The following is a 108188-nucleotide window of genomic DNA, read 5'->3' on the forward strand; positions in this document are numbered from 1 at the left end:
AATATAGACAAACAACGATCATTAAATGATGTCATGTGATGGTTCACAGCCAATAGGGAAATTGCGGCGTTGAAGACATGAACGTTTTGGTAGGCAGCGTTGTATTCCTCATTTGCGTCAGTTGAAGGGAGAAAGTTGAAACAGCAGGACCTGACGAACTGAAATACATGAAATGCTTTTACACAACAATTGTCAACGTTGAGTAGTGGCGCGGGAAAAAAATGAACAATGCATGTTGATCAAATAGTTAACTTTCTGAATTTTATTTTGCTTTTTGCAACTGAATCCGCTTCAGCCATGAACACATCTTATACGATGATGGATTATTCTTGAGGATACAACGTGTTGCGAATCCAAACCTCATTTTGGGAACAATCGATTCAGTTTTCGGGATCTTAAGCCCTGTCACCTGCGCATCATACTGCATGGATGATGGATGTTTATCCTTTGCGTATACTGAGGTGGAGAGAAGATGTGTCACATATGCATTTTCCAGAGCTTTCGAGGAGAAAAACGACGGTGAAGTATCAAATTCAACATTGTACTTCACAAAGACGGCAGGTATGTGCCTTCATATGTGTATGTTTAGTTAGCAGACGTGTCTGATAATCTGTGGATATCAGGGCCAGTTGTTCACAAGGTGATTAGCTTAATTATTTTATTAGGAATATCTCATGGAAAATAGACAAAAATTCAAAGAATGAAATACTTTAAATTTTGTTAAGTTTGTTTTGGTAAAAAGTCGATTCAATTTCAATTTTATTTTATTCCAATTCCAAACAACATAGGATAATTAAAGATGCTACACCGTTGATGAGTCGATCTTGTCGTCTTTCAAAAACAAGAACAGACGAATTAGTATAGCAAAAAGACATATTAATAACATACCATACGGTATGACAATAGTTAATCCTACTATGATAGTTACGTTAAAGGCACACTATCTTTCCGAGACTAAAATTTAAATCGATGCTATATTTTGAGATTTCAATACCAAACAAATGTAAAATTCCCTGTGTAATCGATATTAACAGGAAGATGCATTTTGCCGTCTGGCGCAGTGATAGTCAACTAACGCGCGGTAATTAGGACGACGGCGGGAAACTAATTCGACCCGCGTTATGAAAATTAACATTAATTTTATTTTATTTAAATTGTATAGAACGTGATTGTACATGTAGTATTAACGTTAAGTTAATATTTTGGCGACGCTACAAAATAATCAATCCCAATTTCCGTTTCCATTTTAAAATTAAAAGTCATTTCGGAAAGGTAGGTGGCCTTTAAAGTCTCCTTTTCTGGGTTAACACGACGGTAGAGAAATGGCCACTACAAAACATGCATTAAAGTCACCGTGTTAGCGCTGTTAACTTTTCTCAATGACTTTTATTTCTTTATTTGTAGTCAACCACGAAATTCGTGAAAACACAGCTTTATCATCAATTGTATCAAAGCTTCGTGTAAATATTGTAAAAGATATTTCGGGTGTTTCACTTCGTTTTATTTCTCTCCGTTTAATTAGAAAAATAATGTGTTGAATTCCATAGTGTTAAAAGGAGTTAAAGCCTACTCAAGAGTTTATGTGGGAGAGAGTTTATGATTCTTCGATATTACTGCAATGCCTTTGTGTGTAATATGTTACAGAGGAGGCTACTACTGTTGGTCCGACAGTGTCGGGCATTACAGTTCAACAAACCTCTGAGGAGTTGACAAGCACCGAGCAGACGACTCAAGAGACAACCATCAAAAAATGATGACGAGTAAAAACATAAAAAAACTAAAATTACAATTTTATCTACTTTTAGGAAATGATTATTTGAATAGATTGTTTATTCAAAGGAGTTGTAACACAAAGATAGAAATACTGATCCCATTAAATTCGAACGTTCACGAGGGACTTTTTTTAAAGTGAAATCACTACGCCGTTGTATCAGCCAATAAGTGACGATGTTACAAATGATGACGTCATTTTAAGTTTTAAGATTATGACATGTATGAAAGTAGCGCAAATGCTCGTTACAATAGAGATTATTGCTTATGGATTTTTTGTTCAAATTGAAACACGATGTCTGCAGTTTTGAATGGGTTATTCCACCTTATCCCGCCCATTCACTATTGTTTCTTAACCAGTATTGATACAATTATTTGCTTTATATATATTTTTTTATTTTTGAAATCATTTTCATTTTTACAGACAATACAGACAAAGACAATTAATTTAACATCATAAATACAAAAACAAAAGTATTTCATTTGTATCAATTTTACATGACATTCACATTAATACTTTTACACACACAAACACAACACCCTCACACATATACCAAAGAGTTTACTTAAATTATTATATACATTCAAAGGTTTCCATACACCCGCTTTCGTTCAGACATACATGACATTTATAAGAGGTTAAGAAGATAGGTTAGAGAGGAAATAGTTGTATAGGAGGATAGAGTCGAGATGTGGAATATATGTATTTTTTATCTATTATAATATTCTTTTATATTTTTTGCCAATGTGTTTATATTTAAGGTTTTATGAAAACATCTTGTTCTGTAAATAAATTGCTTAATGATTAAAAGTATAACATTATCAAATGGGACCTGGGACCCTAGTTGTGCATATTGCATGTTTAGACAGATCGGTCAACGAGATGACCGACAGACAGCCAAATTGGATTTTGATATCTAAAGCTTGTCTAACATAGATCATTCTTTGATGGACGCTAAGATCCCTTTGGAATTCCTTGTTATGCTATATATTTTAATTACTGGGTGCAGAATTGTTCTGCTGATAAAGCGGTGACAGCCCTTACTCTCACAGACACAGGAGTCCTACATCTGGATCAAGATCCTTCGGAATTTCATTTTCTAAAATTACTGTAAACTTACTACTTTTAGCGCAGTCAAATTTTAGCGCAAATGCGAAAAAATGTAAATTATAATTAATTAGTGTGGATATAAATTAGAGTAATTCAGTTGTTCAATACTAGAAATACCCTTATACAAAATTTAGCGCTTTAAAGACAGTGCGGAAAGCACAAAAATAAAAATAAAATACTGAAATAAGTACGTTTACACTTTTTAGAAGGCATTATCATGATTGGACGATTATTACGATTAATTTCATGAACAATTAAATAAAATAAAAGAGAAACGAATCACACAATAACTGATAATGGTTCATTGTCTCTAATTAACATAGAAATGTAATAATGATTAAAATACAGCTTTTATTTTCGTGTCACACATTTTAGCTGCATATAGAATGTACATAAAAATGTCCATCCAGATATTCATATCAGTACATAAAAATGTCCATCCAGATATTCATATCAAAATTAATCATAAGATAATTCCAAACTCACGTATTTTTAATCTGATATAGGTATCCATTAAGTAACAGAATGTTTTATGCTCCTGTCAAAATATCAGTTTATTTCCAATATGTTTTATACATAGCAAATTATTTTTTTTTTATAATTTTTTATTTTTTCAAGGCATTTTATAGTACATAACATAATACAATCATACACATTCACTCCGACATACCATATACACTATACATGTATATTAACTGCAATCATATAAAGTACATAGATACATTCATACATCTATTACATAGATTTATACATACACACATATATTGTAAATCATATGTATAGTAGTTACATATTTCCTTACAAAGATACATACTTACATGCATACATAGATACATATATAAGCATACTTACAAAGCGTACATGCACAGGTACATATATAGTGTTGAAGATATATACATATATGACATACATACATACATACATACATATACATACATACATACATACACACCCTAACATAAGCACACACACTTACACACCCTTGTATACCTTCACACATTCTTAGCTCATACACAAAAGAAAGAAAATCCTCATTTTTATAATTAACTATACATCAAACACTTAAATTTGGAGAGGGGGTGAGAAAAAGAGGGAAGAAAGAGAAAAAGAGAGAGAGAGATCCCACAACTGCTATAAGATGAAGAAGAAGAAAAAAACAAGCAAAAAAACATTTTTTTTAAAAAGGCAAAGTCAGGAATTAAAATTAAAGTTTTGGTTTCACACATGCATGTTAAATTTTTATAGCTACATTTCAATAAAATGTTTCCATTTTCTCCAATTATTGTCAAATTTCCTTTTTATGTTTTCATTTTTATAATATGTGGTGAATTTCACAGTATTGAAATGATCTTTAATAGTATTGATGAGGGCGTCAAGACTTAAGGGTTTATGTAGACATCTACTTTTATATATATAGTGTTTGATTAAGATTATAATTTCGTTATCAACAATGTTAGCAACCGGAGACAATAATCCAAAAAGAAATGATTCTTTATTTAAAACAACAGGAATAAATAAAATGTCACACAGATTTTCAAATTGCTGTAATAGCTTTTGTACTTCACAACATTCCCATATACAGTGAATAATAGTTTCTCTTTCCTTATTACAGAGTGAACATAATGGGCTAGGATACAACTTTGTTTTGTAAAGAAAAGTATTCGTTATTAAAATATGGTGTATAATTCTAACCTGAAACCATTGCAGTTTGGAACTTTTTGTGACAGAAAATGGTATTTTAAGTATTTTTTGCCATTTTTCATTATCAAATTCAAAATCAAAATATTCATTCCATTTCTTGATACCATTTGGAGTGGGAGGTGGTGAAATTAAGCATTTGTAGAAATCTTTAGACCCCTTTTTATTCATAAAAAATATTTCTAATAGATGTGGCAAGAAAGGTTGGGCTAGCCTTTTCATTTGAAAATTATACTTTTGAAGAAAGCGTTTCACTGCAGTAACTACACCATGATACTGAAGGAAATTTGTATTAATCCTGAAATTTTGAAGAAATTCATCAAAAGAATAAAAGGTCATATCATCAGTGTTTTTAACAAGGTCGTTGACTGTAAAAATTGCTGCCTTAAACCAATTTGGATAAAAGACATAATTATTTCCAACTTGAATATCATTGTTATACCATAGCGGTGTTTTTAAGATAGAATCCTGTGTAACATTTCTCAGAAACATAGAGTTATTCATTCTGACCCAGGCTTTAAAAACATCTTTCCAAAACTTATTTTTGCATGAGGAGGCACAGACACAAATGAATTCTTTGCCACAATTTTGTAATTTATTGAAGTCTATAGTAGTATTCAGAAGCAGGTTCCATTTACTAGAAGACTGAAATATTCTTCTTACCCAGCCTAATTTTAGTGAATCAATAAAAGAACGTACATCAATCATTTTTAACCCGCCTTCTGTGTAATTTTGAATAATAACACTTTTTTTTATTTTATGTGGTTTGTTATTCCACAGGAAATCATATAATAGAGAGTTCAATTTGTTAATAAATTTCTCAGGAGGATTAGGCAAAGTAATGAACAGGTAGTTAAGCTGTGAAATTAATAAAGATTTTATTATGTTAATTCTACCAAGTGGTGTCAAATTTCTCCTGCTCCATACATTTAAAAGTGATTTTAGTTTCACAATCTTTTTATCAAAATTCATCTTGGGGATTTCATTTAAATCTACACAAAATTCTATTCCTAGAAAGCTAAATTTATCCTTTCCCCAAATCAGATTCAGTTCTGGCAAGAAGGTTTCTTGACTATATTTGCAACTACCTATCCAAATAACTTGTGTCTTACTCGTATTAATAGAAAGCCCTGAAATTCTGGCAAAGTGGTTCAATTCAACAATAGATTCCCTTAAAGATCTTTCTGAACCGTCTAATATTAAACCGGTATCATCAGCATATTGTACATTTAAAATATTTACATTTTGAAGTTCAATCCCTTTGATATTTTTATTATTTCTTATTCTAACAGCTAAAATTTCAACACACAGAATGAAGAGGTATGGGGCGATTGGATCCCCTTGACGACAACCACGATGAATGCTGAGTGGGGAAGAAATATTACCACCCTGATTTATGACTGAAAACACATTTTTATGCAAAGTTTTGACCCAGTTTCTAATATCTATTCCAAAATTAAAATATTCTAAAACTTTATCAATAAAACCCCATGACACAGAATCAAATGCTTTCTCGAAATCAATCATAAGTAACATACCTGGAATGTTTAGATCTTCTGCATACTGCATGACATCATATACTGTACGAATATTTTCACCAATGTAGCGCCCTGACAAAAAACCTGTCTGATCTTCATTAATAAGTTTTCCTAGAACCGATTTTATTCTTTGTGAAATTATACCAGAAGCAATTTTATATGTAATGTTTAAAAGAGAAATGGGTCTCCAATTTTTGAGGAAGTGACGTGGTTTATCTCCCTTGGGGATACATGTAATTACACCTTGTCTCTGAGTAATAGATAGCTGACCAATTGAAAAACTGTGGTTAATTGAGCGAACAACAAAATCCCCTATATAACTCCAAAATACCTTAAAAAATTCTGCTGTAAAACCATCTGCACCTGGACTCTTATTGTTTTTCATATTTTTCAAAACGAAACCTGCTTCTTTAAAAGATATTTTACCTTCAAGATTGTTTGATTCATTCTCACTCAACTTAGGGACATCATAATCTTCAAGAAATAAATCTAAATTAATATTATCAACATCTCTGTTTCTGTACAATTCCTCATAAAATAAACGAACTTCATTCAGTATCTCTTCCTGATTAGTAATGACCTTGTCTTCTTTCTGTATTTTAGGAATGATTTTTGAAGTATAATTCCTATTTTCTAAATTTAAAAAATATGCTGTTGGTTTTTCCCCCTCCTCAATCCACTTTGCTCTTGATCGTATCATGCTACCCTTTATCTTTTTCATACGAATGGATTCTAACTGCTTTTTCTTTTCATTTATCTCGTCTAGGTCAGGATCAGTACAGTCTTCTAATGATTCTATTGATTTTTTAAGATTTTCTTCATTGAGATTCTGTTGTCTTTTCCTAAATGATGCATATGAAATAGACTTTCCTCTTAACTCCATCAATAAGGTTTCTAAAAATAACTGATCATTTATTAAAAATTGGATTTCACTATTGGGGATGTTAGATATGGAATTAAAACAATATACAGGGAGACAATATTGCAACTTGATCGCCTTAATAGTTTGTTTAATGGTATCGAGATACTCAGATTCATTCAGTAGAGAATTATTAAATTTCCAAAAGCCTCTTCCCCTTTTAAATTCATTTAATTTCAAGGATATGATTACGGCAGAGTGATCCGATCTATAACTAGGTTCAATACTCGACTTGTGTATACTAGATAGAAGTGATTCTGAAATCAAGAAAAAATCTAATCTGGCCTGTTTTATTGGATTAACTCTACGCCATGTATATCTTTTATTATCGGGGTGATGTTCTCTGTAAATATCAACCAGGCTATGATTTTCAATTAATTCTAAAACTTTTTCCCTTGAAGCAGCATTATTAATATTTCGATAGTTATTATCGTAGTCCATTTCAGGATTAAGAACTAAGTTAAAATCGCCACAAATTATTACATTTTCATTACTAAAATTTTCTATTGCTTCTGAGACTAGGGCATAAAAAATTGGATTATCTCGGTTAGGACCGTAAAGTGAAATAAGGGTAAACTTGGAGCCCTCAATAACTAAATCAAGTGCGAGAAAATTACCGTTTAAATCTTTTTTTTCTTTGTGCACTTTGCATTCAAAATTATTATTTAAAAGAATTGCTATGCCACGTGAGTTTGAAGTATACGAACTAAAGTAGCATTCGTAACCCCACTCATTTCTAATAGTATTTTCCTCATCTGTTGTGAAATGAGTATCCTGTAAACAAAATATACTATATTTTTTGTCCCGTAGATAAGAGAAAACATCTTTCCTTTTTGCCCTATCCCTGAGACCCTGACAATTTGCCGAAAGTATAAAAATATTGTTCATGTGAAATCTAAAGTTCGACTAAGCTTACATATTGTAGTAGTTGTGGGACCTAGAGGAACGAATGGAAAGAGAATGGGAAAAGGAGGAAAGAAAGCTAGAAAACATAAAAACATCAACAAGTAGGTCAGACAATTTTTGACCACTACTCAACATTCACCTGTCTATCAAGTCGCTACACCTGGTTTGGCTTGTGGGTCAGGAAGATCGTACAATGTAGGAAATAAACAGATCTGCAATGACACCGGAAATACGAATATGTAATTAGCGTTTTATATAAAGCGAAGACAGTTTTTTGTTGAATGTAATTTATACGTTAAAACAATTATCGCTGGCCAAATCAAGACCATATCACGATTTTTGGCAACATTGCAAAAATCATGTTCTGTACTTGTAAAATTAACACATATACATTGTAAGTATTGTAATTCATAACATGTTGGTAACGTTTGGTGTAAATAACATATTAAAAACTCTTCTTGATTCGTCAGTATGAAAATGTCGGTACATATAACTTTAATCAAAATACTGGTTTTGAGAACTATGTTCCGAGTTTCTTTTCTGAAATGTTCCTTTCTTCACATATTCTTTAAAGAACAAGCTACATAACAAATGACGAGTGAAGAGTAATACCTAAAAGTAGGTCATGATGTAAACACACGTTTGATTAAATAAGTTTTGTTTATCTGCACCGAAGACGTGAATTATAGGCGAGCTACATGTCACTGTTTAAATAGGAGGTTATAGCGCATTATGAAGATTGTCTGCAAAGCTCTGGCATCTATATAGACCATAGATGCCATAGGAAGATAGTTTAATGCTTATATTTACATTATCAACTCATTTTAGGATCTCTGCATTAACGGAACAGCCATTTTGACGGTGATCAGTTGACGTCACCACGTCAACATTAGTGACGTCATAATGGTCACGTTTTGGGTGTCAGTTATGCCGTTATATACTTCACTTTGCCATGTTAGTTTATATAGTAGAAGTGACAAGCAAATGTAAATATATCTTAACACATGTATGTACATAGTCAAAGCAAAACACAACATTTGTTTTTATCGTTGTTCTCTTGATACATATCGTTGTCCTCTTGATACATATCGTTGTCCTCTTGATACATATCGTTGTACTGTAGAAGTTTGACATAGTCAAGGGCAAACGCCGACCACAGTACTCCCTGTCTGTCGATACCAACATCTTGTGACCAGTGATCATCAGTGTGTATAATCCTGATAAACTGACCACGCCCACTGACGAGGAGGAGACGATTATTATAACGGTCCCCTATAACAAGGTTACCCATACTGTCATAGACAACGAATGCGGGTTGAAATGAGCATTTCGTTGGTCTTGTTGCATAGACATCTGGTATTTCACCCGTATATACAAATAGTTTTTCGAGATCACTGTCTAAAATGACAGCATTACACCCGTACATTTTGTTAGCAACAGCGATGTTATGGGAAACAGGACACTCAGATATCCTCCATGGCCTAGTCACAAATCGTCCCTCAGTGGTTTGTACCAACTCACCGCTTGTGGTAAATTTGGAGATTTTATTTTCCATCCCTATGATGACGTGTTCACTCGCTGTAATACAGATGGACAGTGGAAAAGCATTGGTACTAAATCTGGTCTGTAGTTGTCCTGACTTGAGCTTTAGGATATTTTTATGTTCATCACAGGCCCACAGAGTGTTAGTTGTAGGAGAAAGGCTTATGTCCTCTATCTTGGTGTTGTATTTAACCTTGTTTACTATCGTACCCTTCCTGTCGTGGAGAGTTAATTCATTACGGACTAAATAGCAGATCCACGCCAAACCGTGAGTAGTAGGACGTATAGAACTAATAGCACAAGGAGACTTCCACTCCTCCAGTATCTTGGTCCGAGGCAGTAGGGTATAGCCCGGACGGACTACTTTCTCTTCAATTGACTGCTGCTGACTTGGAGATGTCTTTACTTCAGAATCCGATGTCTGTTGCCTTGGCGATGGTCCTATTTCTACTTCGAGTGATTCAATATCAATATCATGTCCTGACGATGTTCGATATTCATTTAAACAGCCATGGGGATCACGGTTTAGGGAGACACTATCGGCATTGAGTGTTGGTGCTTCAGGAAGAATGACAGACAAGTCATCACAGTCTGTATCACAGATTTCTATGTCAGAACCTCGCTGAAGCAATATCTTACATTCATTTACTTTCTGTCTAAGATATTCGCTGTACATTTTCATACCATAATTGTAGCTTTCTAGAAGATGTTCGTAAAGTTCGTCAAAATTGCTGTCATTTTCCTGAAAAGATTTATCGGCCGATTTGATGTACTCGTCGATTTCAGCAAGGTCATCATTTTCAGTTTTGTCTATAAATATTTGCAGTTCTCGTTTCCTGTGTGAAATGTGTTCACTGAGCTCACATATAGGATGACAGTAATGTAAGGAGGTCACACACTTACCACATACGGGCCCTTCACACTGTCTACAGTAAAATTCAAGTTGTCTCCCCCTATGATGAACACATGTTGTTTGACCCCGAGGACGTTCAGGACTCTGACCTTCAGGAAGAAAGGTCGTCATTTTTATCTGCACGTTTCAAGTTTGTTCTTGATACAGGAAGATATAACAAATATACGTCCCCGGCCTACTATGCTTTTCGGTAAAAGACCATTACCTGTCTAGAAGTGTTTTGAGCTAAAATATTGCAGTCCGGTTAAACAGCCATGTCATCACTGAACTTTTGCTTAGTATGACGCTCACTCCGGCATAATAGCCATCATTTATTGGACACATTTCACACTCACATTAAATATTAGACAATATTGGAGATTTCCACTTGAGAGTATATACTCAATGAATTGAAAATTTTGTCCAATGGCTTCCGATTGATGCAACTAGGTTTACAATTCCGATATGCACTGTTTTTACCTACACGTATCAACATCACGAACGTTAGGTTACAACATCCATTTCTTCAGTAGGTGTCAGCACTGGTAAACTGCTGTACCAAACATGGCAACAAAGAAGCACTTGTTGGCTATATATGTCGGTATGACTTCTTCCTACGAGACTTCAAAGAAAATGCATGTTGAATTCACAGGGACCTGACACGAATATTTGATCAAAGGTATTTATATGTGTGTGTGTTATAGTACTATAATACATATATAATACCGTTGGTGGGAAATTTGTGCCAGGTCCCTGTGATCGAAGTCAAACTTAACTGTTGGTATAGATAGCTAGGTCGGTGTTTTAGTAGATAGTCTATATGTGTAAATTGACATAATTGACATCTCTTTGTAATTATCTAATAGGTAGACTACATCTAATCAAAACAGCTGTGACGTCATCCATTGTTATATCTGTACTTAAGTCCCAAATTACGCGGCCATAATTACATGTCACTGATCTGTCATTCTTTATTATTCTTAATCCTGTCATGTTAATCCTGAGTGTTATTTTGGACTGACGAAGGTCCTATAGTGGCTGAATATATATTCCATAGAAATGATTTTTTTTATTTTACCTTGAATGTGCTTTGGCCTTTTATTTCCGATTGTTAATATCTTAGTTTTATACCATGTATATATATACGTACTTAGATTCCCTTCCACCAAGGATTTTCTGGCCAAATTTGGTGACAATCCTTGCTAAATTGAATGTGACGGTGAATGTGACGTCATTTTTAGCGGGATCGAATGAAGTTTCATGCACCGGAAGGTTTGAGTTCGGGGTTAAGTAAGAAAAAGTTCCGTCAGATGCGGAACAAATTCACATTATCGTATTGACAGATAACAATCGGAACTCCTCAGATATACTGCTACATCCGAAGCGTTCCGAGTGGACAGAGAAAGCATTTCGTATTGACAGATAAGCACAGTCAAGTTTATTCAGTAATAGTTATATGTTAGTGTGAGAGGCATTTCTGCCGTCATTTGCAGCATAAATTCGATTATATAGGCTGATGTCAAAACATCAGGTTTGTTAGTTTCTGTTTGTTTTTTTTGTTTTTTGTTTTTTGTTTGGTTTTTTCAAAATAATTGTAATTGTGAATCAAGAGGCCCAGAGGGCCTGTATCCCTCACCTGTTTTTTTTTTTTTAGTAATTCTGTAATTTAATAATTAGTGATTCAAAAATCACAAAGACTCTTGCAATTAGAAAAAAATAGCAAAATTGACTCCATGATTTGTTTAATTTTGAATCCCAACCATATAATGATGCTATAGATACCATACGTATATATGCTATCCAATACATAGTTTCAGAGAGGAAGTAATTTACATGAAAATATTAGCCTTATTAACCCCGCGCCTAAGCCCCAAGGGTCAGCCCCATCATTTGTACAATTTGAATCCTCACCCTATAAGGATGCTACCATTGCATTATGAGTGCTATCCCATGCTTAGTTTCAGAGAAGAAGTCATTTATATGGAAACAGCCAAAATGACCCCTTTTGACCCCGCCCCTCAGGACCCCGGGGGCCAGCCCCATCATTTGTACAATTTGGAATCTCCACCCTATAAGGATGCTACCATTGCATTATGAGTGCTACCCATGCTTAGTTTCAGAGAAGAAGTCGTTTATATGGAAATAGCCAAATTGACCCCTTTTGGCCCCGCCCCTCAGGACCCCGGGGGTCAGCCCCATCATTTGTACAATTTTGAATCCTCACCCTATAAGGATGCTACCATTGCATTTATGAGTGCTATCCCATGCTCAGTTTCAGAGAAGAAGTCGTTTATATGGAAATAGCCAAATTGACCCCTTTTGGCCCCGCCCCTCCAGCCCCTGGGGGTCAGCCCCATCGTTTGTACAATTTTGAATCCCCACCCTATAAGGATGCTACCATTGCAGTATGGATGATATCCCATGCTTAGTTTCAGAGAAGAAGTCTTTTATATGGAAATAGCCAAAGTAGCCCCTTTTGGCCCCATTATTTGTACAATTTTCAGTCAGTAACCCATAAGGATGCTACCAATCAAATTTTGTTGAATTCCGACCAGCGGTTATGGAGAAGAAGTCGATTGTTGACGGACGGACAACGGACGACGGACTCCTGACGCCACGGTATGGCATAGCTCACCTTGGTCCTTCGGAAAAAAGCGAACAAATCGAAATTCATATACAAACTGATATTATACATTGCATTTATAATATCTTTTAGTCAGGTTGGAATATTGCCAGCGTCTGAATATTGTTCTGCGCGCTGATTGGTCGAAATTCTTCAGAATTTGTTTTAATTTTAGCGGGGTTTAGGGGATTCCCGAAATCGGGAAATTTACTTGGTTTTTGTCAATACGATCGGGTCACGGGGAGGGGAAGCTGAAATCAGGAAATTCTCGAAAGAATCAGGAAAGTTGGCAAGTATGCCAGCCATGGACAGGATTGTAAAAGCTAATGGAGACAGCAGACATTTATATAATGGATTTTGAAATACATAACCACTAACTACATGTATTTCTAAATATATTAGTTTTAACTCCTAACTTTTGAAAGATTTTAAAGTTTAATCATTATACAATATATTAGGGTTTTCTTATGATTTTTGCCAGCATGGAAAATAGTAATTTTACTCAGTTTCACCAAAAATCATACATTCAAAACTGGAAAAGTATTAATCTTTCTCTTATAACTGTAAACGGGGAACTTACCCAGTATTTCATTACATATATAAGGTTTTCTCTTATACATGTATTCCAAACTGCATTTATGCACAACTTGTGTCCTAAGTGCACCTACACATGAAATTTGATAAAGATCCCTTCATTACTTTGAGAAATAGGGTTAACAAGAATTTTTAACGGAAAGAAGGACAGACGGATGATGGATCACGTTCGAAAGGCGATTTGAATTGACTTCCATCTGCCATCTGGTGATGGTGGACTAAAAATGCCAAACATAAACAAAAAAAAGAATGATTTAGAACATATCAATGAATACTTTAATGAAAATAAAAACTTAATACACATGTCTTACTAGAACTCTATACTCTCATATGTCAAGTACAAGTTTACCAACTGTACTATTAAGTTGGTCTATAGCATGGATCAACATCAGCAATTTATACTTAAAAGGAGAAAATTAAATGTTAATAATTCAAAATTTATAAATGTTTCAGCATTTGTTATTTAAATAGTTTCAATTGACCAATCAACAGCATATTGCTATTTTACATAATTTCAATTGATCAATCAACAGCATATTGCTTTTTTACATAATTTCAATTGATCAATCAACAGCATATTGCTATCTTACATAATTTCAATTGATCAATCAACAGCATATTGCCATCTTACATAATTTCAATTGATCAATCAACAGCATTTTGCTATTTTACATATTTTCAATTGACAAATGAAAAGTATTTGCTATTTCACATAGTTTCAATTGACCAATCAATAGCATTTTGCTATCTAACATAGTTTCAATTGACCAATTAAAGGGACTCGCTATTTTACAAAATTTTAGTTGACTATTTAGAAGAGTTTACACAGTTTATATTGACCAATAATAATGTTTACTATTTGACGTGGTTTAAATTGACCAATAAGGATCCTTGTAATATATCACATGACTTCAACTGACCAATCGGAATGCTTTCCACTAGGTGCTGTCTTCCTCCTCTTCCTCCTCTCTCTCCTTCCTCTCATTCTCTAACTCGACAAATTGAAAAGCGTCACTCACAGCTTTCATGGTAATTGACAGTGGCATTATTTTCAGTTGTTGCTTCCATTTCAGGACCTGTTCTTCCTTAAAATTTTCTGGTATTTCCATATCATCGTCTGATAAAACAAAGAAACACCGTTTGATCAGATTTAAAACCATAAAGAGATCCCTTCCGTTCTTTTAAATGTCCAATAAAACACATACAAGATTACATAACTTATAACCGTATAAATATCATCCATGGCGATAATTCCCATACAACGTGATACCCGTTAAAGTTTGTGCGGGACTATTGTATCTATTGGTGATAGAATGAGGTTATATGATGACATGTAGGGCTGGGTATTGGAAGGTTTAAAACGATACATTACGTATTGACAATACACTGAAACAATGCATGACACGTATTGATAATACAGTGGATCTCTTTTTCAAATTCAGTTGACCATTGTGTTTTGAATATTGTGACAATAAAAGACAATTTTGATAAAACATTCTATAACCAGGAAAAAAATCTACCAAACAATTTATTCGGTTAATCATCTATGTTAATTAATTTCTGTCAATTCGTATTCTTAGTTATGAAAAGGCATTTCTAATCCATCTAGGTGACATAGATGCTTTAAACACTTCCTTTTGATTGAAATCCTGGTACTTTAATGATGTTTTAGAATAAATTTTGTTTGCAATTTCCTATGTCTATAAGGAAAACAGTAGGGTGAGTTGTTAAAACAATACAGCGATATAAAGCATGTTTGTGTATCGATATTCGATACACTGCTGAAAACCGATACATATCAGTATATCGATATATTGATCCAGCCCTAATGACATGCCGCGCTAACGTCGTTTCTGCAGGAAGGTAACAAAGAGTGACTTTCCATTGGAGATACTGGTACCGCACAAACATCATCACCATTGGAGTTACTGGTACCGCACAAACGTAATAACCATTGGAGATACTAGTACCGCACGAACGTCATCATCATTGGAGATACTAGTACCGCACGAACGTCATCACCATTGGAGATACTGGTACCGCACAAACGTCATCACCATTGGAGATACTAGTACCGCACAAACGTCATCACCATTGGAGATACTGGTACCGCACAAACGTCATCACCATTGGAGATACTAGTACCGCACAAACGTCATCACCATTGGAGATACTAGTACCGCGCAAACGTCATCACCATTGGAGATACTAGTACCACACAAACGTCATCACCAATGGAGATACTAGTACCACACAAACGTCATCACCATTGGAGATACTAGTACCACACAAACGTCATCACCATTGGAGATACTAGTACCACACAAACGTCATCATCATTGGAGATACTAGTACCACACAAACGTCCTCACCATTGGAGATACTAGTACCGCACAAACGTCATCATCATTGGAGATACTGGTACCACACAAACGTCATCACCATTGGAGATACTAGTACCGCACAAACGTCATCACCATTGGAGATACTAGTACCACACAAACGTCATCACCATTGGAAATACTAGTACCACACAAACGTCATCACCATTAGATATACTAGTACCACACAAACGTCATCACCATTGGAGATACTAGCATCACACAAACGTCATCACCATTGGAGATACTAGTCCCACACAAACGTCATCACCATTGGAGATACTAGTACCACACAAACGTCCTCACCATTGGAGATACTAGTACCGCACAAACGTCATCACCATTGGAGATACTAGTACCACACAAACGTCATCACCATTGGAGATACTAGTACCGCACAAACGTCATCACCATTGGAGATACTAGTACCACACAAACGTCATCACCATTGGAGATACTAGTACCGCACAAACGTCATCACCATTGGAGATACTAGTACCACACAAACGTCATCACCATTGGAGATACTACATATATTTGTAGTACCGCACAAACAAGATCACCATTGGAGATACTAGTACCGCACAAACGTTATGGGGTATCACATGGTACGTGAATTATTTTCATTCCCACGTTCCTTGTATCATGTAAGCCCGCTACCCCCATGATCCTCCAACCCTTTTTCTTTTCAGACCCCTGACGTTTTTTGTGTCTCGAGTTTGGTACCTTGCCATGGCCAAGGTACTGACTATTCTTCTCCACCTCCTTAACCTAACACATCATTAGTTTGGCTAATCTTAAACAAACCATACCAAACCAGACCAGATTACTAAATAATTTCAATTCTTACCTATGAAAGTATGGAAGGTCACTCGTGTTGGCAGGACCTGTAGTAAATCCTGGTAGGTCAAGGTCACTTTAACAGTTAAAGGTGAGGACAGCTTCCCTAGGGATATTTGTACAAAGTCTGCCGCATCTGTCATTGAAACCTGAAGTCTGTCTTCTGGCAGGAAACCCTGAGAGACAAAGATATCAAACCATATTTTTCTCCTAGAAATATCAGTAAAACAAGTGCCACAGCTCCATATATCACAGTAGGACCGACTCTATGGGTTACACTATTGTAAAGTAACTTATCTTCCTAGGAAAGTAATTTAACATTCTTTAGGTATGAAAACACGAAATGATGTCCCCAAGAAAATAAATAATTTGTTTTATAGTGTATGGAGGCTCCCATGTTTATGGCGAGGGGCATAAAAACAGCATTAGAACATCTTTATAGTGGAATAAATTTTGGAACATCAATAAAACAAGGGAAAATATCATACCCGTAAATAGAAAAAAAAATATATGCTAGTATCTTAAAGATGCTACACCGGTGACAAATAATATTTCTTCTCTATCAAAAAGGAGGAGATGAATAAGTATTTATCTCCTTTACACCATTACTACCGTTTTAAAGTTTTAACTTCTAATTTTAATTCAAAATAAAAATATTAAAAATAATTAATTATGCCCCAAAAAAAATCCGTGGCACTATATTCTATATGGAATGAAGTACTGATTTCACTTGCAACAAAAGTAAAATAAACTATTTTATATATTAGACATTCATACACAATTAAACACCGATTATTGTTCAAATGAAGAGTTTATGTTCTGTTGGCGATGGAGCATCTTTAATTTATAATGGTGACTTGTAAACAATAAATCTACCAATCAGCTGTTTACCTGTACTTGTACCACTTCCTCTCGTCTCGTGGTGTAGGTGTACAGATAATCGCTGACCTTCGACGCAAATTCAGGCACATCATCTTTGAGATATTGCTTTAACTTTGCAACTGGCATAAATTTTGGTAGATTGTGGCGCTTTAATTCATGAGTATCATCATGACATTTTGACAGCTCCACGTAGTACGAGTCGTAGAACTTGGATTTGTAGTTGGTATCAAAACGCAAAATAAAAGTGTCCTTGTCCTGTGAGTGCAGAGATAAACCTGGAACAAAAATGAAAACAAGAGATGTTTGAGAACACAGATCTTCTTTAGACTTCATGTAGTACATTTTTGCCCATTTGGCCTCTTGAAATTTTCAAAATCCTGTGTTTCCCCCATAAAATGATGAGCCATATCCATAAAAACATACCTGGGTATGGAAACTTTCTATCAAGGCAGAAAGCCATGTCAGAGGTAAGGAAAAAGTAAAGTACAAATTGGCCCCTTGGGCATCCTATTTTTTTAAAAACGTTTATTTTTCATCCTTAAAATGTTTGTCCATATCAAAGCAAGTGAACATCAATGGTACTTTGGCTGAACTTCACATCAAAGAAGCTAGTAGCAGCTTGCGGTGATGATAGTGCACACAGATATTTGCGTTTCACAACATGCACAAAAACCTTAAACCTGATAATTTCGCCCCCTTGGGCCTCTTGAAATTCTCAAAATATCAAAATATTTTATTTTCGCTCTTATAATGGTTTCCACACGGCAATTTGTTATTTATTATAATTCTATATCAATGTAAAAATCCATGATATTTGTTTGGGATAACAGCATTTCACAACTTGCATCAAATCTTTAGCCTGAAACTTTCGGTCCATTGGGCATCTTGTAATTCAATATCCATCATTTTCTTCCTTATAATAATTTTCAATACCTGTAATAACATTTATCAATGTAATTGGAGAGGCGAGCTAAACGTAATATTAATTAGACCCTTTTATCTTGTGAAGCAGTTAATGATTGTCACCAAGACTAGGTGAACCTCAACTGATTTGATCAAATATACAAATATGTTATAATTGATATATACATGTAATAATAAGATCAATGTAGTTGGTGTTACCTGTAAGTCTGTAGCAGTCTAACAACTGTTGTAGTGTGTGATGTTTATCAAGGGCCTCCTTGTATTTCTTAGACGTATTCTTTTTCTCACATTGATGTTTTCTTAATTCTGCTTCTTTAATCTGTCAACACAAATTCCATAGATCTTATCAAAGAGATTAAATGGAGTCATGAAAGCTTTTGCTTTGAAATTAAAGTTTTGACAAGACCAAGCAGTTAACATGCCAGCTGATATTTTACAACAAGCTCTAGGTCTCCATCTCTTGGCCTCAGTGACCGAGTGAACATTTTACCACTAGTAAATATCTTGCACCTTTTACCCCCCCCCCCCCCCTTCCACACACTGAAATATAGCAATGCAATACTAAATATATATATGATGATAGTTATTCTTAGTTTTAGAGTAGGTGCAAATTAATTACTATGTACATCAATTTGTCCCCACCTTCCAGAGACTGTGATGTCATATTCTCCAGTGATTTTTGTGACAACCCACAGAGACTGTGATGTCATATTCTCAAGTGATTTTTGTGACAACCCACAGAGACTGTGATGTCATATTCTCCAGTGATTTTTGTGACAACCCACAGAGACTGTGATGTCATATTCTCCAGTGATTTTTGTGACAGTGATTTTTGTGACAACCCACAGAGACTGTGATGTCATATTCTCAAGTGATTTTTGTGACAACCCACAGAGACTGTGATGTCATATTCTCCAGTGATTTTTGTGACAACCCACAGAGACTGTGATGTCATATTCTCAGGTGATTTTTGTGACAACCCACAGAGACTGTGATGTCATATTCTCAGGTGATTTTTGTGACAACCCACAGAGACTGTGATGTCATATTCTCCAGTGATTTTTGTGACAACCCACAGAGACTGTGATGTCATATTCTCCAGTGATTTTTGTGACAACCCACAGAGACTGTGATGTCATATTCTCCAGTGATTTTTGTGACAACCCACAGAGACTGTGATGTCATATTCTCAAGTGACAGTGATTTTTGTGACAACCCACAGAGACTGTGATGTCATATTCTCCAGTGATTTTTGTGACAACCCACAGAGACTGTGATGTCATATTCTCAAGTGATTTTTGTGACAACCCACAGAGACTGTGATGTCATATTCTCCAGTGATTTTTGTGACAACCCACCCACAGAGACTGTGATGTCATATTCTCCAGTGATTTTTGTGACAACCCACAGAGACTGTGACGTCATATTCTCCAGTGATTTTTGTGACAGTGATTTTTGTGACAACCCACAGAGACTGTGATGTCATATTCTCCAGTGATTTTTGTGACAACCCACAGAGACTGTGATGTCATATTCTCCAGTGATTTTTGTGACAACCCACAGAGACTGTGATGTCATATTCTCCAGTGATTTTTGTGACAGTGATTTTGTGACAACCCACAGAGACTGTGATGACTGTGATGTCAGTATTGACAACCCACAGAGACTGTGATGATTTTTGTGACAACCCACAGAGACTGTGATGTCATATTCTCCAGTGATATTTGTGACAACCCACTGTGAGAGACTGTGATTTTGTCAGAGACTGTATTCCAGTGATTTTTGTGACAACCCACAGAGACTGTGATGTCATATTTTCTGACAGTGATTTTTGTGACAACCCACAGAGACTGTCAAGTGATTTTTGTGATTTTTGTTGACTAACACCACAGATGACTGATGATGTCATATTCCTCCAGTGTGATTTTTGTGACAACCCACAGAGACTGTGATGTCATATTCTCCAGTGATTTTTGTGACAACCACAGAGACTGTGATGTCATATTCTCAGGTGATTTTTGTGACAACCCACAGAGACTGTGATGTCATATTCTCCAGTGATTTTTGTGAACAAACCGGACAGAGAGACTGTGATGTCATAATGTGACAACTCTATTTTTTTTGTGACTGTTTTTTGACAACCGACAGAGACTGTGATGGTCATATTCTCAAGTGATTTTGTGTGACAACCACAGAGACTGTGATGTCATATTCTCCAGTGATTTTTTTGTGTGCAAACCCACAGAGACTGTGATGTCATATTCTCCATAGTGATTTTTGTGACATTTCAAACCCACAGAGACTGTGATGTCATATTCTCCAGTGATTTTTGTGACAACCCACAGAGGACTGTGATGTCATATTCTCAGGTGATTTTTGTGACAACCCACAGAGACTGTGATGTCATATTCTCCAGTGATTTTTGTGACAACCCCACAGAGACTGTGATGTCACTATTCTCAACCACCAGTGATTTTGTGACAACCACAGAGACTGTGATCTCATTTTCATATCCATTCTCCAGTGATTTTTGTGACAACCCTCAGACTGTGACGTCAAAACTGTGATGTCATATTCTCTCCAGTGATTTTTGTGACAACCCACAGAGACTGTGATGTCCATATTCTCTCAGTGATTTTGTGTGGGACAACCCACAGAGACTGTGATGTCATATTCTCCAGTGATTTTAGTGACAGCCCCACAGACGACAGTGACGTCATATTCCTCCAGAAGTGATTTTTTGTGGACAGTGAATTTTTGTGCAGTAAGACCCACAGAGACAGTGATGTCATATTCTCCAGTGATGTTTGTGTGACAACCCACAGAGAACTGTGACGTCATATTCCCAGTGATATTTGTGACAAACCCACAGAGGATTTTGATGACATATTCTCCACAGAGCTGTGATGTCAAATTCTCACAGTGACTGTGATGTCGCATATGGACAGTGATTTTTGTGACAACCCACAAGAAGACTCAGTGAAGTCATATGAATCCTCCAGTGATATTTGTCAACAGTGATTTTTGTGACAACCCACAGAGGACTGTGATGCTATCATAAATTCTCTCAGTCCTTGCATTTTTGTGACAACCAACAGAAGACTAAGAATAAACGTCTGAAATATTCATTCAAAAGAATATGATTTTTGTGACAATGGCCCCACAGAGACTGTGATGTCATATTACAATAGACTAAGTGCTTTTTGTGATAACAGCAGCCACTTTTGTCACATGCCCAGTTGATATGCACTGTGACAATATTCTCCAGTCATTTCCTAATGTGATTTTTGGACAACCCACAGAGACTGTGATGTCATATTCGCAGGTGATTTTTGTGACAACCCACCAGAGACAAGTGACAATGTCCATTTTCATATTCTATGTGATTTATGTGACAACCCACAGAGACTGTGATGATCCATATTCTCAGGTGATTTTGTGACAACCCACAGAGACTGTGATGTCATATTCTCAGTAAATTTTGTGACAACCCACAGAGACTGTGATGTCATATTTCCAGTTGATTTTTTTGACACTGCCACAGAGACTGTGATGTGATCTCATATTCTCAGTGATTTTCATATTGCAATCGGGCTTGAGGGGTAATTTTATGCCAGTGATTTTTGTGACAAACCCACAGAGACTGTGATGTCATATTCTCAGGCGATTTTTGTGACAACCCAGGAGACTGTGATGTCATATTGACCAGTGATATTTGTGACAACCCACAGAGACTGTGATGTCGCAAATTGACTTTGTGATTTTTGAATGACAACCCATAGAGATGTACCTGTTAAGGTATATTCTCAGGTATTTTTTTGACAATTCCACAGGGACTGTGATGTCATATGTCTTTTTTTTTTTTGTGACAAACCCACAGAGATCCTGTGAATGTCATATTCTCAGGTGTAAATTTTGTGAAACACCCACATTAAAAAACTGTGATGTCAAATCTTTTATTCTCAGGTGATTTTTGTGATAACCCACAGAGACTTGTGATGTCATATTCTTCCAGTGATTTTTGTGATACCGCGACAGAGACTGTGATGTTCATCGAATGTTCAGGTGTATTTTTATGATGACATATCCCACAGAGACTGAGTGATGTCATATTCTAGCCAGTGATTTTGGTTCTGTGATCAACCCACAGAGAGGAGTCTGTGATGTCATATTTCTCAAGTGATTTTTGTGACGACCCAAAGAGGACTTGTGATGTCATATTCTCCAGTGAATTTGTGACAACCACAGAGACCTGTGATGTCATATTCTCCACTGTGATTCTTTGCTGACTATTACCTTCAGCCAGAGTGACGTGTGATTCTCAAGAATATTTGTGACAGTGATTTTTGTGACAACCCACAGAGACTGTGATGTCATATTCTCCAGTGATTTTTGTGTTCCAACCACACAGAGACTGTGACGTTAATATTCTCCAGGTGCTTTTTGTCTCCAGTGATTTTTGTGACAACCCACAGAGACTGTGATGTCATATGATCTCCAGTGATTTCTTGTTGACAGTGATTTTTGTGACAACCCATGCAGTTAGTGTGATGTCATATTCTCAGTGATGTTTTGTGACACAACCCACAGAGACTGTGTGACGTCATATTCTCCAGGTGATTTTTGTGACAAACCCACAGAGACTGTGAGATGTCATATTCTCCAGTGATTTTTGTGACACGGTCTGCTGATTTGTGACCACAGAGACTGTGATGTCATATTCTCAGGTGATTTTTGTGACGCCAACCCACAGAGATGTGATGTCATATTCACCAGAGTGACAAACTCCAGAGACTGGGTTTTGTTCATATTCTCCAGTGATTTTTTGGTGACAACCACAGGAGACTGTGAGGTCATATTCTCCAGTGATTTTTGTGACAACCACAGAATGACTGTGATGTTCATATTCTCCAGTGATTTATTGAGACAACCCACAGAGACTGTGATGTCACATAGGACTGTGATGTCATATTCTCACAGTGATTTTTGTGACAACCCACAGAGACTGTGATGTCATATTCTCAAGTGATTTTTGTGACAACCCACAGAGACTGTGATGTCATATTCTCCAGTGATTTTTGTGACAACCCACAGAGACTGTGATTAATAATTTATCACATTGATTTATTTTCTCACATTTTGTACAGGTCCAGTTATTCTAAATACACATAATGCATTTCAGTGCAGAACCTTCAATCAAAGAGGAAGTATTTATGTTGTCAAGTTATATAATAAAGAAAAGTTTCAGCATTATGGTGACTTGTAATCTCAAATTAAATTGATTTTTTTTTGTTAAAAAACTAAACAGGCATTCTTCAGATATCAAGAAAAAAACTTACTGGTTATATTATATAAAATCTCATATAATGTTTAAGCGATACCGTACACGTATTTGACCTTTAATGACTAATATGAATGACAATCAATCAAGGATTTCCTTTTTAACAAAAATGTATCTAGCAAGTTTAAGAACACCATACTATCTATAAGTACAAAATTTAATGGTTGTCAGACCGTGTAACATATATAACTAACGTATATTGTCATAAAGGATGACTTTCATGCTTCATAACTTCACGAATACTACTTTGGCAACATATCAGGGAGAAAGAGGGGAAAGAGAGGGAAAGAGAGAAAAAAAAATCTCTGTCAGCTATCAGCTGTTTACCGGTATATGCTTTATCAAGTTTCAAGTACATGAATGTATATATATTAACTAAAGAACTAAATAACCTGAGTTAATTAACTAAACGACATGTAAATGGCACGAAGGATGTTTTTTGTCAAAACATGTTAATATTTTTTCTCTATGTCTATCAAGTTTGTAGTACATTACAACATATATTCTAACAAACGGTAACGGCACGAGTTACCTAAATGACAGATATTGTCATCAGTGTCCTTTTCTAACTACAATTTGTAAATATCTTCTTATTAAACATTATGGAAAGTTGTTCAGCAAAATTTGGAGCAAGGATAGGTCCAAAATTCGGATCGCAAATTCACTCAGAAATTTTACTTTGACATGATAATTTACTTTGAAATTTGACTATTGGTTCCAAAAACTGTTTTCATAAGGCTTGAACATGATAATTTACTTTGAAATATGAATATTGGTAGAAAAAAAATGTTCTTATAAGGCTTGGTTCAAGAAAAACATAATTGTAGTATTTGATAGTGACACGCTTACTTTTTACTGTTTTGATGAATTGATACAAATCTATCAGATTAGTACTAATTTTGTGGAATATCACGGTTTTAGTATCTGCTATCAGAGAATACCTGAATTAGGCTGACTCTGAAATATGTCAAATTTGTTTCCTACTTACATTAAATATTTCATATTGATCTGTACAATGTAATGAAAAAATAACATACTCCTACCGGGAGGAGAAGATGGGTAAGACTTAATTAGTTCATCGAATCATTTGAAATGGGTTGATTTCTAAAATTTCCTTTACAGTAACGAAAATTATCAAGCTTCAGTGGTTTCAATATATATTATAAAGCATATTCAACTCAGCAATTTTACTTTGACATGATAATTCTACTCTGAAAAAAACATTGTGTTACAAATTATATAAGTACATTTGCCTAGTACAGAATAGTAATACATGTATTACAATTTCATTTATATTTTAAACACCTCCGAATGTTTTTCATTTAATTTGCATATAAACAACCAAACGATATGATTTCGTTATAAAAATGACACTTAATCCTCTAAACAAATAAAACAAGGCAAACTCTAGATCACTGCTTATGTGTTTTGATATTTTCCAAAAGAATTTATGATTTGCGTCTTTCCTTATATGTACATATTTTCTACTTGTCAAATTTTTGAAATTGATATTTATATATTATGTTTTCTCTATACATATGAATTTCGTCAATAGAGAACTATTAGAAGAAACTTGAGTGTGGTCTGTTTTTTGTATCAACAGCTTCACGCTTGGCTGCATCAATGCTACAGATACGAAGAGAAGTATTTAAGGGGTGGTCATACTGATCCTTCTTATCTTTGAATGATTTTTTCTCGGAAAACCCTGCTCCCTACACGCTCCGAACGCGACTGTAAATGAAAATGGTGTAAGAGCACAGGACGACAGAGAATCATTATATAATCATTGTGTTGGAAATATTTATATTACAGTACTTACAATTTAAACCTTTTCTATTTAAAACCACCCACGTGGTCCGAGTAGTACAAGTGGTCCTTAATAGCGGAGTGTGTGGTCCTAATTCTGAGGTGGACCCCAGGTTTCCTCAATGATGCATTGACGGACCAACACAATCAAGAACAGAAACTCTGTATCCTAGCTGACCGGTACATAATATATGTACTGTATTTTTGTTTCAAAAATTGAAATTTTATGAAAAATGCAATATACATGTATATATAAATGTATATTATATATATATTTATTTTATTTTTTTTTGTTCAATTTTTTGCATTTAACACATTTACAAATACATGGGACATCAACATAAACTTGACATGACATATACATTACATTTATATAAAAAAAACATAAGAAACATAACATAGCATGCTGAGTATGTACATGTATGTGTGGGGAAAAAAAACCAGTTTGATATATTTTGGTTAAGATCAATTTGCAAATTACTATATTTGATCAATTAGTTTTGTCGGTCCATTAGAATCTTAATCATATCATATTTTAATGCATGCGTATCTAATCAAAACCAATAATTTACAAATATTTTTTTAAAGATTGATAAATTAGGGACATATAATGACTATACCATTTATTTCTAGAGCATAGACATATTTTTTTCATTAAATTAAGTTAATGGTGTGTGCTTACTTAAATCTTAAACTGAATTTCACTGAAGTAATTGTTGACAATCTAAATGAAAAATACTTTTTCTAGACATTACTTTTTATTATGTTTTAATTATAATTCAAATACAATATCGTTAGTTTTTAATCAGAGATTTAGATAGTTATTAAATTATCTATCTCTGGTTTAATTATCACATAGTATCACCTGAGGTAAATGAGAATCTATGTGTTTTAAAATTGGTATTGATCTGTGTAAATTATTATTAATATTTACGTAAATCGATTTTAATTACCCCGCCATGTGCAATGATTGGTCAAATAATAACTTACGATCACAAATCGTAAGTGTGTTTGAAAGACTACTGTGGCATATAGTCTAAGGTACTTTTAACTAATTCAAAACACCGATTGTATATTACAACTCGCTACAAAAAGATGACCACATCTAGTCTGAAATGAGATGATTGACGTACGTGAGGTACTTCATAAATATCTTAAAATAAGATCAACTTATAATCATCAATACATTACAAGAATTTCTATTCCATTGTCGTTTACACGTATGTAGAAAGAACTGCCTACAATCGTTTCGATACTCACCCCACAGAGCTAATCTAAAGAACGTTGCTTTAATTGTTGTTTCGATCACGTCAACTGCAGATCACAAGTATGCAAATAATGGCGATTAACACGTCGTCCTAGTTACAGGTAGATAATGCTGATAATTAGGGTCGACGGAAGACAAAATACTGTACTGAAAGTACCTGCGGGTTTAGTTGCGTTCACGGGTTTGCTGCGTGCGGGAAGGTGAGGCACAGCGAGGTGTGAAGTCACATGTGCCTGTGGTCATAATCAAATGGTCAATTAGTGTTTAATTTAGTGGTCGTTGGGACTATTAAAATTGGTCTTAAAACGGAAATAGCGGTGTGATTGTATTTCTGAAGAGAAAAAAAAATCGGAACTGAAAAATAAGTGGCCGTAATAGTGGGATGTTCGTAATTTAGTGTATCTGCTTATTCTACATGTCTATGTTTGGAATAAAACTTTTTTGGAAAATAAAAATAAAAAAAAAAATAAATATAAAGACAAAATAAAGAATATTTTTCAAGCATGGTGAATTAACAACAAATAAAAATATGAAATAAAAAAAAAATTAACCTGTCGACGATAAGGGTTGAACTCGGGCCGTCAGCTTAGAAAGCTCAGGACTTAACCCACGACACCACTTGTACCTATTGTGTTCCACGGGAATATTATTAAGCGATACTAATGAAATGTAGTTCACTATATTTTCTTATTTTCTTCGCAATCCACTTAAAATGATATTGATGCTGCTGAAATAAGTTTACAGAATGATTCTAAACTAGTTTATATTGTATCTGGGTGCAAATTACAACTACATATACCACAAATGTGGTGTTATTTTTATTCAGTTTATTCCTTCACGACAACACCAGCCGGGGGGGTAAAAAGCTAGTTCCGGAATTGCGATACCAATACTGGTAAACCAAGTTTTACCGTATAAAAAAACTATTTAAAGTTTGTAAAGGTGGAACAGATTTACATAAAGATTGGAAACTCCTTCTTTGTCTGTTTTACTGGCCTACCTGTTTGATGCAACTGTAACTATTAATAATTTTTTTTTTAAAGTTTGTAAAGGTGGAACAGTTTTTTTGTTTGTCGAGAATTAACTACACATTTCTTCACCTCCACAGGTACAAAATAAATTATATTTGTTTCGTGAATAGATAATGGATTAGAACGAATAATACCAGAAACATATATATGCATGTACATAAAGATTGGAAACTCCTTCTTTGTCTGTTTACTGGCCTACCTGTTTGATGCAACTGCATGGTGACTGTCGTATCACGGAGGCTATCCGTAATACTATTCACCAAGACGATCCGTCAACAATTATAGGATAGCTGAAAGTTTAAACTCTTTGACTTTTATAGCGATAGAACTGATGAGTTACTTCCCCAATCTTGATGATGAGCAATCTTATTAAATTGCAGATCTTCACTTTACTCTGTGTTAGTGTGTGAATATATCATACTGTGAATATCTGTATTTTGATAAGATTAGATGATGGGGTACATTGACTTATGTGGCTTCAAATGTATTAGTTAGTACTCACCGAGTCTGCATGGACATGCGTATCTGTGGCGATGCTAAGATCATCAATTGGTAGTGAAATGATATCTTCACTAAACTCAGCAAGTAAGTAAAGAATAGACTTTTTTAAGATTGTTATAAGATGTTGTAAAGTTGAATTACCAGAAGTTATTCTATCTTCATTTGAAACTGTGATTAGCCTAATCATCTTTCGGACAACTCGGCGCAGATTTTAGAAGCTGATCTCCACTTCTCCTGTCTTATCAGCTGAGAATGTTCGTCCCCATAACAAAATGTTGACTGATAGTGATTAAGTACAGCCTGTTGTGAAACATCCCTCTAGCAGCAGCCACGACGTATTGAAGTCACCTACACAGAAATGAAGTTGACTCCCGCTTAGATAGCTAATGTAAAAAAAGGGTACTAATTAATGGTAAATTTTAATGGTTAAAATTTTATTATGTTAGTTTAATCAGCCTTTTGATTGGTGATGTCTAAATTGGTGATGTCTACATACATATATAATAACAGTTGGCATGTCTAAAGGTCTTAACCGAGGTTATCTAAAATGGGGCCAGGTGATGATTGTCGTGGGGCAGGTAATCACAGTTCAGTGTATTGGTGGATTAGAAGTAACATTTTGCTGATCAGCGGAAGTAAAACCTGCGTTAAATATATAATGTTAAAACCTCGGAGAGTGTGCTCATTAAATAATTGAAAATATAAGTAATATCTTATTTTACAGAATTCTATTATTCTTGGAACGGATTACTTTATACATAACGACTGTTTACTTAAGATGCGGTGATCCAGTGGATACATAACGCGCCTCAGAAAACACGGACTTTGAATAATAATATGAACTGTGGAAAGATCATGAACTGTGCGAATATTTTGGGGTTTTTTATCAGTAATAAGATGTCTATATTGTATAGATTCATTAGTCAAGTATCTTTTGGCTAGGGGAGGAATGTAACAAAACAAGGTACAAATTAATGGGGTTAATTTTAATGGTTATAGTTTAATTTAATTAGTTTAATTAACCTCATTTATATAAGTAAAGGGATGATATACAGTGTGGAGAAAGTTAAAACAGAAACGCCGAGGTGACATCACTCACCGACCAGGGACTTCTATAGGATGTTCGCCCACCTTTATGGCACTGCTAGCTCTCGATTCGGACTTTGACAACTAAAACGTATTGGTAAATTTCAACTCAAGACCTGGTGAAGATGTCCTATTGATCAACGCAATGAGAGTAAGGGACTAATTGGCAGGCTAAATGATTCTTGTCTTAAATGAAGTGTAATTGACGAAATGGTTTTGGCATCGATTAAACATTTGAAATTGGAATCTGGTTTGTGAACATTATGACAATGGGACGTAATCTAGTCCCAATGTCATGCTATCTGTTTGTGTATAACTGTTCCATACGCAAATTACATTGATGAGCTCAGACCAGATGACATTTAGATCCGCTGTATTCATCATTTCTTCAACAATTAGTTGACCTACGATGTTGTAATGTTCGAACAACCATGAAAAGCCTTGGATTTCTCCTTTCTGGACTGATGTCAACCGACTGGTATGACGTCAAATACATTTTAGACACCTAATACAGAAGTACATTTTGTAATTCTTCCCTTTTATGTTTAGCAGATATCGTTTTTAAGTCACATATGGACTTTTAGTCCTTCACTTTCGTCCGCAGTCCGGCACGTTCTTCCTCCAAATGACTTAAGCAACAATCACAGTCATCTCAGTAGTTTGAGACATTTCTTGTATACCTTTATGGTATTCCATTTGGTCCAGGAGCAAATGTTTAAAGCTTTTGACTTCCTGACGACTTGGACCTCATTGCATGATGATTGCTTCTAATCTAAAAATAGGTTTCTTAAAGGCCCACTACCTTTCCGGAGCAAAATATATAGATTTCTTAAAAACATTAATAACCTCAGAAAATATATACCGATGGCCAAAGATGAGGTTACAACACCAAACATATGCAAGATTTCCTGCGTAATATATGAAAACAATGGAGAGTCATTTCGCTGTTTTACCGTCTGCCGCAGTGATAGCCAACTACCGCGCGGTATTTAGGACGACGGGGGGAAACATAAGACGACCCGCGTTATGAAAATTAACATTTCATTCATTTTAATTAAATTGTTTAGGAGGTGATAATAAGTGTAGTATTAACGTTAGGTTGATAACTTTTGCAACTCTACAAAATTATTAATTTCGTTTTACATTCCCATTTTAAAAATCAAAAACCGTTTCGGAAAGGTAGTGGGCCTTTAAGTGGCATCCTCGATACTCCAGGGTTTCCGATCACTTACGATCTCTTCATCCCTGGACTATCTAATAGTAAAACTGAAGGCAGCTAAGATGAAAAAATCTGAACGAATCACAGGCCGGCAAAATTTGCTATGAAGACTACAAAGGGAGCAACACCTAACTTCAAAGCCACACATGTAGTCAACCACAGTGTACCGTTATATGGCTCTTTTGATGTACAACAAAGGACTAAATTACCAGGTCTGTCTGTTGCCTTCATTTTTCCTATGAGATAGTCCAGGGGTGTACAGTATCGATGATGCTTGTGTAGTGACTCTTCCTCTGCGCCCTCTCATATAGTCGTATTGGTCGATTCGCTGTTCTCGGCGCATTCAGTCATTCCCTCAATCTATGACTGCCTTTCTGAATTGCCGCGATAGTTCAGGAAGCTGCATCCTGATCAAATAAATTACTTGAATTTCACAATTGCAGCACATCAAGAACCTGATACTGACAGTGCGACGGTTTGTGGATATGGGCATTTCAGTTGCATAGTCAAACATCTAGCTTTTGTGGCTGAGTGGATGTGTGCCGGTATCTATTGCAACGTATAGCCCGAGATACTCTGGCCCTAACACCAGACTTGGACATTATGATAGATAGATGTCTGGTTTAGGGCCAGAGCACAGTAGTACTTGATTTATAGCAGATATTGCATTATTATGAAAAGTTTTCACCCAATTTCTAATATCTTGACCAAAATTTTAAAAAATTCAGTACATTATCAATAAAAGTCCAACACACTGAATCGAATGCCTTTTCAAAATCTCACAATTAAAAGCATGCCTGGTATTTATTGTTCCTCAGCATAAAAATAAAAATAATAACAGTAAAATCCTGTCCACTAACTTCTACAGTATATAAATGTGAACTAATATATCAATGTAATGTAAGATAGACAATAAATTCTGGCTAAATGTCAGCTGCAGAGAGGAACAGTTATACATGTAGAATAATTCCAGCCTTTCTTAAGTTTATTTCAGAAATAATATTGAGCAATTTTCACTTCATTATACTGTCAAATAATTATGAGAGAAATGTGTTCATAGCAATCTGTCATAGACTGTATAACAAAATATTTTTGTTAGCATAAAGCACATCCTTGATACTCCATGGGTTCCGATCTCAACAGAAGGCAATAATGCACATCAAAAGAGCCATATAACGGTACACTGTGGTTGTCTGTGTGGCTTTGAAGTTGCGGTCGCTCTCTCTGTAGTCTTCAAAGGATTTTTTCTGGCCTGTGATTGGTTCAGAATTTTTTCTCTGAGCTGCCTTCAGTTTTACTATGATATAGCCCAGGGGTGTAGAGATTGTAAGTGATTGGTACCCCTGGAGTATCAAGGATGCATAAAACATAGAAAATAAAAATATTTTGATAGTGATACATATGTTTTATTGAAATATCACACAAATTAAGTTAATCACAGAATTCCTACCTTATCACAGTTCTTGACTTAACAAATACTATTGAGCTGGTATAAGCAAAAGGATCAACAAGGAAAACTAAGTCAATTCCAGATAAAGATGCCGTTAATTGGTCTGGTCATCCATGGCATTGGTGCAATCTATGTTTTTGCAAATTCTGTTGTAACCCTGGCAAATTTGGTCACAATCCATGTAGAACTCTAGGACAAGTAGCGATTTATAGGATTTACCTCTATTTCCCCTATTGGGCCCCACCCCTCCTGTCCCTGGGGGGTCAAAGCCAAAATTTATACAAGTTCTGTTCCCCTTCCCCCAAGGATGTTTGTGACCAAATTTGGTCAAATCCATGCAGAACTCTAAGACAAGTAGCGATTTATAGGATTTACCTCTATTTCCCCTATTGGGCCCCACCCCTCCTGTCCCTGGGGGGTCAAAGCCAAAATTTATACAAGTTCTGTTCCCCTTCCCCCAAGGATGTTTGTGGCCAAATTTGGTCACAATCCATGCAGAACTCTAGGACAAGTAGCGATTTATAGGAAATGTTGACTGGGGGGTCAGGACAAGACGGGCTGGTCACAATCCATGGACTCGGCCATGACATAAGCTCACCGGCCGGCTGGCCCGGACGGCCATGACATAAGCTCACCAGCCCTTTGGGCCAGGTGAGCTAAAAATGTATAACAACATCTATTTCAATTGAGTTAGCCCTAACTGTAACACATGTATACTTAGTAAAGTCTATTGAGATCTATCAGAGTTACTCCCCCTTCATGGATGATATACCTATTTCCCCGAGTGATAGAAGAAGACTTAGCAGACATTATCGGTCAAGAAAAAAAAAAGCATAATGTGATTTTGTCAGCTATTGAAATGTGTGAAAGTAAGGAAATAAAGGGAAGTAACTCTGATAGGCCAGAATTACAGTAATGCATACTTATAACCAACACACTTGCAACAAATTCATGGTTATAACATAGTGCTTTTCATTCCCCACCAATGTTCCTATAAGATGTATATAACTAACTGTGCCTATACAGAAGTGATTTTGGTTGTTTATTTTTTTTCTCTCAAAGATTTATAAGTGAGAAGGATTCGTCACTGTCTCTTTACACTACTAAACACCACGCAAGACGCCTATGAACCAGGAATAAAAAAAAATTTCCCAACAAATACTTGTCTCATCGAGTCAAAAGAAACACCATTGTAAAGCTTAATACATTTCACATTGTCTAGTCATTAGTTTAAGGACAGAAGATTTAAAAGAAATGTCTTAAATTTTCATTAAAAAAAACAGCTCATGAAAAGTGTAAGTCTGGCACCGGCAAGCTACATCAAAGGTTGCGCCTGCAGATATCAAAGGGAAATCAGTCATTGCCTAACGTCACGGTCAGTGCACAAACACAAAAGCGTTTGCGGGTAGTTGTCTAAAACCCTGAGTGACTCTCACTTATAAATCCTTGCTTTTCTATTTCAAGAGGAACACATAATTGTGTATACAAAAATTTTCAGCCATCCATCCATCCATGCATGCATGCATCAACCTCAGTACTCAATGCTTACATACATGTTACCAGAACAAAGCTTCGCACTAATGAATTTAATTTATTTTTGTACCCTTTTGCAAATTTATCTGGGTTTACTTTTTACAAAAAAATTATGAAAGGTCTAAATTTTCAGACCCACTAAACCCTTTATTTTCTCAATTTTTCATAAGTATGTGTCCTTGAAATTTATTAAGTGAAATATGGTATATGATACATCCCTTAAAACTAAAATTAGGGAATGATTTTTTAATTTTTGAATTATTTGTTATATGTATAAACTTTTGTTGTGCTCTAGAACCATGAATAAATATAAACAAAAGCTGTTTTATTATATAACTGAGTCGCTGTTTCATCAGCTTAGCACAAATATTTTACACACAAAATACTTACAAAAACCTCTTAACCATGAATGTAAATACATATACCCATGAACATTTCATTTCATAAAACATATGTTTATTCTACAGAGGAGTCTGAAAATAAAATTATTTATTCCGAGAATCAGATGATGTCTGTTTTCCATTTGGTTTTAAGTCGTCCTCCCCGTGAGCGAACAGGCACGCCTCTTGTGTCCGAGCACATCCGTCGGGATGGTGAGTGTGAAACCAACACAGTAGAGTCTTAATCTTCTTGGTCTGAAGGAGTTGCGAGGCCTTACTGAAGGGTTGTGTTTGGGTCAGGTCTCTCAGCTGTACCTTACCGCCTGACACTGTCAACAAAGCATCAATTATGATTATATATTAATGTATATTAGGTTATATTTTTAGGGTAAAAAATTTTGGGAAGTAGACTTACACATGTAAAGGCCTACTACCTTCCCAGAACAAAAAATAATAGGAGAAGAAAATTTAAGTCAATGACATACAATAAGACAACAAAAAACAAATGTAAGTTCCCCTCTGTAATTAACCTATGCTAAAAGTGAAGATTAATTTCCCTGTTTTGCCCTCTAGCACATTTAAAATTAACTTATATGCGGTAATTAGCACGGCAACAGGAAACATAAGACAACCCATGTTATGAATTTAATATTTAATTAATGTTGATCAAGCTGTTTAGAAAAGAAAGAATACCATAATGGTATTAACTCAAAGTCCATAATTTATACAACAAAAGAAAATGAAACCAACTTTCTTTCGTGGTTAAAAAATTTTGCGATTATTGATTCAAGACATTTTCGCAAGATTAAATTTCGAGAATTTAAAGTTGAATGGAAATATCTTTGAATTTAATTGTGCAACAATTGTGGAAGATATTAATTTGCGGTGATATACTTTAGCCAGTTTACCTAGATTGCAAAATTCGCGAAAATAAATCGCACATGATAGAAAATTGGTCCACAGTATACATAATCCCGTTACAGAGTCATTGTTGTGTCTTACCATTAAAGACATTGTTATTATTTCGGAGCAGAGTTTGTAGACCTCCACATTCTGACTTCAACTCCTTCAGAACCTCTCTGTCAAACATCTGGGCGACCTCCGACAGCGGCACTGAACCTGTGTTAAACAATTTTAGTTAGACTTTTTCCATTAAAGGTCTTACATACAAATGCAAGAAAGTAAATTAAACTGAAATATCTAATCTAGTTCATCGCATGACGACATACAAATGTACAAATATGATTAGTAAGGTCATTTTTTAAATCTTTCTAAAGAAAACAATATGTGAATTAATTCAAAATGAAAACATGCCTTGCTTTTCTTCCTTTCCTCAAAACTTGTTTTCCCATTCTCTCATTTCCTTATCATTTCCTCCCATCATCACCATTCTTTCATTTCCTTCTCCTAATTTCCTCCCAACCTGTTCTTCCATTGCCCCATCCTTATTCTTCCTTCCTTCCTTTAACCAATTTCTCTTGTCAAATCATGATTCCTCCCTTCCTCCAACCCCATCCCTTTCATTCATTATCTTTACCTCTGTCCTTTCACCCCATTTTCACATTTTGATATACTTTATAATCCCGCCTTCCTTCCACCACATTCCCATTTTGATATACATTGCACTTTATTAGTTTATAATCCTGCCTTCCTTCCACCACATTCCCATTTTGATATCCCTGTTCCCCAATCCATTCCTCTACCCCCTTTCCCAATTCATCCTACCCGCCCGTGATATTTTGAAAATTCCTAACCTATGTACCTCCTTTATGCCATGTTTTTCCGTCCGCTGTCTGCCGAACCTCTGAATCCTCACACTCCATAATCCTAGCAATGGACTATAGATTAATCCTAGCTATTCTTATTTACTTCCCTGTTCCTCCCTTCCCATTTTCTGTTTACTTATTCCCCACTTCCTCCAACACATTCCAAACCACTCTTCCTTTCACCTTTTTCTCTATCTTCCAACACACACACCCCAACCTCTTTACATTTCTATCCTGATTACCTCCTTTATGCCATGTTCTTCCGTCTGCTGTCTGACGAACCTCAGAATCCTCAGCTTCCATAATCCTATCAAAAACTTTGTTCACAATCAAATCCTTTATTTCTTTTTTCACATGTTGACAGTTACGAGTCCGTTCCTTGCTATCACGAGGCTTAAACGTTGTTGTCCATTGTTGATCATCATGATTTTCTCCATCGAGTTTTCGCCTCTTGCTATCACTAGCTGAATCAGATTTGATGTCTGAATTATTCGTGTCACATTTTTCACACCTGTTTTTGATATATGTGGTTCTTTTGGCATCTATAATTGATTCTTCTTCCTTGCTATAAGTCCTCGTCTTTCCAATAAAACAAACCTAAGATAGAACAAAACTGATACTGTATAGTGCTTTAAATTTGTGGGTTCAATATAAAAGAGCATATTCATGGAGGTTAAATTTGTCAGTTCACTTATTCCTATTAATCTTTCAACTACAGTAAACAAGCTCTTTCGCTCTATTAACTTCGTGATTTGCATTTCAAAACGAGTTTACACTACTAAATTTCACGATTTGCATTTCAAAACGAGTTTACACTACTAAATTTTGCGATTTGCATTTCAAAACGAGTTTACACTACTAAATTTTGAAATTTGCATTTCAAAACGAGTTTACACTACTAAATTTCGTGATTTGCATTTCAAATTGAGTTTACACTACTAAATTTTGCGATTTGCATTTCAAAACGAGTTTACACTACTAAATTTCGCAATTTGCATTTCAAAACCAGTTCGTAAATATTAACATTCGCAAATTTGGTAAAATTAGAATAGAAATTCATATCAATATAAATTATGAAGATGCTAATATTCGCAGTTTGCAGAGATAAAATTTCACGAATTCGCATCCATCGCGAAATTCACGAAAGTAAATGGCACGCAAAAGAGAGTTGGTTTATAGTACTGTTCTTAATATTAATAAGCATACAAATACATTTCTAAATATTTTGTTTATGAATTTGTGGATTTCAATGAAAATGTCAATACAGTGAAAACAAACCATCTGCGAATTTACCTGCTGTACAATATAAAAGTGTGAATGCTGTTTAATTAGTTAACAATCTGATTAAAATACAGATCCTTATAACCACTCCGTTCAATATAGGATCTGATAATACCCGATATGGGGTCACGTTCGGATGACCTTTTACCACGTGTATTCCAGATCAAATACATTTACTACACATTTCTACGTGAATTGTTAACGCCATTTCATCCCAGTAAGCATATACATTTAGAATTGTTGTGCACGTTGGGCGAGATGACTACGTACACGAAAATTATTCGGACAGTTTTTTCAAACTTGTTCGTCCCCAGTCAAGATTCTGGCAGTGCCAATTTGATTGGCCATTTCCAAAGGTCATCCTGACGTGACCCCTAATGGGATGTTCTCAGATCCTCATATCAAACGTAATGATAATAAGGATCTGTATTTTAATCAGATTGATTAGTTAATAGATGTGTGAAACAGAATGCATTACAAACTAAATCTATATCAATATCACTGGGAGGATCTATGACCACCAGCTTCCTACTGCTTAATAGTAGTTCAAATCGCCATCAATCTCAATAGCCAAACTGGATATCGTGGCTAGTATTTACCAGGCTGCGATGTATATTCACCTTCCAGGACAGAAAATGTCTGAGTTTTCCATGCTTGCAACAATTTTGCAAGTATCAATGGGTATGATCATATCGGAATTACTATACTAGAGCTAATGTAACAGAGTGCATAATAGAATGATTTATTTCAATTCGTCAGCTAGAGATTTAACCCAGGAACTCAGACTTACAAGTCTAATACTCATCTGATGGAGCTAAAAACAAACTCTCTAGACAGGGATTTTCCTACAATTTTTTTACAGGGTCCAGGGTCCATTGAATTGGGAAATTTTACGCGGCATGACATGAAATTGGGAAAAATGGACTGGCAAGTTTACAGCTGTGAGTGTTGATAATTTTGTTAGAAACTTGTTGTCAAAACTTCAATAAACCTTTAATATACTTCATTTAAAGTTGATAGATTATTTTCGTGCATTTTTCAACGGCAAATAATGTACAAACATCCCACAACAAACACACTACTCGGAACGATAGAAAGTGAAAGTAGCGGTGAACGGGTCGTGAACCGGCACGGACAAAGCGGAAATAACAGTGTTTTTCAGAGCAAATATATTGACTGAGCCATGATTCAGATATATATTAGTTTGTTTACGATATTTCAAGTAATTTGTGCAATTTTTTTCTCTAAAAGTTATGAAAATTGGCAATATTTTGAGTATTTCCTACAGAAAAAATCAACCATTTTCTGACCTGTAGATGTTTTTAATAATTTTTGAAGTCCTCATATCGAATAATATTTGAAAACGATATCATCACTGTGTAGTTTGATTCATTTTGAAGCAACTTCATTACCAAAACATTTCTCAAAAATAAAAATGAAAGTAAATAAATCCAACTTTAAAAACGTATTATCAATCCAGACTGAAAACTTCAAAAAGTGCCATTGAGATGTTGCATACACTTGACAGATGTGTTCGTGTTGAACATTGTATACTTTCCTCATGGAAGCCTGGTGATGCAGTCTACTAGTTTGCATGTGGTAAAGCCGTAATTAATAACTGTTTATTCGACATATCATGACAATTTCATACCAAGAATGACATTACTCAGACTTTCAATTTTAGATTCCGATTGGGAATTTTTAGCTACAAATTGGGAATTTTAGCTAAATTTTCGGAGGGGAATGGGTCCGTTATTCGGCCCCAGATTCTACTGTAGGAAAATCCCTGCCTAGATGAGCGGTATATTGCAAGTAGCATTTTTCGGGTTAGTACATTTATTCCCGAGTATCTATATAGGTACATTGAGAGTGCAAAATAAATTCAATTAACAACGGATTACATCCTTAAAGTGAATAGTCGGTCAAAGGAAGACTAAAGTCGGTAAAAATGGTGTTGATATATATCCAGTATAATTTATTATGAAACAAGAACTTCCTTTCAAAATCGCTCTGCATGCGAAAAAATTAATTTATATTACAGGAATCCTAAAACGTCCTCCCAGCTGGCATGTCTGTGTTGACATTCACATGCAGCTTCACTTTCTGAATTTATTCTTCGGACTGTGCTTAATTTACACAGGGCTTTTCCATAATTTCAATGGTCAAAACTGGACAACGTAAACAGAACTGGACAGCCTTTTTGCACTTTTGGAAGGCCAATGAACGCATTTAGACTGGTGTCATTGTCCGACTATTCACTTTAACATCTAGCTCAGTAATCTTATGATATAACTACTTTAGCGCAGACCAGTTTGTTTCTCACCCGTTTAACTGAGGGGATCCTGAGGGTGTCCTCCTCCACCTGGAATCCACAAACCTGTCCGACTTCTATCACCCAGTCAAGGAAACATCGGTAGCTGCTCTGGCCGCTCACCTTCTTATTGAACTTACGATCAAAGTCGAACGGGCAGCATGGCAGGACAAAATACCGGCATGTGTAGGACGACCTGGGAATGAAATAAAGCAACAATGTCTATTACATGGATAGATCATGCTGATATATCATACTAGTTGAACACTAGTCCGCTAAACCTGCCTAAAAATAAAACCGGAAGCGACGTTGATTGGCTGCCGTTTGCTCTACTAAATGTGTATACGGCGGCCATTACAAATGTGTGAAATAGAAGGGTCTCGTAAGTATTTCATTGTGCAGAGTTGTTTAATTTCATAAATGGAATGTAACATGGGGGCAGTAGAGTACATAAGATCCCAATATATAGGTATGTGTACGTTTTCCCGGCATTGCATGGATGATATATTAGAAATATGCCGCTGACGTAACGATTTCACATTTTCAAGAGGTACCGCGAGCTGATTATATATTAGGCAAAAAATCTTTTTTTAAAAAGCCTAATAATATACCAGTAGGCAGGTTTAGCTGACTAGTTGAACACATACAATAAAATAAGCCTAAGCGAACACCTGTATAAGACCACCTGCTTACATGTACTAAGTACTTTTGTGGTACCAAATTGTCTATTTTAGCACAATTTAATTGACATGTGTTAAGCACCACTAGGCTTAAAGTGTGATTAAGTGTAACAAAGGGTAGAAAAAAGTCAGATAACAGAGAGGCTAGTAAATAAATTAGACTTGTAATTCTGCTCCACTACAATGCTCTACGAAATACTCAATTTTAGGGAAGGAAACTATGTTCCAGAGAAAAGTCATGACCCTCAACAATTTCTCTTTAGAATGGATTATGGAAGTTTAGTACCAAGTGTCATCAAATCATCCAACACAGCGGTTGTCATAGTTACCGTGCTGCCATGACAGGTATCCAGGGAGTCAGTTCATCGCTATGGTTACCAATCAGCCAATCATATTGTGGGAAAAGAGAGTCACATGATGGGATGACAGTCTGTTCCTGTAAAGGAGAAAATATTTTGATCTCGTGTGAGATAAAACATGTTGGGTTAAATTTGCTCAGTGAACCAAAAAGACTTTGTTTTCATATCTCGCTCTCCTCAAAGACGATTAATGTTATAACAAGTAGTTGACAAGTCATTTGGTAGAGGAAAGCTGGAGTAGCTGTACTACCTGTCAAGGAAAACTACCCAATTAAACACCAATTATTGTTCAAATGTGCTCTGTTGGCTGTGGACCATCTTTACCAAAAGATACAAGACTATTCACCAGAGACCTTGAGTAATATCTGTATAGATACATGTATATATATTTTTTTATACAAATGTATTTCTAATTACTATCATAATTAATAATACCCAGTTAATACATTTACATATTTAGTATACCTTCAGATCAGTATCCGGCCCATACAAGTCCCAGATGTTTCTCTTCCGTATGTCCAGACCAACTCCAGGATGCTGAAAAGAATTGATACCAGGCATATAGAAACTATCATGTCTGCAAAACAGGCAGCGATTGTCGTCATTCAAATATCATACAATAAGAGGACCAGGAAACATATTACTACAACTACTTTTATATGTAACAAATGAAAATTTGATATATTGACGATCAAGTAAATTTCCATTTCATTTGCAGCTACCAGTATTTTTCGTGATTTCCATTTCAAAACAAATTCACTTTAGATTAACTTTTCCGGAATTAAACAAAAAAAAAAATGAACAATTTTTTTTATTTCAGTAGGAGTGTTGTACTCTGTAGATATTCAAGTTCACAGAAATACTATTGCAACATTTACTTGGATCGGGAAATTAAATGTGAAAGAAAGATGGTTTACAGTACAATGTACTTGAAAATAAAATGAAAATGTTCTTCCCCCGCTAAATTATAAACATCAAGTAACGGTCTTGGTACAATATCAAAAATATCCTGAACTGCTGATTAAATATGGAAAAAAAAATTCTCACCTGCAGAAAATTAGACTGAAACATAATTACAGTGTACCTAAATAACACGTATCAGTCTAAATCCATACCAATATACTTACTCCCTACCTGTTGAGCCATTAAATATACTTACTCCCTCAGCAGCCAGTATATGTACTAGAAGTCCGTTCCCACAACCAAGATCTACAAACGACTGCTTCGCTGTCAATTTTTTCTCCTTTCTCTCTTGTTCCCAGATCAACTGTTTAATGTAATAAACATACTGAAATCCCAACATTGTAACAGTTTTATTTATTTATTTGTTCAATGTGGAGAAATTAATTCAAAACCTTTATGAAAACTCCATCTACCATCTATATATTGTACATCCTTAGGCAATGGCTATTAAAGATGCTCCACCGCAGACAGAGCACCATCAATACTTATCATATATTTATATGTCTAATTAACACAAAAAATTATATAAAATAATTTATTTTGCTCTTAGTGCATGCGCAATTAGTAATTCATTCCATATAAGACATATTATGCAGTGTCACAGAATTCTTCGGGATGAAATTAATTATTTTTAATGTTTTTTATCTTGAAGTAGAATTAGAAGCTCAAACTTTTCAATGAAGGTAATGGTGCAAAGTAAATAACTTTTGTAACTGAAGAAAATTACTAAATTGTCTGCTCCTGTTTTTGATAGAGAAAAAATACCATTTGTCAGCGGCGGCGCATCTTTAAGAATGGACTTCTCTGTCTATAGCATGTATGTGTGCTGAGAAAACTTTTAACAGTGGAACTATTTTAAAGTGATATCTTAATATCTCACTGAATTATGCAGTTGAAAGACAACGAGCAGGAAACCCCAGGTACCATGAATAATCTAATTCCACAGCTTGCCTACAGGAAAATTATCAATTATTATAATGACATAATCATTATTGGTATGGATTGTTTATTTGTGATGTAAAGTCAACAAAACGTTCCACTCACCAGTAGATAAGCTGCTATACCAACATCCTCATATACAAATTTGGAAGGATCAGTTTTCTCAGGCCAGCACTGAAAACACCAAAAACTCATTAGGAATGTAGAGATTTATATAGGATATCACGTAAAAGGGAAGCTTTAGTAATAAACATGTTTTACTTTGTGTTTCTGAGAAACAAGCTGGTCTCTACTGTCACAGTAAAGGCAAATTTGTTCCTTGAACAATTTACAAAATCAGACTTGTAATTCCGCTCCACTACCATTTTTTTATGATACGCACCGATACAAGATCTAACAACTTCCCTTTCGGGGTCACCTCAGCATGACCATTGGCCTAGAATCGGAATATCATTGAACATACTAGAAGCCGTTTATACTTCCAAGAGATTCGATCACACCGAAGACTTCTTAGGCGACATGCTGAATGGCTTACAATACAGGTCATGCAGAGGTGATCCTGAATGGCGAGTTGTTAGACCTTGTATTGAAGCATATCTGAGAGCATTGTATCAGTGTTCTCCCTTAAGGACCGGCTAACCCTAAAAGTTACTGGTCCTGACTGAAAGTTACTGGTCCTTACGAAGTCACAATTCATTCTTGTAGTTTATATAATTACTTGCAAAGTAATAAATTTACTAAAAAAATATATCTGCACATCGGATCAGTATCATAGGCTCTCAACAAAGTTGACTGAAAACCAGAATACAATGTGATCTTCGACCTTTCCACAAATCTACTGCCATTTTTGTTATGTATATCCTCTATCCGGACCAAAAGTTCCCGGTCAAAGGACCAGCTACATGGTAAAACTTGTCTACCTGACTATAAAGTTGCTGGTCATGGGCAGACGGACAGGCGTTAATTTCGAACGCTGATTGTAGTGGAGTGGAATTACAAGTCTATTTTCAAATAGATTGTTGTTTGAAATACACAGCTCTTGGCAGCACCGACAGGGTACAAAATCAATAAAGTAAAATAACTCACCTCTACAAACTTCCTGCCGTATTTAACTTTAAGTTGATTGTACAGCGTATTGTATTGGTCAATCCTTACGAGACGTAAAGATTTCACGGTCGTCTCTAACTTGTTCTGTCCACTCCAGTTCGAGATCTTAGGCAGTAACGTATTCTGTATCCAGTGATCAGACAAAATCATTCTTGTATCTAGTTCACTCGCAGCCAGTTCTGAACCTGTGTTTAGAATCTCCGTCGTGTCTTGTTCACTCACAGCCAGTTCTGAACCTGTATTTATCCTCTCTGATGTGTCTGGTTCAAATGTTTCTAATTCAGAACAAATATGCTCTATTGGTTCAATATTTGAAGTACATGAACCAGGTTCAGTTCCTGTTGGTTCATTGTTATGTTCTGGTTCTGTAGGCCCCGCTTCCTGTTTTGTGTCTGAACACCAACGGTTGGATTCTGTTTTACAAATCCTACATAGAATTCTGTAAAGATATAATACCAAACCAAGTATAAAGCTAAATAAACATTGCATACAAAAATAAATGATCGGGTGGTGTAGTGGTTAAGCCACTCACCTTTATGAATTGTTTCTATAAGAAGTATAAACTATTTTATTTTATATTGATTTCGAGTTATGACTTCTACAAATCTTTTTTGATGCCCCGAATGTAAATATGGAGGGGTCTTAGGTGATGAAAAAGTCATGTTAAAAATAAAAGAAAGACTACACACGGACACTGTACAAAAACAGAATTTTGGGGCAAAAGAATTGAATACTGACCTTGATTTGTTGTCTTGTACACAGTGGACTAGCTGGTAACACAAACATCGGGAGGCCTCTGCTGACTTGTGTTTGTGTGTATCAGTGATAGGACAAAACCACACACTTCTCATACTGGCATCTACAGAACGAAAAACTGAAATATCAACTAAACTGATACAGCTTCCTTAGACACAAATATTCATTGTAAATATATCTATTTATATCAAAACCAAATTCTTATCCAAAGTCAATTTTTAACTACAGTCAAAAAATCGGTCTATAACAAGAGGCCTATGGGACTTAACGGTCATCTGACTATTGGCACAACACAACATAATCGTTTAAAGATTTTAGCCTATTTGACCCCTGTGAATGAAGATCAAGGTCATTTCTTTAACAACAAATATGGTAGTCCTTCATCCAAGCATGTCACAGGCCCAATATCAGGTCTCTAGTCCTCTTGAGTTATTCACAAAAAGTTATTTCAAGATTTTAGACTATTTGACCCCTGTGACCTTGAATGAAGGTCAAGGTCATTCATTTGAACAAACTTAGTAGCTCTCCATTCAAGCATGTCACAGGCCCAATATCAGGTCTCTAGGCCTCCTAGTTATTCTCAAGAAGTCGTTTAAAGATTTTAACTATTTGACCCCTGTTACCTTAAATGACAGTCAAGGCATTCATTTGAACTAACTTGGTACTAGCCATTCATCAAAGCATGCTGCAGACTCAATATGCGTATCCTTGGCTTTCAGACTTCAGAAGAAGTTTTTAAAAGATTTTAGCCTATTTGACTCTGTGACCTTGAAGGTCAAGGTCATTCATTCTGTAGACCCAATATGAGTATCCTGAGCCTTTCAGTTCTTGAGAAGAAGTTGTTTAAAGATTTTATCCTATTTGACCCGTGTGACCTTGAATGAAGGTCAAGGTCATTCTTTTGAACAAATTTGGTAGCCCTTCATCTAAGCAAGCTGCAGGTTCAATATGAGCATCCTAGACCTTTCGATTCTTGAGAAGAAGTTGTTTAAAGATTTTAGCCTATTTGACCCCATGACCTTGAATGAAGGTCAAGGTCATTCAATTGAACAAACTTGGTAGACCTTCATCTCAGCATGCTACTGGCCAAATATCAGTACACTGGGCCTTTCGGTTATTGAGAAGAAGTGGTTTGAATGAAAAGTTTACGCACAGTGGACAGCGCAACGGCACGGTGCATGATGACAGATGACCTAAAACCAATCCAAGGGAGCAAGAAAAGATGTTTTTAATAGCAAAGTGGTCTTCATACATAATGCCGAAAGGAAAAATTGTGATGTAAATGGCCATACGGGACCCTGAAAAAAGCCTGTGTTGGAAACCATAAGACCATGCAGCAGCCAGCTTAAGCAGGAAATCTGATGATGTCGTAAGAGGAGCGGAAATCTAAATATCTTACCCTGGACAGAGATATCCGCAATTATACTGGTGTGAGATTTTCGTTGGTATCTTCTATCTTACCCTACGGTAAGACAAGCTATACAAGATCTTTACACATGCTCAAATAGGGTAAGTTAGAAAAGAATTATTCAACCTCTTTGGGTGAGACATGAGATCTTAACCCTTAGGATAAGATTCTTAAGCTACCAAATACTCCGCAAAACCTTGTGTTTGACAACTTGAGAATCCTACCCCTCAAGTTGAGATATTTCTGTCTCACACCAAAGGGGGTGAAAGATTCTATTAATCCTCAATACCATCAAGTGTCATGAAGCAGTATATATACATAAGTATGTAGCATCACTCTAAAACTCGGACAATAACATTCCATATGTACTAGGGCTGCCGCGATACGGCAGAAGCGTACCACGATATATTGTGATACACAACAGCTGTATTGTGATATGTATTGCAATATTTTGACCTTAACATATGTGATGTCTATTTTGTATATATTCCATAATAAAAACACCCTTTACATTATACAAACATACAGTGCTATGTTATGTAGTTTTACATCGATTTCAACCGTGTTGTTGAGTAACAAAAATGTTCAAATGTGAGGTTCTTGTTTTAAAAAATACGAGTCTGTTTGTGAAAAAGCTAGGCTACAGACGATCACAACCTAATAATGCAATAACTAAACATGATAGTGTCTGCAAATATTTACACTTTTGAACCTAAATAATGAACAAATTTACGTACAAATGTCCTGGCAAAATAAGCTTACGATCGTGATTAAACTTCAAAGGGCTGATCGGCTTGCAGTGTTGTTTTGACACATGTAGGAATTCGAAAATGGTGTCAGATGATGAAGCCTGAAATAGCTGGCAAAATCCCTGCAGCCATGTATTCACCGGGCCTTAAATGTGTTTAGAGAATTATATATTCCAGTATTTTTGATTAATGGAGCGAATCAGCTTGATAATATTTCAGAAACTAGCCTAATGTCATATTGTTTATTTTCAACGTCATGCAAATGTTTGAATCATTTGAACATTATACACGTTAGTTACAAACATTTGACCGACATCTGAATCGAATGAAAACGAAAGTGATACCCACATGGCTTCATATTATCGGAAAGGAAAACAAATATAACTTGCTGGTTTTGTTCTAATGACAGGACGTTTTAATTATATCAAATTAATGAAATTATAATACTAAGAAAATATATCGTAAAAAAAATGGTACAGGTAAACTGTGTCGCGGTACAATATTTTTTGGTGGTGTATTGCAATACCCCAATATACCGGTTAACCGCGGCAGCCCTATTCCATACCGTAACATATCACTTCTCTGACTACTGGATGAGTGTCTTCTCTTTTGGGGTGGATGTCTCGGACGATGACTAGACCTTCTCCCTCAGGTATAGTGGACAGACTGGGAACCTCCTTACACACACCACCTTCCTCCTACAAATAGTCAATGACACTATCAAACTCTGCTAGGTTGGTATAACACCATATAAACCTCAACAAAAGGCTATAACTAATAATTAAATATTACATTTTTTTCGTGACGTTTTGTTTTAGGAATAAATATAACAGTATAAGGAATGACTACTCTATTGACACGATATACACTTGTACAGTCAAAACTGTCTATAATGACCACATATGGGAGCAAGATAAATGGTCTTTATAAGCGCGTCGAAAATTGAAGTTCTGTTCTAGTAACATGTACGTAAGCAAAAGTACATATTGAGATCAATGACCTGCATGCATGGATGGCTAAACTTTTTTTCGTAGTTCCAGTTTAACCTGTTCCGCCACTTCGAGCAGCTGTTCCAAATGCCCGTCTGAGTCAAACGATATAATTCAATTTTAACCTTATAAATGTTATAAACACTAAATAGGGTAAATATTGAGCTATGGAAATAATAATTAAGACTGTAAATATAAGGATTAAAGTATCTTTCTGGTGGTTCTATCGAAGGATGAAGTTAAGTAGGGTAACAATATTTGTTTCATGGACCGCTTCCAAATATTGATACCCTACGCAATTTTATCCTTCAATAGAACCACCAGAAAGATACTTTAATCGTTAATTATGTCTTCTATTTGAAAAAGGAAATAAAATAAACAAGTAGAGCTTGCTCTTCTCATGCCGTTCATGATTCATATTTAAACGGGTCAAGTGTTGACATCAATTGAAATTATTTGAGACCCTGAGAAACTATCGGTTCTATTAAACAGTAGCTACTGTTGTGGCAGACTGACTTTTCAGTCAGAAGGTGATATTTTTTCCGCTACAACAGTAGCTATGCAACGAATAAAGAACAAGACATATAACTTCATCTTGAAGATTTGACATTATCCACAAGAGTTTGAAGTTCTGTCAATACTATATAGTATAAATATGTATATAAAAAAATACCCCTATAACAGTTATATTTAAATCTCTGATATTACTATATAGTATTGACAGAAGGTCAAACTCCTGCGCATTATCCCAGAAGTCCTTGTCAATCATTACCATGTCATTTGATGATGTGCCATTAAGTTCAGTATCCAGAGCTGTCGATACGACTGACTCAAAGTTCAGCTGCAGTTGATTCTCATCATTATTGTGGGTGACGTAATGCACAAAACTTTTGATCCTCGCCCCACACAGACGTCTGTTGAGCACGTGTGGTTTGTTTACCCATACTGTCACAGCATCGGCAAAACCGTCTGCTTGGCCTTTCGTTGGACGTTCTGTAAAATCACAGAAGTCTTTCTTGAGATCAGGAATTCCACTCAACATACGGTTCGTATGAAGTGAATCAAATGCTCGCTTCATTTTAAGTTGTCACTGGTCTAGGAGATAGAAAACAACCATGGGCGCAGACATCTTGAATTTCGGTTTACCTCTAAGGAGACTTTCGGGTCGCCTTTGGATTTGACAACACACACCGTTGGACGTTTAAAAAATGTATTATTTTTCAAATTAGAATTAATTTAGTCATTTTTTTTTCTTAAATGTTCTAACTAATCACCGTAGCAACAGAAATTAATCTGATATGGTTTACTGTATCGTAGATGAACGTAAGATAAAAAATAATTATTCAGCGCATAGTCAGCTTCACGTGGTCAACTTTAAATTAAGTCAATAACATTGTAGATGGTGATGACATTAAAATATTTAATTCGTATAACAAGCCTTGATACTGCTGAAATTCAATAGTTTTATATCAGATGATAGTGAGTAGTTTTTAAGTACAGACTATCTCTATTGACTAATGGACTTCAAAACTTCTTGTCCTTTACCTTGTACAGGTGACCTTAATATAGAGGCGTCCTTTATATATACAGGTGTCCTTTATATACAGGTGTCCTTTATAGACATGTGTTCTTTATAGACAGGCGTCCTTTATAGACAGGTATCCTCTTTTATATACATGTGTCTTTTTATAGACAGGCGTCCTTCATAGACAGACGTCCTTTATATACAAGTGTTCCTTATATACAGTCCTTTATAGACAGGTGTCCTTTATATACAGATGTCCTTTATAGACAGGCGTCCTTTATAGATAGACGTCCTTTATAAAAATGTGTCCTTTATATACAGGCGTCCTTTATATACAGGCGTCCTTTACATACAGGTGTCCTTTATAGATAGGTGTCCTTTATATACAGGTGTCCTTAATATACAGGTGTCCTTTATAGACAGGCGTCCTTTATAGACAGGTTTCCTTTTTATAGACAGACGTCCTTTATAAAAATGTGTCCATTATATACAGGCGTCCTTTATAGACAGGTTTCCTTAATATAGACTTGCGTCCTTATAGACAGGCGTCCTTTATAAAAATGTGTCCTAAGCAAGATTCTTTTTCGGTAGCGGGGGAAATATAAGAAAATTATGATATTTCCATCATAAACAAAAATACAGTTATGAGCAGGAATATCTTTCCCAATACAACAACAAGGTAGAATGTCTGTGCAAAATACAATTTTACATCCATGCATATCAAGGTGCACATTTCTACAAATTCATTGTATACGTGAACGACATCAAAGGGAAATGTGAAACTTGAATCATTATGCCAGCGACATAAATAGTTTCTAAAATCTCTGGTTATTCTGAAGAACAATGAACATTTGATGACATGTTATAAATTAAAGGGTGCAATTCATAAGATCATCAGATCATCAGTGAATCGGTTTCCGCATGAATGTGATTTTATGATTGGAAATACTTACAGTAAAGTGTTCAATATTGAAAACGTTGCTATACAAAAGAGACTTTTCGTGTACTTTGAGTTCATGAACCTTAAAGTAGTGGATACTGAATAAAGTACAATTGGTTTGTAAAATTTTTATCCTTCAGTATATATCTACAACATAAATTTGCGTTGACAAAATTCAAATGTCACGTTCTTCTTTATTCTTGCGATATATGTTGCTGAGTGTGAAATTATTTGAAAATTATTATTGAATTGATCGAACAATTATATAGACTTTCCATTAATCCAGTTTCCACTAATTATATACGTATTCACCATATTCAAATTTTAGTTTATTTATTTTAAAAGATTGTTTCCTACAATTTGCCCGAGCTAATTTAATTTGCGATTCCACGCAGGTAAGCATCAAACACCGAGGTCTGTATGTCTGGACGAAACAGCTGTTTTGTACTAAATAAATATGACCATTGTGTGCGTTTCCTGTGTTGTCACAATTATGTATTGAACCTAGATACAAAACAACTAAGCCATCAGCAATTACAGTAGTCCCTTTGTTCACACCCCATTCCCATTTTATAACATATTGGACGATTCAACTTCGGCAATGAAAGGCCACCTGCTTCCCGATATCGTATATCTCCACCAAACTTTGGCATAAGCATTGCTATGGTTACGCCACAGATGTTTTTCGATTCTGTCCTCTGATTGGTTGCTTTGGTTTTCCGTACGTGATTGCGTGCGCTGTTCGGGCGCGTGGGGCACGCGACTTGTGCGAGCCGTCGCGTGCCCAGCAGGTGAAGGAATTTGAACATTCGATGACTTTACTGTACTGTAGCGTAGAATTAGTACAAAGGAATGTCACACGATACAACAGCCAAAATTTATCGATTTTCACAACATGGCTGAACATTGCGACGGTGCTATTTATATTAAGTCGTGTGTCCCTTTCCTTTTGATCAATGAATTCCCTCACTTTGCATTTTCCGTTGAAAATCATTCAAGCGATTTTTGAATGAAATTTTAGAATAGAGTTCGTGTTTCTTCAGGTTCATTTGTCATGCACGGTGCACGAATTGACTGAAAAGGGTACGATGTGATCCGCATGGGTGATCTTTCGGGAAACATCTGCTCTTGATATCCCGTGTAATGATAAAGGGGCTATTGTCGTGGAATGATATTTAAATTGATGACTTGTTACGGTACTCAGGTTCTAATGAAATAAATTCAAACCGAGTAGTGATTTACTTTACTTTTATAGATAAATATTTTCTTAATAAAAATGTGTTTAGCAACTTTCAAATTGATTTATGTTACCTATAACTAGTTTCCAGGGGTTCCGATCACTTACGATCTCTACACCCCTGGACTATCTCATAGTGAAACTGGAGGCAACAGAATAGAACAGGTAACTTAGTCATTTGATGTACATCAAAAGAGCCGTATAACGGTACACTGTGGTTGACTCTGTGCCTTTGATGTTCGGCGTCGCTCTCTCTATAGTCTTCAAATGAAATATTGTTAGCCTGTGATTGGTCAAATGTTTTCCGCTGAGCTGCCTTCAATTTCACTATGAGATAGTCCAGGGTGTTAGAGATCGTAAGTGATCGGAAGCCCTGGAGTATCGAGGATGATGTTACCTATAACTAGTTGACCCGTGTTAACGTTTCGGATGGGTGAATTTACGCACTGATAAATTCTGAATAGTTATGTTTAAGAAAGTCTAACTTATAAATCCTTGGTCCTAATTAGCAAAAAACGGAAAAATTCATTTTCTTTAAACTTCTACAATGTTATCCTGCGGATTCTGTTTCTTTAGATATAACACAGGGCCATGTATAGTTTCTATATGAAAAAAATAACCAGAAATATATATATAATGTGTTATTTTATATGTATTTCTGGCTATTTTTTCATATAGAAACTATACATGGCCCTGTGGATATAAGTAAAGGATTACTGATCATTTCAGTGTACACGGGGAATGGCATCATGGATGTTCCAGGGGTTACTATCACTGTTGTCGATATACCGACAGTGATAGTAAACCCTGGAGAATCGAGGATGGGGAAATAGCTTCACTGTTCTATTTTGCTATCAAAACGTTAACCAAGCGATAGCGCTTAGTTAAAGCTAGGCGATTCGTTGGGAGAGACCTTATAAATAAAAAAATTAAAGCAATTTCCTGACGTATTAATAACGATAAAGGAAGCTGTACATGACCCCATAATTGTATAGCACCACAGGGGCCCGGAAATGTGGTACTGTGAATGTATTCAGGTGTAATAATCAGTAGCCACGTGGGTGATTATTATATAATACTATATACCTACTAAACAGGTCTGTTTGGTGCTAAACACCCCCACATCCTGTGTTGTAATAGCCATCAGCAGGTATAAGTACTTCTTAATCACGTGTATACACCGCCATTACCTTAACTACAGGTAGATAAACGTGTACAGGTGAGAAGTATATAGGGTTATGTATGACCTAACACTTTCCACGCCGCCAAGTCCTACTCCATACCTGTCATAAGTATATATACAAACTTCAAAACTTCATGATTAGTCTCTTTACAAAATAGTTGTGTAGAGAAACATATTTACAACATACAACAAATGCAACATAGATGGAGTGCTAATTGTATAACATTTTACTTCGATTTTACATAAATCTCTAAATACTATTTTTATTCGTAGAGTTCATATTAAAGCTGTCAAAATTATTTAATAATATTTGGTCTCATGTAGCATTTTCTTTCTAAATAAAAAACGGTCACTTTTTGATAAATAATGAAATTCATCACCAAAATATATGAAAAATAAGCAAAACATTAACGATGTAAAGATTTTAAATGTGTACTTCATGAAATGGTACATTTCAATAAATTTTACTTGTATAACAAGGTAAAGATTTTATAAGCGCAATATTACACCTCAATCAATTTCATTATACTGTACAATGTAAATATTGGTACACCTCAAATTGATTTTATTGCATTTTTTTTTACAAGATTTTACTCCAGGGTTGCTTAATTCCACTGTTGTTACGTGGATGTGGCGCAGTGGTAGAGGGCGCAGCTATGTCTGGCTAGGCGATTGGATGCCGTAGATCGTGAGTTCGAGGCCCGGATAGGACACGAGTCAATAAATTGCCATGCTTTGTTAAATTGTGTTTCTTTGATATTTTATATATATATCCTCCATACTCTATATTTCATAGGTTGCTATAACTGTCGAAGAATTTACGAATTTTATACGATGCTAATTTTTGTCAAAAAATATTAAAAGATACATTACTGGTTTGATCAATGACATCTATATATAGCGTTGTCCCTAACGTGTTAAAGGCGTAGGCGAGGCCAACTGCGATTCCCAGGTAACATTTCTCATGTATGTCATACTGTCTGAATACCTCTTATTTACTGTTGCGTGGGAATGTGTCCAGGCATTCAAAGTTCAAAGTTCATCTGTTGTATATATATCAATAGGTAAACAATTCCACGAAATTTAACCTTGAGCGATGAAAAACGACTGAAGCGCGCGATGTAAAACAATATTTACATATGATACATCTGTTTGATTTTCCTTGTAACAACGATGCCGATTGTTTGTTGACTTTGGACACATTTATTTGTATAAATTTGTTTCTCTGTAGACAGCTATAGCTGTTTGATCTGGTAATTAATCATATTGTCTAATTACATGATGGTCCATCGCTAACTTACCTCTAGTTTCAAGTTTTTTATTTTCCAAATGGAAATAATTAAACATTGATGGATTGTGTCACGTGATACACATATATATATATATATATATACAATCATAAGAATATAGAAAAATTCCAGTAGAGGATATTTTGTTTCTCTTCACAGGACTCATAAATTTCAATTTTAAAAAATAGATTAAAAGTATAAACATACATGCGATGATAGTAGTATGTAATTATTAAATGGAACGTAAACACAATAATCCCTTCACATTAATCATGAATTATAGATATTTTCTACGTATAAAATTGCACATTTTACACTTTCCTCGTGTACGACGAGCAGTTAATCGCCATGTAATCATGTTTAAATAATTAACAGTCTATTGTTATTTATTATTAATTATGTCGATAACAACGTATGATTATATTTTTATTCAAATTACTATTTTAAAGAAAACAATTATTTAACACTTGATTGAAAAGATATTAAGGCAAAAGTTTTGCGTAATAAGCGAACTTAGAACCGAAACAAAGTAAAAAACGTACATGTACATTGCCTAAATATTTTTTTTTTCTGTTGTTTTTTTAAATATATTTTTTATACATATATTTAGTATTTTCTGTTTTGTCTGCAAACAAGTAAATCTATTTCCGGTCAGTCTAAAACTAGGACGGACTAGTAGATCTACTAATTCAATTTATCAAGGAGTCCGGACGTATCTATATAAATCTTACCCTACTACACATTGAGTGGTCGAATTATATAATACTTCGTCACCTGTTTTTATTCATCTCCTTTAATCATTAGGGTCATTGGCGAGCACGCGATCAGATCGATAGAATGACCCGGGGATGTGAACTTGACCAAATAATTACATTTCCCTGCAGGGGTCCACAGGCCATAACGAGTGGCCAACGAGACGCGAACTAAATAAGGACGCGCGGCGCTGAGATAATAATAGCACGTTACATTAAACCAACATTAGGGTTACTCACCGGATAGTGCAATGATTTATTATTACAATTTATTTAGTGTAGATATACCAGGAATATTTGTTTACGTTGCATTTTATTTAAAATGAAATTAGACTTAAGCAGAACTTAAAAACCGCTGCATGAGTTCTGCCTTTGTTTGGAGCCCATATACATTACGTACATATTTATCAATATTATCGCTTTTGATGATATTTTTTGTTTCTAGAGTAAAAATAACATAACAGTACGCTTGCATGTAAATATACATGCCGAAAATTTCGACTTTAAATTGAAAAACTAAAATATAAAAGTCTACTTTGAAATTATGAGAAAGGCGTGATTTTCCGGAAACGGCACACTTACAAAATCTGAATGTAAACATTGGCTAAAAGACCCTTATTAAACTTGAAAGATTGGATTGTTTCGTACTTAGCTTAAAGATTTGATATTGAGTAAGCTTCTGTAAACTGGAAAAATTATGTTTTATTGTATTTTTTGTATAAACGGTGAAAAAATAGATGAACACCAATCGTATGCCTTTTCAGGGCCTCCAACATGTGATGTCAGATCGCGGGAAATACAATTTCGCGCGCTTTTGGGATCGCTTTGTTTTGGTTCTGAACCTCAGACTGAGGCTAAGAATAGCCGAAAAAAATACAACACCGTGGCTGAAAATCGTAACCATCTACTGTTAAATCGAAGATTCGAACATGATTTAATAACTTTATATCACAGAGGAGATAATATTTATTTATTGTGTGTATCAATTTGTTGTGTTGCACTTAGATTGAAGAAGATTTTTAACTTTTTTCGAGAGCCAGTCAAGTTCCGGTTTGTGTCTCCCATTTTGCAGACTTGACGAGTGGACGTCACCAAAGAAAATTTTTGCAGATCTTCATAAAAATGCCACGAGGAGGTACACCAGTGAACACGGAATTATGTACAACTATTATAAAACGTGAGCCTGGGACAGAACTGCAATCGTCACCTCAAATATACAATTTGACCAGCATTTATCGACAGCCCCTCACAGATACAAAGGACTCCATTGCAAATTTGCAAGGCATCAAACTCGAGGGAGGTTTAACACCCGGAGAAACATGTTTAAGTCCAATCGCTGATATTAAACATATTATAAATAGACCACAGGTAAATAATTCATCAAATCTTAATTTGAACGATTTTTATTGCATGATCTGTTTGTGGAAGATTCGGGCGAATTAGCCGACCAGCTACGTCATCAATGATCCAGGCGATCAGATGATTTTAGGATGGTTGCTGCAATTAATGTTTGATGGAAAAATACATATGGTTAAATTTGCGGATGCATTTCAGTATATAGCGATCAGTTATTCTATTTCATGTGAAAGTACATTTGTATACATGGCTGATTGTTCTTGGCAAAACTTGGTCCGAAATGTAAACAAGAAATCTGATACCGGCCGGCAACGTCCCTTCAGCAACACCACACCCACCGGAAAACTCGACACACACATCGAATTTGGGCAGTATTAGCCTATATGTATCCTACAATTTTAGTTAATGAGAATAACAAAAGATATCTGATTTATTAGGACACGCCAGTTTTGAACAGTCTTTGTGACGAAACTTGATAATTGACTAAATATTTTTCTATTTGGCTGAACAATGTATTTGCATTGGTCGTTTTCAGATAAATGCAAGATTTTGACAGTTCCTTAGTTGATGGCTATCAAATAAGAAAAAAATAAGAAAAAATAATGAGTTCCTGCAATATGTAGCTATAAGTCATTTTAGAGATGGTCAAAGGGCCATGTTCAATTTAAAAATCATAAAATCGCCCCTACTGTACATTAAAACTAACCCAACTTCTTGTTAAAAATATTGATTCTGTTTAAAAAGTCAGATGTTATAGAAATTTTCAAAATCCGTACATGATGGTACTGAGGTCAAGAATATTGTCTCATGATGATTAGCAAGAAAAGATTACAAGATAAAAACAGGATCATTTAATAATAAGCACAGCTAGTATGTACATGTCGAGACAGCGGTTTTGATATCCTGAAACGTTTTTGGTGAAGTATGATTTACTGTTGTTAGTTGTAAGATAAAAACATTCAGAGGATCATTCTATAATAAGCACAGCTAGGATGTGGAAATTTGAAATATAATGTACATGTCGATACAGGGGTTTTGATATCCTGAAACGTTCGGGGTAAAGTATGATTTACTGTTAGTCCCACCTTATGGATGTAATTGTGTGGTCACAAAAATCATATCAAAATAAGACGTCTTAATCACCGATGTGTGGGACTAATTGACGGTAAAAAGTGCTTTACCCACATCGCTTTTGGAACCCCTGTACATGTATTGAAAGATTTTCTTTGAAGAAGTCTGCAAATCTTGTGTACAGTGTTATATATTTCAGAATATGCAGGTGTTCAAGAATATCAATATAAAACTATAATAGAAAAGTTTGTTCTGAATTTACTGATCATGTTATTGAAAACATTTTAGGCGAAACGAAAACTTGAGTTGGAACCTGAAATTATCAACGAAGGTTTCAAGACACCTGGAAAGGCATGCAAGCGAAGACGAACAACGTCGGAGGCTGCTAGTAGTCCAAAAAGTTGGTATTTTTCAGAATATATATGAGCAAATGCCACTCTCATGTTTACACTGTGAAGTTGATTTTTTGGATAATATTAGACAACATATTTTATTCTTTCAGTAGAATATATTAGTTATATCAGCCTCTATATTGGGTCATTGTATTGTGTAATGAAGAGGTTGATCTAGATGCAAGACACAATTTAACTCAAGGTTCCAGGTTTTATTAATTTTCTAAAATTTTAAATTTATAAATCTATTATATTGTATGTTGAAAATAATTTTGCATTTATGTATAATTTCATTTCCGACTATCTATTCCAGCTCCACGCTCTCCCCTCGAGAAGACTCGGTATGACACATCACTAGGACTGCTGACGAAAAAATTTGTAGGGCTGCTGAAAAACGCTCGGGAAGGGGTAAGGCTATATGTGATGAAATCATGTCACATTGTCATATAAACTTTGAACTGCTACAACATTTGGATTTGCTAATGTAATCGGACAGCTTGAAGCTAGCCATGTGCTGATGACCATTTTATTTTCATCAGATGATCACAGGAAAAGTTAAAAACCATTTTGAGTCTGAAAGATCATAAATTGCATGGAGTAGTTCAGCTTTGAATTTACCTTACTGATGTGTTTTCAAACATTCCTGATTTGGTTGTTTTGTAGGTGTTGGATTTAAACAAAGCAGCTGAGCACCTTGAAGTACAGAAGCGTCGGATATACGATATAACAAATGTGTTAGAAGGAATTAACCTCATCTCAAAGAAATCCAAAAATAATATACAATGGAAGTAAGTTACAAGTCAACAAACAGTGATGTTTATTTAAAAGTAGTTGTTTTATGGTGCATATTGTTATGCATTCTTGTGTGTAGCCTAGATGGTGTCTTCTCTCACGATTGCCGATTGGACACGAGTAGCACCATAAACATTGTGTCAATAACATACTTATATATAGAACATAAAAAAATCCCCTTTCTACATTATATTTCATTACAACAGCATTTTATTTGTGCAATCAAAACTTGAAAAAGAAATTAAAAAATGGTGCAGGGTTCATGTCAACATTTTCCAGGTAAATCTCAAACAATACTAATAACGGGTTATCTGGGTTGTTACTGTCCTTGGTGCTCAAGTAATCCTTTTCAGAAATTCATCACCAACATCATTTCTTATTGTTTTCAGGGGCTGTACGAACTCCATAGCAGCCAACCCAGATTGTCCAGCACTTTCCACAGAAATTATTGATCTACATTTAGGTAAGAACAATGAAAACCATGTTTAGTTCAAGCGCCATCCCATAAGTGATTATTTCTACTGAAAATTTGCAAGTGTGATCGTTTGATATATTTATACACTTTTGGTTGTTGATCAATCTAAAGTTTGAGTGAAATATTTTGCATTTTCCTATGAGATTTATTTATGGAGGGTAAATTCCGCAGTATACCAATATCGCTACAATTTTTGAGTCTTCAAAGCATGCCCAAGAACAATAGCATAGTCAATTGATTTTATAGGAGTTTTAAGAATGAGACTATTTCACATACCATGTGATACCCAGTAATGTTTTTGCTGGACTAGTAGTATCTCCAGATGGAACGTAACAATTTGTAATCTTCCCGCTGAAATGACGTTAACGCGGGATATCATCTTTTGAAGTCATTCCATTACCAATAGAAACAATAGTCCCAGCTGTTTTTGATAGTGAAAAAATACAATTTGTCAGCGGTGGAGCATCATTAACAATTATATATATAATGACGTTAATGTGGAATGTCATCTTCTGAATGAAGTCATTCCATCACATATTCCATCACCCTTATCGGATATCACATGGTATATGAATTGGTCCCATTCTCAAATTTCAAGAAAAATGTGAGATTTAACAGCTTTACAGTACTATTTAATCCATTTTGTAAGATGTATTAAATGTATAAATATGCTTTTACTTCAACAGAAATAGCCGACTTGGAATCTAAAGAAAATGTGTTGGACAATCTCATTGTCAATTGTACCAAACAGCTCAAGGGCATGACAGAGGAGGCAGACAACAAAAGATATCCTTTTTGTGAAATTTTTCAAGAAAAACTTCGGACACCCAAACTCGGGGACTGGTTGGCCTACACCTTACAAGCTAGGTTTTGATCCCTGGCATAAAAATAAAAGTTAGGGGTCACCTGATCATGTGGATTTTCTCCACTCTAAAACCTCTGGCTAGCTTACATCAGAACCATTGAAGAGAAAAATAGAAAAGAAAAAAAAAAGCTCAAACTTGTCATGGCTAAGTGTATTTGATAAAGACCAAAGGACTCCAAAATGGATGATTTCTCTGTCCATTCAATGAAAGTCCTTCTAATTGATCCAATAATTGCAACTGAAGCACATGGTTTCGGGATAACAAATTATCAATAATTTCACACTGAAGTCCTCTTGCCAGTAAGCACTCTCAGTTGTGCTGTAATTGTTAAAATTCTATTCTCATAATTTACCAACCTCAAAGTAGTGTATCTGAACAATGAAGGAGATGTGCTTTCATTTAAATGGTGTTTTATGGCAGATACTCAAGTGGTGTATATTCCTTAACCTGGTCACATTAGCATATGTTACGTACCAGGACATCCGTAACATTGACACGCTAGATGAACAGACAGTCATAGCCATAAAAGCTCCACCAGAGACGAGACTGGAAGTTCCGGACCCAGAACAGAACATCCAGATCTGGCTGAAGAGCTCCAAAGGTCCTATAGAAGTTTACCTTTGTCCTGAGGACACGACGGAAAATGTTGGTGACACAAGTTCGTCGAGTATAGGCAGTGCTAGTTCTAGTTGTGAGGAGTCAAGTCGATCAAGTTTTACAATATCAGAAGACTCTGCATCATGTGACAGTTTCATAGGTATGTTCATGTGGTAATGGCGAAATTTCTTCAATAACGCCTGCTCTAAATATGGAGTTTGGTGTGTTAGATGCTAAAATGCAGTAAACAAAATAAGATTAGTCTTGCCTTCCGCAGATCGTGATGTCAAAAAATCATGGTCAAAATATGACGCCGCTATCAGCGGAAGGTACATGTACATCTAGTCCACAACGTAACTAAACTTAAAAAAATCTTTTCAAAATGATATCGACAATATGTGTAATACACTGGAACTCGCTTGATACAAACTCGGATAATCCGACAACCCGGCTTAATACAAAGTACTTTGCCAGTCCCGGCCGAATTCCTTCTTTATATTTGTTTAACTCGGAAAATTTGTTTAACGAAAACTCGGAAAACTCGGAAGTAAAATTTTGGTCCGAATGAACTCGCTTAATTTCAACACTCCGATAACTCAAAATTTTAACTTGGTCCCTTCGAGTTTGTATTAACCGAGTTCCACTGTAATATTGACTCTATCATAGTTTGTAATAGATTCAGAAATTTCTCTCAGAAGAAGAGTAAAACCTTGATAAGTTAGCAATTTTATTCATACAAAATCTTATCCTTTGAATATAAATTCATTATCAAATTGTTCATCTGTTGGCAAAATAAGCCTGTCTCTTAGTTCCAGGGTGCTTAACTGATTTCTTAAATTTCTCCTCTCCAGGTAGTCAAGGCGGTGTTAAGAATGCATTATTAGAATATCAAGACATTTCTCCCGATTCTGTGAAAAACATTTTGCAACAAACTGAAGATCAAGAGTTAGATGCACCGTTCATGGCGCTGGAACCTCCTCTAGATATGGACGAGTACATCTTAAGTCTGGACGGAGGAGAGGGCATCTCGGATCTGTTTGACGCCTACGACTTTGATATACCTGTGGTGTGATAGTATATTGTCTCTTAAACATTTTATGTTGACTATAAATTGTTACACCCTTACTGAAGTTGGCCCCCTTGTATCACCACCAGAGAATATGTGAAATTCTTTTTATTGGAAAAATAATATATAATGCATGCTTGTTTTGTTATATAGTAGCTTGTTAAAAACTTTGCAACTCTGGTGTGTGTTGCAATGAAATTTGGTAATTTCTAACCTTTTAACAAATGTTAGTAGATTTTCTTTCATGTTGGTGAAGTAACATAAGAAATTTGAAGGGAATAAGTAAAAATAGCACTATTGAAGTTGAAATCTGCAGTAAAGGGCCAAACTTTTGTATAGATGTGTCAATTTATTTTTGATCTTTTCTCTGTTGTCATGTTTTGTTTTTTAAATTTTGAGTGGACACTGACAGATACAGTACTTTGGATATTATTGTGTCCACAACCAAGTTTTAAAATGAGATAGAATACTTACTACGTGTGAGTGATTCCATGTTTTGACCAACAATAGATCTTCCAATCGGTGTTGTTTATTTTATGCTTGAGAGACGAAAGAAATGCGATTGTTTTTTGTGGTATTCTAGTGCTGAGATGTTGGTCCACTGTTGATTCTGTCTACAGAATGAAGTTTCAAATATTGTTTGGTAAATTAACTTCTCCACCCCTAAAATTTTGTTATGAACTGGTCCAACTTTGAAAGGAGAAGAGTTCAAAAGTGTTTTCAGGGGGAATGAGTTAATACTGATCCAATATTTAGGTAAGAGGAATGTATTCATTACAGAGGTTTAATTCTGAAGAAATTCCTTCTTCAAGGGATTTTCTTAATATTTAGAAAATTTTGTTTACAGTTATAAAATGTAGGTTTTATTCTGTCATCTCTGTAAAATAAAATTACATACTAATGCACATTTTAAGGTGCAAGTTTATATTGAATATTTGCATATATTTAAAAAGTTATCTGGCTTTGGGGGTTGGTATATTGTGACGTCACATTTTGCAGGGGGAATAACCAAAACATAATTTCCTTTCCGAACTATTGGTTAACGTCAAAATCAACACCTACCCCTAAGTGCAGATAACTGGGCCCCGTTAGAGTAGAAGATATAGAATAATTATTTGTTGGCATGTAATGTTTGATTTCCTTTGGAATGAGTTAGGAGGGCAAATTACTACCAACTCATTCACCCCTGAAGACAAATTTAGACTCTTCTTAATCAAAGTCTAGACCAGTCCATTATGAAATTTCAGGGGTGAATGAGTTAAAAATCCATTGATTGTTAACTTATACTTAACAGACTTGTACTGTTTGATTATTTATTGGTATATCCAGATATATAAGATACACAGAACAATGGCGGGTACAATATATATAATGTGTTGTAGATTGTAATCTGATTTGAAACTAATTTTCCTTGCATTTTATGCCAATTGAATTGTCTGCAAGAGGTTAATATTGTGGTGGTGCAGAGATTTCAGCAGGGTCTTGAAATTGTGTTAATTCAACTTGTAATAAACTGCTGAATTGAAAAGTTCTTGCATTTAGTAGAGTTGTCTGCCCTTGTTGGTAGGTAGCAGTTGATTAATGAAGTTTTATAAAGAGGAGAAAACAAATTCTATGCACTTTCACTGTGTATTATACAAAGATGGCCTATTTAAATCAATTTTAGTTTTGTAAGGAAATATATTCTCATAAACCAGTCTTTCTGGTTTGAACTTCAATTTGCTTAAACATTTGTCTCAATAGACTTTTGTTCAAAAGGTAAACGGCAGTTTTGATGATGCGACTGAAATCTCTGCTGAATCCATTGTAAGATATTTGATTGTTAGAATTGTATAGAGAAGGACTCTAAATGTTGATAGGGTTATAGCTTCTCAGGGTTGTGAAAGTTTCCTAAAGCATGGCTGCATGAGTTTGATTTGTGTGGGTTGTTGTGTTTGATTTAATGCTTTTGCCCTAAAAATGATAAATGATTATATAAAAAAAAAATTAAAATCACAAAATGAACTACTAATTTTAACCAATAATAATTGAATAATATGGGGGTTTCGAGATCCCAAAACGATGTGGGTAAAGTATGATTCATCGATTAGTCCCACTTTCCGGCGATTATGATATCGCAAAATGCATATCAAAAATTAGAATCACCGGAAGATGGGACTAATTAATGGTAAATCATACTTTATTTTGCATTTTTGTGGAAACTCAAAACTACCGTAATGCCAACTTCAAAACATGAGATGAAATTGAAAAGGAAAAAAAAACTAAATTTGCTTTTTATGACGCTAAACCATAGTTGTTATTCCATCAAAGACAAATGATTTATGATTAAATCTTTATATATTTCATGTGGTAAAATTAATTTAAAGCATAGGATCCAGAGGAAATATGACTAGACTTTGAAATGAATTTGAAAATTTAGTTTTGAAGCAGGTGGCTTCATTTATCTTGTATGTATTTGTTTGTCCGTTATTTTCCTTTTTGTTGTTTCTTTAGATTAGAGGCTCTTTTTTATCCTTTGTTTTTATTTGTTGCTTGAGACTCCTTATTTGTTATGTTGTATTTATGATAATGTATAAACCAAACCTCAGAATTATGTAGTAATACCGACCTGTTACAAATCCAGGTTTATCATGATCGTCCAGTTTTAGAAAGTGTCACAAGTCTTGGAACAAATTATTTCATGGAATTTTGCAAAAGCTCTAGCGTTCAGTGTTAAGCTGGGATCTTAAAATTCAATTCAAAACTAAGAAATTATTTCATGAAATTTTGCAAAAGCTTTACTGTTCAGTGGTGGGCTTGGAACTTTAAAATCTAATTCAAAACTAACGTGTTGCATAGACAGAATTTTTTTTGTGATTACGCTGGTCATTGCTGATAGCACCAATTGATCTGTGAAATATAAAGAAATTGTTGAATGATTTATCCTCTAATGTTAAGACAATATCGGCAGAGGTTTCATTATCTTCCAATAGAAGCAATACTATTGCAATTTCAGGGGGTACTTTTCTATACTGTCTGATTTTAACAAGTAAAAAGTACTGAGTACCAGCTGATATAAATTTTTGACAAAAATTAAAACTTGTGACACTTTGAATAACTGGATCCACTTCTTTTACTATGCACCGACCAATCAGATGATTGACAAATTTAATTAACTTTATTTAGTTAATTAGGAGTATAGTACAGAAATGGATTTTAATTAGTAATTTATTGGTTTCTTAACCTGAACTAGTGCAATGTATAGAAAAGAATTAATTATGAAAAAAGGTAGAAAATTATATATTTATTTACGAGAATAATTTGAATTGAATTTTTATGGGTGAGATGAGTGGTACTCATCCATACATTATAATGATGTATTTGTGGGGATCGGGGGTCTGCAAATGTTTAAATCACTTTATAAAGTTCACATGCTATGGTTAATGATATCAATTTAGTATAGAATGATACCCTAAGCATGGCCTATCTGGTTAGGTCAACATTATTGTCAGGAAGTCTTGAAAGAGAAAGAGAAGTTACTTTCATTATGTTTGTTGAAAGGTGTAGATGTTCCAATTTTGCCTGTTTGTCAAGAATAAGTTGGTCACAATTTTATCAACGTGCTTTAATTTTGAGGAAATTCTTAAAACTCAGCAGTTCAGATGTTGGAGAGTAAATGAGTTTAGGAGTTTCTGTAATGCTTTTAATTTCCCATGAAGAAATATTGATTAACTTAGCCCAAGTGATTCCTCAAAACACATTAGCAGAAAGTGAAGAAAAAAATCAATTTCAATTAAATGCCCTCCCGTTGTTTATAAATTGATGTATATACATGTACAACTATTGTAGACTGAAATTGAATCCGACAAATGAAATAGAATTGAAGTGACAAGATACAAAGTATGTGTTAGGTTTTTACCATCAAAATCAATATGGAATATGGTGATCCAAGTTTTAGAAAACAACAAAGTTTCACGGTCATCTAGATTTAATTTACAAGTAAAGATAGGTCACTATATCAGACTCACTATATATATATAAGGTAAATTGTAAAATAGAGAGAAAAACCCAAAACTATATTTATATTATATATCTATACAACTATAGACTGAACAGTTTTATGTAAAGTTTAAACAATAGTGCTACACTGGTTTATAGATATATATATGTACATATACTAAAATGTATTTGTTTTGTACTTACATATAGATTTATTACACTATAGTGTAGAATTTATCTTCTGATCGTTTAAAAAGACTAAATATTCTTTAGCACATTTATAATAGGAATTTACTTCTAAAGGAATGGGTATTCATATATTTTTTTATTGCAATTTTACTTCAACCGTGAAATATTTAAACCAATTTTCGCTAAAAATAAAATTGTAAAATATTACTTAAAAAAAAACAAAAAAACAAAAACAAGAAAAATAACAATAAAATTTTCAGAAAATAGAGGTAGTACTGGGGCAAATTGAATTTCAATATCTTTGTTTTTACATTTTTTTTTTTTTTTTTTTTAAGTTTAATAATATAAAGACTGCATGTGTGTGTATTTTTTTTTCTTTGCGTGATTTTACATTTGTAATATGCAGTATTATTATTTAATTTCCCTGATTTTCGTTGATGTAGAAACTAATTTTATGGTATTGTCCTGCAGATTATTTCCCTTTGTGTGTATTGGGTATTGACTCGGATAGTGTATGATATAGGAAATGATTGATGACACAGAGTATAGACATTTTCTACTATAAATCAGTTTCTACTATAAATCAGGATTTCAATTTTCAATGACAATCCTAGATAAATGTTGTCAAGGCATGATAAAACAAAGTTGGGCCTAGTTTACATTCTTTTCCGTAAACAAAATTGAGCTGAAATTGTAAAGAAAAGCTGGCGTGGAACGAATGTTTGAATGTCTCAAGCTTTACAAAGCTTTTTAAGAAAATGCGTATGATTTTAATAATCTTTGAAGCATATGTTTATCGTATGTCAAGGAGAAATCAAGCAAATTTTCCATTACTATGCACTCGGAAGAAAAGAGAAATATATTAATGAACACAAGACTTTTTTCATGCTAAACAGAAGAAGAAAAAGTTCCATGGGGCCATATATATCACTGTATTTTTGTAACAGTGATTAAACCATCTAATTCTGTAGTTTTGAAATGTGTTATTCAATACATGTTGAATTTTGCTTTGTTCAGAAAATTTTATAAACATTTCATTATAATGTTCCTAACACATCATACATAAACAAAATTCCATTCATTATAATTTATCATCCATGTGCCTTAATATTTTCATTAAATTTCATTAAGTCTTAATTTTTTACATTTTCATCACAAAATGTTTCAATTTTTGTTATTTTTGCCACAGATGTGTTCATAACTACAGGTATATTTTATAATGAAAAACGCTTTGCCCTAATGTGTTCAAAAGAAATATTTGTTAATTGTTTTAAGAAAAAAATATTTGTTTTTGCTTATTTGACAATTTCCTCATCTAACATTGCTTTCTTTTAGCAAGTTGCATCTTGCTCAAAGAACCCATTTCATTTCATAATACATTTCATAATACCACAAATGTGTTCATACTTCTAAATGATATCAATAATCCATCAAGCTATTTTTAATGCAGCAAATTTTAATCAAGTGCCTACATATTTTTTTAATGTTAACTTGTTCATGACAACTCTCCATCCATCATCATATTGACAAGTATTTCTATACAGATTTAATACTTTATTACACTTGTGCCTTGATCACCCCTGTTAATTTATGGTGGACTATTCTATCCCTTGAGGTAGAAGAATCCATACGTCTAATGAGGGGTTAGTCCATGTTGACTATAATTTTGTTAAATTTGTTAAAGACATTCATTCCCAAACCTGGGGACCAAGCAATAATAGCCACGCTCACTTCATCGCATCATGTATGCATGTTATAAATTCATTAAGAGAAATTAATTAATTGTATGTGAAGATTCCTTAAAGAGGAATGAATCGATTTGTATGTGAAGATTTCATTGGTTCATTGTCATCATGCATATTCTTCAGTTGTTATCTTCATGCATACTCATGAGTTATTTACCCAATATCATCATCGATTGTTGTAGAAGGATTACACTCACAACAATGCTGTTTTCAATAAATGTCCATCAAATTAAATCATGTGTTCATTTTGTTTAAAAAGTTAATTGGATCTTAGAAGAACTATTGCAATCACGTTTCCTCTATTGTCATGTGTCGTCGGTAGTGCGTTCCACAACTGTAGTTACTGGTAGCTGATGCTTGCATTACATGGTCATGACCAAGTGTGGCTATTTTTCGTTTTGATCCGAAATCCAAGATGGCGGTCATCTTGAAAACACATTTTGAACTTCTCAAGTTCTTCAAGTGTGACTTACTTAAAACATGGCTCTGAAAGTGTTGTTATTTTTCGGTTCGATCCGAAATCCGAAATGCCCTCCACAGCCACCATCTTGAAAACATATTTAAAAATATATATCACTGTATTTTTGTAACAGTGATTAAACCATCTAATTCTGTAGTTTTGAAATGTGTTATTCAATACATGTTGAATTTTGCTTTGTTCAGAAAATTTTATAAACATTGCATTAGAATGTTCCTAACACAGCATACATAAACAAAATTCCATTCATTATAATTTATCATCCATGTGCCTTAATATTTTCATTAAATTTCATTAAGTCTTAATTTTTTACATTTTCATCACAAAATGTTTCAATTTTTGTTATTTTTGCCACAGATGTGTTCATAACTACAGGTATATTTTATAATGAAAAACGCTTTGCCCTAATGTGTTCAAAAGAAATATTTGTTAATTGTTTTAAGAAAAAAATATATTTGTTTTTGCTTATTTGACAATTTCCTCATCTAACATTGCTTTCTTTTAGCAAGTTGCATCTTGCTCAAAGAACCCATTTCATTTCATAATACATTTCATAATACCACAAATGTGTTCATACTTCTAAATAATATCAATAATCCATCAAGCTATTTTTAATGCAGCAAATTTTAATCAAGTGCCTACATATTTTTTTAATGTTAACTTGTTCATGACAACTCTCCATCCATCATCATATTGACAAGTATTTCTATACAGATTTAATACTTTATTACACTTGTGCCTTGATCACCCCTGTTAATTTATGGTGGACTATTCTATCCCTTGAGGTAGAAGAATCCATACGTCTAATGAGGGGTTAGTCCATGTTGACTATAATTTTGTTAAATTTGTTAAAGACATTCATTCCCAAACCTGGGGACCAAGCAATGATAGCCACGCTCACTTCATCGCATCATGTATGCATGTTATAAATTCATTAAGAGAAATGAATTAATTGTATGTGAAGATTCCTTAAAGAGGAATGAATCGATTTGTATGTGAAGATTTCATTGGTTCATTGTCATCATGCATATTCTTCAGTTGTTATCTTCATGCATATTCATGAGTTATTTACCCAATATCGTCATCGATTGTTGTAGAAGGATTACACTCACAACAATGCTGTTTTCAATAAATGTCATCAAATAAAATCATGTGTTCATTTTGTTTAAAAAGTTAATTGGATCTTAGAAGAACTATTGCAATCACGTTTCCTCTGTTGTCATGTGTCGTCGGTAGTGCGTTCCACAACTGTAGTTACTGGTAGCTGATGCTTGCATTACATGGTCATGACCAAGTGTGGTTATTTTTCGTTTTGATCCAAAATCCAAGATGGCGGTCATCTTGAAAACACATTTTGAACTTCTCAAGTTCTTCAAGTGTGACTTAGTTAAAACATGGCTCTGAAAGTGTTGTTATTTTTCGGTTCGATCCGAAATCCGAAATGCCCTCCACAGCCACCATCTTGAAAACATATTTAAAACTTCTCGAGTTCTACCAGAACGATTTAACTGAATTTTAGAAAAACTAAGCTGAGATGTTTCTGGCTAAGTTTTGTTATTTTCCGTGCCAATCTGAAGAAATTCAAGATGGCCAATATCTTGAAAACACATATATCAAGTTCTTCCTGTTAGCTGAAACTTGTTTGATACGGTCTCGGCTACGTAAGATTCTTTGGCGAGAATCAAGGAGCTTAGGTCAGATACAGGACAAAGCTGTTAAGAAAAGGTGGGAGAATATCGGCGAGAAACGGGGAGGATGTTTTGTTGAGAGAGAAGGAGGCAGGTTTTAGTAGCAGTAAACTTTGATGTGAAAACAGGCAGAGGAGTTAGAAATGGTGATAATTCTATGAGATCTGAAAAGGGGGAAAACTGCTGAGAAGGCATTCCGAGGGTGAGAATAATAAAAGGTTCCGAGGGTGAGAATAATAAAAGGTTTTTAAGGGGAAACATAATGTTGAGAAACACGATGTAATGTAAGGAGTCTCCGGGGTTCTGCATTAGACAGCAAATAATGTCTGTGAGTGAGCTAAGTAAGTACATGTGGTTTTGGTCAGAAACAGGATGTACCTTCAATTCATTTCACCTATCAATCTCTTCAATGTCACCACACCACACGCCTCTCCGTTTTTTTAGCTCACCTGCCCGAAAGGCAAGTGAGCTTATGCTATGGTGCAGCATCCGTCGTCCGGCCGTCCAGCCGTCCAGTGTCAACTTTTCAATTTAAACAACTTTTTCTCCAAAACTTGGAGACCTAGAGTCTTGAAATTTGACTTAAAGCATGCTGGGATGAAGGGCTACCAAGTTTGTTCAAATGAATGACCTTGACCATCATTCAAGGTCACAGGGGCCAAATAGGTGAAAATCTTTAACAGACTTCTTCTAAATAACCAAGAGGCCTAGAGACCTGAAATTGGGACCGTGACATGCTGGGATGAAGGGCTACCAAGTTTGTTCAAATGAAAGACAGTGACCTTCATTCAAGGTCACAGGGGTCAAATAGGCTGAAATATCTTGTTAAGACTTCTGCTTCATAACCAAGAGGCCTAGAGACCCAATACTTGGCATGTAACATGCTGGGATGAAGGACTACCAAGCTTTTTCAAATGAATGACCTTGACTTTCATTCAAGGTCACAGGGGTAAAATAGGCTAAAATCTTTAAACGACTTCTTATCAATAACCAAGAGGCCTAGGAACCTGATATTAGGGCTGTGACATACTGGGATAGAGGGCTACCAAGGTTGTGCAAATGAATGACCTTGACCTTCGTTCAAGGTCACAGGTCAAAAAGGCTAAAATCTTTAAACGACTTCTTCTTAATAACCAAACAGCCTAGGACCTGATATTGGGCATGTGGCATGCTGGGATAAAGGGCTACCAAGTTTATTCAAAAAGGCTAAAATCTTTAAACGACTTCTTCTTAATAACCAAGAGGCCTAGGGACCTGATATTGGGCATGTGACATGCTGGGATTAAGGGCTACCAAGTTTGTTCAAATGAATGACCTTGACCTTCATTCAAGGTTACAGGGGTCAAATAGGCTTAAATCTTTAAACGACTTCTCCTTAATAACCAAGAGGACTAGGGACCTGATATAGGGCCTGTGACATGCTGGGATTAAGGGCTACCAAATTTGTTCAAATGAATGACCTTGACCTTCATTCAAGGTTACAGGGGTCAAATAGGCTAAAATCTTTAAACGACTTCTCCTTAATAACCAAGAGGGCTAGAGACCTGATATTGGGCATGTGGCATGCTGGGATAGAGGGCTACTAAACTTGTTCAAATGAATGACCTTGACCTTCATTCAAGGTCACCGGGTTCAAAAAGGCTAAAATCTTTAAACGACTTCTTCTTAATAACCAGACAGCCTTGTGACCTGATATTAGGCCTGAGGCATGCTTGGATCAAGGGCTACCAAGTTTGTTCAAATGAATGATTTTGACCTATATTCAAGGTCACAGGGGTCAAAAAGGCTTAAATCTTTAAACGACTTCTTCTTAATAACCAAGAGGGCTAGAGACCTGATATTGGTCATGTGACATGCTGGGATAAACGACTACCAAGTTTCTTCAAATAAATGACCTTGACCTTCATCCAAGGTCACATGGGTCAGATAGGCTAAAATATTTAAACGACTTCTTAATAACCAAGAGGCTTAGGGACCTGATATTGGGCCTATGGCATGTTGGGATGAAGCGCTACAAAGTTTGTTCAAATGAATGACCTTGAACTTATTCAAGGTGAATGACCTTGAACTTATTCAAGGTCACAGGGGTCAAATAGGCTAAAATCTTTAAACAACTTCTGTATAACCAAGAGGGCTAGAGACCTGATATTGGGCATGTGACATGTTGGGATGAAGCGCTACAAAGTTTGTTCAAATGAATGACCTTAACTTTCATTCAATGTCACAGAGGTCAAATAGGCTAAAATCTTTAAAAGACTTCTTCTTAAAAACCAAAAGGCATAGGGACTTGATATTGTGCCTCTGGCATGCTGGGATAGAGGGCTACCACGTTTGTTCAAAAGAATGACCTTGACCTTAATTCAAGGTCACAGGGCACAAATAGGCTAAAATCTTTAAATGACTTCTTTTTAATAACCCAAGATGCAAAGAGGCCTCTAATGTGCTTAGGGATGATATAAATTCTTATTTACTCTTTTTGTTAAGTATGAACCATGTATATGATTACCAGATTGCAGGTGAGCGATTCGGGCCCATTGGGCCCTTGTTTGTTTGTTTGGTTTTTTTTTTTTTTTTTTTTTTTGTTGCTGTTGTTTTTTGTGGGTTTTTTTGTGTTTTTTTGTAAAGAAACAGGGGGAGAGGACTTTACTGAGTCATTGTGACGAAAATACAAAAAATGTGCACAAATTAAGCCCATAGAAATCCAAGTAGGTCTTAATTCACTTTCAATGGCCCACCACATGTACCTTTCCGAAACAAAAGTTGATTTAAAAAAAAAAAAAAAAAAAAAAAAAACATAAGAAATCGTCTTTTGATGGCATAAGATGATGTTACAACACCAAAAATATATGCATATCCTCACTGTAATTTATGTTAACAGTGAAGATTCATTTCGTTGGCGGGAAATATAAGACGACCCGCGTTATGATAATTAATGTTTTATTAATTTGAATTGCATTGTTCAGAAGGTGATGAAGAGTTTATACTACACTTACAGCTGATCTAATGCTGCATCATCTTCCTGGCATCCATGTAGTTCAAATGCCTGTTTTTCTGCCCCGCTGTGCTCACTTGATAAGTCTATCGTCACAAATTTCTTCTCAAAGTACTGTCAGCTCCACTACAATGACAGTTCTGGACTGGTGCGATACCAGAACCATGTTGGGACGTAATGCAGCCTCCACTAAGTCTTCCATCCAGGTCCACTTTGAGCTCCCAGTCCTTTCCTCTATCCAGCAGTGATGTTGAGGCTGTCTTTTTCTGCTCCACTGTATCACCCTCCTTTACAAAAATCTTGGATGCTTCCTTCCCCTTTCTTCCTCTACAATGGAGATCTTATGGGATCTTATCGTGACACCATCTGTACTGGCCTTGTGACAACGATGTCTGACACCCTGACAAAATGTGGGCCATTGATCCCTGGCTCCCACAGAGCTGACATGATGGGTCTTCAGAAAGTCTCCACTGATGAAAATTTTCTGGGGAAGGCAGCTCCTAACAGGAATGCTATCTTGTACTGGGCCTTCCTCCACACTTCTGAACAAGACCTCTTCATCCACGCCCCTTGCTTTCCCAGCGCATCAACTTTTGCCTTCATCGTGTCCTCCTCTACCCGCCTGACCTCGCTCTGAACCATCCTACGCCTCACTTGCTTTGACCTGTTTTCCATTGATGAAAGTGTTGGCAACCCTAGTCCTTGCCTTCCGCTGCACGTGCTTCCATCCACATCCCGTAGTTCCAGCATACTTTCAGTCTGGTCTACAGAGGTCAATGCTGACACCTTTCTTCCTGTCCTTGTCTGGACGCCTGCTCCGCTGACTTTTACATCTAAGGAGTCTCGCAATGTCATGGCTAGACGATACTTCGCTACCTTGAATTCCTCTACTATGGATTAAAGCGATAATTGTAGTTGGTTGGATTTACCATACAATCCTACTAAAGTAAATCCTGGTGGGACTCCTAACCATCGTCGCAGATAACAACTAACCTCTCATTCCATCCCTCAACTTTCGTCACTGGGACCTCGTAGATCAGCAACAGCCACACCAGCCTTGGAAAAATCCCATGTTGGTACGTCCATGCTTTGTACTTTCCAGGTAGTTCGCTTCCATCCAACTTTTTCACCCATGCTCTTGCCTGTGATAAAGCCATCTTTATGGAGTTGTTATCTGACAGTGATTCATCAAACCATTTCCCTAGGTGGGTCCATGTGTTGTTTATTTCAAACATAGTAACGTACAGCAGCCCACCAAGATGGCTGGGCGGAAAGCATGGTTTTCAAGGGAGATAACTCTAATGTACAACTCAATGAAACTATCGGTGCGTTCGTTTTACAATACTTATTACAATTCTCCCCCTTGGTTAAGATCTCATACAATATCACAATAATCTGTTATATGAGTTATATGAACTGATTATTCTTTACCATGTCCAATTCAAAACAAATTAAATCTTACTTTCAACCAAGTCGCATGTATTCAATGTTTGTAATTTTCACTATTGACTTTTCAGCACCATAGTTAGAAGTATTAATGATGACTAGATTTCTCACTGACTAGAACATTATCATTATAATGATGGTCCACATGAATAGTTCATAAAGTAAACACTCAATTCAACTGGATAACTCAAGTATTGAACTAAACTAAACTACTAGAAATCAAGGTAGACTGCCTTGAAATCTGAAGATTGCTAGGGATTATTCTGCCCTTTAACACAACAATCTTCTAACTACATATACTGCTAGCTAGCCTATTTACAAACAAAGTCTTTGAACCGGTTAGGCAACTTGCGTTCCCTGGTTGGACGGTTTAATATGGGACTGTCTATCCGCTCGGACACTTTCTCTGGAGTAGGTGGAGTCTGACTCTGTTTGACCGGTGTCGCAGGTGTTACGATACTCGGTGTGACCTCAGGTTCATTCGAAACCATGGGTGGTTCGAACTCATGATCCACTTCTGGAGTCTTGGCTGAGCTTGTGTTCCACTCTCCGTAGTCTGTTCGTTTTCGCACATGATCGATGTGACGTCTGATCGTGTGTCCTTCATTTATGGTCACTGTATAAGAAACTGGACCTGTTTTAGCCTCAATCTTCCCTGGTAACCACTTCGGACCTTTTGCGAAATTCTTAACATAAACTTTGTCCCCAGGTTGCAGTGTAGATGTTCGATCTTTCGACGACTTGTCGTGATACATCTTTTGTTTACTCTGCCGTTCTGTAACCTTTAGTTTTAAGTCTGGCCGTACTAAATCGAGTTTGGTTCGAATCCGACGTCCCATCAGTAACTCACAGGGAGCCACTCCAGTGGTTGTTTGTGGTGTTACTCTGTAAGTCAACAGAAATCGAGCTAACTTCTGTTCTACATTCCCCTCGGACTGTTTGCGAATGCCATCCTTGATTGTTTGCACGGCTCGCTCAGCAAGTCCATTTGATGCTGGATGATAAGGAGCACTCCTGACATGCTGAATACCATTTTGCTTCATGAAGTGTTTGAACTCATCACTAGTGAAGCTAGGGCCATTATCTGATACGATCATCTCAGGTAGTCCATGTGTGCTGAATGTCACCCTGAGTTTCTCTATTGTCGCTGATGACGTAGAGCTGTTCATAACATGAGCCTCAATCCATTTCGAGTGAGCGTCTATGATCACCAAGATCATCTTGTTCATGAATGGTCCCGCATAGTCTATATGTAGTCTGGACCATGGACGACTAGGCCATTCCCAGGGATGTAATGGTGCCTCAGGCGGGGGTTTCCTGTGTAATTGACAAACAGAACAACTCCCTACTGTCTCTTCCAGATCTGAATCTAGTCCTGGCCACCACACATATCCTCGGGCGAGATTTTTTATCCTGTTCTCTCCAGGATGACCCTCATGCAGACTCTGGAGCATGGTTGGTTGACCCTTCAGGGGTATGATTACTCTACTCCCCCTGAGTATACATCCGTCTTGAATACTGAGCTCTGACCTGACCTTAAAATAGGGTGTGATTAACTGGTCTGGACTCTTAGCTGGCCAACCTGATTGCACCAAGTTTCGCACTCTGGACAAGACTGGGTCTTGATCTGTCCACTGCCTAATCTGGGTTGCGTTAATGGGCGAGTCCTCGATCTGTTCCATAGCAAGGATTACCTCCCCTGGTACTGGAGGTTCTTTGGATAGTTCTAACATAGGTAAGCGACTCAATCCATCCGCATAATTCCTTTGTCCTTCACGATAGACAAGGGTATACTCGTAAGCTGCCAGCGTTAATGCCCAACGTTGGATACGTGCTGCAGAAAGTTCTGGCACTCTCTTATCCTCTTTCAGTAGACCTAACAGCGGTTTGTGGTCTGTATAAAGTGTGAAAGGTTGTCCGTACAGGTATTGATGAAATTTCTTCACTCCAAACACCAATGCTAGACCTTCCTTTTCCAAGTGTGAGTAGTTCCTCTCAGCTGGTGAAAGAGTACGAGAGGCATAACCGACAGGTCGTTCCGAACCATCTTCCATCTTCAACGCTAACACTGCTCCTATTCCATAAGGAGACGCATCACAACAGAGTATGATGGGTTTTTCAGGGTCGTAGTGCACCAGCACTTCTGCTGACATCAACAGCTCCTTAGCCGCTTTAAATGCCTTATCTTGCTGTTTCTCCCACTTCCATTTGCAGTTCTGTGATAATAATTCATGCAGGGGAGACAACACTGTCGACAGGTTAGGGAGGAATCTGTTGTAAAAATTCAGCATTCCCAGGAAAGCCTGTAGTTCCTTTACATTGTTCGGTGGAGGCATACTCTGAATGGCCTTCACCTTGTCAGGTATAGGATGTATGCCCTCCTCCGACACCCTGTGTCCTAGATAAATAACCTCTTTAGCTAGGAAAATACATTTCTTCCGTTTTAACCGTATCCCTCTGGATGCCAACCTTTTAAGTACTTCACGTACATTTGACAAATGCTCCGATCTGGTTGCACCTGTAACCAGGATGTCATCGATACGCACGATGACTCTTTGAATTCCTTGTAGGATGTTCTCCATCGTCCTTTGGAAGATCCCTGGAGCAGAAGCAACTCCGTATGGAAGGCGATTATAACTATATAACCCCTTGTGAGTGTTTATTGTCACATAAGGTTTCGATTCCTCTTCAAGCTCTAATTGCTGGTAAGCATTGCTGAGATCAAGTTTGGTGAATTCCTTTCCACCACTTAAGGTTGCGTATAAGTCATCGATTTTCGGAATCGGATAATTGTCTAACTTCGACACCTCGTTGACAGTTATTTTGTAATCGCCACAAATTCGTACAGACTTATCCTCCTTAACAATAGGAACAATAGGTGCGGCCCATTCTGAAAACTCAACAGGCTTGATAGTACCCTCCTTGACCAACCGATCAAGTTCTGATTCTATCTTCTCTCGTAGAGCGTATGGTACTGGTCTCGGTTTGAAATAACGTGGCTTGACATCAGGCTCAATATAGATGTGTGCTTTCACACCTTTCACTGTACCAAGTTCCTCTGTGAAAACCTCTTTAAACTCGTGAGGATATTTTCAACGCTGTCTGGCACCTCAGGCTCTGATTTGATAGTGTGAACTATCTCTGTCCAATCCAGCTTTATTTTGTTAAGCCAGTCTCGACCCAATAGGCTTGGGCCATTCCCTTCCACTACGACTAGTGGTAGTCGTTCTGCTTGGCCTTTGTATGATACATTCACTTGGCCAACTCCCAAAATAGGAATTTCCTCACCTGTATAAGTCTTAAGCCGTTTCTCTGACTTCCTAAATGCTACGCGAATTCCCTGCTGTCTCACTGTAGCACGACTTAAAATAGTAGCAGATGCACCTGTATCGACCTCCATTTGAACTGAGCGACCTTCAATGTTCATGTTCACTAGGTATGGGTCTTTCTTACCCTCGGATAGACGAAACATGGAATAAACCTCGTTGTCATCATCACTATCATTTAGGTAGTGTGTTCCAGTTGAGCGTTTCTTATCCCCAAAACTGCTCAGTGTCGTTTTGTGTTTCACATGCTTTTGTGTCTTTTGCTTCCCTGATCGACATTTCTTGGCAATGTGTCCTTTCTTTCCACACAAAAAACATTCCGCATCCTTGAATTTGCATTCAGCCCTTGGGTGTTTACCCCCACACCCTGAGCAATCATATTTATGATCCATGTTTTTGACAACTTTAGCACCATGTTCATGCTGGCATTTAGACCTGTTACTAATCTTATGTATTTGGGTGGTCGCTGATTTGGTTTGCTGTAGATCTGCTACATTCTTACTAGCCATTTCCATTGCCGTGGCTGTGTCCAGTGCCATTTTGAATGTCAATTGGCCCATTGATAACAGACGCCTCTGAATCCTGTCATCGTTTACACCACATACCAATCGATCTCTGAGCATACTTTCAAGAGTGTCCCCAAAATTACAGTCTTCTGTTAAGCGACGTAATTCTGCTACATAGTTAGCAACTGATTCTCCATTTTGTCGGAATCTATTATGGAATTTGTACCTTTGTACGATTTCTGAAGGTTTCGGATGTTGATGGTTTTGTACGAGAGTTTTCAGTTCATCAAATGTCTTATCGCCCGGTTTAGCCGGGGCTACCAAACTGCTAATCAGTTTATACGTTTTGCCGCCACATACCGATAACAAAACTGACCTTTGTTTTCCTGCATCGGTAATCCCGTTGGCTGCGAAGTAATGTTCCAACCGTTCAACGTATTGGCTCCAAACCTCCGTTTCACTTTTAAACTCGTCGATTTTCCCAAAAGTCGCCATCCTGTTCTGTGTAGTGTGTACCTCGTCCACTTCCTCGTCGCCAATTGTAATAAACGATGATTGCCTCTGTGGGTTCATGTGTTGTTTATTTCAAACATAGTAACGTACAGCAGCCCACCAAGATGGCTGGGCGGAAAGCATGGTTTTCAAGGGAGATAACTCTAATGTACAACTCAATGAAACTATCGGTGCGTTCGTTTTACAATACTTATTACATCATCTGACAGTGATTCATCAAACCATTTCCCTAGGCATTTGATTGGATTGTTGACTAGTGTTGGGATTTCTTCGTCCTGCACCTACACCTTCATCTGGCAAATGCGTCTCTTTATCTAAGACGAGGCGCCGGGACTTGGGAGGCTTGAACTTCATGCGAGCCCATGATACGTTCTCCTCCAGTGCGGTCAATACCCATCTGGCTTGTACGTGGGATGCTGTCGTTACGGTCAGGTCGTCCATAAAGACTCTCAATGAATGTTGGTATATCCCAGAGTCCATCCTTGGACCTCTCGCTTCCCTTTCGGCGGCCTTGGTTACCAGGCTCATCGATGGACAGGATTGGCGATATGGTACAACCTGCCATGATGCCCTTCTCCAGTTGCTGCCACTCTGCAGTCACTTCATCCACTGTAAAGCGAAAATTTATGTCACTGAAGTAGATTTTGACAATGACTTTGATTTTCCCTGGCAGATGGTAAAGATTCATTGTAGATTCAATGAGCTTGGTGTGTGGGACTGATCCATAAGCATTGGCCATGTCTAACCACACCACCGCAAGGTTCTTTTTCCCCGTTGGCTGACTGAGGACGCTCACATGTTCCACACACCCAGGAAATCCAGAAATACCTGTCTTCTGCACGGATGTGCCGATGAAGTTGTTGTATGATTTAGAATGGTTTAGTATTAACGATAAGCGAATAACTTTTGTGATTCTACATAGGTATCAATCTCGCTTTACAATCCCATCTTAAAGATAAAAAGCCGTTTTGTAAAAGTGGTGGCCCTTTAAAGTACAGATGGCAGCGGGTAAGGTGTATTTTCCAAATATTATCTACATCCAAAATAGAGTCCAGCTGGTGGTCTCATCTCTGTATCCAAGATACTATTGTAATATCCAGGATTTTCAGTCAAATCCCAATGTGAGTCCATGCCTGGGCGGTACTTCACTCTAGTATCTGGTCTTCATCGGTGGTGAAACTCACAGGGATCTGAGAATCAGTTACGGTTTACTTAACTATGGACGCACCAGAGCGCCCTAAAACCACTTTAAGACGTTTTAGAGGTCCAAAATCAAAATCGTTAAAAATCATACTCTACACACACTCTAGTGGGTCCATAACTATATAAACGGTAACTGATCAGATCCCTGTAGTACAACAAAGTCTTCTTGATAGCCATATTCTGTACTTGCATATTACAGAGTTATCTGCCCTTGAGGATATGTATTGATTGTGACGCCATGTTTTTGCAAGCGTAACGTCATACTTTTCGGCGAAAACGACGCTCACAAAATAATGACGTAACAATTGATACATACCCGCAAGGGAGCTAACTGTAATATGCAAAGACGGAATATGTTTGTGGAATTTGATAATTATATCCACTATTACAACCCTCAAGTATCAAGCATAGATGAAAAGACGGCAGCTGTGTCATGCAATATTTGCAAAACTTAACCTTAAACTTTTTGAATGACCCCAGCAATTAGTTCTAAAGGTGGTGTCCTTGGATCAAAGCTCCTCATGTAAATTTACGTATAGCTTTCATTCTTTTATATCTTTATTCCTGCGTAAACGAAAAGTTACATGAACAAATTAGAATACAAACAAAATAGGTGCAAGGTACTAACAAAACAAAAAGTGAGATATTTTAAGAAAAGGGAGAACACACAAGGCAAAAAAAAAAAGATCTATACAAAAAAAAATCTAGAAATATTATCATTAATTGTGTAAAAGTACCAGTTTTCGTCACACGTGCGAGGAATCTCCCACACGTGTACGAACACACCGTCACTGTGTAAGGTCAACCCAGGTTCGGGGCGCACTATTAAACCTCCGGTGATGTACTCTCCATAAATCAAAGTACGTATATTGTACTGACAGATGTCTACATGATTATATACATTTGTCTGCAGAAATATGGAGTTGACAGTTAATGATGAAGATGTTGCCTGTGTGTATGATGACACCAAATACTGGACACCTGGAATGAGCTGTCCGGCAGTAACCAAGTGTGGAGGCGTGGAAAAATTCTAACACTATAGTGACTTAAGACGCCACTGTGGGAGGATCCACCAAAGTTAAATAATCCAGTTTCAATTTCCTTGGTGTAGGTTCCAACACCCTACCAGGAACCAGATAAAACGCCAACTGGTAAGGAAACATCAAGACTCCACAACAGCTGTAGGAGCAGGCGTCAACAGGAAAAACCATATAGGTTTGTGCCACCAGAACACTTTACCATTCCGGTAAAGGCTGTAACATCTGAGGCGGCAGAACAATGGGAAAAGGCTGCTGAGGAGAGAAGACGAGGGCCTTCTCAGTCGGCCACGACCAGAAGCTTGGCGTGTAACACCATAGTTACCCGGGATCAGGAGGTCATCGTTGACCACAATGGCAATGGGGTCATTAAGGACAGTCTAAAATGGCATCCAGAATCTTCGAAGTCGCGCCCATATGTTCCAACAGATGTTGACTTAAGCGAGTTCGCCGACATATAATTATATAGTTAGTGAACGGAAATATCTGTTTTATAGTGTTCCAAATCATTGTGTATTGTCATTGTGTTAGTTAACAAGAGGCCCAGAGGGCCTGTACGCTCACCTGGTTTTTTGTTAGTAATTATCACAAGACTCTGACAATTAGAAAAATAAGCAAAATTGACTCCCAAAGTTTAATTTTGAATCACAACCATACAATGATGCTATTGATACCATACAAATATGCTATCCAAGACATAGGTTCAGACAAAGTAATTTATATGAAAATAGTAGCCTAATTGACCTTTTTGACCTCGTTTATAGTGCCGTTTAAGGCCAGGGGGTAAGCCCTATCATTTGTACATTTTCAAATCCCAACCCTATAAGGATGCTACCATTGCATTATAAGTGCTCTTCCATTCTTAGTTGCAGAGAAGAAGTCGTTCATATGGAAATAGCTAAATTGACCCCTTTTGACCCCACCCTTCAGGCCCCCGGGGGGTCAGCCCCATCATTTGCAAAATTTTGAATCCAAACCCTATAAGGATGTAACCATTGCATTATGGGTGCTATACCATGCTTAGTTTCAGAAAAGAAGTCGTTTATATGGAAATAGCCAAATTGACCCCTTTTGACCCCGCCCCTCAGGCCCCCGGGGGGTCAGCCCCATCATTTGTACAATTTTGAATCCCCACCCTATAAGGATGCTACAATTGCATTATGAGTGCTATCCCATGCTTGGTTTCAGAAAAGAAGTCGTTTATATGGAAATAGCCAAATTGACCCCATTTGACCCCGCCCCTCAGGCCCCCGGGGGGTCAGCCTCATCATTTGTACAATTTTGAATCCCCATCCTATAAGGATGCTACAATTGCATTATGAGTGCTATCCCATGCTTGGTTTCAGAAAAGAAGTCGTTTATATGGAAATAGCCAAATTGACCCCATTTGACCCCGCCCCTCAAGCCCCCGGGGGGTCAGCCTCATCATTTGTACAATTTTGAATCCCCACCCTATAAGGATGCTACCATTGCATTATGGGTGCTATCCCATGCTTGGTTTCAGAGAAGAAGTCGTTTATATGGAAATAGCCAAATTGACCCCTTTTGGCGCCGCCCCTCTGGCCCCTGTGGGGTCAGTCCCATCATTTGTACAATTTTCAGTTAGTAGCCCATAAGGATGCTACCAGTCAAATTTTGTTGAAATCCGACCAGCGGTTATGGAGAAGAAGTCGATTGTTGACGGACGCCGGACGACGGACGACGGACGCCGGACGCTGCGGTATCCCATAAGCTCACCTCGGTCCTTTGGACCAGGTGAGCTAACAAGGTTTGTGGTACAAGTTGTAAGACTATAAGTTTTAGTCATTATCGTTATACTTTTATAATATGATCATTATACTATATATAGCAACATTCGCGCAATTAAGGCGGAAACTACTGGACGCGCATTACAACATGAGTTGATTGTTCCAAGGATTTATAAGTGATACATCCTTGATTGTTCTAACAGGAAAGTCACTAAGCCGAGAGAGTAATGAACAGTCACCCGTTGGACTATAAGTGTTAAAGGGACAATTCAGGCTAAAAGAACATTAAAATTTGTACATATATCGGAAAAAAACCAGTTCTAATAGAAATTAGATCAGTTGGTTTTACTGTAATATGCCAGAAAAGCCCATGGTGGTGAAATGCGTGTGGAGTGTTCAAACTCGCTCGCTGTCCGCCATTACACATTGTGGTCGAACTTCTTGTATGCCGAACCCTGTCCCTTGCTCGTAGAGTAATGCTACTTTTGTCTAGAACTGCTCAAATCGCTCTGACAATAGTGTGTTTACCTTATTAGGTGAATTGGCTCGTCTAAAAAAAATCATTTTATCACCTCCTCAGTGGTTATGCAGTTCATTTGTTAAACGTGCGTGACGTTGGCTCGGGTATAGATACAGCGAACACATTTTACCTGCTGAATCGTATAGATACTATTGTATAGATTAAAATACTAAACAATGACGTGGAATTTGTCAATATTTTATGTTATATGTTTCATAAGAAATGTAGAACAATACATTTATGCCATATTTTGCTTCTTGGTTATGTAAAAGAATTAGCCTCTGAGTGAATTGTCCCTTTAAAGTGTGCGAACAACATTTTTCCTTTTCCTTCATAAGAATTCCTTGTTTTGATATTATGAGATTTTATATTCTAGTCTTTGCCAGATTATTGATATTAGCTAGTCCTATACACTATAGTTCCTCCAATTGATTTGTTGGCAAATTTTGTCTTTAGTCTTTATGTCATCCAATGGTATCCTTTTTGGTAAAGCTAACAAATTAAGTCCGGACAGAACCTTGGGCCCCGAACCTGGGTTGACCTTACACAGTGACGGTGTGTTCGTACACGTGTGGGAAATTCCTCGCACGTGTGACGAAAACTGGTACTTTCACAATTGAATTATATATGAATGCAAAATGTTTGATTGCGTCAACGTATGTTGCTATTTTACCAGAGCTGCTCACTATCCCAGTATCTGGTTTACGATATTAACAGTTGGTTACCCAGACAATCCGGAAGAGCGTGTTTCTTTAAAAAATCTGTCTACTTTTAAAAGCAGTTTTACTGTTAAAAATGGAGCCTGCGATATCATTGGATATCTGAAAAAATAATGAACTTTAGATATATGTATCCATATTATAAGGAGTACACAGAAAAACCGAACAAATGAGCATGCCAAAAAGTCAGAAACATTTCTGAGGCCACATACCACCTTAATACAACGTTACTTAAAGGGACGCAACTGTGATTTACATTAAAAACGAGAAAAAATACATTTTATCGTGTGTGAATTGGTACTGTCAAATTATGTATGTTTATTTAACATTGTGATGAATATGGCAATCCTCCCCTCTCACCTTGGACTCACCAATGAGTATATAAGGGAGAAGCAGTGGCTAGGTTTTTTTTCCTTTCTCTCGGCTTTGATTTGTTTTCACTTGGTTGATACATTACAGTAATACTGGAACTATACAAGGAAAGGCACAGCGGGTATGTTATAGAGTATAGAGACCTGCCTGAACAAGGCTTCCCTCTTCCTCTGTATACACCTTGCATGCTTACTTGTAGTTAGTTGTCGCCAGTGTCTCCTTGAGCCTGAGTTTGTAGGCTGGGGTACATGTATAGAGCTGTAACGGCGGAGCGTGTGTATGCACGGGGTGAAAGTGAGAGCTCAGTTTTTGAGAGCTCATTTTGGCCTGTAGTGGCCAGCAGTGCAGCCCGGGTCAGTGTGTGTATGTTTATACACAGAGGACACGGCGCTGGCTACAGTACTATTGCATGTAGTCACTGTAGGGAGTTTTGAGAGCTCAGTTTGGCCTGTAGTGGTCAGCGGTGCAGCCGGGGTCAGGTGTGTATTGGGGCTAATACACAGAGGACAGGGGCTGGCTACAGTACGAGTGTACATTGTGACTGTAGGGTACAGCAGTGTGGTTTAACACTGTGGGAGAGCGGTAGCTATAGTACTGGGTGTTAAGTACTTAGTGTTCCGTTGTGGTGTGGTAAAGCACCACGGGTATTTAGAACAGCACTGCAGCTATTTGAGAGCTCATTTTATTATTTAGGTGGGAGATACTTGGTAGATGGTATAGGGAGGCCGAGCAAGGGCATGCTTGTCCATACCTGTAAATATATACTTTCTATTGTCATAGGTTAGGTTGTAGTACATAATGTATGTACTGTATTTTGGTTATGTTTGTTAGTTAGAATATATAGCTTAAGGAAACCATTTTAGTGTGTAGAACAAGTATATTAGTATTTCATGTAAGCAGCATGTCCTGTAGATATTCACTCTGTACATTTAGGTAGGCCCTTTCTGTATATATTGGCAAACGGGCTCTTTGTTAGTTTGTTAGTTGATGAATACTTATAACTGTTGGGATCTTTGGTGTGACAGACTGAGATCGGACCCCCGATACGTTACACAATTTGGTGGCAGCGGTGGGATTCCAATAGGTTATAGTAAGATTTGTGCATGCAGTTTTATTTTTATTTTGCCTTAGTATTATGACAATAGAAATAGGATTTGTTCCCGTATGGGGGTGTTGATGATAGTGGTAACTGGGTTATAAAGAAGTACATTCGAATAGCTGACTACATTGAGTGTCAGGCTTGTTATTCCTATGTGAAAATTGGAGAGCAACATAACTGTCCAGGTATCTAGGTTGTTTTGTTTTGTTTGTTTTTGTTTTTGATAAACATTTCGTTTGGAAGTAACTACCGACAGAACGGCAGTATGTCGGATGAGGACTTGCCCAACTATGGTTCCCTGCCCTCGGGTGCGGGCAAAATAGGCCTTTCACCATACAGTATCAGGTTTGAGAATCCTGATGATACGAAGGTATATGGGAGGTCGGAGATTAGAGATTCTGGGTTTGCTTCACATCGACCTTCAGGGATATCTCCCGAGACTGTGGCTTCTACAGGTTTAAATGCAGTGAGCCAGGAAGAGTCAAATGAAGGAGATATTGACGACGAAATAAGGATCATGCAGGAGGAGCTAAGATCGCTGTCGGCACAAAATCAAAGCCTGAAGGAAGAAAGGGACAGAAGTACATCTCCATCTCGTGGCCGAGGTAGAGCTGATAGTCCCCGACGTGTTCGGTTCTCAGAATCTAGAAAAATTGTCAACTCCACACCTAAGGTGATAAAAGGAGAGCATGTAACCAAGAGGAAGGCTCCTAAATTAGGTTTTGCTTCCTTGGGCTTGCAACCAGACGATAGCGAGGCCGATGATGAGCTGGGCCCACTCTTAGTGAGACCAAAGACAATATCTGTCAGGGCTGCGACTTATGATGGCTCAAACACCTTGGAAGGACTATCTGTCACATTTCGAGGCATGTGCTAGGATCAATAGATGGTCTGACACAGAAAAAGGTCTCTACCTTGCTGTAAGCCTACGAGGACATGCACAAGGAATCCTCGGAGACTTACCTAAGGGAAGACAGGAACATTACTCCTCGTTGGTGAAAACTTTGGAGGATCGCTTTGCTCCTCCAAACCAAGATGAGTTGTACAGAATACAGCTACTGGAGAGAAGACAGAAAGCAACAGAATCGTTACCAGAGTTAGGCCAGGCAATCCGGCGCGACTGGTAAACTTGGCATACCGAACAGTCCCTAGTGATGTTAGAGAAACGCTAGCTAAGCAACAGTTTATCGAGGCTCTTGTAGACTCGGATATGCGTATTAGGATTAAAAAGGGCAGCCCCCAGGACCTGAATGATGCAATCAGACTTGCCGTGGAGCTAGAAGCGTATAACCGCGCAGAAAAACATAAGCGGGACGGATATGCACATGTTAGAGGGACCGTGGTAGAAAATGAGTCGGAAACGGAGAGAGGAAATAAAAACACACCAATGGCCAAAGATATGCTTGGTCAAATACAGAAAAAGCTTGAGGAATTACAAAAGGAACTACATTCCCTAAAAAGGGTTAAAAAGCAACAAGATCAGTCAACGAATAGTCATTGGAAAGATCAAACTGTAACTACCAAGACGTGCTACAAGTGCGGGGAGACTGGACATTTTAAACGGGATTGTCCTCAGTTGAGTAAAGAGCGAACGCTCAAAAATAATCCACACAATACCGCCAAGCCAGTCAGCACCAGAATAAAGGGGATAAATAAGAAGACAGAGCTTGGAGTCTCCTCTGCAGCTTTGGAGGCTGGGCTCTATTTAAATGCTGAAGTACAGCATGTAAAGGTTAGGCTCTTGGTAGATACTGGAGCTACAGTGACTATTTTATCGAAAGCAGTATATGAGAGCATCCCGGAGGAGGATCGTCCTAAATTACAGGAAGTAACAAAGGATATTGTTGCTGCAAACGGCGCTGAACTAGAAGTACTCGGGAAAGGGGAATTCTTGCTGAAGCCGGAGGGTTGTAATGATATGTACACTGAAGCGGTAGTGGCCGAGATTAGCACAGATGGCTTACTTGGACTCGATTTCATGGCTAGGAAAAATGGAGTGCTAGACCTCAGAATGGGTAAATTGACTCTGGATGATACTCCAATGGACATGAAATATGAAGGAACTCTTGGATGCTTCAGGGTATCTGCAACTGAGCAGAGAATAATTCCTCCGAATAGCGAGGTGATCATACCGGGAAAATTGCATACTCATGCAGGAGAAACACTAACGGGTGACTCTCTGCTGGTAGAAGGATCAGTAAGTTTTGTGAAAGGAGAAAAAGCACTGGTAGCCAGATCATTGGTGACTGCTGCTAGTGTAGTTCCACTTAGATTAATGAATGTACAGGAACAAGCCCCAAGTGATATACACGGGCACAACTATAGCCACTGCCAGTCTTGTTGATGTAGTTTGTCAAGGTGATCTCCCTGACGGAGAAACGGATTCATTAAGAACTGACCTAAAACAGCTACTAGAACGATCCATGACTAGTCTAGATGAAAAGCAGTACAAGGAAGTTGAAGACCTGTTGAGGCAATACCGTCATGTCTTTGCAGAGAATGACGCAGATCTGGGCCGGACAAGTCTTGTGAAACATCGCATAGAGACAGGTTCAGCAAAACCTATTAAACAACCCTTACGGAGGGTTCCCGCTCAGTTACGCGATGAGGTAGACAAGCAGGTTCAGGATATGTTAGATAGGAATGTTATAAGGAAGTCAGTCAGTCTTGGTCTTCCGGTATTGTTTTTAGTGAAAAAGAAGGATGGAACAATGCGCTTTTGTGTTGACTATCGACAACTAAATGCCGTAAGTCAGCACGACGCCTACCCACTTCCTAGGATAGACGAAGCGTTGGATCAGTTGAAAGGTTGTTCATGGTTCTCTACACTTGATTTGAATTCCGGGTATTGGCAGGTTGAGTTAGAAGAAGGAGATCGTCCGAAGACGGCCTTCAGTACTCGAACAGGGGTTATATGAATTCCTGGTTATGCCATTTGGTTTAACTTCAGCGCCTGCCACGTTTGAAAGACTAATGGAAACGGTTATGGCTGGTCTCCAGTGGCAAATCTGTCTAATATATCTGGATGATATTATAGTTGTAGGCAGGACATTTGAGGAGATGATGGCAAACTTAAAGACTGTGTTTGACCGACTGCTAGGTGCAGGACTGAAATTGAAGGCAAAGAAGTGTCAACTCTTCAGGAAACAAGTCCAGTATCTGGGACACATTGTTTCAGAAACAGGGATAGCCACAGACCCAGATAAGATTGAAATCATCCAACAATGGCCCTTACCTACAAATGTCAAGGAGCTTCGATCTTTCCTTGGATTTTGCAGTTATTACCGGAGGTTCGTTAAAAACTTTTCTGGTATTGCAAAATGCCTTCACAAACTCACGGAGAAAGGGAAACAGTTTGAATGGTCAAAAGAATGTCAAGAAGCATTTGATATGCTTAAATATCGGCTCACTAACAGTCCAATACTGACCCACCCAGATTTCACACAACCATTTTTGCTGGATACTGATGCTAGCAATGAGGCTATAGGAGCTGTATTATCGCAGGTAATAGATGGCACTGAAAGGCCAATCGCTTATGCAGGACGAACTCTTACGAAGTCGGAGCGGAAATATTGTGTGACAAGGAAGGAACTACTTGCTGTGGTACATTTTACCAAATACTTTAAACATTATCTCTATGGCAAAAAGTTCACTGTGCGAACAGACCACAGTTCCCTACGTTGGCTATTGAACTTCAAGGAGCCGGAAGGACAAATGGCTCGCTGGTTACAAGTCCTTAGTAGCTATGACATGGAAATCAAACACCGCCCAGGTGTTCAGCACAGGAACGCGGATGGTCTCAGTCGCATTCCTTGCAAACAATGTGGGTTTCCTCCCACATGGGAGGATAACATCGATCCACAAGAGGAACCTGCACCAATGGTTAACTCGGCACAGGTGGATAGTAAAGCAAAAGAACACAATATCCATCGCACCCTCCAGGATTCACAAACTGTTGATGATGATATATCACAGGTAAAGGAATGGGTAATAAAAGGTAGCAAACCGAAGTATCAGGAAATTGCTGGTAGGAATATAGTTGTTAAGGCACTCTGGTCACAATTTGAGTCGCTGGTTGTGCAAGATGAGATCTTGTGTAGGAAGACTTCGCTGCTGCAGTCGGTGCAGGCAGTGATACCGGCATCGTTACGTCGGACTGTACTAGGATTTTGTCACGATAACCGAACGGCTGGCCATCTTGGAGTCAAGAAAAACGCTTGCTCGTATCAGACAAGGATACTATTGGCCAGGACTAAAAATGGATGTTAAGAGTTATATTGCTGGGTGTCCACATTGCAACAAGCGGAAAGCTCCTATACCGAGCAAGAGAGCGCCAATGCAAATGGTGGAGTCGGGATTTCCAATGGAGAGGATAGCTCTAGATATTCTATGTGAGCTGCCTCTTACCAAGGACGGTAACCGTCATATATTGGTTATTTCCGATTATTATACCAAATGGACAGAATGCTTTGCTATGCCCAATATGGAGGCGGCCACTGTGGCAAAGATAGTTGTAGAGGAAGTGGTGTGCAGATTCGGTGTACCACACTCAATCCATTCAGACCAAGGAACTCAGTTTGAGAGCGAGTTGTTTAAGGAAATGTGCGAGCTCCTTCGTATTACCAAAACACGCACTACACCCTATCACCCTCAGTCAGATGGAATGGTAGAGCGCTTTAACAAAACACTGGTTACAATGTTAAGTGCATTTGTTAACAGTCATCAAACTGACTGGGATGAACATCTTCCGTATGTCCTTATGGCGTACCGTTCCACAGAGCATGAAACAACCCGCAACTCTCCTAACCTAATGATGCTAGGTCGCGAAGTAACTACTCCACTAGACATCCAGTTTCAAATGCCCCAGCACCTTAAATCTATTCCTAGGAATGAATGGGTGTGGAAATTGAAAGAGCAAATGGAGGAATCGCACAAACATGTCAGGCAACATGCAAAGGGAGCGATGAATAGGCAGAAGAAATATTACGATCAGAAGGTGTCATGGCAATGTTTTAAACCAGGTGATCGGGTTTACGTATATTTCCCAAACGTGCGCCCGGGGAAATCTCACAAACTTTCCGAACGATGGCAAGGGCCGTTCAAAGTAATTTCCAGGGTAGGGGAGGTAACTTACAAGATCAGAGGTGGTTATAAAGGCAGAATGCAGGTAGTGCATGCGGATAGAATAAGGGGAATAAAATCACAGGTGTTGCGTGGTGAGCAGAAAGGTGAAGTGTCAGGACTGAGAGATGTTCAGGTGCAGGTAGATGAGACCAGTTTTCAGTTAGAAAGTAGTCAGAAAAGTGAGACAATGGAGGAAGGGGATTGGTTTCCTGAGAATGATTCTCAGAAAGGGGAAAGAGGCTCCAGGAGACAACGGCGTCCTCCCAAATGGCATTCTGATTTTACTCCGGTATACCTTGTCCAAAGCAAATCACTATATGCCATGTCTCTCTTCTCTCTTTCCAGGAAAATGGCCAAATCCAAGACAACTCCGGTGAAACTACAACGACACACGTGCCCCATCTGTTTGACCAAAATATCGACTATGGAGGCAATGAAGCTTCATCTTATGGAATGTGGGATGAAGACCGTCAACAACGTACTCAAATGTGGTAGTTGTGCATACACCACTTACAAAGCAGCAAATTTGCGCCGACATAAGAAGCGGCATGAAACAGGTGAAAGCAGCAGCGTTAAAACCAGCGCAGATGATTCATCTGCTTGTCCCAAAACTGGAGATATATCTGATGATGAGGTAAGCTGGTGTGAGGAGGACCCAGGAACGCTGATAGGTGACCTTGAATTGTCAGCGTCCGAAGATTCCGACATTGAGGACAGTAGCAATATTGGTCGGACAATAAGGAAAAGAACGGAACCGGCCCCTGTGTTCGCCGGAAAGAAGCGGTCACAGACATGTCTACATCCAAAGGATCCAGCTAACATGGACCCGAAGCCGAGTAGGGCCTGCTGCTATAGCTATGACAGGTGCAAAGAAGGTCAGATTGACCAAGGTTTCTCATGTAGGAACACAGACTGAGTCAAGGTCCAGAAAACGGTGACCAAGACCACCAGGTACTCTGAGAATGGTCAAGATCACGAGATCATTGAATTTGAGGAGACATTCATCTAAAAATGTATATAGCTACTGCACACAGATTGTAGGTTGTAGTCATTGCAATATTGAAGATAGGTGCTTCTTTGTTATCTTTTTTATATAAAATGTTATTATAGCTAGTCAACTTTTGATACACATACTTTACTTTTGATGCATTTTATTTTTGTCGAGGAGTTGTGTTATTAAACATGTCGTTAAAGTATATATATATATATCTTACATATACATTTAACTTTTTATAGTTATTTTTGATAATTGCATGCCATTCCATTGAAAATGTACTCTATTGATATTTTGTTTAGTCAGTATTTATATCATACATATCCTTCTTAGAATAGATTTCCTGTTATTTTGTTGATATTATTACTTTTGATTGTTCTTTACATGAAGTTATTTTTGATAAATATTTGTATATATTGCACTTAAATGATTTTTGTTTTGTTTTTATGGGACGCGAGGACGCTTGCTCGGAGGCGTGGGTAATGTGATGAATATGGCAATACACAAACCCTAATTGGGCGTAAACATTGACTTGGTCATGGGGAGGTCCAGTATCTTATCGGGGTCATTAGAGCAGGCTGCTGACCTGGTACTGAATTCTATAAATAGGTGTATGGAATCCCTAGGCATTATCTCTCCGGACAATGACGGAGATGGCCGAACACTTGGACTCGCCCAATAACCTTTCCTCCCTCTCACCTTGGACTCACCAATGAGTATATAAGGGGAGAAGTGTGGCTAGGTTTTTTTTTTTTTTCTCTCGGCTTTGATTTGTTTTCACCTGGTTGATACATTACAGCAATACTGGAACTATACAAGGAAAGGCACAGCGGGTATGTTATAGAGTATAGAGACCTGCCTGAACAAGGCTTCCCTCTTCCTCTGTATACACCTTGCATGCTTACTTGTAGTTAGTTGTCGCCAGTGTCTCCTTGAGCCTGAGTTTGTAGGCTGGGGTACATGTATAGAGCTGTAACGGCGGAGCGTGTGTATGCATGGGGTGAAAGTGAGAGCTCAGTTTTTGAGAGCTCATTTTGGCCTGTAGTGGCCAGCAGTGCAGCCCGGGTCAGTGTGTGTATGTTTATACACAGAGGACACGGCGCTGGCTACAGTACTATTGCATGTAGTCACTGTAGGGAGTTTTGAGAGCTCAGTTTGGCCTGTAGTGGTCAGCGGTGCAGCCGGGGTCAGGTGTGTATTGGGGCTAATACACAGAGGACAGGGGCTGGCTACAGTACGAGTGTACATTGTGACTGTAGGGTACAGCAGTGTGGTTTAACACTGTGGGGGAGCGGTAGCTATAGTACTGGGTGTTAAGTACTTAGTGTTCCGTTGTGGTGTGGTAAAGCACCACGGGTATTTAGAACAGCACTGCAGCTATTTGAGAGCTCATTTTATTATTTAGGTGAGATACTTGGTAGATGGTATAGGGAGGCCGAGCAAGGACATGCTTGTCCATACCTGTAAATATATACTTTCTATTGTCATAGGTTAGGTTGTAGTACATAATGTATGTACTGTATTTTGGTTATGTTTGTTAGTTAGAATATATAGCTTAAGGAAACCATTTTAGTGTGTAGAACAAGTATATTAGTATTTCATGTAAGCAGCATGTCCTGTAGATATTCACTCTGTACATTTAGGTAGGCCCTTTCTGTATATATTGGCAAACGGGCTCTTTGTTAGTTTGTTAGTTGATGAATACTTATAACTGTTGGGATCTTTGGTGTGACAGACTGAGATCGGACCCCCGATACGTTACACAATGACGATATTTTCTCACATAGCTAGCCATGTAAGATAGAGTTGTCCCATGAAAGACAGCTATGTAAAGATAAATCTATCTTACATAGCAATGTGACGTCACAATCGTAAAAAACAATGAGATGACGTCATGTCAGCCAAAGTTGACGTCATTTTTCTTCTATTTCGATTGATTTGTGACCATTTCATTTGTTTAATTTGCATTTCAAATTCTGTGAGCTCTTCGAATGGCGTTCCGATTATTTAAGAAGTTAAGATTTTATCACGGGCATGTGAGAAAATAACTCTTTGGAAATTCCACCCGAGGGGTACAGAATTTTGGGTCAGAAACCTCGGCAAGCCTCGGTTTCTGACCCAAAATTCGGGTGGAAATAGTTCTATCCTACATATGTACATATGAAAGAGTCATATATTCTACCTGATTTCTGTAGTAAGTTCTGGATATGCCATTGTTTATTTAAATTACCATGTGAAATGCAAATATAGGCATGGATCAGCTGCAGATTGCATATTATCACCGAACAGCTGTTTCGCTCATACAGCTGTCAGCCAGCTGTCAGTGGTTTTACTATGTTTATTCTGTGATTAGTTGTTATACTGACAAGTGTGGTTGTAATTCCATACCACAATGGATACATACGTATACTGTACATGTTATTGTGATATAAACTTGATGAAACGCATTCTTAGCTTACACTCGAGCTCGCCAGTACACCTGGTCGGTGCACACGTAAACAAGTACTGCTCCTTCATTAATAGTACAGGAACGGAGGGATTTACCAACAGCATGGCTACTCCTATCAAAAAACACGAAAGGATTTGGTTTCCAGAGACTGATTTATGTGTTTCGTGTTCGTTGACAAATAAACAGAGATATTATATTATCAGAACAGATATGAACAAAGGGCCTGCTTTTGATGTTATCAGCTACTCTTTTCAGAAAAGTCTTTCAATACAAGAAAACGTTGGTACCTATGTGTGCTCACATTGTTTCAAACTGTTAAATCGAATTAAGGACATGGACATTCGACGTGCGGAACTATATAACAAAGTTATGATGTCATCCCAACAATTTAAAGTGATTTCTGTGAAAAAACGCGGTTCGCAAACACCTAGGACTCCTAGAGTATCCAAGCTTTCTGACTCTCGATCTACTCCACACCACAGGCATCCAGATATGACAATATCCACTGAAGAGCGATCAATAGATACTATTGAAGGTACGGTAATGACTTATTTTGAAACGATAATGTGACAAATATCATGCATTTAGAGTTGGTAATATAATATTTTGCCCGTGCAATATAACACTTGTTTATTACCACCACCTATAGCTACATATAGCTAGATCACAGTTAGCCATGAAATATTGTTTCATATATTAAATCTTAATTAAGAAAATCAGTTTAAACATTGTTTAAGACAGTATTTGTCAAATGTTTTACATAAAACAAAATATGTACTAAATGCTCATAATTTTTAGCTCACCTGGCTCGAAGGGCCGGTGAGCTTATGTCATGGCGCGGCGTCCGTCGTCCGTCCATCCGTCCGTCTGTCCGTCAACATTTCCTTTAAATCGCTACTAGTCATAGAGTTCTGCATGGATTGTAACCAAATTTGGCCACAAACATCCTTGGGGGAGGGGGAACAGAACTTGTATAAATTTTGGCTCTGACCCCCCGGGGGCAGGAGGGGCGGGGCCCAATAGGGGAAATAGAGGTAAATCCTTTAAATCGCTACTTGTCATAGAGTTTTGCATGGATTGTAACCAAATTAGGCCACAAACATCCTTGGGGGAAGGGGAACAGAACTTGTATAAATTTTAGCTCTGGTCCCCCGGGGGCAGGAGGGGCGGGGCCCAATAGGGGAAATAGAGGTAAATCCTTTAAATTGCTACTAGTCATAGAGTTCTGCATGGATTGTAACCAAATTAGGCCACAAACATCCTTGGGGGAGGGGGAACAGAACTTGTATAAATTTTGGCTCTGACCCCCCGGGGGCAGGAGGGGCGGGGCCCAATAGGGGAAATAGAGGTAAATCCTTTAAATCGCTACTTGTCCTAGAGTTTTGCATGGATTGTAACCAAATTAGGCCACAAACATCCTTGGGGGAAGGGGAACAGAACTTGTATAAATTTTAGCTCTGGTCCTCCGGGGGCAGGAGGGGCGGGGCCCAATAGGGGAAATAGAGGTAAATCCTTTAAATCGCTACTAGTCATAGAGTTCTGCATGGATTGTAACCAAATTTGGCTACAAACATCCTTGGGGAGGGGGAACAGAACTTGTATAAATTTTGGCTCTGGTCTCCCGGGGGCAGGAGGGGCGGGGCCCAATAGGGGAAATAGAGGTAAATCCTTTAAATCGCTACTAGTCATAGAGTTCTGCATGGATTGTAACCAAATTTGGCCACAAAATCCTTGGGGGAAGGGGAACAGAACTTGTATAAATTTTGGCTCTGACCCCCCGGGGGCAGGAGGGGCGGGGCCCTAGGGGAAATAGAGGTAAATCCTATAAATCGCTACTTGTCCTAGAGTTCTGCATGGATTGTAACCAAAATTAGCCACAAACATCCTTGGGGGAAGGGGAACAGAACTTGTATAAATTTTGGCTCAGGTCCCCCGGGGGCAGGAGGGGCGGGGCCCAATAGGGGAAATAGAGGTAAATCCTTTAAATCGCTACTAGTCATAGAGTTCTGAATGGAATGTAACTAAATTTGGCCACAAACATCCTTGGGGGAAGGGGAACAGAACTTGTATAAATTTTGGTTCTGATCCCCCGGGGCAGGAGGGGCGGGGCCCAATATGGGAAATAGAGGTAAATCCTTTAAATCGCTACTTGTCGTAGAGTTCTGAATGGAATGTACCTAAATTTGGCCACAAACATCCTTGGGGGAAGGGGAACAGAACTTGTATAAATTTTGACTCTGGCCCCCCGAGGGCAGGACGGTTGGGGCCCAATAGGGGAAATAGAGGTAAATCCTTTAAATCACTTCTTGTCCTAGAGTTTTGTTTGGATTGTGACCAAATTTGGCCATAAACATCCTTGGAAGAAGGGGAACAGAACTTGTATAAATTTTGGCTCTGACGCCCTGGGGGCGGGAGGGGTGGGGCCCAATAGGGGATTTAGAGGTTAATATTAAAATTCCTTCAGAAAAGAAACAATGGACCTGTATTCAGAACATTACTTGGCATTACAAACCAGGTGAGCGATACAGGCCCTCTGGGCCTCTTGTTTAAGAAGTGGCGTGGCTTATCTCCCTTGGGAATACACACAATAATTCCATGTCTTTGGGTAACTGAACATTGACCTACTAAAAAAACATGATTTAAAGAGCGCACAACAAAACTACCTAAATTCCTCCAAAAAACTTTAAAAAATTCTGAAGTGAAACCATCTGACCCTGGACTCTTATTATTTTTCATACTTCTTAGAACTTTTCCTGCTTCCTCAAACGTTATCTTACCCTCTAAGCTATCTGACTCAATATTACTTAATTTTGGAATATAACAATTTTCTAAATGTACTTCTAAGTCAATAGTATCAGTCTCCCTAAACTTATAAAGATTTTCATAAAATAATCTTACTTCAGACAGGACTTCCTCTTGTTTAGTTATAATATCTCCATTATCTTTTTGTATTTTAGGTATGATCTTAGAAGTGAAATTTCTGTTTTCTAATTTAAGAAATATGATGTTGGTTTCTCCCCCTCCTCAAAACCATATCCATTGTACATGTACTTTTTTTTTGGGGGGGGGGGTATAATTGGGATGTACAGATGCGTATTTAAAATTGTACATATAAATGTAAAGTGACCTTGGAAATAATTTTACATTTAATTAAATGATCATATTAAGAAAAGGTTAAGGAAAAAACTATGTCTATATAACTACCTCTTGTCTATATATCTATCACATGTCTATATATCAATCACATGTCTATATATCTATCACATGTCTATATATCTATCACATGTCTATATATCTATCACATGTCTATAACTATCACATGTCTATATATCTACCACATGTCTATAACTACCACATGTCTTTATATGTATCATGTCTATATATCTATCACATGTCTATATATCAATCACAATACTATATATCTATCACATGTCTATATATCTATCACATGTCTATATATCTATCATGTCTATATAACTATCACATGTCTATATATCTATCACATGTCTATATATCAATCACATGTCTATATATCTATCACATGTCTATATATCTATCACATGTCTATATATCTATCACATGTCTATATATCTATCACATGTCTATATATCTATCACATGTCTATATATCTATCACATGTCTATATATCTATCACATGTCTATATATCTATCACATGTCTATATATCTATCACATGTCTATATATCTATCACATGTCTATATATCTATCACATGTCTATATATCTATCACATGTCTATATATCTATCACATGTCTATATATCTATCACATGTCTATATATCTATCACATGTCTATATATATGTATCATGTCTATATAACTATCACATGTCTATATATGTATCATGTCTATATATCTATCACATGTCTATAACTACCACATGTCTATATATGTATCATGTCTATATATCTATCACATGTCTATATATCAATCACATGTCATATATCTATCACATGTCTATATATCTACCACATGTCTATATATCTATCACATGTCTATATATATCTATCACATGTCTATATATCTATCACATGTCTATATATCTACACACATGTCTATATATCTATCACATGTCTATATACTATCACATGTCTATATATCTACCACATGTCTATATATCTATCACATGTCTATATATCTATCACATGTCTATATATCTACCACATGTCTATATATGTATCATGTCTATATATCTATCACATGTCTATATATCTATCACATGTCTATATATCTATCACATGTCTATATATCTATCACATGTCTATATATCTATCACATGTCTATATATATCTATCACATGTCTATATATCTATCACATGTCTATATATCTATCACATGTCTATATATCTATCACATGTCTATATATCTATCACATGTCTATCACATTCTATATATCACACATGTCTATATATCTATCACATGTCTATATAACTATCACATGTCTATATATCTATCACATGTCTATATATCTATCACATGTCTATATATCTATCACATGTCTATATAACTATCACATGTCTATATATGTATCATGTCTATATATCTATCACATGTCTATATATGTATCATGTCTATATATCTATCACATGTCTATATATCTATACATGTCTATATAATCTATCACATGTCTATATATCTATCATGTCTATATATCTATCACATGTCTATATATCTATCACATGTGTCTATATATCTATCACATGTCTATATATCTATCACATGTCTATATATCTATCACATGTCTATATATGTATCATGTCTATATATCTATCACATGTCTATATATGTATCATGTCTATATATCTATCACATGTCTATATATCTATCACATGTCTATATATCTATCACATGTCTATATATCTATCACATGTCTATATATCTATCACATGTCATATATGTATCATGTCTATATATCTATCACATGTCTATATATGTATCATGTCTATATATCTATCACATGTCTATATATCTATCATGTCTATATATCTATCACATGTCTATATATCTATCATGTCTATATATCTATCACATGTCTATATATCTATCACATGTTATATATCTATCACATGTCTATATATCTATCACATGTCTATATATCTATCACATGTCTATATCTATCATGTCTATATATCTATCACATGTCATATATTATCATGTCTATATATCTATCACATGTCTATATATGTATATCATGTCTATATATCTATCACATGTCTATATATCTATCACATGTCTATATATCTATCACATCATGTCTATATATCACATCACATGTCTATATATCTATCACATGTCTATATATGTATCACATGTCTATATATCTATCATGTCTATATATGTATCATGTCTATATATCTATCACATGTCTATATATACTATCACATGTCTATATATCTATCACATGTCTATATATCTATCACATGTCTATATATCTATCACATGTCTATATATGTATCATGTCTATATATCTATCACATGTCTATATATCTATCACATGTCTATATATCTATCACATGTCTATATATCTATCACATGTCTATATATCTACCACATGTCTATATATCTATCACATGTCTATATATCTATCACATGTCTATATATCTATCACATGTCTATATATCTATCACATGTCTATATATCTATCACATGTCTATATATCTATCACATGTCTATATAACTATCACATGTCTATATATCTATCACATGTCTATATATAACTATCACATGTCTATATATCTATCATGTCTATATATATCTATCACATGTCTATATATCTATCACATGTCTATATATCTATCACATGTCTATATATCTATCACATGTCTATATAACTATCACATGTCTATATAAACTATCACATGTCTATATATCTATCATGTCTATATATCTATCACATGTCTATATAATCTATCACATGTCTATATATCTACCCACATGTCTAAAGCAGATTTTAAACTGAACCATCTCCGGTTTTACTATTAAAAACGTCCAGAGGTGGATATAACGTCAGTGATAATAACATCTGGAGTATTGAAGATGGTAGAACTTTATATAATTTAAAGTTTGCAAAATATTTGACAAACTTTAATCCGCCCCACACTACCCATGGTATGGGACATGTCATTTTAAAGATTTGGATGTGCAAGATTTAGATGGTTGGTAGAGAGAAAGTCGGAAGTACCCGGAGAAAAAAACAGACCAGTGGTCAGTACCTGGCAACTACCCCACATGGGATACAAACTTGCAAACTCAGAGGTGGAGGGATTGTGATATAGTATGTCGAGACATCTCTTAATCACTTGCTTAATCACAAGAATATTATTTTTTGTACTTTCTATATATAAACAAGCGTCACAAACTCATAGAGTTATGTAGAACTATAGGTGGGTCAAACGCCATGATGCCTTCCATGTCTTCATTGATTTTCTACCTGCTACAGTGAAAAATATTTTGGAAGGAAAATCTAGAAAAACCCTCATCCCTCTCTGCCACCACCAAGGCTTGTGACAAAAATTTCTTTTCAAACATCATACATAATCACTTAGAATGATGTGAATCATTTCACATCATTCTAAGATATATGTGGGACTTTTCCGAAGTTTTGGGGGGACAAGTAGCAGTGTGAGTGTGATGAGAAGTATTTAAGTTGTCTGGAGCGGACTCTTCACAAAAACCTATTTTTTTCCGAGATCAACCATGGGACAGGACTAGTACTAACCAGTGCTCTTGCGCTCACCTGATGTTTATCCTAATTCCATACCGACAGTGATAGGGGTCAACTGACATTGTAGACTAGAATTTGACTGGAAACACCCAAGGAGAACAGTGCTGGTCCAAAAATTTCACTGTAATGAGGATTAGACCTTATACAATGGAGTGTTTAACTGACATTAGAGACATTTAACATCAGATTATTCTGAAGTTATTATCTTTCTGAAGTAGTAGCAATAGGTGATATATGTGATAATGATGTTATTAAGTATTATTTTATGAAAATAGTAGTTATTAATGTGATAATAGTTTCACATCAACCTTGTGGTTTGTAGTATGTTGGTAATGTACACAGTTTGTAAGTCTATGATTTAATTACTGCAGTAGTAGCTAATATGATGATAGTGTTGATTCAATATTTTCCCCAAGTTGTTGATGTTTAAAAGTATATAATACTAAGTCTTATGACTTACTGCAGTTGTACCTAATGTGATAGTGGTAATAGTTGTTAATATATAAATTATTGGTTTCATATTTTAATTTAACAAGGTTTTTTTTTTTAATTATAAGATTTAGGATTCAAATCATTCATAAGAAGTGTATATATATCATATCAATTAATAATTCAACTATGTAGTTTAAAAATCTTTCTCCACAATTTCTAGTATTGTAAGTGGATGTTATCATTCGTTTTCAAAAATAACAATTGATTTTAATGCATGAGAGTCAGAATATAATTTGTATGTTGATACTAGGTTTCTTGTTGGTTATTTGTTGATATTATAACTCCTTAGAGAGTTGGTTTTTGGCTTCAAGCTTTTGAGCATCTTTACATTATTACTTTTCACTAAGTTATTATACTGACAAATGCCATTGAGATTTCTTTTTGATAGAAAAGAAATTTTTATCTCTATATTTCTTCCAAAATTGTAATATATTACAGTGTTCCTGTACAAATTGTGAAAAATGAATCAATGTATTCCTAAGACCTTGTGTTTGTCACTTTTACAAGCAGTACTGTAGGCCCTATACGACATTATGCTGAGATCTGAGAATAATAAGCATAATGAATTATCGAATGCCATTCCATATGGAATTTTTTTCCCCTCAAAGCACAGGAGTTTGACGTTCTGTCAAATAGTATTACGTTCTGTCAATATTTCTATAATATAGTTATTTACATATATAAAAAATACCCCCTATATACTATGTATACTAATGTATTATTGACAGAAACGTCAAAACTCTTGTGCTCAATTTGTGCCCCGCCCCCCTGATGCTCACCAAGACCTAGATCAGCCCGTTTAAAATATATGAGTGCATAGAAAGTATCTGTATTAAAACTTTATGTTACATTGTAAGCTACCGTTATTTTACATGCTAACTAAATCTGCTATAACAAAAACGACAAGATTTTAAACAATGGTCAAACATACCGTGGTTTAAATGAGAAGCGCATTGCGAATGAAGTCCAGAGGCATTACGAAGAGCTGTAATTTTTTCGGAGAATCTTCGGCATTGTTCCAATCCATTACTTACACGAATTCTTATATTCTTATATATACAAAAATTGTCATATTGTTGGCAAAATTTATTATTTCTTACTTAATTTAAAGATAAACATTGAAATGTATTCTCTGAATATTGATACACAGGGAAATGCACATACCTAAAAATACGAAACATATTTTTATACAAATTAAATGCCAGCTACAGGCGCTGACAAGGGTGATCGTTTGGACCCTTCGGTTAATAGTTTTACATAAAAATATGGCGGTCTTTTCAAAGATAAGTTTGACAGTAACACTACTGTTTTGAAATTGACGTCTTGTAAGCGGTAAGGTAGGTGATTTGGACTAATTTTTGGGTTCTTTTTGTTCAGAAAGGATAAATGCATACGCCGGTACGCAAGAAACTAGTTGGAAATTAAGGAGTAATTTCATAAACTATGCCCGAGTGATTTTCGGAGGCAGTGCTCCATTACGACACATGGGGACCAATTCGTACCCGGCCGAAAGGTATAGTAGGCCGGGTACGTATATTCGTTCTAATTTATACCCTGACTTCAAGTGTCATAGGCCATAACGAGAAAACTCGTGTGTACACATTGTCAGTACACATTCTGACGCGTGTCAGCGCATTTAGTATATTGAGAACACACCATTTACCGTTACGCGGTCACGATAATCGATCTGTGCGCGCGACTGCAGGCTTGACCAGAAAATGTGGACACTGGACAGTAGAAATTAACTGTATGGTATATACCAGTGATATATATATATTTTATCCTGCAACTGTCCCACATACTGACCGATAACTACTGCCAGATAAACTTGTGCTTTATCCGTCAATACGATATGCTTTATCCGTCAATAACGATCACGTGAATTTGTTCCATATCTGACGGAACTTTTTCTAACTTGACCCAGAACTTGAACCTTCCGGTGAATGAAACGTCAGTCAGTCCCGCTAAAACGTAACGTCACATTCACCGAAAATGACTCGTCATTTTTACGATATCGAAAATCTCGTATGGCGGTGTCTTCTTTTTCTTGGCTCATGACAAAAGGTATGTATTGTTAAGTAATTCTTTAATGGGTATTTATTGTTATTTGAGTATTTTCAGTTCCTTTCAGTGATATATCACACTGAATAGAATTACAGTTTACTGATTGTGAATGCGCTTATTTATTTCCCACGGCAGTAAAAAGGAGTACACTCTCATTCGCTTAAGTGAATGAATCTTTACCTCCGCATCAAAGAAGCGTCTCGCTTCGAGCGAAACAAAGTAAGGAACTGTCAATTTGCTTTCGTTTTGAATGCCATAATGGTTGCAGGATAAACAGAATACACGGTTAGTATCTTACAATACAAGGTTTATTTTGGTGCTCGACACGGGAAAGCCGAGATGACTCGGCAAAAGCCTCGTCATCTCGGCTTTCCTAAGTCTCGCACCAAAATAAACCTTGTATTGTAAGATACTAACCGTGTATTCTCTATATATAAGCCACATAACTTAGAATTGCCGAGAAAGATATTGTGACGCTCCATGGTAACGTTATTGATGACGTCATAGAACAATGGGATACAATCGCAACATCTCGTCGGCAGTCTTCGGAAGTTAACGGTTGTAACCGACGAGAAAACTAAATCCAACGCATTGAGGCAAGCCAAGCACTGAAGCATACCACGCCCACTGACATAAATTACCATAAACACGCCCACTAAATTAGCTGTATGAAGAGTTATCGTTCCTGTGTTTCCGGTGTTACTCCATGTTGAGTGAGATGCTGTAAAATGCCTGTCACTCGGATATTTAAAACAGAACAGTAGTTGCAAGATGCGATAAAAACAGAGGAGCTGAATCATACTGTTCGCTTCGTAAAGCAACGGCGTCGGCAAATTGCATCGAATGAGGAAGGTTTGTATCACACTCTGTATCACAGTACAGGGGTTAGTTTCAATCATTAAACGGTGCACCAAAATAATGATATTTTGAAAAGAAGCATCGGAAAATTTACGGTGCACCAAAATAAATGATATTTCGAAAAGAAGCATCGGAAAATTTTGAAAATATTATGAGCTGAAAGTGTAGGCAATCGGTAATTTTTTGAAAATATTATGAGCTGAAAGTGTAGACAATATTCTCTTTACCTATACAGTAGGGTAAGTATGCCAAATTTGGTGAAAATATATCAATAAATGAGATAAAGGAAAATTCAAATGAAAAAAGTAAAAATACATATTGCGAAAAAACAAAACTGACGAATACTTACGTCCCACGATTGAAGGTTTATTGTTTTTATTTTTTTTTGGTACTATTTTTCTATTTTTTTTTATATTATCTGCCATTAAGAGTGGATATAATATATATTATAAAGCAAATATTCAGGTAGCTCAAGGAAGAGCATGTTTTTGAAACAAGATATAGGTTCAAGTCCTAGCCTGAATATCTTAACCAATATCACAAAGTTTTTTATATGTTAGCACAGGTTCTTGTGGACATGAATTTGTTTTATAATTATTTTATTTTTAAAGAAAATGCTAACAAAGATAATTACAACATTATGGCTTCATATATAAAGACACATGTATCTCGGCCTTATAAATACTAATTCCATACACATGTAAATTACATAACAAATTTTCTTTTAAAATAATAATATAGGGACATATTCATGTCCACAAGTACCTGTGGTGATGACTTGCATGTTATCTCAATTTGACATATTTGTATCAAGATTTTTGTTAGCCCGAGATACTCTTGCCCTGATGGCTGACACCAGACTAAGACATTATGGTCAGATGTATGACCTAGCAGCTGGCCCGATACCAAAAACGATGTTGGCCATGGCTTATTTCCAACGTTTTGATTATAGCAGTGCACTCTGGCCCTAAACCAGACATCTACATTGTATCTGTCATAATGTCTATAAGTCTGAGTGTCAGGGCCAGAGTATATCGGGCTAGATTTTATATATCACGTATGTGTAAATATTGTGCAACAACGTGTGTAGGATAGTAAAAACTAGCTAATTCTTTTACTTGAAAAAAAATAAATATTGGGTGTTAAACAAAAGTTTCATGACACAAATCTGAGAAGACTCTTAAATGCGTTCTTCAAAATTTGAATTGATACAGGTTGTACCAGGTAATTGGCTGGTTGGTTTTTATGCTCACCTGGCCCGAAGGGTCTGGTGAGCTGTATGTCATGGCGCGTGGCAGTCCGTCGTCCGTCGTCCGTCGTCGTCCGTCGTCGTCCGTCTGTCCATGTCAACATTTCCTTTTAAATCGCTACTAGTCATTATGAGTTTCCGAAATGGATTGTAACCAAATTTGGCCACAAACATCCCTTGGGGGACGGGCAGGGGGGGGGGAACAGAACTTGTGATAAATTTTGGCTCTGATCCCCTGGGGGCAGGTGGGGCGGGGCCCCAATAGGGGAAATAGAGGTAAATCAATTAATCGCTACTAGTCATAGAGTTCTCCATGGATTGTGACCCAAATTTGCCACAAATCATCCTTGGGGGAGGGGGAACAGCACTTGTATAAATTTTGGCTCTGACCCCCCGGGGGCAGGAGGGGTGGGGCCCAATAGGGGAAATAGAGGTAAATCCTTTAAATCGCTACTAGTCATGGGGTTCTGAATGGTATGTAACCAAATTTTGCCACAAACATCCTTGGGGTAAGGGGAACAGAACTTGTATAAATTTTGGCTCTGATCCCCGGGGGCAGGAGGGGCGGGGCCCAATAGGGAAATAGAGGTAAATCCATTAAATCGCTACTTGTCATAGAGTTCTGAATGGAATGTAACCAAATTTGGCCACAAACATCCGTAGGGGAAGGGGAACAGAACTTGTATAAATTTTGGCTCTGATCCCCCGGGGGCAGGAGGGGCGGGGCCCAATAGTTGAAATTGAGGTAAATCCTTTAAATCGCTACTAGTCATAGAGTTCTTTATGGAATGTAACCAAATTTGGCCACAAACATCCTTTTTGGAAGGGGAACAGATTTTGTATAAATTTTGGCTCTGGCCCCCCGGGGGCAGGACGGGTGGGGGGCCCAATAGGGGAAAATAGAGGTAAATCCTATAAATCGCTACTTGTCCTGGAGTTTTGCTGGGATTGTGACCAAATTTGGCCATAAACACCCTTGGGAGAAGGGGAAACAGAACTTGTATAAAATTTTGGCTCTGACCCCCTGGGCGCAGGAGGGGTGGGGCCCAATACGGGGATTTAGAGGTTAATATTAAAATTCCTTAAGAAAAGAAACAATGAACCTGTATTCAGAACATTACTTGGCATTACAAACCAGGTGAGCGATACAGGCCCTCTGGGCCTCTTGTTTTTTTTTTGTTACTATTTTTCAAAAAAAAAAATTCATGTCATCTGCGATTAAGCGTGGATATAACAGATATTGGTATGTTGGACCTTTTTATCTTGGCAAGCCAACTGTAGATATGAAGCAAATATTCAGGTAGCTCAAAGAAGAGCATGTTTTTGAAACAAGATCTAGGTTCAAGTCCTAGCCTGAATATCTTGACCAATATCACAAAGTTCCAACATGTGTTAAAAAAAATTTACTACAATATCTTGCAAGATCTAAGGTGCAGTATACAAAAAGAATGTTTATACATTACATGTAATGTACATAAATAAAAAGTCATCTTCTGTTGCATGCATTCATGCATAAATAATATCCCAAAGTATTTTTTTTATATAAACTCATTTTATGACAATGTCTCTTAATACTTTGGACCATATCGTGTTACCACGGTGCACACTGTGTTGTTTATAGCGGTTTTTGATTGTTTTGAGAAACATAGAAAAGATTATTTCAACTTTTAATAAATAAACTGTTGTATAATCAGCACATTTGGTCATTTTTATTTTATGCAGAGAAAATATTAACAGCGGTATGCTTTTACTGTATTTTATGCACTAATGACAGTTAATTTCATTGTTCCCAATATTTGTAAACAAATGCGCTCAACTTCTATAACACAGAACGTGTTGCAGGCATTTTTAATGCAAAATACCCTTTGTGTTTATACTGCCAGGCCTGACCATACTAATTTAAATCAGATCTAAAAGACCCTGTAAGTACATGTACATGTATACAATTGCATTCAACAAAATAATTGATTATGCCAGGTTTGCCTTTGGAAAACGGTTTGTAATTATCTAGTTGAGCTCTTTATAGGGCTCAGTTGTATATAAATTACTGGCTGGGTAACAGTTAATGGGTGAATTACCAATGGAAAGAAAAGTATATGACTTTTTGTAAGTTTTCTTCTCAAACTATATAAGGACCTATCGGATTGTAAATATAGTATCTGTTGTGATGATATTTTTATGGAGTATTTTTCAACAGGATTGTCCCTGGATGGAAAGAGGGTGCGATTTGAAGATGAAGGTCATCCATCTCTCCTGTAATAAATATTCCGTATGAGGGCACACCTCATTCATCATTTCTGAACAATTGAGGTGTAGAGTGTTCAACACCGGCCCCCCAAAGTTTTAAGGGAGTTAAGAAGATAAATTAATCTAGTATAGTATATTTTATAATTTTATATTATGTTGTTGGACTGTAGCTAGCCAAGTAGATGATACCATTGCCAGTATGGATTTTAAACTTGAAAGTTTTATGGTATCATCAGATGGGTTAGGCCTATTTCAAATTGCCTTTCGTCCATGGTCCGTGGGTGTTTGTCCATCTGTCCATTGTCCCAACCGTTACGCACCAATGATTGTTACCGCTTTTTCTTAGAAAGTAATTGAAGGGAATCTGTCTAAAAATATCATATGGAGCTTCCACATATGGGACACCACCATTAGTGTCATGCAGGATTTTACAGAATGATCAGAAAACTCAATATGGCTGCCAGGCACCCATCATGGATTTTGGGAAGTTGATATTTGTTCCGCTATTACTCAGAAAGTAGTAAATGGATCTGTCTCAAATTTGATATGTAGGTTCCACTAGGGCCCTAGTAGTGTCATGCTGATTTTTCACACTGATCAGAAAACCAATATGGCCGTTCAGGTCAGCCATCTTGGTTTTTGGAAGTTGATGTTTGTTACCACTATTTCTCAGAAAGTGCTGAATGGATCTGTCTCAAATTTCATATGTAGGTTTTCCTTATGGCCAAAGGAATGTCTTGCTGGTTTTCAGAAAGATTGGTAAACAATATGGCCGCCAGACAGCCATCTTTGATTTTGAAAGTTGAGGTATGTCACTGCTATTTCTCAGAAAGTACTGAAGAGATCATTGCAAATTTCCCATGTATGTTCCCTTAAGGCCCTAGTTGCACATATTGCATTTTTGTGACCAATCAGTTAACAAGATTATAGCCACCAGGCAACCATTTTGATTTGAAATTTGAAGTTTGTTACCGCTTTTTCTCAGAAAGTACTGAATGGATCGTTCTCAAATTTTCATTTAGGCTCATCTAGGGCCCTAGTTCTGCCTATTGCATTTTGGAACCGATCAGTAAACAAGATGGCTGCCAGGCAACCATCTTGGATTTTGTTAGTTAAAGTTTGTGACCGCTATTTCTCTGAAAGTACTGAAGGGATTGTTCTGAAATTTTCATATAGGTTGTTATAGGGCCCTAGTTCTGCCTATTGCATTTTGGGACCGATCGGTCAAGAAGATGGCCGACCACCATCTTGGATTTTCAGAGTTTAAAGTTTGAAAAAGCAGAGAAAATAAGTTTTAAGTTTGTAAAAGGTGAAAATAGGAAGTTTA

The 108188-nt window shown here is 36.7% G+C and overlaps 4 protein-coding genes across 5 annotated transcripts; 1 reads left to right on the top strand and 3 right to left on the bottom strand.

The window, feature by feature from the left end:
- Positions 1–8960: 8960 nt before the first annotated feature.
- LOC138309618 (uncharacterized) lies at positions 8961–10508 on the bottom strand. The gene has a single exon (XM_069250842.1). It carries the CDS (start codon positions 10506–10508, stop codon positions 8961–8963), a length of 1548 nt encoding a protein of 515 aa, XP_069106943.1.
- A 3836-nt stretch (positions 10509–14344) lies between these two features.
- On the bottom strand, positions 14345–18940 carry LOC138309411 (uncharacterized). The gene is made up of 4 exons (XM_069250600.1): positions 18819–18940; positions 17706–17971; positions 16825–16990; positions 14345–14710 (listed from the first exon to the last, which is right to left on the bottom strand). Exons 2-4 carry the CDS (start codon positions 17820–17822, stop codon positions 14532–14534), a joined length of 462 nt encoding a protein of 153 aa, XP_069106701.1. The 5' UTR covers positions 17823–17971; positions 18819–18940; the 3' UTR covers positions 14345–14531.
- Positions 18941–32937: 13997 nt separating this feature from the next.
- LOC138309018 (probable tRNA (uracil-O(2)-)-methyltransferase) lies at positions 32938–48677 on the bottom strand. 2 transcript variants are annotated; one of them, XM_069250112.1, is made up of 13 exons: positions 48315–48677; positions 47119–47251; positions 44379–44499; positions 43877–44079; positions 43620–43825; positions 42639–42707; positions 41791–41898; positions 41097–41168; positions 40602–40708; positions 39605–39788; positions 36243–36597; positions 35237–35353; positions 32938–34563 (listed from the first exon to the last, which is right to left on the bottom strand). In XM_069250112.1, the coding sequence occupies exons 1-13, from the start codon at positions 48618–48620 to the stop codon at positions 34340–34342; spliced, it is 2205 nt and encodes a 734-aa protein (XP_069106213.1). In that variant the 5' UTR covers positions 48621–48677; the 3' UTR covers positions 32938–34339. The 2 variants fall into 2 exon arrangements, with proteins under 2 accessions (XP_069106213.1, XP_069106212.1); XM_069250111.1 differs by having other exon boundaries at positions 43620–44079.
- Positions 48678–55312: 6635 nt separating this feature from the next.
- Positions 55313–67211, top strand: LOC138308827 (transcription factor E2F3-like). The gene is made up of 8 exons (XM_069249845.1): positions 55313–55836; positions 57184–57295; positions 57601–57695; positions 57951–58075; positions 58469–58542; positions 59241–59340; positions 59876–60177; positions 60869–67211. The coding sequence occupies exons 1-8, from the start codon at positions 55591–55593 to the stop codon at positions 61087–61089; spliced, it is 1275 nt and encodes a 424-aa protein (XP_069105946.1). The 5' UTR covers positions 55313–55590; the 3' UTR covers positions 61090–67211.
- Positions 67212–108188: the final 40977 nt, after the last annotated feature.

This window comes from Argopecten irradians, chromosome 15, assembly GCF_041381155.1.
Source record: "Argopecten irradians isolate NY chromosome 15, Ai_NY, whole genome shotgun sequence".
Classification (NCBI taxonomy): Eukaryota; Metazoa; Mollusca; class Bivalvia; order Pectinida; family Pectinidae; genus Argopecten; species Argopecten irradians.

What these genes read in the sequence shown, in the direction of transcription:
- LOC138309618 (XM_069250842.1), bottom strand. Translation starts at nt 10,508, where the DNA reads ATGACGACCTTTCTTCCTGAAGGTCAGAGTCCTGAACGTCCTCGGGGT.
- LOC138309411 (XM_069250600.1), bottom strand. Translation starts at nt 17,822, where the DNA reads ATGCCAGTTGCAAAGTTAAAGCAATATCTCAAAGATGATGTGCCTGAA. An exon ending in AGGAAGTGGTACAAGTACAG is followed by an intron (nt 16,991 to 17,705) that starts GTAAACAGCTGA and finishes TTTGTCTCTCAG; the next exon opens with GGTTTCCTGCCAGAAGACAG. An exon ending in GACCTTCCATACTTTCATAG is followed by an intron (nt 14,711 to 16,824) that starts GTAAGAATTGAA and finishes TTGTTTTATCAG; the next exon opens with ACGATGATATGGAAATACCA.
- LOC138309018 (XM_069250111.1), bottom strand. Translation starts at nt 48,620, where the DNA reads ATGAAGCGAGCATTTGATTCACTTCATACGAACCGTATGTTGAGTGGA. An exon ending in CAGAGAAGTGATATGTTACG is followed by an intron (nt 44,500 to 47,118) that starts GTATGGAATAGG and finishes TTCGTTCTGTAG; the next exon opens with ATGCCAGTATGAGAAGTGTG. An exon ending in AAGAACATGGCATAAAGGAG is followed by an intron (nt 35,354 to 36,242) that starts GTAATCAGGATA and finishes TGTTTAACACAG; the next exon opens with GTTCAGTGCCGCTGTCGGAG.
- LOC138308827 (XM_069249845.1), top strand. Translation starts at nt 55,591, where the DNA reads ATGCCACGAGGAGGTACACCAGTGAACACGGAATTATGTACAACTATT. An exon ending in TGAAAAACGCTCGGGAAGGG is followed by an intron (nt 57,696 to 57,950) that starts GTAAGGCTATAT and finishes GTTGTTTTGTAG; the next exon opens with GTGTTGGATTTAAACAAAGC. An exon ending in AAAAATAATATACAATGGAA is followed by an intron (nt 58,076 to 58,468) that starts GTAAGTTACAAG and finishes TATTGTTTTCAG; the next exon opens with GGGCTGTACGAACTCCATAG.